Consider the following 144,179-nt stretch of genomic DNA (forward strand, 5'->3'; position numbering starts at 1 on the left):
TGCACCTGTATTGCTCTCCTTGTCACTTACTGGCCTTCCTCCTGAGTGTAGACAATGGTGTTTCAACTCAACTTTGCTATCAGATGCAGAATTTGTTAAATTTATAGAGAATGAAACAGCTTTTTTCATCGATACTAACACAAATCCAGATACCTCCTATCTTACCCTGTGGGATACACTCAAAGCTTACCTTCATGGGCAGATCATTGCTTTTACTGTCCGAATGAAACGTAAATCGGTTCAGGAACAAAATGACCTAATCCATCAAATAGGACAATTAGACAAACAGTATGCCCAGAATAAATCATCTGATATATACAAAAAGAGAGTCGAGTTGAAGACTAGATTTGATTTGCTCACCACCTACCGTGTTGAACAGCTGCTTTTAAGGAATTAAACCAGATTCTATACATATGGGGATAAGTCTGATAAACATATAAAATGGACTCCATATAACATTGAACATATTAAGTTCTCATATCTTGGAGTTACAGTTACCAAGAAGTACAAAGATTTGTTCAAAGAAAACCTGTCTGTCCTTCTAAACCAGTCCAAGCAACTGGAGTCACAATGGTCGCCGTTATCAATGTCTTTGGTGGGCTGTGTCAACTCTGTTAAAATGGTTATTCTCCCTAAATTCTTCTTTTTCAAACATTGTCAATCTTTATTCCGCATGCTTTTTTCCAACAGCTGGACTCAATCTTATTCTCCTACTTATGGAGAGGCAAGCGTCCACACTTAAGCAAAACTCATCTTCAAAAGTCTAAATTTACTGGGGGTCTCACCTTGCCAAATTTCCGTTTATATTACTGGGTAGCCCATTTGAGATGTCTAGTTCATTGGTCCTTCTGTTATGAACAGTCTGAACTTCCTGACTGGGCTGCTTTGGAGCTTTCTTCAATGAATCCTTCCCCTCTGGCTTGTATTGGCTCTGCCTTACCTTTACCTTCTGATAGCATATTTGACAATCCTGTGGTTAAACACTCTTTGAAAATCTGGGGACAATTTAGAAAACAGTTTGGCCTGGCCAGCTTCTCTACCTGGAGCCCTATTCTGAACCATCTTTTTAAGCCTTCTATCATGGATGCAGGTTTTCAGAGATGGCATCAGGAGGGTATCATTCATCTCAAACATTTACTCAAAGAAGGCACCATATTGTCCTTTTCAGAGTTGAAGGAAAAATTTTAACTTTTAAAATCTGATTTCTTTCATTTTCTTCAGATTAGACATTTTCTTGTGTCACAATTATCTGAATCCCAAGCTTCTTCACAAGCAGCAACACTTGATAATATCCTGTCATTAAAGCCATCCAAAGGCCTCATCTCTAAGTTATATAACATTATGTTAGAACTTAAAAGCCCTTCTGTAAACAAATTCAAAAGAGCCTGGGAAGAGGATTTGGTATGTCACTATAAGAGAAGATGCCTGGACTAGCAGGCTTAGACTGGTTCACTCATCTTCTTTCTGTGCTTGCCATCAATTAATCCAGTTTAAAATCGTACACCGGGTACACATTTCCAGGTCAAACTATCCGCTATGTACCCTGAAGTTAGCCCACTATGTACCAGGTGTAACTTAACAGAAGCCTCCTTCAGACACATGTTCTGGTCTTGCCCACATTTGGGTAACTATTGGGGAGCCATCTTTAGCGCTATTTCTCAGATATTGAGCATTAGATTGGAACCAAATCCTATAGTAGCCCTCTTTGGGGTTATTGAAAATCAAGTACATCTTAATACAACCAAAAAAAATCCCTAGCCTTTGCCTTACTACTGGCATGCCGTGTCATCTTACTAAAGTGGAAAGATGCCTCCCCTCCTGATCATGCACAGTGGCTGCAGGATGCCATGTCCTGTTTAAAACTGGAAAAGATCAGATACTCACTGAAACAAACTCCTGGTGCTTTTGAGGATATGTGGGGTTCATTTATACAGGCATTCCCAGCTCTGTGATTCATTCGATGCAGCATAGTATAATCTTTATCATGGAGTGAACATTCTGTTAAGCAGTGGTGGGATGGGTGGGAAGGTCTTGGTTTTTATTTTTTATATATTCATATTTTATCTTTATTTTAATTGCATTATTGTTTTATCTGTATAAAACAATCATACATACACATTTACATGTCTTTTATACAGTGACTCAAACCATAGTTGTATCTGTATTTTATTTTTTGTTTAAGAAGACCTTGTGAGCCAATGTTTTATACAAATGTACCTATATTTTCATGTGAAAAACAATAAAAATATTTTGGATTTAAAAAAAAGATTTCTCTATCATTGCGAAATAGCAGCACAGCGTCACTGTAACTATGACAGCAAGTGAACACTGTCAGCTTGCAAATTCATCTCTTCCAGAAGTGATTTGTTGCCAAAGATATCCCATTCCTTCTCATTGTACCATCAGTGGGTTTTTTTTCTGGCCTTTTGTTGGCTTTATTAGACAGGTTAGTCGAGAGGCAAACAGGAAAGTGGGGAGAAGAATGCACAGTATGCACAAATGTAGTTTCTGTCTGCTGTCACAGAGCTTTCTGATCTGAATCTCAGTTGTCGATTTTTTACTTTGTACACCGTGTGTGAAAATATGTTTGAAAAGTGTCAGTTGAGGTATCTGTCCTCTGTCTCTCTCTCTGTAATCCCGAAATGCCAAACTGAATAGTGTCACTCACTGCAGCCAGCGCTGCAACAAAACCTATGGTAAGTACTGAGACAAACAATCTTTATTTATCCAAGGAAGGATTTTGCTGAGCGTGCAGCCTCTCTGAACACATTCATACAGTTCCGTACACTCACACCTGGGAGCTGTCACACTCACACACACACAACTACAGACGGCCTGTTGAACTGTACTGCAATCCGCCAAGCAGCTCAGCTGAAGCAAATACAATGTTAAGGTCACTTTTGGTCAGACAGTCCAATAACTGCACTGAGTTTGAAATAATACAATCAACCTCACAGCGCCGTCCTTTGACTCCTGAACAACACAGCCTCCAGTTTGTGCCTCTGTCCTATACTGTGTTACTACATTGTTGATTACATGTATGACTCAACTGTCAGGCTCACGGCTAACAGAGACCTTTACCTCACTGTGACCTGCCTCACATCACTGAAGGTGGACCAGTGCTGCTGGGAGGAAATGCTGGTCCACTGCCAAGTTGTCACCAAACATTAGCAACCAGTGCAGAAGTACCTTCTAGAACAAATAAATATGCCTTTATTTTAAATTCCAAATCAGAATGATGAACCCTTTGATTTCCCTACATTGGTGTGCAGATGTGTTGTTGGATGGCAGCAATGAAGCAGTAAAATACTAATTGATAGGAAAACTGGTCCATACTAGGGGCTGCACAGTGGCTTGGTGGTTAGCACTGTTGCCTTACAGCTAGAAGATCTCCGGTTCACGTCCCTGCCTTCCCAGGATCTTTCTGCATGGAGCTTGCATGTTCTCCCTGTGCATGTGTGGGTTTTCTCCGGGTTCTCTGGCTTCTTCCCACAGTCCAAAAACATGCTTAGATTAATTGGTATCTCTAAATTGTCTGTAGATGTGATTGTGTGTCTCTCTATGTAGCTCTGTGATAGACTGGTGACCTGTCCAGGGTGTCCCCTGTCTTCACCCTCAGTCAGCTGGGATAGACTCCAGCCCCCCTGCGACCTTAATGAGGATTAAGCAGTGTATAGGATGGATGATTCTTAAGAAAAATTATACAGAAAGCTGCACCCTGCAACTTGACAGGACTGGTGCCTGAGGTTCATTAAGGATGAAACCCTTGGGCGCCTACGGTGCACTGTGGTTTCAAGGTATAAATGCTAAGCCATGACGTTGACTGATTTTTTGCTCTTTAAATCATATAAAAAATGCCATATGGACATGTAAAGAATGTATTTTCATTTCAAATGAAAAAGTACAGTGTCCAAAAAACACAACATTGCAGTGCATGTTTTGGATGCAATTATAAAAAGTACAAGTAATAAAGGTGGTATATTTGTCCACTAGTAGTGCCATAATGCAGTGCTTTATAGTGAATTTTTATTTTCTTTATTTCTTTCAGATGCACAAGAACATGAATGCATGCACACAGTCATCACAGGCAATCATGAGATTTACAGCGCATCAACAAATGTAGCAATGTGCCAACAAAAATAGTGGAGAGGAAGGTGGCAAGCTAAGAAACAGAAATGCACACAATCTGCTTGCTGGACCTCCAGAACACACAGTCTTATGAGGAGAGACTCCACTGGGCACCTTTAAATCGTAACTTAAAACCTTTTTTTTTTTTTTTTTGCACTCTTTGCTTAAAAATTCAAACTTGCTTCACTAATTGGTGCCATGTACATTTTCGCACAAGTAACCATGGCCAACACTGATGTCACGCTGTCCTGGAGGACACCTGTATGTTAGGGCAGCCATGTGAACAGTTAAACACTCACCAAGAGGCACATCTTAAAGTGTGTCTGCTGGTGTGACAACCGGCTTATCATCCGGCCCATCAGAGCCAAAGATCCAAACTCCAGTCCTGTTCATTGGTTTAAACACCCACGCTGCGTGAGGGTGCGCACTAAGAACAGAGGTGGCCTGGTTTGAATAGACCTAACAAATCAGTCGCGGATAAAGTGGTTCCATAAAAGTTGGTTCAGGTTTACACAATCTGGCTAATTCAGCACAGGTTCAAACAGATGAGATAACTGTGTGCATACGCTATTCTTTAGCAGCCCAAGAGGCTGATAATGGATCAGATCAATCCATAATGACAAACAGCAGTGGTTAGAGCAGCAGCTAATATTAGAAACCTGGAACTTTGACATTGACTGTATGCTATTTTTGCCAAGCATTTCTATTTTTTTATGTCTTTATTATCATGGCATGTGTAAATGTGTAAAATTAGGCTGTTGCTGATGTATGATTCATGCACAAGGCAGAATCATCACTGATTCACTTTAATAAACATATTGGCATGCATGCTGTTCTTGCCATCCCCATCAAAGCGTGGCAGCACATTATCAAAAAGTGAAATTTTTTTTTATTGAACATATTTTCTAGATGGATAGCAGGCAGCAGTGGCTACTGTTCATCTATTTTCTTGATTTTCTTATTCATATTCTTAGTATTAGAAAAAACGGCAAATACAAGCTAAATCAGGTGCTTCGTAGATCCATCTGTTGCTTCTGACAATAAAAAATGTAGCTCTTCATAATTAAGGTATAGTTTGGACACCAGTAAATCTTGGGCACAAAACATTCAAACAGTAACAGAATGTTATTATTGTATTTATAAAAACACGCTGCGTAAATCATTTCACTTCAAGCCTTGTTTTAAATGTTCAGTGTTGTCAGGAAAATAGAGGATAGAAGCAGATGATTTAGATACTACATTTCTGGTCAGTATAGCCTAATGTTTTGCAGTTGCATTCTTTATCACTGATGTAGCAACTGTCATTCTATTGGATTAATCTAGACTTATTTCATGTCACATAATCCTAAAAGGTTGATGACATATTCCATATAATGGAAATAAAGGTAATTTATAGTTTTATTTGTTTTGTATAAAATTAGATTATATATTATATTATTCAGAATAATAATATACAATATATAACAATCTGCAAACTCAAATTTTGAACTGATACTGGGTAATAAATATTATGGCAGCACTCCACAGACTCAGTGGTCAAATCTGGGCTTAGTTACAGGACCTCTGATTAACCTAGTGGGCATCTTTCTTTTTTTTTCAAAAAGAGTGCATTGTTCATAATAATGATAATAATAACAATAAAAATTATAATAATAAAAATATCAACAATAATACTGATAACAATCTAATTATAATATTTATATAAATATTATAAAATATAATACATATAACAATTGTTACGCCCAGCCTAGGGGTCACTGTGCGTAACACGAAGAGGCATCCTTCCCCTGGTCCCAAGCATTTCCAACACACGTTTTCGCATAAAATTTAGGTATTTATTTCTCAACACAAATTTTAAGAACTGAAACAATGGGGACTGGTAACTGAAAGCGACAGTGAGCAAAACCAAAAACAACAAACAAAACGCCACTAAACTATTAACCCAAAACTGATCTGCAAAAAACAAAAGGTAAAAAGAACAACAAAGTCTAACCTCCCTATCCTAACTTAAACATGAGAAAAAAACGGTTAAATAAAAGGTGGCTGCTCACTGCGATCACTCAATATTAAATCCCTAAATCACAGCTGATCACTGGAACCCAAGTGTGCTAACGTGTAGGTTGGAAGCAGGGTAGGATGTAGCCACGCCCTCGGACCCTCTGACCCGGAGACGACGTCACGGTTTCGCCTTTATATCGCGGTCTTCCTGGTACAGCCAACCAATCCAGTGCCGAGCCGTCATCCTGGCGACCAACCGTGGCCGTGGTGCGGCGCAGCCCTATTTGCATACATGATAGGGACATAAAAAGGACACACGCAGCACAGGAAGCTACGATAACGACCGCAGTCGTAACACAATAAATATTATACGTTATCCAGTTATTATATTTATTGGTTACTCCTTATCCCAAATAACGAGAAGAAATCTAAAATGCAAGCCCAACCAAAGCTCGGGTCTTAAGAGATTAAACTATAAATCAGGCTTAGCCTGACACTTCATGATTTTCATAGGTAGACAACTAGCTATATTTAAAAATACTGCCTGACAAGATGACTCTCAGTCTGGCCAGGTATGCTGCCTGACGCGAATCCATACAAACATCCTAAGTATTGCAAAAACAGAAGATTTAAATCTCAGCGATGAAAGGTCTACTGAGCTTCTACTTTGGTAATGTATTTTTAATATAGGAAATGTAAACTGTTAGTTTTTAATTTTACATAGTAAATAAAATACTCTACTGTTAAACACAGAAGTAGTGTAGTACTGTAAGTTGGCACAATTTTGAATTATTTGACAGATAAATGATTGTCTGTATATGCAGCCCTGTGATAGACTGGTGACCTGTCCAACGTGTCCCCTGTCTTCACCCTAAGTCAGCTGGGAAAGACTCCAACCCCCCCGCGACCCTAATGAGGATTAAGCGGTGTATAGATAATGGATGGATGCATGACAGATAAATGATACTGGACATCATTTAACTCTTAATATCTATGCATAAATAAATGTAAGTCAGCAAAACGAGCAATCTGATAATAAATGCCACAGATTTATCCTTAATTAAAAGTGTCTCTCTGTTTCTTTTTGTAGAAAGCATCACTAAATAGCATAGCTGGTCAATATAAACATGAACATGCTGTGTGTCATTTGCAGGTGTCAGTGGGCAATACATTGGTAATTTTTCAAATAGTTAACTCCTACACATTGCCATTTGGAGCCATCAACATGCAAAATGCATGCACAGGCTTAAGTTCGAACTGGCCCAGTTTTCATATTGCCTCTCCTTGGGCAGCCTCTGGTTGCATTTACAGCACAGTTACTGTAACTATAACTAATTTATTTTTCATGTAAATAACCTAGTTTTACTCTGTCATTCAAATAAACCCCTGGTACTGCATGTCTGGATGACTTCCATACTACTTAAATTCCCTCATTTTGACAAACATGACTAGCAAAACCGAAATCTTTCCACATGCATTTCTGACATTGTAGTTCTGTGGAACATTAACAGGGTAAACAAGGCTAAAGCTCCCAGGAGAATGTGTCTGAAGTATCCTTAGAGAACAGCAGATCTCAGGCGGGCTAAACTGCTGTCAAGTTCATCGATACTGGCTTTACACCACAGTGCACAAGGACAACCTGAGTCCTGGCTGCAGGCTCCTGCTTTAAACAACTCCAGAGCCTGCTATCGAACTTTCCTGCTTGGCCGTCAATATCGCCTCTGTTTCTGTCTTTCTCTTCACAGCTGTTAGCCATGCCAGAGAGAGAGAAAGATGGAAGTGTAGTACAAGAGGCAAAGTGTTCTTATAGAGAAGCAGAGGAGCGTGTTGAGTCTCCAGCTAGCAGTAGGTTCATGTAGTTCACTTGTGCTGGACTCCATCTGAACTAAAGTCCTGCCAGTTTCTCCTCCAGCTCTACTGATTCACACGCCTCTAAACCGGCTTTACATTTTCACGACACCTTAATTACATCCAGTGGCAGTGCGTCAGGCTGAGGCAGAGGCCTGTGCTTGAGCCCCACACCACCTGAGGAGAAAATGGAGTCTCTCATTCAGTGCTTGACTTCACTGTCTGCACATTAATTCTTCTGTTACTTTGAATTTCCTAAAACCCTGAGTCTTAAAGGCGAACTTCACTTCTAGACGCCAAGATCAGTATGGAGGTATTAAAGAAAACTCTTCAGCCTATGAAAACATTTAACACAAATTTTGTCACAGAGCAATAATTAATGACATGTAGACGCTTACTGCTGTTCCACTGACACCTGTAAACCAATGAAGTCACAGGGTTTCCATCATCACTCTGTAAAAAAAAAAAAACTGACATATTCCTCATGTTTATCATCCCAGACCCTAGCATACAGGAGTATTTGAACATCAGCACCATATCTTGTCTTGCCCCTGTAACTTAAGATGTAATATCTCTCAGTCCTCAGATTTAGTGAAAATTATGTCATTACTAAAAACTGAAGCATTTTTAAAAAACAGTGATATGACACTATTTTTAAAAACACTGTGGAGTGAGGTGGTGTTGTAGATTGAATTACATTTACACTAATGGTCAAAAGTTTTATAACACCCTAGTTTTTCCTTTTTTTAATAGAAATTCAAGTAGTTCAAGTCCAATGAACAGCTTGAAATGGTACGAAGGTAGGTGGTGAACTGCCAGAGGTTAAAAATAAGGAAAGGTTACCCAAAACTGAAAAATAATGTATATTTCAGAATTATTAAAGGAAACAAGAAATACAACTCAAAGCTGTTCTGCAGCAGTGGAGGTTGATCAAGCCTTGAAAGTTGGTGGTAAATGGTCTGTATTTATGTAGCGCTTTACTATACCAGAAACGATACCCAAAGCGCTTTACATTATACATCACATTCACCCATTCACACACACATTCACACACTGATGGCGGATGCAAGGCGCTAACCACGACCCATCAGGAGCAGTTAGGGGTTGGGTGTCTTGCTCAGGGACACCTGGACATGAGCTCACCAGGCGAGGATCGAACCGGCAACCCTCCAGTTACAAGACGGCCACTCTACCCACTGAGCCATGCCGCCCCCCTCAGCTGCTTAGTGTGATCAGAGAGCACCAGAACTGTTTTTTTGTCCACTTCAGAACTGACCGTATGATTTTCAAGTTGTCAATGGGGTGGCACCACCTTATACAGCATGACTCTTGCATCATCATACATCTGTGAGAGCACCTACATCGACCAGCCAGATGATCTTGGATGTTACACAATTGTTGTTTATCTAGATGCCTTCTAGTCATTGTGTAGTCAGTGTTTGTGTTCTGTGGCATACTGTTTTAGTCGTGCAGCACTTTGGTTTAACTCATTTTTTAATGTGCTTCATAAATACATTTGACTTTGACTTTAGGCATTAGTGCTGATTTGTGACCCTTGCAGTAAAGTTAGCAAGACCACTTTCAGACATTAGTGGTCGACAGTGATTTATTTTATTGCACTCAGAAACTGTAGAACGATCACCACGGATTTAAAGCTGGAAGCAATCTAAAATGATGGGCTTGCAGTGTTTTTTTATTCATAAGCAATGTCTGACTTTCATATTCTATTCATGCTGAGAAAGTTAAGGAAAATGAGGTGCTTTTACTAGGAAATAAGGAATTTTTTCATCCTCAGTGCGCTTTGGTTTGTGCGACTGTACTCCTTGGGTGAAGCACTTCTGAAATCTCCGGAGGTTATGAGAAGCTAAAGATGGTGCATGGGTGTGGAATAACATCCGGAGGGGAGGTCTTGTGGACGAATACAAGCTCAAGGATGGAGGCAAGACCAACGATGAAGAGGAACAGGCTTGAGTCCTAGCGAGAGGAAGCATGTACTTCTGAATGCATGGCTATATCCCACCATTTCTAATGTCTTGGCTCAAGGTGGCAGGAATGGTCAGCTTCATGTGACAACCTTAAAGGTTGATGGAGCGTGTCCTCCTGCACTCTCAGCCTCCACCGACAAGCCTTTCATCTTCCCTCATTTAAGGGCATTTTCTCCCCGTGACTCATTTGTCACCATTGACTTGCTCCATGCAGACACCTGCGCTGTTTTTCTGTGGCTCGAGCCCATTTCTACAGTTGGTAAACAGCTAAATCCCTCTCCCAATCAATGCAGCCTATTTAACTTGAGGTATTGACTCGCCTGCCCCTCAACAGACTTGAGAGGCTAAAAAAACCCAAACAAATTAGACGGATGAGAAACAACAACAGAAATAGTGGCACGGGCAATGAAAAGTCTCATTTTCAATAATGAGCTTTTGGCAAGGGGGAGGGAAGAAAGTGACAGAGTTGAGGCAAAGGAAGCAAAAGGGGGTAAAAAGCGAAGGAAAACAGAGGAGGGATCGATCGATATGAACAGATAATCACCAGGCCTCTGTCCCAGCGTGTAAAGAGTGTGACATTGCAGAGGTGGGCACGGCAGGGAAGAGATCAATGGGCTGCTGTTTGCTGATCTGTAATCTTTAACTATCTATAAGTAATTAACCTTCAGAGGAGAATGCAGGGAAGAAATAAATGGAGAAATTGAGGGGGAATAGCAATGAGCACAAGTAGAAGCGAAGCTACCTTGCACTCACCAGGTAACAGCACAGAAAAAGCAAATGAATAGTTGTCTCCAGCGCTGCCTCTGTAATTTGCATCATCTGATTGGGTTTTGATTCTGTCAAGGACTGCATTTGCTTAAATGACTGTGTGTCCCTGTGGTCCCAGGACTAGGATAAACATAGTCGCTGTTCTTAGAACAAGCAATCTCATCTCAAGTGGAGAGCATATGTTTAAAATCAAGTATTTCTTTGTTTTGTTGTGGTTTAGGGGAGAATCTAGTCTAGTCTCATCATCTCTGGTTTGAATGTGTGCATCCTCTCCCAAAGCCTTTCTTGAAAAGATGGAGGAGATAGATCTTGTTAGGAGTTAGAGTGCCCTCTGTGGGTGTCAGAAGAAAAAGAAGGAGAGAGGAGCACCAAAGACTTTTTTTTTTTTTTAACAGAAAACATGTAGCATGAAATGCTTTCATTTGCACCTGCTGAAGATGTGACAAGCTCAGCTAAATGAGCATGCACAGTGAAATGAAGGCAGCACAGTAGCAGTTGTATCTGTACAGGGTTTAATGGCACACACATGTCCATACAGTGCGTTATAAGTATTTCAAATCAAATCTGACTGTCTGCTCAGCTGAGTATCCTTTGAAGAACATTTAAGTTAGTAAAAGGCATACTATCTCATGGAAATTTGTCACATTAATACACAATAATACAACAGACTGGTGGGTTTGTAAGAAACAGAGTGTGTAGTAAGAAATGTCATAACTTATTACAATATGGCCACTGTAAAAAGCTTTTAGCAAGTGATTATGATGCAAAAAAATAAGTCATTCGAAGCAATGACTACAATTGTAGTTAAATTATAGTAATCGGGTAAAAACGGAGCTTTACGGGTACTTTCTCATAAGCTTAAAACATGTCACTTGTCAATTGTACAATTCTACAACAGCAAAGAAAAAAACAACATATAACAGCTTTCAAAAGGCTCTGCGCTCTGGTTTAAGGACATTTTTCAGTGGATTTGAGTTGGGTGCTCCTTCTTCTTTTGTCAGTGAGAAAGAATGTCAAGTGTAACCTTGGCTGAAAGAGACTCTTCTTCACCAAAATGGACACCTGTTTAAAAAAAAAAAGTTTAAGTCAAATAGAGACAGCAGCAAAAAAATGTGGAAGCTACAGAAAGCTGGCTTCTACAACTTTTGTGATGCATCCATGTACACCATCATGCCTTAAATCAGGGGTAGGCAGTATTTCTTTGGCATTACAAATTCCACACTAACCTTTCAGCATTTCAGACTAGACTTCTGCCCCCGCTCTTGGCAGAAAAATTTAGCCTATAACATTAGACTTAAGGCTAGGATCACACAACAGGACTTTTAAAATCCCAACAAGTTTAGAAATTGGGTTGCATCACACAGTCAGGAGAAACTTCACAAATATTCTTCTCTGTAATCTCAGACCTGCATACTCTAAAAGAGTGGAAAGTAGTATGTAGACAAAATGGAGACTGTGGTGCAACAACCTGCTGTAACAATAATAATACTTTGCAGTGAGACAAAAAAGCAGGGAGGCTAAATGGATCTGGCTGAGATAATGGTTGTGAAAATGTAGTCAACATGGGCAACAGCCAGGATCTTTAGTGTGGCTTAGCAACAGCCCAGCCCGGGGTTGGATGGAAAACTTTCAGTCAGGAGGTCAGGGTGTATAGGTGGGTGCAGCCACTAATAAAATCAATGTTGACTTCTAGCTCAAAGTGTGGTAGAGGGGCGTTTGAACAGGGAGAGGAGAGCCAAAAGCGGAGGGCTGCATGTTCTGAAATTCTGCCTTTATTATTAGTATTTTTTGCCTGTTCCAAATTTCTGCCTACTGCAAGTAAGATTTGAGGTGGATTTCTGCTGCATTGCATCACTGCTTTAAATACAGCAGAAGGGAGTACTGACCATCCGATGTAGCACTGGCACAGGTTTTCATGAGATGTGGCTTGCTTGATGAGGAGCTCTACTTGTGTTGGTACATCCAGTGTCTCATCGTGGGAAAAGTCGCGACCTATAAGAAACAAACACTATCCTTGTAAGACTTGACCTTTAGAACTTGAGAATTTAACCAGAAACACCAACATCTTTAAGGACAGTGAAACATTTGCAGAGAACATTCCTCTACAGAAAAATATAGTGCACTAAAATACAGTTTAACAATGTGGTTATAGACAGAGTGAGAGTTATCTTTAATTGTACATTTTCTTTACACTACTATGACATTGCACTTCTATGAGCAACTGATAAAAGTAGTGTTACTCCGCCAAGGAACGCTGCAGATATATGTGATGATCAGTGTTGGTTTGTCTGTCTGTTCGTAACATTATTCAAAAACAGACTAACGAATTTGGATGAAATGACACAAGCACCGAGTGATTAGATTTGGCAGTGATGCGGCTTATAGTCTGGTTCCATGGATTTGTTCAAGATTTCTGTATCAATGCGAGTTAGCAACACTGTGTCACTGTAACTCTGACAAGTGAACACTACGTCAGCTGCCTGCTGACGATCACATGACTGCGATTCTACTACAAATCGATCGCTGTGGACTTATCAGGACTTATCTGTTGGAAATGATACAAGGAACAATGGGCTAAATTGTGGGGGTGTTTCTAAGTTCCATCAATTCCTGCTACACGTTTAGGTCACACGATCCAGTATCCGTGCATAATGTTCACATGCATAACATGCGCATGTGTTCAGCGTAAGGTAATTTTGTTAGTGGGCACAGCTATATTAATTGGCCACATTCTATGTTGCTGTGATTTCTGAACACCAAAAACTAATAAATCAACAAATGCTGCATTCCTGAAAAAAAAAGCTTGTGGATGAAAATGAAACAGCAGAACTTAAGCTGATATTTGTCGTCACTTTTAGCTTGCTGTTGCTTCTTGCTGATGAACTCACCTGTAAGTTTGTCCCGGACCCTGTTGATAATCTGAATAGCTTTCTTGTTGAGTGCCTCAGGCTGTACCAACCCATCTCCAACTTCAAAGACACAAACAAGCTGGTGTCAACAACAACTACTGACAACATTAGAAAAACACACTATGCACTCGCGGTACCAAGCCTCTTTGCAGCTGAAGGAAAACCAAGTAGATTAAATGCTGCATTATGATAGCATAGCAGTTGCACCAATCATTTATGACAGCAAGAGAGCTTGGTATTGAGGTGGTAAAATGAGTTGAGAAAAACTACAGGGTTGTACAACAAATGAGTGAAATGTCAAAAGGAGCTGGTGACTCACTGAAGGAGTGGATGGATTCAGGCACTGTGGTCCCTGGTTTCTTGTGTGTGGTCTCTCCAAGGTCTATCCCCTCAAGGGCCTCTGCAGACAGCATGACACAGTCACGGATTTAAACATGGATTTGCATCAATACGTTCAAAACTGGAAGATGCGGTATGTACTGAACACTGACCCACTGACTGTCCAGCGGTGTACGAGTCCGTCCTGGTACGTGAACGCTTGTTGCCTTTGGTATTTGCTGTGGGTGAGACAGAAGCATTTTCCATGACATGACTTTTATGACACTTCATTTTTAAAGTGCTCTTTTTCATTCACCTTACATTAAGTACCAATACTACTCTGACTTTCTAAAAACAGAAAAAAGCTCTTTTTAAATTATTTACATGTAGAAAATTGTCTCCCAGATTAAACATCTATGTACACCTAAAAGTTGCTAATACATCCTGAAACCATAAATCGCTAAAATTGTTTAACCCTAAAAAAAAGTGGGAAATTCAAAGACAAGTTGTCTTTTAAAACAAATCTCCAAAATTACCCAATTTATCAGAGATAAAACTTGTGAAAACAGAAAGAGCTGTTAGATTTTCAACCTTCCAGTGGTCCTTGAACTGCTCATATGTGAAGTGCTGTTCAATTAGCAAAATGATCAAAATTTAAGCATAAAAATTTCCAGATTTCATCAAAATCACTTTATTACACATGTCTCTGTTACAAATATAGGTAACAATTTGTAGCTGCATTGAATCAAGTTCTTTTTCAGTTTTTGTAAAACAAATCAAAGAAATTAAACTTTCATTTATTCCTTTTTTTCATTTATGGCATTCTAACTGTGTCATACTGCACAGAATACATGTTTGAGTTCTCTCTACTTCTATCCATGGTTTTGCTGTTTCCATAGTTTAAGTAAAGATTTTATATTGCAGTAAAAAATTAACCCATGGTGAGTAAAAATGTGACCGGAACTAAAAAAGCCAGACAAACTGCTTTGGGTTCAGAGCATTAATGACAAAACGAAATATCTACAAATTCCTTGATGATTATTTTTTCTTCAAATTAAACCTAAAAAGAAGGATGAATAAACTCTAATCGTAACACAACACTGTCCCTCTAAGACTTGACCTTCAGAACTTGAGAATTTTACCAGAAATCCCAACATATTTAAGGATAGTGAAACATTTGCAGACCTGTCCTCTACAGAAAAATGTAGTGCACGAAAGTACAGTTTAATAATGTGGTTATAGACAGTAAAGTATGAGAGATCTTTAACGATACATTTTCTTCACATTACTTAATGAAACTGATGTATTTTTCTGTTATTTAAACGTCTTGCTGACGGTAACCTTAACAGTATTCATGGACTGTCAGAGAGATTCATCCACTTTGTTCAATTCAATTTAATCAATGACCTTTAGATGTCTACACCACTTCTTCAACCGTTTGGTCTATTTTCTCTAAAATACAAGCCAACAGAAATCCAACACTGCCTTATGTGATTAAGTTTAACGTCCACACTACTCACCGCTTAAAAACAGCAGCATCAGCTGTAAGACGATTAATCTGCACTGACCTTCACAAAATGACTTTACTGACCTCAACTTGTTCCTGCTCAATTCATTGTAACTGTCATGTATGCAGTGGTGGTTAGTTGAGGATGAACTATGTAATTTGTCCATCATCTGTTTTCCTTCTCTGACAGTTAGAGAAGATGTCCTGAATGTGAAAAGCTGACGATCTCTTACTGTCCATGAGCCTCCAGTTGAGCAACGGATCATAGACGAAGGCCTCCAGCACAGCCATGACGCTGTCCCGGTGCTCCCTCAGCACCTCCATCACTGTGTGGCAGGTGATCCTGTAGTTACCGTCCAAGCCAGTTACCTGACACACAACCAAACGCAAACATTACTGACAGGGCCAAACTTTTCACACGATCAGATATTTAGGTTTCTGTTTAGTGTTTGTACATTAAAGGTCCCATATTGGGCCCCCTTTCTATAAACCAATGAAACTCTCACATCCTTACAATGTGTCTTTGAATTTTTTAGCTCAAAATACCACAAACGGTTAATTTCATAAGTACTTTATTATCCCTTATCCTTTTTAGCCCTGTGTAAAACAGGCTGTTTCAGCATCTATAGCTTTAAATATAGCTGTCCTGCTGCCATCCATGCCCTCCTCAGGAATAAGACTCTCCCTGCTCCTGTAATTGATGGCACGGTAAACAGCTGACAGCATGAAAGTAGACACAGATTAAATGAGAACGTGAATGAATGATACGCGCATCCAGGACTTTCTATTGCTTCTTATTTTCTCTCTGAATAATCATTCTACATTTGTCATGTTTGTAAGACAGCATTGCGGTTATAAAATCTATATTTTAGCGGTGCAGTCTGGCAGTTAGGAAATGCCTCTGAAGTAACTGAACGTTAACATGAAGTCATAATGGACTGCATTTCAGGCAGAATGAGTACAACTATGCAAATTAGAAGAGATGTATTGGGTGTCTGGATGTATTCAAATGCAGTAGAAGTGATGACAGAGAGCAGTAGAGAAGTAAACAGATGTAAAAACTGGTTTGAGTTTAGGTTGCACTGAAGCACAACAGGTGAAATTAAAACACAGTAAACCACCCAGTCCTTGTTCACTGGTTGTTTAAAAGTTCCACCACCTCTGAATTTCCCTCAGCATTACAGTTTCCACAGAATTCTAACCTGTGGGCATATCAGCAAAGCTAATGGTAATATCAGGTGGACTAGCTGCATAATGTGCCAACACTGAGGATTATATTATTGTTGTGGTGACATTGCCAACAAAAATAAACAATTAGTTCCTCAGATGCTAGAAGTGCATGAAGACCCTTCAGTTCACTCATAAAGCCAACAGCAGAACACTGCCCATTTGAGTTTGCATAAGCAACTCTTCAAAATAGATTAACAAGGTGGATTGAGAGATTCTGAATAGATCACAAGATGGCACTGAGAGAGAAGGATTGAACAAAGACTGGTTCCTCAATATCTAGGTAGAAACGGGATAAAATTCTACTAGCCTCAAAAGCTAGCAGACCATCTCGCTTTGGGAGGAGTTAGAAGAATAGTGGAAGAAAGCCTTTCCATTTTACACTTACAAATTTAAAAGAAATACAAACACAACAAAACTGGATTTTCCCCACATGGGACCTTAAACAGCCATCAAAGTACTTAGTAGTTAAAAGCAGGAGCCAGTCAGAGGTTTTAAGGTTTAGTGGTAGAGCAGTCCACATGTTTATATTTAAATAACTGAACTGTGCTTGGCTTGAAGAAGCTTTTCAAACACATTTCTAAAAACCTTTCCAGTAGCTAAAGAGAGGACAATTAAAACCTCTTAAAATGCTGGCTTTTATTTCTTAATGCTTTCATGTTTCATTCCTTTTTTCTTTGCTCATTAAGTACAAGGTACAGTGAGTCATGGCTTCTGATGAAACCCTGCACACTTAAAAAAAAAGTAATTATTCTGAAAAAAATACAGAGGACAAAGGAGAAGCAGCTCAGACAGGATTTAATGTAAGTCCACTAGAAGAATATTTGTAGTGTTTTACACTTAAATGATTTGGGAAAAATAAGAAACTGAGAACTGATGAGAATTCTCTGCTACAGACTTTTCTGACTTTCTGAACTACAGTAATAAGACATTTTAATGTTTATCACAGCATGGCAGAGTTGCATACCTCCATCGCATTGGTCAGCATCCTCGTCAGTCGGAACGGGATCTTTTCAGGAAACTTTTCTCTGGTCATGGCCACCTAGTAAATGTTATGTGAGGATAAGTTCAGAAACATGCTGAAAAATAATCTGTTGACTGTATCAAAAAACATCTCCTCTTACCTCAAAACAGTCTCCAAAGTCAATGTGTAGGATCTTGCCACTTAATCGGTCTAACATCAAGTTCGATGGATGCCTATGGGTAGAAACATCATCTTCTTATTTATCTTTTCCCATGTTTTTATTCTAAAAAATTATTCAAAATAATGTATGAGTATGACTTCAGTCTTTTAGATGAGTAGCTCACCTGTCACCCAACCCAAGGATGTAGCCCACCATAGACATCACAGCCAAAGATCGGGTGTAGTTGGTCCTTCTGTCGAACCACACCTGAAGGAGAAATGACGCCAGCATAATGAGAAATTGTCTGAGTCATTAGAGCAGAATATTGTGGAAAATGGAAGAGAAATCTCCAGCAGGGCTATTTCACTTCTGTAAACTGTATTCTTCTTAACAGTCAGAAAAGGAACAAACTACAGTGAGGATCTGGACAGATCTCCCTAATATCTTAGTCTTTGGAATAATGAAACCTTTCCAAAATTGTCAGCAGGTCGTTAGTGACATATGATCTGCAAATTTTCGGTTCTATAATTGAGCGCTCTTGACATTATATGCAGGACCCGCCCACAGTCATCCTCCCCAGTGCCGACTAGGGCTGAAATGATTCTTCGAGTTATTCGAGTAATTCGATTACTCAAATTCGTCGAGGCAAAATTCTCTGAATCGAGGCTTCGTTTAATCTACTTCATACTAGATCCCAGGTCACTAACTGGTGGACCGCGGTCCGAGTCCAGACCGAGACATCATGCTATACGTACCCAGACCTATAATCAATAAATTATAAGGGGATTTTAAATTTGACTTGACCCTTCTATTTTAACAGGCACAGCTTTTCTAGTGTTTACGGCATTTAGCAGATCAGAGGCTGAACTATGAAAGCAGTTTGACATAGTCAGACTTTCTTTGTGTGAACTGGCTTGACAAAAACTAAAACCTCAGTCAAAGTTAACAGATATGAAGGTGATTTTCAACTTTCTTTGTTAACTTAAACCTTCTACTTCAAACTCGAGTGTTTAACAATCATTTGACTTATTTTCTGCGCAAAATTAACCAATCGGGAACAGGTTGTTTTAATGGAGAACATTGAGGAACATTTATGACCTTAAAAAGCTGCGCCTGGAAATTATGTAATAATTATTTTAATTATGTAAGACAGGAATGTTGGTAGAAAACTGTTAAACGTGCATTATTATATTTAATGTACCTATCAATACAGCTGATTATTTCTAACAGACAGCTGCACAATAAAACTGTCAAACTTCATATATTCAAACAGGACATTGTATTGAAGTGCATGTAGGTCTGACACTGTCTCATAATGAATGAAATCATTTTAATATGTGGCCAGATCAAAGTGAAACTAATGTTATTGACTGAATATTCTCTGTAATAAATACTAATAAACTGATCAGCTGTAGTACCAGCAGTTTAAACGGACCAAACATAAAGACATATTTATGGGATTTCTGCATCACCAACTACATACATGTCAGGTTCCCCTGGTTTTGAGTTTTAGTGGGTATTCAACTAAAATTCATACTACATATACTACAATACTACATATGTACAATACCCCTGTACTATACTATATATGTAAAATATACCTGTACTATACTACATATGTACAATACCCCTGTACTATACTATATATGTACAATACACAGCAGATGTCCCCCCGTGTTCTGCCATGACGGCTATTTCTGTTGCACAGCTCGCTCACTTTTCTCTCGCTTTTAATGTTGTAACACGCATGCCAAGCGCGGAATCCGATTACTCGATAAATTACCAAAATAATCATTCACTAAAATAATCACAAGCTGCAGCCCTAGTGATGACAGAGTAGAACGGAGGAACGTGTCACCTCAGAGCTGGGGCTCTTGAGCCACAAGAGCTTGGCCAGGTCGTCTCCGGCTGTGTTGTTGACAGCGTGTTCGAACACCTCCACCTTCTCCATCAGTGTCAGGTGGTCATAGTCTGGGGCCATCTGAAATACATAGATGAAATTCTTTAAAAGTAACACCTACACAGTCCCAGTTTTAAGAAAAAGATGTAATCTGAACGTTTTTCTGCTCAGTAATTAGAAATTTGGAAAGTCATCACAGAGTAATGAAGAACAGCAGCATAGAAAGACTCCTAAAATGGAGGAACGGAGGGAGTGTATTAAAAAGACAATGATTGCTATTCTAACTTGACCTGTCACCACAATTATGCTAAAAAATGTCATCACTCACTTCACAGCAGAGTGTGATGTCATTTCAGTTACCAGAAGTGTGTCTGAACAATACACACTCACAGAGCAAAACCTATTTAATTAATGTGATTAAAAATGCTTTTTGTTAAACGTTGTTAATACATGGCTCTATATACAGTACAATATTTTGGTGAATACTGATGGTCTGGTGACACATGATGTGCCTTTTGGAATATTTTTTGAATTCTTACTTGGATGAGTTTATGGAAATCTTTATACTGTATGTCCACTGAAAGTATTGACATACCTACGACTCGCTAAAGTCAAATCAATAAAGTGATGAAGAGGGCCTTAAACATTGATGCAGTGTTTGTGCTGAAATATGAACCAGTTTCAGGCAACAGGAAATTATCAACTTGATAGAAGCACATCCCAGTGTCGTAAAGGTGTTCGTTCTTAAAAAGAAAAAATTTAATAGTTAAGTTTCAAATTTTATAAACTGCCCTGCAGCTTCAACAAGGGAGCTCCCTGAAAAGTTAATACAGCTCTGAAAATCATCAGAATACTTCTCCTTTACATTTAATCCTTTACTTTTATTATTTTGCTATGGAATGCAGTGGAGTTCTGTGACGATCGGCGTATGTTTGTCCATCTGTTTGTCTGTCCATCTGTCTGTCTGTTAGCAACTTTACTCAAAAACGGACTAACAGATTGGATAAAATTTTCAGGGAAAGTCAGAAATGACACAAGGACCAAGTGATTAGATGTTGGCAGTGATGTGTCTTACAGTCTGGATCCATGGATTTGTTAAAGATTTCTGTATCACTGTGAGATAGCGGCACGGCGTCACTGTAACTATGACTACAAGAGAACACTATATCAGGTGCCTGTTGACAGATCACATGATTGCGATCCTATTTATCCGTCAGAAATTATACAAGGAACGACTGATTAAATTGTGGGGGTGTTTCCGAGTCCCATCATTTCCCACCTGCTACATATTTAGGTCACGCGGTTTGGTATTTGTACATAATGTACACATGTATAACACACGCCTGTGCTCAGCACATGGTCGTTTTGTTTGTGGGTACATCCATATTAAATGGCCACATTCTATGGTGCCGTGATTTCTGACACTAATTTTTTTTAAAGATTTCATCTGTCGGAAATGATACAACAAGTGAGCAGCCATGGCAGAGTACTGCACTCTCTCAGTGCTTGTCTTGTTTGTAAAGTTTTAGGTAAGGAACAGTGGGACACACATTCTGTCTTCCATCAGCCTCATCTTCTAACCACTTAATGGCCTCACTGACTGACAGGTGACCTCAGGATCTTGTCATGTCAAAGTCTTACACAGGAATATAACACATCATTAATAATTCAAACATCATAAGCAAATAGAAAATAAGCCACAATATTGAGGCATGCTATTATATTCAATGACATTCCCTGTTTGCCTGCACTCAGACTGAGAAGGTCTGCCACTTGTCATCCTTCTAACCAGTAAATCCCGTCAAGGCTGGATAAGATGTCATCATCCTATCATGAAAAAAAAGGCACTTGAACCTGAGCCCTGCTTTTCTCCTGTGACCTTCTTGATGTTTCTTTTGTCTGACATGATACTTTTTTCTAGTATTCATTCCCTATAAGCAGGTGTCAAGCTGTGAACCTGCTCTGTGCCTGCTCCCAGGTCATCTGAGACACTTTTACTTTATGTAGTGACACTAGAGTGGTGAAAGTTATGCATCTGTGTTCTCCTATGACTATTGAGAGATATAAAGATCATTTGTAACAATTAAGGGTCTGTGAATGTGTTTTCATTAAGGACTGATTGGTATTCATTGATATAATCACTAAAAACAGATGTTTCCTCAGCTTTGATGAATCTATTTAGTATGAACGATTTTATATGAAAACAACAAATTCAAAAACATTTCATGAATCAGACACTATTGGCAGAAAACAATTAAAATGGGAGCACATAAGGTCATTTACACCTAAATCTATATTTAATAAGATAGCACATTTAAATTCCATCTTGTGAATGTGTTTGTTTGGAACATCTTGATATTACTAGGCTAGGCTAATTAACTGAGTGAAACTGAGAAAATAAAAGCCCGACAATGGAAATAAATACTGTTCTCACTGCTGAGTGGTGGTTCCTCACCCTGAGCATGATGCGATGTTCAATGTTCAGCAAAATCTTTTTCTTCTCTCTGTAGTCTCTGATGAGGGCATGCAGGGTGTCACAGTGGGGCACCCAGCCAATCAGGCCTGAGTTGGTGGACAGGGGGATCACGGCATAGCGCTGAATGCTGATGAATCCAACATAGAGCCAAAACAAACACAAACAATTCTTTGTCACATATGTGCTCTCAAAATGTGCAAAACTTTCTGTCCCTTGGAATTTGAGCAAGTGATGCTCTTGTGAGTGTGGAAATGACTTAGAATGAGTGTCTACCTGAGGTTCTTGCGCAAGGACGCAGGGTCGTTGGCCAGCAGTGTGTTGACCAGACCAAACAGCTGCATGACTCTCTCATCCTGCCTCAGGTCCTCGTGGCCCTTCAACAGGAACATGAACTCATGGCCGTTACTACCTGCAGATGGGACCATAAAACACAACAGTGATTCCCTGCTCAAAGGGAGTTGAATCATTATCTAAAAATCATTATTTGGTTGGATTTGGCCAGACTGGTTTTCCTCCATGATGCTCTCCTGCTGTTCTGCAGCTGCCTCTATTACCATCTCTTGAAGTAAGGTTAGATAAGGCTATAAATATTTTCCACTCACACTACACTGATATGCCCTACATTAAAACTACCAACAGGTGAAGTATGCAATATTGATCAAAGATCTACTGGTAATAACTATTTTTCTATTGATTCATCTATTGAAATGAACAAGTAGATACATAATGCTAATAATCAATTTTCCTCTGAAAAAGCAAAATGACAATTACTAAGTGAAGTTTCTATTAAATCATTCTAATAAACCTTAAACCTTTCTATTAAAATGATAAAACATTCAGTCTGTATGTTTGTATGTAAATGAGGTGCAACATATTGTGGACATTTTACTAAAACAACTCATTTTCTACTCATCACGTTCCCTGACTTTGGAAGTTGTTTTAAAACTTTACAAAAATCTAACTTGATTCTTAGCCATCGTCTTCAGTTCTTCATGTATGGTGAGCTTGACAACATCGTGGTTAAAAATCAGGATTACAGCGGTGCAGAGCAGCAGCTTGATTAACATGTAGTCTTAATGGGCTGCGTTTTAGTCCTTATTTTATATTTACTCCACTGTGTGACAACAGAAACAGAAAAATATGTAAATGAGAACAGCTTAATTGGAAATTTGGCTGTATTAAAATGCAGTACATATGAGAGAGCAGGAGAGATGATGCGCAGTGATACTGAAGTAAAACATCTGTTATAATAAACTATAATAAAAAAGAAGAAAAAAAACATGCATTTGTCAAAATATTGATGTTGATGCACTTCGTCCATTACGCAGAGTGATTGAGACAGCTCTAGTTGTTTAACTGGTGACAATACAATGTTGGGCTGGGAAACCTTGAATTCTGATATACGTATTCGTACGTATACTGCCGTTCCAAAGTTTGGGGTCACCCAAGCAATTTTATACTTTCCATGAAAACTCACACTTTTATTCATGTGCTAACATAATTGCACAAGTGTTTTCTAATCATCAATTCACTTTTCAACATGATTAGCTAACAAAATGTAGCATTAGAACACAGGAGTGATGGTTGCTGGAAATGTTCCTCTGTACCTCTATGTAGATATTACAATAAAAATCAGCCGTTTCCAGCTAGAATCATCATTTACCACATTAATAATGTCTAGACTGTATTTCTGATTCATTTAATGTTATCTTCACTGAAAAAAATGCTCTTCTTTCAAAAATAAGGACATTTCTAAGTGACTCCAAACTTTTGAACGGTGGTGTACCTTCCACATTGTTGCAAACCAAACACAGATTAGTATACATGACTCCTAAAATAAGCTTTGTTCCAATAATCCCCTGCTTCCTGGACACCCTCTGTTTGAAGCAACACTGGATTTATAAAGCAGAACAAAGCTTTACAAATGCATACTAAAAATATTTTTTCCCCAGCAACTCTCATGGAGTGGAAAATATGTATGTGTACAATCACTGGATGAACTGTGACATCAACTCAATCCTCTTAAATTGAATTACATTTTCAGGATGATAGAAAGGGAAATGTACTTAACATTTCTAAAGCACAGATGATGTCACTTATCTAATTGTTTCACTATTTCACCAGCAATGTAACTGCCATATTACATTTAATGGAGTAAACTGACATTCCCAGTGGAAAGAGTAAGACAAGGTCCCTGTTTTATCCTAAATGTGCCTCTAATGGCACTCCCAGTAAGCAATGTATTGTGTGCCACTAGGGGGACAAAGCACAGACAGTAAATCTAAGGTGCCTGCAGTGGGTGACAGGTCTTAATCTGAAGTCTTGCTCCAGAGGTCAGTTGATTTATTGGCTATCATCTTTTACAGAGTGTGTTGTGTAACACTGATGGGATACATCAGAACAAGGTATCGCATTGTTCAGTGAAAAAGTGTGAAGCAGAGTGAACTATTTGTGATTGATAATGTGTGGATTTAGCTTCAAGACAAGGTGACTTTATAGTGCTGTGCCTTTCCTGAAGTACCTCACCATCATATTTCATATCATACAGCAGAGTAGGGGATAAAGCGTCAGAATTATTTATATCTGTGTTCAATTTAATGCCAATGAACAGTGCTGGGAGGGTTCCTGCCATATCGGGTCTGTGTATTTCTCTTAGGACAGAAAATGAAAAACGTGGTTGCATGGTATCTGTGATACGGCGCTGGCTGGTCACTAAGCCTGGCTTTTCATTTTTGCATTAAGTTGACTGCTGGTTTAATTTGGTTTCTGTTGGTCAGGACGTTTTTACTGTTGAGTATTAGCAATACATAAAGAACTTTGGCATGAATTTTAAATAAACCACAGACTTGGAGCTGTTTATTTTTCCAGACACTGGATTTTTCTCTAATGTGATGGCCCATTCAATGCCTGCTGAAATCACATGATTAGAAATATTCTTTAATCTATTTTCCTAATATAACGGAACATAAGCCTGTGCAGTTTTCTTCAAATCTTACCCATGATGGTGAGTTTGCGTGGGCGCTGCTTGGAGGTGATGACCTGCAGGGAGGGGGCGATGGACTGGATGCGTATAATAGGCTGGTTGGGGTCGTAAGTGCCAGGTACAGCAAGCTCCAGGTCCCGACACATCAGCAGCTTTGGAGACACATATTGTAGCTCCAGGGAGGTTAGCTGTGGAGAAAGTGGAAGAGGTGCGGATGTAGCACAGGAAGAGAAAATTAGTTTTTAGTCTGTTGTGTACAAAAGCTGCACTGACCCAACAGCATCTGCCAACAGTGCCTAAAGCAATATGCGGATTGTACCAGACACTGGCTCACATCCAAGATATGGTTTTATCTAAAAAAAAATTGTTTATTCACAATCTTTTATAGATTACTCTGGAACATTTCTCTTTCTAAATGCATTTGCTGCTTGTCAGCATTCAACCATTAGTCATTGAAGCTGCATCTGATGTGGTATATTATTTAAAGGCCTTCATGATTAAATTCTGAATGCTGATATATGGTTACCATGTATGGTTACAGCCCCAATCTGCTCTGGATCTGCTGGATGCATGAATCTCATAGTGGGTTTATTTCTATGTTAATGTCCCATGGAGGAATATTTGCTCTGGTACCAGCATGTTGGTATGTGGCTGTGGCTTTCATGCTGCGTACTGTAATGTCTCAGCAGGGAGCATCCCCAAGAGCTGGGCCGTGCTACAATGTCAAATAGTACTGCCGTCTCTATTTATTATGTGAAGTAAGAGCTGCTGACAAAACTATTTTCAATGCCACTGAACAATGTGGTGATAGCTGTGAGGAATGACATCTATCTGTTCAATTTCATCTTCATTCCAGAAGCAACAAGACCTTGTCTCAGTAAAGTTTGTACCCATGATGCTGCACCAAACTGTTTTTTGGTACTACTGAAGTCCACAGTATCATTTTCACTGATGGTAAACAGCTTCGTAAGTGAAATAAATTATATAGCATCAGGTATGCAGTGTTTATATGTAAAACAAAATTATAATACTGTAAATGCAGGGTTTTATATTTAAAAGTGGGGCAGTTATTGAAGGACTAAAACATGCAATGAATATACTGAAATCTTTGAGGAAAAAGGAGTTAAGCTGTATTTTGGAAGATGTTGAAAGAGTAACAGATTCAAAACAGCACGTTTTTTATATAACAGTTTTGTGTAAGGCTGAATAATAATATTCTTATTCATGAAAGCTAAGAGACAGATCAAAATTAAATGAAAAAAGTAATTAACACAGACAAAATTACCTGCAATTTGAAGAATCCATGTCATAATTTTTTTTGGCTTTGTGAATGACTAAATATATGTTTGATCTGATGTTATAATGTCATTTCAAAATGTTGTTGCTAAACTGTGTATGACAATAAAAGGAGAGATGCTATTTAATGATGTTCTGCTATTACTCTTGGACCTCCATCATCACCGTTTCATTATATCGTGATATCTTTCCACACTATATTTGGCATCTTGTTCATTAACTTCAACAAGAAATTGCAGAGTTAAAGAAGTCATTGATTTCTCTATCATCATCTTCCATTCGCTTCCGTCTGTTGGTATGCTGGCAAAAACACAGTAGCCATCACAGCAGAATTTCTACTCCTCTATGGCATTTTACATGACTGAGAGACAGTATGCCAGATTTCGGGACATGAAATGCAAAATATATCTCATCAGATATGATGAGAGATTGGAATGGACACAGGAATACAGAGGTCGTGGGATGTCAAATCTAATTTCCCCAGGAGACATACGGATGTGCTGCTTCAGCAAACTGTTTTTAACCACATTTCTCAGATTGACATAGTCAGCATAGAAGAAGATTTGCTGGTTTATGTTGAATATATATATATTAGTGGTGGGATGCGACTGAATTTTTTTTTCTAATTACAGGCTTCGGTCAGCATCATTGTGTTTATGTCCACAGAAAAGCTGTCGAACATTTTGATGTTTTGATGCTAGTTGCATTGCACCCACAGTGAAAACCGGTGGAGATTCCATTCTGGTATGTTGCTACATTTGTGGAAATGGCATGAGCAAATTAGTTAAAATGGATGGTATCATGAACAAGAAGGTCTACCACAACATCTTAGTGCATCATGGAATTCCTTCTGGATTGAACCTGATTGGTCATGGGTTCATATACCAAGAAGACAATGATCCCAAGCAGACTGTGCAGAGACTACTGGACCAAGAAAAAGAAATCTGGAGTACTGGAACTGATGGACTGGCCAAGTCAAAGTCCAGACTTGAATTCTACTGAACAGATCTGGGATTTATTGAATTCAAAAACAGATCACACCAAAGTTTCATCCAAAGCAAGTCTCTGGGAACAGCTAGAAACTATTTGGAACTCACTAACAAAAGAGACTGTCCAAAAGTCCATAAAAACGGTGGAAGCAAGAATGGAAGCTGTTATGAAGGCCAAAGGAGGTCATACAAAATATTAAGATTTTTGGTTAATATATCTGAATAAGGACGAACGCAGACCGCAGTAGACAGGTCGTGTCGCTTCATTCAGGTCGTGTAGCTTCATTACAGTGACAGTGATTTTCACCACTCACCTGTGGCAGCTGTTTGGAGATGCGTCTGAACACATGGTAATAGAGGTCCCAGGCCTGGGTCAAGTCTTTCACATTTCCAGAGCGCATGTACTTCCTGCACCAGTCTTGAGCCTCCATCAAGTCCCTGCCGTAAGCCTGCAGCATGAGAGTGAGAAAACACATGTATTCAGGGACTCTGACAACCAAGGCAATAAACATCAATGCTCTACCTTGATTAATATATAATTTCAGTATGTACTTGTCTTCATTAGCAAAGGCAACTGCAAAAGCAGATAAATGGTATTGTAATATGTTTGACTATCACTTCCAGGCAATGTCAACAACAAAAACATGGAAATCAACGCAAATCAACACTGGAGTCAAGTTCTGAGTTCAACAATGGAATTTAGGGTCACTAAGAATCTAAATGAAACCTTAATTGGAAATGACACAAACCTGGTTAAAAGAGGTCTCTTTGAGAGTCTGTGGTCCCCTTTCCATCATGGCATGCAGAGGTTCCAGCACAGCAAACATGCCCTTGACGTTGCGTTCACCAAAGTAAAGACGTGAAGCTTCTTCAAGGCCCTCGTGCCACATCTCATGCCACAAGATGGCCACTCGGATAAGCTCCTCACTCACCTGGAAGAAGAAGAAAAACAAAAAGGAAAAGGTCAGAGTGGTCTCTGATACTGCCTCCCAATCTTCAGGGCTGTGCAATATCAAGTATCTGGTCTTCTCAAATATTATTCAAATTCTGGATCATTTCTGATTTTTCAGGTATTTCCTGTTTACTGGATAAAAATCTAAATTTGGCCTTTTTAAAGAAAATAGATACAAACAAATTTAAGCCTCTCGAAACTCGTGATAGCACAGTCACAGACAACACATCATGAAGCAACAGCAACAACTGTACACTCAATTCTTTTCTTTTTTTTTTCTTTTTTTTTCTTTTTTTGGCCTTTTTGTCGGCTTTTTATTAGATAGGCGTAGTGAGAGAGAGACGGGAAACAGGGAAGAAGAGTCGGGGGAAGACATGCAGCAAAGGGCCGCGAGCGGGAATCGAACCCGGGCCAGCTGCGTCGGGGACCAGCCCCTGTATATGGGTCGCCCGCTCAACGCGTTGAGCTATACGGGCGCCCCCACTCAATTCTTTTCTTTCATAGATGTTTTTACTTGTGTAGTATCGAAATTTTCTGATTTAGATTTCTAATACCGCAGTTTTTTTTCTTTTTTGTTTTACATGGTACTGAAAGATGTTGAAAGATAAAGTGACAAGAAATTCTTGATCTACACATAATTATTCATGCCAGTATTGCTGAACTAAATACTGGAATACTAGACCAGCAGAATCTCAAATTTAACCCTAAGAAACAAATCCACAGCCTTTTTCTATACCAAAGAAGATGATTTTATTACTGTGCCAAGGAATGTAGCGGAGTTATGTGACGATCGGCGTATGTTGGTGGGTACATCTACATTAAATGGCCACATTCTATGTTGCCATAATTTCTGATCATCAATAATAAATAAACAAATGCTGCATATCTAAAAAAATACTGCATTTCTGACAATGCCATATGGGGGAATGAACAACTATGGCGGAGTACTGAGCTCTCTGAGTGCTTTTCTTGTTTGAGTATTGGTAAATAGAAATATTCATTCTTCCTACCATCATAGCCTGCTGAACCAGAGTGTTGCAGTGTTCACACATATTCTTCAGGATCTTGTTAGCTGCATTGTGACGGGCAGTGGTGGTAGACTTGGAAGCCACAGTCAGAGGGTAGATCAAAGCCTGGAGGTGAACAGAGAACAATCACTGTTTCTATGGTTTTACTGTACTATAAAAATGTGGTCTTGGTTCTGTTCTACACTAAAACAAAATATCTTGCAGTATAAACACACTTACCTGGGGATGATACCGTCCAATGTCTGTTAGCAGCTGGTGGATGAGACGACCCACAAGGGCTCGAGGGGTGTCAATTCGAGCTATGAGCTGAGGGATCACCTGCACAGAGAGAAAAAAAGAAAAAGACTGTGAAATCCAAAGCATAGCACTGACACACTAAGTGTTGAAATTAGCAGACCATGGTGTTTTTAAATCTTTTAACACCTCATCAAATGTGTGTTTATGCATGTGTATTACCTGTAGCCAAGTGTCTATTTGAATGGTTTTGATGCCCTCTACCAGAGCTTCATTCACTTCAGGCCAATGACCGTAGTCAAACCACAGCGTCAAAACCCTGAGCAGTTTAAAAAACAGAAACACAAACAGAAACAAAATCAGAATCCTGTCTTGGCTATTTATCACAGATCATGAAACAGTGCATTTACCATCTACCACTAGAGGTCCCCCTATCCTCACATACCACAGCTGCTAGGTGTACATGAATATGGGTGCCATTTGGTGGTTTTGACTACTTCCTCATTGTGTGTTACAGTCATTTAACTTACCTGAGTGTATCCTGCAGGTTATTTCCTCTAGACAGAGAAATGGAGCGGAAGAAACCCTGAACAGCAGGAACCGTGTACAAGAGCAGCGTCTTTGAGAGGTCCTGCAGAGGGACATATGCTTTCAATGTATGAAATAAAGAAAAAAAATATACTGAGGAACATATTGTTCTGTAGATGTTGGCTATAAGGGGGTGTGGTATAATCTGGACAGTCAGTAGAACTCAGAGTTCAAAATTCTGAATTTTATGATTACTGGAAACAGCAGTAACTGGGCAGAGTGAAATGAATTTCTCAAAGCCGAGAATTGAAATAATATCTGGTCAATGTTCTACTTGTCACCAAAAATGTTTCTGTTTAAAACTTGTTTTATTTTGTAATTGTAAAGAATGCAGAAACTTTGGAATGAAAAATGTGGTAATGTATGTCCATGCTGTGATCTGTAGTTGGTCAGTAATTTTGAATGTGTCAGAAATATGTGCAGGTTATGTCATGCACTAGCTCACTTGATGAGTTGTGTTGCTTGATTAGGCTCAAACACAGCATGGGCAGTGTAGACAGTATTTTAACTGACGATTTCTACCTTGCAGGGAGAAAAGGACTGTGAATGTGGATTTGTAGATTTTTTTGTGGCTCTCACCTCATTGACCTTCTTCTGGCCCGGTGAGGGTACAGGACTGTGATCAGTGCTATCGACCTCACTGTCGCTGTTGCTGGCTTCACTATTAGCACTGGCACCGCTGGCGTGTCGTAGTTTCTTCTTCTCATCACGTCCCTGATTCTGGTGTTTGTAGTGCAGCACAGCCTCGAAATTCATCACAGCCCAGGCATGCCAGGCCTGCCGACAGATGGAACACACTGGGTGAAACTGGTTTTCTAAGAGCTGTTGACTGGAAAAAACTTCCACATTTATCCATGATGTAATGTATCAGTTTACTGTGGGGCAGATACCTCCCAGGGGACTGTAACTTTTCTGATCCAAACATATGAGTTTGATGTTTACTGTTATGCAATAAGCTATTAAAAAGCTCGAGGGAGTTGGTGAAGATGAATACAGTATGGTAACATCTTTGTAGGCTGCAGCACAAACATGGAAAAGAAAAACAAGAGATGTTCTCAGCTCTTCCATCACCTCATATCTCTGATGTGTCAAAAGATGAACCACAAGCATAACAATAGAATTATTTCAAATAAATGAGCCATGCAGACAAAAAACAAAAGCTAAACAAGCAACCATGTTAGGGTATGTTTGGTTAAAGGACAATAAAATGGGGAGTCTAAGGTTTTCCTGGAGACATGTCAGTGTCAGGGCAATCTCTTACCAACACAGTTGGGATTTTTGCAGCCAGAGAGAAGTCAAAAGTGAAAGGTTAGAGTTGAGACGGGGGGGGGGGGGGGACTGACCTTGTACCAGTTGCGGTCATGCTCTGTTGAATTGCTGTAATACTGCAGGACTTTGGGGATGGTGCTTTCATTGATGCCCTGCAGACTGAGCTGCCACTCACCCAGCTTCAAGAAACATCTGCATGGAGGAAAAGAAGAGACAAAGATCTGGACATTGTGTCTGAAATTTTCACTTAAGTAGCTTTTTTTCTACTAATCAAAATATTACATTTACACATCACCGTTATTCACAGAAATATTTGTGTAGCATAGATTGTAAGTCTCATATAAGCCCTTCAACTTTGTTCCGTAAATAATAAAAACACAGACATTTTCTGGCATTTAACAGAAAAATAAACCTAATAAAACTTTTTGTAGACTGTAAAAGTTACTGAGGTCAGAGGTCAATGCTATTAACAGAAGCTCTGCCACAGCAACTGATTCACTGACTACATTAGTAACAACGAAACAAATATACTGTCAGGACAAGCCAGAAAGAAATACCTTCATGAATTTATAAGCATGCTCTAGTTGTCATTGCTTATAAAGTGCTGGCAGTGACGCACAGCAAATCCAAAGGCAGTTTATTAAAAAGGAGTCGGAAAATGATACAATACTTGTAAATCTTGTAGGCATTTATCACAAATATTACCACTTAAGGCAGCAGTGTATTTATCTGCTGAAAGATTGTGGGATCACATCTGGAGATTTTCAATTATCCAAACCAATTTTCCTCTTAATTTAATCCGACAGTGAGCTCTGTGGCATCCCTGAGGAGGACCGAGCTCTATCCATCATGCACAAACACAGATACATAGTGGCAAAGTCAGGCTAGTTGTGCTTGGCAGGGCCAAGATGTATAATTCACATACGACTACACTAAACCGAGCCACTGGCAAGCGCTATGCTGTCGACCCATCCATTAGTACTGTGAATACTGTTTGCAGAGCACCTCCAACAAATTGCCTTTTGGAATTACGCAATTTCTTCTGAGTGCTTTTCCATGCGAGTGCACAGTTTGGGTTCAACGCGTCCTTGCCAAACAGTTTCCGTAAAGGATTAGCAGGTTCGACTTCTGTGGAAGACACAAGAGGAGGGCGACAGGGTGTCTGGGGACCTTGGAACAACTCAGGCACCTGAGTTATTGATCCAAAGTGAAGCATCAGTGAAATTACAGTGGATTTTTTGGAGTGAGAGCGTCCATGTGACTGTGGGACTGCAAGTATCTTACTGAGCAGTCCAGGTGTGCTCCATACCACATAGCCGACTTGTATTCATGAAAGTGTGTCAGAATGTCTGGAGAGAACCCGTCCCGACTCACTTTATACAGGTGTTTTCCCTAACATGCATTCCACAGACAGCCAGAGACACTGAGTGGAAGATGCAAATATTAGAAAAGCCCCGTGTACCTGTTGTCACGCTTGAGTGTTATCATGTATGATTTATGAGATAGGAGGGTATGTATGACTGCTGTGTAATGTGCGCATGGCCAGATGACACTGCTGTATGATTTACTGTATCCAGGATTATACCTTTCTGCTCCCGTGTCACACCTCTTGCTTGTTAGATGACACACAATGCAGTGCAGCACATTCTCAGTAATCATCCTCGAGAGACCATGTGCCATGGCTGTTAGGACATTAGAGTACAAAAACAGGGGAAAGGAGACGCACTGGGTGATAACCACAGGCACGGTGCCACATCCATTACCAGACGGATCATATTATTGAGAAGTTTGAGGTGAGACATTTTGGGGAGCTGAGTAGCTTTGAAAACAACCACAGGATGCCAAGTGACTTGTAAAAAGGTGTTATGCCAGATTGGGTCATGCTCATGGAAAAGAAGCGAAATGCACTGTACATGACCCAGCCTGTTTACAACATGAGGGTAGAGCATACACTACCGTTCAAAAGTTTGGGGTCACCCAGGCAATTTCATGCTTTCCATGAAAACTCACACTTTTATTCAAATGCAAACATAATTGCACAAGGGTTTTCTCATCATCAATTAGACTTTCAACACCATTAGCTAACACAATGTAGCATTAGAACATAGGAGTGATGGTTGCTGGAAATGGGCCTCTTAGATATTCCATTAAAAATCAGTCGTTTCCAGCTAGGATAGTCATTTACTACATTAACAATGTCTAGACCATATTTCTGATTCATTTAATGTTATCTTCACTGAAAAAATGCTATTCTTTCAAAAATAAGGACCTTTCTCAGTGACTCCAAACTTTTGAACAGTAGTGTAGGTTATTTTATTCCTTGCTTCAGCATGTTGGTTTGTGTTTGTGCCTTCATGCTAGAATGGGAGTACAGACACTGGTAACAGTTACATATAATGAATAGTGGTGCCACTAACGATTATTTTTCTTTAAATTAACACATTAACTCTCTACAAAGTAGATGAACGATATATTTCCCTCCAAAAATGCAAAATGACTATTTCATTTAAGTTAATTTTCTTTGGACAAACTGTTTTATGCAGCTGTCCCAGCAATCAATGACAGCATGATCGTAAATCAGCAAGCATACCAGGATGCTGAAACGGAAAAAGGTAAATGGAATTCCCCCATTATTTGTGGTATTGTTTACATTTGTCTTCCACAAAGGAACTCACCTGGCCATTAGTTTGTGAAGCTCCTGCTTACGTTGATGGTCCTCGGCTGCAATGGCGTGTTGGGCCTGCTGCTGCACCCCTTGAACAAAATGCTGCATGTGCTGGAAGGCATCAATCTGACGAGACACAACAGAAATACCAACAGCAAGTAAACACCTGGTGTCATTAAAAGACACACTTTTGTGGTGCTTTCTGTAGCTGTCCACATAAATACTGGGGTGAACTGTACACATTCACAGGTCTGCCACTCTTGGTACAACTACTTGTTGTCGGCCCCTTCCTCATTCTGCAAAGTTGACTATCCAAACTGATTCTGAAGAACCAAACTGTTATCAGCATTGCTGGCCTCACAAATGGCTCAAAAGGGAAAATCCAGTTTGCCAGAACACCTCTGTTGTCATGGCTGCACTGTTTTTGTTACTTCAACTTATTAGGACTATTGTAACATTCTGGTACTTGACATCAACCAATTAGTGAAAGGCTGCCCTGTACGCCATGCAGCTTTCGTATGTTTAGGATGTTAACCACAGCAACAGAGAAAGATGAATGCAACAGGTATACTGTATATATGAGACAATATCTGTATTGAAAACAAATATTCTATGAACAACATTGTGTCTTTTTCACCACAACGTCTACAGCAGTTTGCGTGCATGACTAATTTTAAGACCATTCATATAAATTTCCATGTGAAGTGTGACTTGAGAATTTGAATCATTCTGTTAATTTAAGTAAAGACTTTCTATGTCTTGCCATTACTACTAACTGACTATGACTATCCCTGCTAGACTTTCATTTAATAAGACTGCAGCAATGGCAAGTGTGATAAGTGACAGAGCTGACATCCCCACATATTTTAAACTCCGGAAACAGCAGATAGGTCTTTTCCAGTTCCAGCTGTGCGTGCGTGTGTGTGCATGGATATTAATTTTCTGATTTGTCTGGCAAGAAGTGCAGCTGGCTCTAGCAACAGCAATGCTTATAGTCACACTTACCTAAGTCCTGTAATGAGACCTGCAGTCTGGAGCCACAAACACTACTCAACACCTGGCAATAAATGTGGGTGTGTTTATGTGTGTTTGGGGGTCTATACACTGTATGTGAATGGCTGTATGTGTGTGTGTGGTAGACAAATGGCACAGGATGGAGCAGTTCAATCCCATGCTGCTCTGGTGACACATAGTTTGAAACATACAGTAAAATGTTAGGTCACCATTGCTGGTAGTTGGAAGTCTCGGAGTGTTCTTGTGCTGGATGCTGGACCACAGCAAGAACAAATGTGTCTGAACAAATGCTAACATTTATTAGCAATCTTTTAAGTAAGGCTTACTTCATCCACTGTTGCTATGGATATTGAGGATTACTAATAACATTAATCTAAAAGTAGAGCTGGTTTTACTGATGAACTCAGTTCCAAGTAAAGGTTCCAACCTCTTGAGTCGTTTCAGTTCCTGAAATTATCCAGCTCTATCAAATCTCTCACTTATCACAGCACTCGTCACGCAATTTTTAATTTTTTTTTCTCGGTACAAAGCTGTTGTTGGAAACCCAAACTGAATAAGAACTTAACTCAACTGTAATTAACCAATTCTTCATTATATTACAATGTGTCATTTTTCCCCACAGGCTCTACTCTGCTTGAAACAATTAGCAATGTTAACTTGACCATCAATAACTCAATGGGCTACCTCACACCTCTGATTTTTTTTTATGGAGCTCGCTGGGCAAAGTTTTACAGGCTTATCTGCAAACAAAGTTATATAACATGTTGTACATACTGGGTAGTCTGCTGCACTGACCATTGTAGGAATTTACCAAATAAGACAATAACCATTGCTCATTGCATTGTTTATAAGGCTGGTTTCAACCTTAAATAATTTATTTTTGGGCTATTTTGCAGGCAGTGGAAACACTGACCTTTTAAGTTTATATAGTGAACTTGCCAGCAAACAGTTACATAATATAAACATGTTTATAGCCTGCCCACCAAAAACACGTTTTGGTCTCAATAGCTAATTTTCCTAGTCATAACTAGTGATAACTGTATAGGAGTGGAATTTTTAATATAACGCATACATTTAAGTTATATGAAGCATAATATTTATGCCGAATTAAAGTCCAGACATCATTGCATGGCCCACCTCATCGCTTCCTCTTCGATTAGCCGAGGGTTAGGAGGAGCCAGGCACTGACAAGACAGCTATGACTAGAGTCACCACACTGAGTTACAAAACGTACAGGTGACACCATGGAGGGTATGCTACTATGCAGCATGGACATGGAATTATCTTCAAAAAACTCTTAAACTAGGAACATTAATATCCATGAATGAGTTTAAGAATGTCATATAGAATACAGTGAAGGAGGAATGTAAATGTCTTTCTTCAGAGGTCACTGTCCTTGAACAGCTGTCAATCTGTTTTATTGGTTTACTGTTCATTGTTTATTTGTGTATCATGTACCTGTTTTATATAACTTTAAATTGTTGTATGGCTACTATCTTGGCCTCTACAAGGTCTCCCTTATAAAAGAGATCTCTAATCTCAATGGGACTACCTGGTTATATAAAGGTAAATAAAAAATCTATAGTCGTTTCCATTCATTTTTTCTAATGCGACCCTTCAAAAGGTGAATAAAAATGTGTTGTGAAAACTTGGCTAATATCACTCTGTTTTCACATTGTCATTTATCATATTTTTGATATAGAAATACTGATCATTGCGACTTGATCCCCCCAAAAAACTATACTGTATCCATAAAGTTACTTTATAGTCATCCTGATAGGCAGATTGCAATTTCAATTTCACTGTGTTGATGTAGTTTCTTGGCATTAGTGTTCTTCAGTCTATTTCCCCTCCCAACACAAAATTTTAGATTAGAAATTAAATTTTTACATTTTATTCCTTTTGCTTACATAATTTATTGGATTTCTATCTATTTTCAAATTTTCACATTAAAAATGTGTCCTTTCTCTTTTTTTTTGCGCCCACAAGGCTCAACTGGTTGAGCGGGCAACTCATGAACAGGGGCTATAGTTCCCGACACAGTGGGGTTCGATTCCAGCTCATGGCCCTTTACTGCAGGTCCTCCACTGATTCGGCTCCCTATTTTCCTGTCAGCCTCTCAACTAACCTGTCTAATAAAGCCACTAACAAAAAGGTCAAAACATTTTTTTTTTTTTTTTAAAAGTGTACTTTTTGACACTATGTCCTCAGTGGAACTAAACACTGCCTAATTTTCCACTAAACTAAAAAAAATGAAAATCATTCCTGTGGGCATGCTGTCTCTGCTATATACAAAATGTAAATTGTGAACCATCAATACAACAACTTCATCGTCCTACCTTGCGAGCGCTCTTCCACATGTACTTCATATATGCATATGTGACATGTGGGTGGGTTGTGGGCAGCGGGTGATCCAGCTGCTTCGAGGGGTCAACGCCCAGCAGGAGCACCAGGGTCTTATGGGCGAGGGCCTAGAGGGACCAAGTGGGCAAAAAAGTTCAAAGAAGCAAATTCATTTTCTGAAGGTTTTTAGCTCAAGATGAAATCAAAAGACGAGAAGACACCTGCTACCCAGGGTTCTTAGGAAGTTAATACATTATAGAGCGTGTCAAATATCAACCTTTATTCTTAAGGAATAAATGATTAAAATAGAGCACAAATATGTAACACAGATTGTGTGAACAAAGAATATTTTAGGAAATAAGAAAAAAAATAAAAGATGAAAGACACTCAGACTACATTACTTTAAAGGTGCAAGTCTCAGCTGGATCATTTTTCCAGTTCCTCATAATCACATTTCCTTCCATGTCTGATGTTGGCCAATCACATCTCCATTTTTAGTTACCTCATAGTTGAAGATTCTGGCATCCTGTGTGCTTAAATATACCAAGAGTGTGCAGATAGACAAATTGGCCGATGGTCTGCCATCCATTGCAATCAATTAGAATAACAGAAAGGTCAAGAATGGATAATTGCACCACTTTAATTCAGGAGATATAGAGGCTCCGGTTTCTAAACAGTGTGATTGAGGTCGCTGTGTTACTTTCTTCAGTGCCAGCTTAAAACAGGTTTAAATAAAATTGAATTTCATGCCTGGAGTTTATGGTTGCACTTAACTTTGTCAGAGCTCGATTTCCCTTTTCTCTCTAACAAAACTGAGTTAATCAGCTCTGATTTGTTCCTCCTGAATGTTATGGGATTAGAATTACTAAGAAAACTGTCGGGCTTCATACAAACATGTCAATGTACTGACCAGGCGTCCACTCTTGCCACAAAGGCTGGCATATTTCAACCAAGTCCTCATGTCCTCATGGGGGCTGATCACCAGGGATCTGACCATTAGGATCCTCTGCCAATCTTCAACAATACGCTGACAACCCTGGAGGAAAACACACAGAAAACACATTACCGTTTTATTATGCACTTCCAAGAGAAGCAGTTACTCGTTAAACCCAAGAGAATGAACACACGTGAGACAGAGGTACACTTCAAACCCTGGGGGCTAGTATTACAACCAGTGGTCTGTCTTCAACATGTCCACACGTGAGTACAGGTTCATGTGCCAGAAAAAAAAAGACAATAATACATTTGTAAACCTCACTGGCTGGGTTCCTCTCGTAAATATTCTCTTGACCCCAACTTCAACCTCATCTTGACAAACCACAGAGCTGCAGACGTAGGCAACAAAGACAAGACACTGAAGTAATCAAACTCTGATGTATAATATGCTGTACAATCCTCTTTGTATGATTTGAATTTAGGACAAATCTACAGGGGGTAGACACAATAACATAACTTGATTATAATTACACAGCCACAAGGAGGATACATATTCGGTTGCATGGCAACTAGCAATGACAAATGAAGTCCTGAAATCCATGTTTTGATTAGATTTTTTAAGCAGCACACCATACTACCGTCATCCAGAATCAAAGATAATTCAACCCATCTTTGTGCCTGGAATGGTATTTATTTATTTCATCGTTTCAGCCCTCACAATTTTTTCCTTAGATGGCAAAAGTGTGTTGGGACAAGGCCTTTCATAAGCTATCAAAATCTGAGGCTAGAATTAAATACTATTGTTTCTGAAGTCGGCTTAACACAATGTGATAAGGGGTTGAGTACAAGTCATATCTGGCAGGAGCTATGCTCAGAGATTAGAATGACTAAGACAGTTTGGTATGCAGTTTAACCGTAAAAAATTATTGGTATCGTTCTACTGAGAAAGTACAACACCAAAATATTCAGGTAATTCTTGTTTAACTTGTTCAAAGAGAACAAATGTGTTTCAACGTGGGCATCGCAGTAGACAAGTTGTCTAAGGTGCATATCATCTCATTAAAATGTGGCTGTGGGCCTTTGTTGCATGTGATCACCTCTCTTTTCCACACACAGACATAAAGGTGTAGAAATATCAGTGAAAAATACTTGTAACATGTTAACATTTAAGCTAATTTTATAGAAACTTTTGAAATGCCACAGAAGAACAATAGTTACAATTAGGTGCCTTAAGGCAATAACAATCAACACATGTTCTTTGTGTGGACTAAAACTGAATATTCAAAGCAAAAACTATATATAGTACTTCAAATACTATAATGCGAAGATCATCAATTTGGCTGCCATTATTTCCCACTGGAAGAAATCTGCCGGTCTGAAACAAACAACACATCTTACTTTCTCTGTTTTTTGAGCTGTGGCACTGAGCCGGGCCAGTTTTGAATAATTGCTTGTAGTATTAATCAACATTTTTCTGCAGGTCTCTCTGTGTAGCCCTGTGATAGACTGGTGACATGTCCAGGATGTCCCCTGCCTTCATCCTAAGTCAGCTGGGATAGACTCCAGGCCCCCCAACAACCGTAATGAGGATTAATTATTGTATAGATAATGGATGGACGGATGGACCATTCTGCAGTCAAATGTAGCGCTGTCTTTGCTTTGGATAATTTCAAAGCATCATCTCTCATTATTGAGAACTCCAGATGCATAAAGTGTAATGGCATTTGCACTCACCGCTGTATTCAACAGCCTTTCAGACCGCGTCAGATGTTCTTTTGAAAAAAATATACTAGAGCACTCTAGGCAGCACATACAGTCCTCAGATGAATACAATCTGTCTGGCCTGTGGTTAAGGTGAAGGATGACGCAAGTTTTGCTTTCAATGAAGACGATTTTCCAAAAGGTCTAACATCTGAGCAAAACAAGGAGCAGGAATGTCAACAGGGCTGAGCTTAAGCAGCATTATACATGCTGTATTAAACTGACCAGCTTGGTTACCATGGTGTAAAGTGTCAGGAATGGCACATCACAGACCAGCGGATTGACAGTTTATCTTTTTTCCCTAAACAGGCACATAAAAGGCTGAGGATGAGGCACCTTTTGACTTAACTGTAACTTAGCAACACAGAAAAGTTGAAATTGAACAGTTTTATCTTAGATCAGACAGCATTTGTCTAAAATTCCAAAGACTTTGGCAGGGAGGAACTATTTCCCAACCACTTGTAGATTTCTGGTTATGTCTCATTTAACAACACTTACAACGCTGTGATTTATAATAAATTACGATAATAAAAATAATCATAGTGGCAGGAAGAGTGCAGATTGAGTTACCGTGTGGGCTACATGAAATTAGCAACACTTTATTCTCAGAAATTTCCTACAAGCCATATTTAATGTGGATGATGGCAAGCAATAGCATCATTAGATCAGAACTGATTGGATTCTATTTTTAAGTATGTAGGCGTGTTTAGGGAGGCCTGTTTACTCAGAACAGGACAAACTTCAAGCAAGTGCATGATTTCCAAATATATTTACTGCCTCTCTCCTGTAGTCAGGACCTTCACGCTATGAACAGAACAATCAAAACACATGAGTTCCTCCCCACTATAATCAGATTTACTAGCTTTTGTCTTGAATGACAATGCTTTAATTCAAATTGAAGGTGACAAAAAGGAACATTCTAATAAAACAATATTGGTGCAATATACATAAACCTCCTCCGCCACTACTAAAAGCAACTTGCCATGACTAGAAATAGACTGTCACAATCAACCCTGAGTGGGAGATATTTCACTGCCTACTGCATTCAGTGCATTGAAATTTAGCTCATATGACAGCAGAGAACCTGTACACTGCAGAGTAGAAAGGGGGATAAACATTCCATTTCTGCTATGAAAATGTGCTAAAGCTGAAGTGACTGCACTTTTATTGACATAACCACAATTCTAAGGTTGTGACTGTGAATGCTAAACACACTAGTTTCTGCTGCATGTGGAACTTATCTTTGACTTTATTGCCGCTGACCTTCATTGAATATTCATTTGAAGCACAGAAAATTACACTTTACCAAAGCATACAATGATTGTATTTTTACAATTCTGCTTTCAAATTACTTTTAAATTGAAAAACAACAAAACAAACCAACAGTAAGGGGACTAAGAAAGCAGTATTCACTAAGATACTGGTGTGTGCCTTTGCATGTATGTATGGTGGCTGGCTTGGCGTGTTTTCTATTAGTAACAGTGGCTTTTCCAACATCTGCTCTACATTGCATTTGTTGTTGCATATGTGTGCGTGTCTATATATCATGTGCTGTAGTTACCTGAAGCCTCTCCCACCATGTTTCCCTAATGATGTCCCTTCTCTCTGGCACCAGCTTATACTGGATGACCTCTTCCAGCTCTGACAGCATCTGGCAAGATACCATGGCCTGGGAAACAAACACACAAATTCATTCATTCTTATCCCTACATTATTATAGTTGCAAGATGTGTATTTCACACATGATGCAAAAGCCTCTTAATATAAAACTATCAATAAAGCTTATAAATTAATCAGAATCTGTAAATGAATGTATTCATCAACATGACCTACTTGTGTGGCATCTGTCAGTAAAAGCTAATTTGTTCACGGTGAAGACTTTGTTTACATTTCTTTCATTTAAAGAAGCATATCTAGGTCAAGATGCCGTGTGTCTGCTGTCAGCCTTCGTGGTGAACAGCTACACTATGTACATCAAAATCTACAAGGATGACATGGCTTTCAGAGTAATGTTATCTAAAGCATCTATATGAAAGGAACACTGCTGTTTCCTATTTCAACAGTTGATCTGAACTATTGTATGAATAATTCATCATATGCATATAATAAAGTCGGAGATAAAAATAGCGTTTGACTGCCAAAAAACGTAGGTTAGAGACCTAAATTATTATACCATTGCTTTAATAAAATTTTGTTGCTGTGACATAATCCTACCCTGCATGAATTGTATGAAAAATGAGATGGTCAACTGAAGCCAGACGTTGAATTTTTGGCTGTCTCAGAGGAACACTTACCCCGTAGGCTCGACTGTAGCTCTCTCCAGCCATCGCTGTAAGTTCAGCATCCAATAGGTCTCTTGCTTTATCAATACACTACGTATGAGGGGGAAAAAAACACATTTACAATATGATCTTAAATATTAAAACATCTGTAGCATTTTTTCCTTTTTCAAGTAGGCCTGAGTGATGCTGAGACGTACAGATTGTTAGTTAGCTCCTGAACCTGTGAATTCTGAGTTTTCATATTCATAAAACTGGTATAATTGAAGATTTTCCCTAACTTTCTCCTATATAGCACTTATAAAGCCAAGGTACATCTATCCAACACCAAAAGCGGTATTTCTTCAAGTTGGCATGACCCAGAACATACCATGACCCAATGTCATACAACCCTAAAAACTCATCAGAACTAGCTGAGTTTGGACTGAGGCCAGGGGAAAAAACCCAATAAATGAACAAAGCCACATCACATGTAGCTTCATGCTGTTCACACCCCTCTCACTTAGGAGAAGCCAACAATAACACATTACTGGAACTCAGACTAGAATAGTACAGTGCTAGTATAACAAAATAATTTGATGCGCTGTTGAGTGCCAAAGTGTTTTATAAGGAGAAGTAAATGAACTGTTGAGAGCAAAAGTGTGAATGTTATGTAAGCGTGGTTTTGGGATGTCACATGTATTTTAAAAGTCAGCCTAAAATGTTATCCATGTTCAGAGACAGAAGAAGTGGAGGGCACAAAGAAGAATTCAGAATGGGAACTGTTAGTCATGGTTCCTTCCATGAACACAACGCAAAAATCTGAAACTTTTTCATGATGTTCAACTGTCAAAGTACAGTCACTCCCAACAAATGTTTTTTGTACCTTCCTGTTTGGAGTGTTTTACTGTATGTTACCGACTCATTTGTAAAATTCCAGCTGTCTGACCTTTCCTAATAGAACCAAATTCAACGGAACAGCAGACATTCCATTACCTGTGAGAACCCTGAGGGATGGAAAAACAGTAACTGAGAGAAAGACATGATCCAGCGTAGCAAAAGGGACAAACAAGGACACAAGTACTGTGGCAAAATAACTGCTGATTTCTTGGGCTTCTACAGCCAACGCTTTAGGGAATTGTTATTTGTAGGAAGGTAAAATAATGGAGAATGACTAAGGAAGCTCTCTGAGGCCAGGGCACACAGCTGTTTCAGACCGACTCCAACCAATTATTTCTTTCGCAGGGAGGGAAAGGAGGAATGGAATGCCACAACACCTCTTGAGGCACCCACAACAAAAGGTGGGGTTATGGGAGGGTGGTTGGGACGAGGTGACAATGGTCCTGTTTACTTCTGAATTACTGTGCTGGGGCCTCTTGGGAAATGTGCAGTCCAGACGACTCCTGATAAATGCAGTGTCTGGCTTCTGGCAACACAAACAAACCATGACCCAATCTTTTATTCTCTTACATAAAGGTTGCACTTATGTACTTGCATAAGTTTTAAGTCCACTGACATTACTCTATCATTACAGTGTGTTATGATGTCCTGTTTGTGAATGGTTGAAGTCAAATCAGTCACTACAGGATCTGAAACAAAGAAATCAAATATGACTGTGAAGTCAAAACGAGGGCTCTAGTTTCTATAACCCACGATACAATTTACAAATCGAATGCACACTGGAGGACTGTATCTATCATGAATCTTGGCACAACAGACTGCTTTACTGGGGGGAGCATGACTGGAGTGTCTACACATCATCGGTGGAACAGACCAAACACTGGGATTTATAAAGCAAAGCAACCTGAAACCTCTTACACAGACACACGCCAAGACTTATGGAGCACATGTCTGGTTGTTGAGGGTGTAGCGGGAAGAAAGGAACAGCCCCACTGAATCAAAAGAACTTCAGTGCGAGGATTACTAACCGCATCCGGAAAACTAGACTGAGCTCATGTTGACATTTAAGCTTTCACCCTCACTCCATCTGCTTCTAATTCTTCTTCACTCATTGTGAGTGGCTCATTGTCGACAGGAGTCAAAAGTCTGCTTTCCCTATTCAGCTGATGCAGAATCCCATAGGCCACACCTGGACCTAATCTCTAAATTACAGGGGGTGGGGAGCATAGCAAGCAAGTCTCTGGGGCTTTGTGGTGAAAAGGGGACTTGGAGGATGAGTCCAGGCAAATCGGAGGAGCAGGTGTTTACTGGTGTCCGTGCAGAAGCCTGTGTGCGTTAGACGTGCTGGCATTCAGCTTGAACAAATCCATCTCTGGGGACCATGAGCTCATTTGAGATCCCCAGCTTTCATCAAATAAGGAAAACACCACCCCTGACCCCCACCAGACCTTGTCGAAAGGCACACAGGAGGAGTTACAGACTTTATTTGTTTGAGGCTGAATGCTGAGATGATTTACAATTTCAGGGGTTACATAACATTTCCACACCGAGGAGGTACCACATTATACACAAAAAAAAACACATTTTGTGCATTTTATTACTTTTAATGAAAAGCCTGAGCCTATGGGGGAATTTGATTCCATCTGGAATGGTCATCAAGCTGGTTTCCAGTGATTTAAACTTTTCATACCTTGCAATAAAGACTAAGAAAAACTGCAGAAGCTACAAGACGTGGCTAATTTCCACAAAGTACGTCTTGTCCAAAAAAATGTATACTTACAATGTACATGTTTTCCACAGGGTGTATTGTTGAGTGATGATGTAACCCACCTGCTGGGCCAATGAGAAGAGGTCCTGATGTAGCGCTAGCACTGCTCTGTAAAATGCGCCATCATGTGTGTCTCTTGGGATCATACACGTATACTCCTCCATGCTGTCCCAGTGTCCTGGAGAAACAATAATCAAGGCAAGAACAAGAGCAAAGCCAGGATTAAGAAGGAGTCTTGTGAAAATGAGAATAGTAATGATCATTGCAAAAGCTTAGCAGCCTTTCACTGCTGCTTTGAACATTCCACCCCACCTTGCAACAATATAAATTACTGCAACTTCAATATTTTGCTTCCCAAAGACATCTTCCAGTAGGCAAGGCTGCTGGTTGGGTGCTGCCTCTGGGTTTACGATTGAGTTTGGAAAGTCAAAGCCACAGACCAGAAATCTTTGGGGTTGCTTATGTAGTGTGGTCCGTGCTTTTCTCCATCATTGCACATTACGATATGTCAGTATTATGACTGGATACCATTCCCATCTGGTTATGTGAGGGAGACTTGGCAAGGGCCATTACTGTTTTCACTGCTGTTTTGTTGCGCCGAGTCAGACAGAGAATCATCCTTCACTGAATGCTATCATACTGTCCACTATTACCCTTTCCAATTACTATTTTCAGTTATTAAATTCATATCTGATGTGAGGTATTTGAGTGGTTACCTAGACCCCAGGCTGCGGCAGCAGCCATTCGAGCCATCTTGGCTTGGGTCTCCTCGCTGACCAGTGTCCATTCTTCACAGCACTGCTGGTGCAACTGGCCCCTGGAAAACGTTAACCACAGGCTTGAGACTGTAGAAAAAGCTAATTCAGATTTATTCAGTACCATGTTCACAGTGATGACATCAGATGAATCCCACAGCATGTACAGGGTGACATCAGTTAGTGAAAAACTGATCTGAGCTACGTTGTTGATCAGCTAAACCGGTGCAGAATATCTATGTATAAGCAACAGTGTTGCTACATGGGCTGCTAATGACACACTGAACCTCAAAAGTGCAAAACAGGATGACCCTGAAGTATGCTTGTTCACTGGACAATCTGAAAAGATTTGCATATCACATAATGTCTAAGAGCTCTAGGAAAAGTTGTGGATACTCTACATATAGACCATGCATTCACTAAATGGTTGAATATTCTGTTATGGGGCACGATGAAGTTGGTCTATAGGTACAGAGGAGTGATGCGTTCATTTCTGGCTGACATGAATTTGATAATCACTGCTATGACTGGCACTTTTAAATCTTTATCCTCATAATATTAAAAGTGTCTTTTGAGGTCCATATTCTATATATACTTGTATTCTATAAAAATACAAGTTCACATTTTTGGCACCAAAATCAATTGAGGAAATCATTCATTGGAACAGCCAAGCACTTCTGGCCAAGGATGAAAAGGGCTCATACTGAGAATATGACTGGGGTTCAATTACATCTGTCATTTTTTATTTGCTCATTTGTTTTTACAAATGAACATTAAAATTTTTGTACTGTTCCACTATGGCTGGACCCGACTATCTGAATATTTGGTCGTGACGTTGGTATCCGAATATTCGGCCAGCAACAAATATTCATACCAGCAACATATTATAAAAGAGAGTGGCGAATACCTGGATCTGACATATTGGTGTTTAAATTTAAGTAAAAGTTAAATTACTGTCAAACTCTACTTGCTTTACCTAGTGCTGTTCTTGTGGAAAGCATCCACTGCACAAGAGATCCTAAGATTACATTTTTAAATCTAAAAACAATGTATAAACACAACACCAGTTATTTGTTACATCAACAGGGTCATCTCAAAATAAAAGCATTTAACACTGACATAAACTGACAAACATGGATACTTGACAGATACAGAATTCAGATGAGTACATATGACACATCATTTGTCACTGTATTCTTTTTTTCCATCAAACATGTACAATTTATATCATCTGATGATAGGCTTCTAGACTAGATTCATCTAAAAAGGTCTTCCAACTCTCCACTAAAATTAGAGTTTGACTAACAAAAACATGAACTTCACTTTAACAATCTCTCTTTCTCTTCTCTGTACAAAGAAGACCTGTGTAAGCCCTGTACAATATGACTGAGTAACAATGTGTCCTCTTAAGTCTGATCTCCTTTGACTCATGACCCCGTCAACTGTTATGTCATCTCCAAGCCGTACCTATCCCCACACAAACATATACACAGAGCTTCACTTCAGATGATTTTTTAAATTTTTTTTTTTGTAAAATTACTGCATCATATTATTGTGAAATGATTTAGATTGTACACAACCATGACACAAGGTAGACAGGTTACGTAAGTAAATTAACATCTGCTTTGTGTCATGAGTTCTGTGACGATCCACATATTTGGACCCTTTTGACATCTTGTGACTTTCTTTTTCCCTAAAAATGCACTTTGACAGGGAGCGGTCATTATGGAGTTTAGCTTCAGCTGTGGTGAGGTTTCATTGGCGTTGGATGTCAGTGCATGTATTTCCCGTTAAAATTACTTTGGTCAACTCAGAGGAACAAAAAGGGAGACCTAACGCCAGGACTTATTATGAATAGGCTACCTACGCAGAAAAAGCAAACAGAAGTGAAAGAAGAAAATGATCACAGCAAATCTATAACTTCACATGCAGTCTTTATCCATTTGAGCCAAGGTTAAAAACTGAAGAACCGAGTGTTACCTGTATTTTATCACTTAAGTTAATCACAATGCCAAAAAGCTCAATGGAGAATGTGTGTTTTAAAAAATAAGGTAAATTATAAACCTCCATTGCAAATACTGAGTCTACCCAAACTATCCATGTATCTGAGACGTTAAAGCTGGAACTGCGAATGGAATGAATTTTTGCAGCACTACTGAACACATTAATGGCATACCATTCTCCAAGGGCCTCTAAGCAGCGCATTCTGCCCAGGATAAGCTCTGGATCCTCTTTGTTCATGTCAATCTTCTTGTCATACGCCACCAGGGCATCCTCCCATTCATGAAGCTTCTCATACCAGGTGGCTTGGATTTCCTAATAAAGATAAAAAATACAGTAAACAGTAAGTCATTACGGCATTGCACAGCTTAAATTCCCAACTTTATCAACCTATCTTGGGCCTGTTACAGCGAACAATCACTTCTAGGTGATTTTTAGGCAGCCATCAAACAAGTAATAAGGATATACATTGTCGGGCAAACGTTTTAGAACACCCAATTTTTCCAGTTTTTTCCTGAAATTCAGTAGTTCAAGTCCAATAAATAGCTTGAAATGGTACAAAGAGATATGGTGAACTGCGAGAAGTTAAAAAAAAGGTAACATTACCCAAACTTGAAAAATAATGTACATTTCAGAATTATACAAAAAAGGTCTTTTTCAGGGAACAAGAAAGGGGTGAACAACTTAAAGCTGTTCTGCAGCAATGGAGGTTGATCAAGCCTTGATAGTTGGTGCTACCAAATCCTACAGGTGTCCCAACTTTTCTTGATTACTTACAACCCCCTCTGTCTGCATAAAAGTAATGTTGGAACACACAGTGGCACCATACCCTGTAGAACATTATTTGAACAGTACTGTACTGCAGAAAGTAGCATGTTGCTATAAAATGGCGAGGAAAAGGCAATTAATAACAGAAGAGAGACAGACCATCATAGCACTTAAAAATGTAGGTCTTTCTTACAGAGAAGAAAGTCAAGGTGTCAGTGAGTAGAGTTTTCTTCACCATCAATAGGCACTCAGAAACTGGGACAGGAAGAGGTCTGGAAGACCCAAAGCCACAACAGAATCAGAAGACAAGTTTCTCAGAGTCAACAGCTTGGTGATAGGCAGCTCACAGGACAACAGCTTCAAACACAGCTTAATAGTGGTCGTAGAAAGAAGTCTCATTTTCAACTGTGAAGAGAAGACTTGGAGTTGCAGCAAAAATAAGAAAAAGAGGCTTGCCTGGGCCGTGAAACACCGCCAATGGACTACTGAGGACTGGAAGAACGTATTATGAACTCATCATAGCTCATCACACAGGATTTTTGTACGGCGTCGAGTAGGAGAAAGGATGGTTCCTCAGTGTGTGACATCAACTGTCAAACATGGAGGAGGAAGCATGATGATCAGGGGCTGTTTTGCTGGATCCAGTGTTGGTGATTTGTACAGAGTAAGAGGTACCCTGAACCAAAACGGCTACCACAACATTCTGCAGCATCATGCAGTACTCTCTGGTATGTTCCTAGTTGGTCAGGGGTTCATCCTACAGGAAGATAATGACCCAAAACGTAAGTCCAAGCTATGCCAGAACTACCTTAGGAAAAAAGAACAAGATGCTAAGCTTGGAAACATGAAGTGGCAGCACAGTCTCCAGACTTAAAACCCATGGAGCTGGTTTGGGATGAACTGGACAGAAGACTGAAAGCAAACCAACCTGCAAGTGCCACACATTTATGGGAACTTCTGCAACAGAGTTGGGAAGAACTTGCTGAGGAATATTTCATTTCCATTGTCGAAAGAATGCCACGAGTGTGTTCAGCTGTTAAATCTTCCAAAAAAAAAAAAAAGCTGAAACACTATGTACTTGTATCTCTTGTATCATAGTTAGACCAAATGAATCAGTTGGCTTATGGGTCAGTTGCCATAATAGAAATTCATCCACAGCTATAAAAGATTGAAGTCTCTAATTTAAACTACACTGGAATTATATTTTTTACTTCGTTATTGCATCCTAAGTTCATTTCACGTCCTGTCAGATTAAGCCCTTACGGAGGTTTGGGTGGAACAGTTTGCAACGCTTTTTAAATAATATTTGAATGCTTACATTTATTTTGTCTGTGGCTTTGTAATTCATTTCTGAATGCTGGATTTTAGTATGAAGTGTTTATGTATTTAAGTATTTGGTAAAATTTTGTATAAATGTTTGTATTGCATGTTTTTATTTGAAAATATATTTAATTGGACTTGTAAGGAAGTAATACCACATACTTCAATGAAAAGGAATAGCTCACTATGCATTTTAAATTATTTCTGTTAATATATATTTGACCAGACACTTAACACTTTCTAATAACACAAATAAAGCACTGGTTTTGGTCTTCTTTAAGGACTAAGGATGTAAAATAACACCAGTCACTTTAATTGACTGATTCTGAACCTAAAAAGCCTGTCTGGTACATTCACACAGGGAAAAAACAAAAACCACAGTTACTAAATGATGTAATTTTGGTAAAAGTGATGGACACAGAACAGAATAATAAAATGATCTTTTCCTGTTATGCAATCGATGTGGAAAATCTTTGTGATCGTGTCCAATGCATGTCCACTCTTTGACAGTTATTTCATACATGGAACTGGTCCATCTACAGAGAGCATGGAACACACCAGCGTTTTCAGTATTATTAGGGAGGTGTAGTCTTTTACATGAACTGAATCAAAAACAGATAAAAAATATGCTCGATAATGCCAGACAGAAAGATTTAAATGCAGCTAATATAAATAATACAGTAATTTAAGGTGACACAGGGATCTTCCACCCTGTCACAATTAAGACAGAAATACAGTTTGCACATGTTAGAATGATGCATTACATCATTTTAGCACTGTAAAAAGAACCCAGCCCTTTCAGGTACTTCTAAAAAACAACATACACATTAGAGACGCATAACAGGTGTGCAAAAATGTACAAACATCCAGTTAAGTTGACAAAAAGGTGATAATTCTGCTGCTTGACCCTGACTTCTGGTCAGTGTAGCGGATGGCTTTTCCACATGCTGCACATTGAGAACATGGTGTTCTGGGAGTGTGTGCCTCAAATAACCCTCATCCCCATGTAAAAAAGTGTATATGGGCAAAAGACACCATAGGAAGACATTTATGCAGACGAGAGACCTCGTTTAACCCTTTGATGCACAACATGGGTCAAAAGTGACCCATATTCAATGGGAAATGGGTATCTCTTGACCCATGTTGTGCATTAAAGGGTTAATAGAGCCCACTGAGAATGTGTAGTCCAAAAGAAATTCGAGGCTGATTGTTTTGTCGGTGCTTGCTAGAAGTACTACAGACAAAATGAAATGTCATCCTTCTAGTCTTCCACACAGCAGTTTGAAGACTTATTACATATTACTGCAGCAATCATTTCCTATTGTGTCATACAGAATTATGACCACGTTACACATACATAATACAGGGTATTTGATCTACAACACATGCTTCAATGTATTTCATGAATGTGTTGTAATGTGATGCTAAAGCTAAACCATGGGCTGAACCAATTTTGAAGAAAAGCCCTACGTATTTTGCAGGAACCCACACAACAGCAGCCCTGCTGTAATTAAAAGAGGAGGCCAAGATTTTTGTCCCAGTGTCAGTCTGAGGCCATTTCCACACTTAGATGGATATTTTCCGAGACAAATACTTTCCCCTTCTGTGTAAAAAAATATTTTTGCCCATACAACCACTAGCTGGCAAAATATCTCGCACAAGATGCAAAAAATAAATTAGAAATATAATAACAAGCATGCTGGGACAGACATATCAAATATCAGAGGACACTGTCATTTCCTCATTACTTTAAGCTGCAGATGGTTGGACCAAGTATTATTGGGAACCGCAGACAAAGAGGTTTGTTTATGCTGGTGATGCAGAGCACAAATGTGAGGTTAATTTGTAATCTTGTAACTGCTACTGCTAACAAAACATAAAGAGATATATCCACTATTGTTCTGGCTTTTGCCACATGCTCATTATGCAAAACAAATATAGACATGTATTAATTGACATCATCACTTCTCTGTTTTATATGTCCACATATAAACCAGAGAGTTTAAAAATCCAGACTTTAAAAGGCATTCAAAAAAGTATATGTTTCAATAAAATGCCATTTGTGTGTGGCTGAGAGGCTCAGATGCAGGGGAAAGCGTGGACAAGCCCCAAGTCAATGAAACCTAAGACATGATTTTCTTTTTTGGGTAGAGGGAAAAAAGGGTTCTGAGAAAAAAAAAAGCACTTACCAATTCACCAAAATGTTTCATGGCATATTCCAGTACCCCAGACGCAGCTTCGGGCTGCTGCAGTTTATTGTTGATGCTGCAAGACATAACAAAACCAATAATAACAGGTTATTAAGGCAATCTGAACACAAAACCTGACAAAGGTGGATGTGGCTGCTATTGCTAGCAAATGGCAAAGTTAAGCCATATGTACATGTATGTCTTCAGTGGATAACTTACTGTACAACTTTTCAAATAAAGAACTCCAATAACAAAATGTAATGGTTGCAAAAGGATTTGAAAACTTTCCTACTGAGTAATTATACACAGGTGGGCAACTGAGTAGGTGTTAATAGTGTTTCAAATGTCTAACTTTTTATGAGAAGAAATTATTGACACCTTCAGTGTGTTGACAGAGCTAAATCCAACATTAGCTGCAAGAAAAATCTTGTCCCAAGAATGGTGTTGAGACCTGCTACTTTACCAGCTACTTTCAGAAAGAGGTTTTAGTTGCCTAAACTCTACATACAAACATCAACTGACCAGTCGGAGTCAGTAGTGCAGAGACAAGGTTGCGATCATCACTAGCTTCCCACCCACAAACAGTACTGATTAGAGATGTTAATGACTATTTTTAAAATCAATTAATTGCTGTTAATGTATTTGTTACTCTGCCAAGGAACACGGTGCAGTTATGTGACGATTGGCATATGTTTGTCCGTCTGTCTCTGAGCAACATTAGTCAAAAACAGACTAATGGTTTTGGATGAAATTTTCAGGGAAGGTCAGAAATGACATAAGGACCAAGTGATTAGATTTTGGCAGTGATGCGGCTTATAGTCTGGATTAACGGATTTGTTCAAGATTTCTGTATCATTGTGAGACAGCGGCACAGCATCACTGTAACTATGACAATAAGTGAAGGCTACGTCAGCTGCCTGCTGACGATCACGATTGCGATCCTACTACAAATCGACTGCAGCAGACTCGTCCGTCGGAAATCATACGACTGAGCTGCCTTGGTGGAGTACTGTGCTCTTTGCTTTTCTTGTTTAAAATATATTACCCAATAAGACAGAAGAAGCTGAACTAATGTTACTACAGTAAAAAAAGGCATCATGAGATCAGTTATTAGAATCAATAAGACATTGTGCATTATTGTGAAAATATTATTAACTGCAGAAAACTGTAGCTGATTTACTTCTGCTATTAAAATTCCTAATGTAGCTGCGTTGATGTTGCAACACATTAAGAGTCAATGGCAAAAAAAAGAAAAATTATCAGCATATGGAAAACTCTCCGTCCACTTTATTTCATCCATTTCAATAATTAATGTATTATTATTATTATTATTATTATTATTATTATTATTATTATTATTATTATTATTATTATTATTATTATTATTATTATTATTAATAATAATAATAATATGGCCAACTCTCAGTGGAGGAAACTGTAAATGCCAAGATTGCTATAATGTAGAATCAGGAAAAAGGACACTATCTCTCATTGCATTCCAAGGTCTTTAGTATTGGCAATGCTTAAGACACTTACTAGAAGTATACCCCAATAGGGGTCGACTAAGAAATCCGCCTCAATGCATTTTGCTGATGTTAAATAAATGCTTTATCTTTCAGCAAAGGTGTTCATTGTGAAAAGCAAATACAGCTATTGACATCTGTCATGCCTGTTTGACAAATGATGCGTTATCTGTCAAGACACCACTATTCCCGTTTGTGCACCGCACCACACCACCGCCACATCTGGAATCACTTATATGAGCCGCAAGTCTATTATATTTCCTCAACTGCAAAACCCATGTGCAGGCACGGCCAATACATCTGTAAAATGTAGCGTTTGAAGAGTGCTGGTATGCAGTGGAGTTCCTGAGGACAGCAGGCAAAAGTTGATGAAGGATATTCAAGCATATATGTTAGAAACCTGGGCTGAAACAGGGTAAAGGGCAAAAAATGTGATGAAATGGCACAGCAAGTGGTCATGCCAAAGCTTAGTGACCTGCTGATACAGGCCTGCACGATGATAGGTAAAATAACAAAAAAATCACAACAGGAGCAATCTTGCACATAGCTGAAGACAAAAGACCACATTTCTGTGACCTGTTCAATTTTTTTTGTGTTGTGAAATAAAGTCAGTGCAGTTTTTTCTTTTTCAATTAAAATCTGTAGAACTGTTCATGACAATGTTTCTATACGTAACACAAGATTATTTAACGACAGAATGACAGTCTGGAGATTTGGTAAAGCAGAACAGTGTATAATAGTCAAATTTCCATAAAAGTTACACCAAGGTCTTTAGAACTTTAATAAAATTCTGTTACTTATTAAACCAAGCAAGATACACATCTTATCCTCAGATCTTGCAGAACAATGAACATTACTCTGCAAGATCATTTCAGATGTTTTGGAAAGCTGCTGATATAAACAGATGACGGCGGGAGTAAGACTTCACGACTTCAAGGAAATCAAATTAGACAGAGTGTGATTGCATAACATGAGAAAATGAGCTCATTTTGGTAAATAAGCATTTGTCTGTGACTCTCATGGAGCTTGATAAAGTGCCACGCAGTGTTTTAGCAACCAATTAAGTAACTACCACCCAGGACTTTGAATAACACCGACTATGTCGTGGGGAAATGTTGTGTACACTTGATCATTTAAATTAGGTCTACAAATGACTTCTTCTGTTGTCAAATAATCAACTTTTAGATACCAAAAGAACAGTGATCCTCTTGTATCCCACCACACACAAGCTGCTGAAGTATGCTAAAGCTGCCCAGATGTGGTTTTATCTGAGAAGACAAATCAGAATAAGGGCTTTCTCTCCTGCAGACCCAGGAGATTTCATTGTCCCTCGGCTGAAACCATATGGCTTCCAGCTCCAAGCACACACAGTCTAAATATAACCAGATGACAAGGCTCACACAACGTTCTCAAATTACAACTTATTAGCAAGCAGAAAACTTATTGAGATCACTGTCAAGCCTCTGTTTTGCGCACTTCCAAAACTTTCTCTGATTAGTTTCCCGTGAGGCAGGGAGACATCACCATAAAGAGCTCGAGCTGAGGTTCTAAACTCTTAAACTGTCAGTATTTATTACATCTTACCATCTAATTCAGGCAATATTCTGTGCATCCTCAATCATTTTTCAGGTTTAATTCTAAACCCTAAATGAGGTCGAGGCATGCTGTTATTGTCCACAGTAGTTCGGAAGGGAACATCCTTGATACCACTTTTGCAAAAGGCCTGATAGACTACAATACACTGCCTGTCCCAAATAAAAGTTGCACAATCTAATATTTCATTGGACTGCCTATGGCTCTGAGAACGACACACATTCACCATGGCAATGTTTCCATAAGCTTCTGCAGTGTCACAGCATTTATTTTTGTCCAGAGTTGCATTAATCTTCTACCAAGATCTTGTATTGATGATGGGAGAGTCCACTGTGCAAAGTCTTCTCTAGAACATCCCAAAGATTCTCAATGGGGCTGAGGTCTGGACTCTGTGGAGGCCAATCCACATGTGAAAATGATGTCTCATGCTCCTTGATCCACTCATTCACAATGTGAGCCCCATGAATCCTGGCATTGTCATCTTGGAACGTGGCCATGCCATCAGGGAAGAAAAACTCCATTGATGGAAAGACCTGATCTTTCAGTATATTCAGGTAGTCAGATGACCTCATTCTTTGGGAACATAATGTTGCTGAACCTGATCAACCCCAGATCATAACACTAACCCCTACAGGCCTGTAAGCACTAGCCATAATGAGTGCATCACTTCATCCACCTCTCTTCTGACCCTGATGCACCCATCACATTGGAACAGGGTAAATCTGGACTCATCAGACCACACAACCTTCTTTCATTGCTCCATGGTCCACTGTTTATGCTACCAAGCAAATTGAAGCCTTTTTTTTCTGATTAGCTTCACTGATCAGTGGTTTTCTTGGAGCTACAAAGCTATTAAGTCACAATCTCTTAAGTTTCTTTCGCATTGTGCGTGTGGAAATACTCTTACTTTCACTATTAAACATAGCCATGAATTCACCTGTTGATTTCCTACGATCATCTGCGACTTTGTTACCGACCACGTTTTAATAATGCATTAGGTGGTTCTTAACCTCATTTTAGTAGTTTCAGCAATCTCCTTAGTCGTTTTCTTTGCTTGATGCAGGCCAATAATTTCACTCTTCTGAAACAGATTAACAACCTTTCCACGACCACAGGATAGGTCTTCCAACATGTTTTTTCAGAAATGAGAAGCTTGTCACTGCATCAGTTAGGGTTAAATAAATTGTTGCCTGCTGAAACATTTTCATCACTGCAGTAACTATCCAATTGAAGGCTCTTACCTATTTGCTTAGTTAAATCAAAGTGGCAACTTTATTTTGGACAGGCAGTGTATAAACAAAACAGTTGCAGACAGAACTCAATAACATTCTGCAGGATCAGTGCAGATCATATGCCTTGACTGCTCACATCCTTGGACAAATACAGAAAGGACATCTTTACTGTTGAGCTGACTTTGTGACTGGGAATTTTTATTGCCCCTTTGACTGATGAAATACAACTCTGCAACACTGCCATTTATGTGGCCAACAGCTATAAAACGAAAATGGTGTTTATGTTTTGGGCGTATTTTAATGAAAAATGTTGTTTGAATCTCTCAGTTGGGGCTTAGGCTGAGGCATGTTGTAAAATTTTCAACACAGACGATTCATCATATTTCAAATTCTAAGCCACCTTGCATACAGTAGGTTTGGAATCCTTTAATACATTTGATATTACTACCTTGAGTCAAAAAGCACCAAGAGGGAGGAGAGAAATAGATTTTCTTTTCAAATATAAAACTCTTAATCATAAATAACAATTGATAGTGCAAGATGGAGAGAAAATCCCCTGCACTCCAATGAAACAATCCCCAACCCCCATCACTCAACTATTATAAAGGGTCTTGGCTGTTTGTTGAGAAAAGAGAGCATGATCAGTGAGAAAATTGTAGACTATTCCCATCTCAGAGGTTAATATGTATGTAAAGCCCACAAAGGAAAAATTGGGCTTCACCAGTGATGGTATCCCCAGAAAAGATTGAAATTGGCCATAGGGACATGTTAAACTAAGGTGGGTCCTGTAATTAGCCTAACAGATGTCTTCAAACTTGTAATCAATCAGTCTGCCTATTTAAAGGTGAAAAGTGGTCACTGTGCTGTTTGGTGACATGGTGTGTACCACGTTGAACATGGATCAGAGGAGGCTAAGGAGAGAGTTGTCTCAGGAGATTAGAAAGAAAATTCTAGACAAGCATGTTAAAGGTAAAGGCTATAAGACCATCTCCAAGCAGCTTGATGTTCCCGTTACTACAGTTGCACATATTATTCACAAGTTTAAGATCCGCAGGATTGTAGCCAACCTCCCTGGACGTGGCTGCAGGAGGAAAATTGATGACAAGCTGAAGAGACACATAGTATGAATGGTAACCAAACAGCCCAGAACAATTTCCAAAGGGATTAGAGGTGAACTCTAAGGTCAAGGTACATCAGTGTCAAACTGCATCATCCATCACTGTTTGAGCCAAAGCGGACTTAATGGAAGACGACTGCGGAGGACACCAATCACCATCATAAAAAAGGGGGCTGGAATTTGCCAAAATGCATACTGATGAGCCACAAAGCTTCTGGGAAAATGTCCTTTTGACAGATGAGACCAAACTGGAGCTTTTTGGCAAGTCACATTAGCTCTATGTTCACAGACACAAAAATGAAGCATACAAAGAAAAGAACACTGTCCCTACTGTGAAACATGGAGGCTCTGTTATGTTCGGGGGCTGCTTTGCTGCATCTGACACAGGGTGTCTTGAATCTGTGCAGGGTACAATGAAATCTCATGATTATCAAGGTATTCTAGAGAGAAATGTGCTGCCCAGTGTCAGAAAGCTTGGTCTTGGTCATGGGTCCTCCATAAGAATGGCTAAGAACAAAACACTGGACTATTCTGAAGTGGCCTTCAATGAGCCCTGATCTAAATCCTATTGAACATCTGTGGAAGGAGCTGAAACATGGCGTCTGGAGAAGGCACCCTTCAAACCTGAGATAGCTGGAGAAGTTTGTTCATGAGGTTGGGCCAAAATAACTGTCGACAGGTGCAGAAGTCTCACTGAGAGTTACAGAAATCACTTGATTGCAGTGATTGCCTCAAAAGGTTATGCAACAGAATATTAAGTTCAAAGTACCATAAATTTTGTCCAGGCCTGTTTCATAAGTTTGTTTTTCTTTTTTAATTATTCTGTTGAACCACAATTCAAAAGCAATGTATAATTTTCATTAATTAATTTTCATAAAATTTAGATTGATAATTACTTTTGTCAGTTTCTTTTTCTTTTTGGACGTGGACAGTGCATATTAATGAACGTACAATCTCATAATAGTTCACACAAGATCGCCGTAAAGAAGTCAGATTTAGCAAAAGGCTAATTCCCATCCATTTTTAAGTTATTTCAGTGACTATTGTAGGTTTTCTTTCTTCAACAGAAGGGTATCAACAATTTTGTCCACACGTGTACATCTGTGTTGCTGTATTGTCAAGGAAAGCACAATTACCCCTGTAAATCCCAAACCAGTGGCGAGTTTGAAAGGTATATTTTGTTTTGAAAAAAATAACTAAAATTGCACTTTTCATCAGTCATGAATTATGAAAACAGAAGGAATCATTGAATAGTCAATATCAACTACTCTGCTCTCTTAAATATTCTGAGAAAACTTAACCAAATTCAAGCTTAAAATTGTCACGTTTCACTAAATTAATTTTAGTGTGCATATTTTATATAAAAAAAACCAGTAAGAATAAAATAATTTGCTCTACCCAGATTCAGGGGAGGGGGGTTCCTTGGTGCAACCTTGAATCTAACAGTTGTGACAAAAAATCTGACTTTTCAACTGCTTTTTACATTACAGCAAGAAAAGTATGGAACTAAGTTACAATGTAAGTAGTAAAATGCAAGTGGTAAAAAAAAGATTCAGAGTTTCCATTTTTTGTAAAATAAATAATCAGGTGAGTAATCAAGAAATTCAACTTTTATTTTTTCTTCTTCATGATTTATGGCTTTTTTCTACTGTGTCATACTGCACAACAGACCTTTGTGGCGTCTCTCTACTTCTATCCATGGTTGTGCTGTTTCCATAGAGGTTTAGGACTTAATATTGCAGTGAAAAATGAGCTCACAGTAAATAAATTGTGACAAGAGGAAGAAAAGCCCAGAAATTGCATGTTTTCCGGACGTTGACCTGAAAAACTTTAAATCAACTCCATAGGTCAGGTTCATTATGAGGATATCACACATGCATAATTTTGATGGCTTGGTCGAAGTTATAGAAATGGTCATGACGTATGATGAGACGTAGTTGATCCAGTGCAGGTGGGAGAGGTGTAATTTAACAAGGGAAAAAGTTTCCAATACACAGTGTAACATTTTTGGTTTGGCTAAAGGCTGTTGCAAGCAATAATTTATTATTTTTTAAGTTTTTTTTTGGCCTTTTGTTGGCTTTATTAGACAGCTCATGAGGCAGACGGGAAAGTTGAGAGAAGAATGTGGAGAAGGCCTGCAGCAAAGTGCCGTGAGCTAGAATAGAACCTAGGCCGCTGTGTCGGGGAATATAGCCTGTGTTCGTGGGTCACCCACTCAACCAGTTGAGCTATCTGGGCGCTGTAAGCAGTAATTTAGATATTTACAAAGTATGAATCCGTTCATGTGACTGATGGAATTCAAAACAGCAAATGCTTTTAATACATGCAGAATGGAAAAACGATACTGGCTGTCTGACACTTCTCGGGCCTTTGTGACAACAGAACTATTCATTTACAGGGCAGCCAAAATGCAATCAACAATACTCCCAGGCAGAAAGAACGTAACTATCTAGCACTTTGGGGGAGGTTTTTCCATTGCGCAGAAGTTGTCTTAGCAGACTACAGCTGGGAACACTTCTTGAAACAACCTCTGTCTCTGAAACAACCTATTCCCAGGAAAAATGGCATTTGAAAATGCCAAGATGAACTAATACTTATGAGAAAATATGTCAAGTAAGAATGCAAACTGCAAAAAAAAATGTTACTGAAGTGCTGAAACTAAAGCAACACCTGCATTTTCTCAGAAAATGATTACGAGAGCATCTTTAGTTTTTAAAGAATTTGGATAGAGCAAACAGTTTCTCTTTAAATGACACATTTAGAATAAAGCGATTTCTATAAAACATAATTTTAATCTTAGATTTGGCGAAGTTTTCTAATGAAAAGTTGGTCACCTGTCTGTTTTAAAGTTTCTGGATCCTATAAATAGTGATATTTTTGAGATTTTTTTTTTAAAGAAAACATGTCCCTCAAGCCTGCCAGCAGGTCTTGGGGTTTAGATGGTTACGATGTACAATACAGTCATTTTTCCCCCTTAATTCTAAAACTCTTCTGTTGGAGAAATTGTAAGTTTCAAAATATTCTGAATTGTTCATTGTATCACAGTGATCAGCTTAGCACAGACTAGCTGTTTTCCTAGAAAAGTTACGACAATCCCATTCAGACATCAGCCATGGACACTTGCAAACACCATGACTGAGTTTCAAAACAAAGTGATACTGTATTACTCGCTGTTTTTGTTCCTTTAAGACTTTATTTTCAGCATTTTCCATTTTTTGACAAGAAAAAATAGGAACCAAGTGAACAGGCTCTACACAATTAATAGTGTGACAACCCTTCACCAGTCCACCTGGACACTAGGTGCCTGTCTTTTCTTTTCGCAGCTAAGGGATGGTCGCAAATCAGCTGACTTGACTTGCTGGATAGAGTGGTGAAGAGAGAACAAAGCTGATTTGTCGCCATTCGTTAGATTAGAGCACCCTGGGTTCGCATATGTGAACTGCCAAATCCAAACCTACGTAATGCTTCAAACATATAGAGTCACTGAACCTGATCGAAAGCCTTTTGCACATCTAGAGCTAGAATAGCTGCTCCGCTGGTACTGTTCAGTGTGTTCAGTGTAAATGGCATTAAGAAGGCGCCTTACATTGGAATAGGAAAACCTGCCTGGTATAAACCCTGTATGATAAGGGTGAACGATAGATGACGAATGTTTGTTTAGCGGGTTAGCCAGCAGTGTAGTAATTAAATTTCTTCACGCTGCCTCTTTTGTATAGCTGAATATCACAGGTGCTTCTCTGTCAAGTGTGTGGCATTGATAAATATGCAGTCTAGCCGGGTATCACAGGGTGTGTTTGATTCCTCCATTACGCAGCAACTGCATCACATCCCGAAAGGCTCAGTGTTGTGTCATCACCTCGTTGGTGTAATCGGGGAAAATCAAAACTGTGTTATCTTTACACTCCATGTCATGCAGTCTACCGTGGTGTAAAACTGACTCTGTTGCCTGAAAGAGATGGATACAGGCGACAATGATTCGTGGCCTGTCACTGGCCACTGGCTTTGGCTGGAGAGAGCCATGTGCACGGTCTACTTTGATCGGTGTGGGAAGTTTTCCTCCCCAAGCAGCTTGGGTATAAAACTGGAAACAAATTCTGCGGATTTACCATTCTTCTCGCCCTCTAGTATCCCCACAATCTTGATGTTGCATCTCTGGGTGTTAGCTTCCAGGTCTAGTACTTTGCCGTGGAGTAGTTTGTTTTAGGTAGTTAGTTCTGAGCACTTAGCTTCTAGCTCCTGCAGCCATGCTTCATGGTGGCAAATTGTTAACTCTTGTTAGCCGTACAGACCTGCAGTTCGGCTTGCATTGTTGTGAGTGTCTGAAAGCTGGCTTAAAATGCGTCAAAATGCTTGTTGATAACACGACATAGCATGGCATAGTCCGGTGGTTTCTCCAAGCTGGTAAGAGAGTTAACAGGCCTGTCTTCAGTATCAGCGTTAACGTAAGCCTTAGCATTAGTGGAAGCTCCAGTGACTTGGCTGTCAACAGCTTTTGCCTTGTTGGAAACTTGAGACTTCAGCATTGTGGTTCATCCATTTGCTAATATAGGGAGCAGACACACTTTGTCAGCCTGTGTGCTGATATTTGCGGTATTACTGAACTTTTGTTGGAACCTCTGAGAGGAGCACTGGCAAAACACGTCTACTCCATCACATGCACACGAGTGCCCCCCACTACTCACTGTTGACACATGAATCAGAGGTGAACGAGTCACAGTAAGGCAGGTTTATTTGTTCAGTCCCTTTAAAACACAGAGATAAATCAATGTGCTTCACATAAGGCAATAAAATAAACTAAGAAAACCAAAAAAATGAAAGGACTGAAGAGGTCTAAACATGTATAATCTTTAAAAAGCCAAATTATAACATAGAGATCTCAAACCATTATATAAATGACACAACCAACACACCATTCTTCATTCTGACAATATCTTCACAAACAATGCCATGTTTGAACAGAGTCACTCATCATCATCTAAAAGGAGAACCCAAACTCAAAGCTTCTAAGACATAAGCACAACATAAATCCTCGAGTGTGGCATGTGCACATCTTTGAGTAATGAGCAACATGCTGTTATGATCAGACAGATCTTTTCATCCTCTCGTCATCTGTATTAAAAGACAGCAGTGCATCACTGCATAAGATAAGCATAGGGGCAAAGTAAGTGTTCACCTCCTTCACCCACTTCCTTCCAGATTATCCTGGGATGAGTGTGGCTAAAAGAGCTTTGAACTTCTCTCTGACACCATAGGACTAGCCCACTGTCTCTTGTTTCTCCAAAAACACCAAGACAAAAGGGTGGTTGTTTCATTACGGAGCAGATGCTGCAGCATGATAGAGAAACTTTGAAACTATTTATTTGAAATGACCAAAATCAACCAATGCTTTGAAATGCAGCACCTTTTTTAGTTGACAGCTATTGCACATAATGCCAAATGAACAAAAACGTCCCTGTTGAATGTACATTCAGTAGTTTTAGTAAAAATAGGTAAGCTGACAATTACATAACTTTACATGACATTTTTATGCTTTTCTTTTTTCTCCAGCAAGTCAGGCTTGTTAGGGGGCCATTGAGACATCAGCCGGAGAAACCATTCCATCCATGCTAACACCACACTATCACCACACTGGGACACTGCTGCAGAATGTGTCTGCTGGGTTCCTCACCTTCAGGTCAAGAGGCCAACAGAACAAAGCGTCTCCAGTGGCCCAAGAAAAAACAAAGCCTGACAGTTACGTCACTGGCATGCTGTTGTTGCTATGTGGAAAAAGAGTTCCATAAACAATGCTTCTGTGTTTCCTCAGACTACATATTGTCAACAATGTCAGTCAAATTATCCATTAAATATTTCCAGTGAAATATGTCAGTTCTTTGATCTACTCATCTTGCGTTGTTCAATTGTAATTGACTTATGCTCTAAATGATTTTTGTTCTAAACAATGGAAACAAGCAGTGGGTCCCGTGATCTCATTTAAACAGAAGGATTACACGAGTTGTAAACAGAAAACCGGCATCTGTTGGTCAACCATCTGTTAGGTCGAAGTTTTCACATATACAGTGTTTATACTTAACCTGGGTAGATGAGGAATATATTCTACATGCCTGGATATAGACAAGGAAGTAATGAATGCTTGTAATCAACTACTAAAATGCCTGAGATCACACTCTAAGCTAATAACTCTTAATGGCTGGCAGAAAAAAAAGATCAGGCCTCTAAATGTTGATTCAAGTGGTTTTTGTTTTCTGCCTTGTGACACAACTGTTTTACATCCCAGTGTCACGAAATGTCTCTTTGAAGCAATGGCACATGGCCAACTGTGCTTACGCAAACCAAGGAGAACTATTCTAAAGGGATAGTGAATAATCCACATTCTTCCCCTGCAGTACTGTTTGTCCCAGCTACTGGTTTGTGCAGTGGTGAGGAGACGGCCCTCGCCTGGCCTGCATCCACTGTATGACAACAGACGCCACCTGGTAGCCATCACCAGCTTAAGCCACCGGACCTCTGGATGATCTGCCAGGACATGAAGTCTGCCACTCCGAGAACTGGAGAATGCCTTGGTGCATACTGTGTCCCTCATTATGGAAAATATGGAACAGTTTATTTGACCCCCATACGTGACCAGGTTTAACAGAGTTGCAGATCATTGTCCACTATATTATTTTGAAATTCGAATTCATGGTAACTTGTACTAGCCCTAGGTGTCCAAGGTTACGATGCCATTCATTCAATGGTAAATCTATAAAAGCTTAGATACATGATCAGACATGTCACTCTGATTCCTGTCCATTTCAGACTTTGCCATGAATTATTTAGTTCAAATTAAATAAGTTGCAGCAAGAAAGCCATTTCTTAGACTTTGGGGCTGTTTTGCTGGATCCAAGGTTGGTGACTTGTACAGAGTGAGAGGTACCCTGAACCAAAACGGCTACTACAGCATTCTGCAGCACCATGTAGTACCCTCTGGTATGTTTCTAGTTGGTCAGGGATTCATCCTACAGCAAGATAATGATCCAAAATATAAGTCCAAGCTAAGCCTGAACTACCTTGACAAAAAGAACAAGGTGGCGAGCTTGAAAACATGTAGTGTCCAGCAGAGTCTCCAGACTTAAACCCCATGGAGCTGGTTTGGGACGAGCTGCACAGAAGAGTGAAAGCAAAGCAACCTACAAGTGCCACACATTTATGGAAAAGTTGGAAGAACTTTCCATTGTGGAAAGAATGCCACGAGTATTCAGCTGTTGTATCTGCCAAAGGTGGCTACTTGGATGAGTCAAAATTTAGAATACTTTTTGATTTCTACATTGATTTTTTTAAAACTTCATTTGTCCTATGCTTTCAGTTCAGAGTACAACGACACATAAACATGCATATATATATATATATATATATATATATATATATATATATATATATATATATATATATATATATATATATATATATATATATATATATATATATATAATTATTATCATCTACAAAGACTACCAATTCCATTATGGCATTATGATAGTCCAACATAAAAATGAAAGTGTTACTAGGAACGTCCTGAACCATTTTAAATAATCTGGATCAGGGCCAATCAAAGCATCTTTGAACTCATCAGCAAATACCCTGATCCTGAGTTGAAATATTTCAAACTGAAAAATGGAAGCAATCCAACTATACAAACACTTGTTCTATCCACAATACAAGGATTTCAAAGCAGTAGTAACAGAGCTGCATTCAATACTACTAGTTTGATATGCCACTCAAAAAGCTGACACTCGCTGGAACAGTTCACTCAGGTAACTCAGTGGTTGCACAAAAGCAACACACAGTGTAGGTTTTTGACGTTTTGAGGAGTTTTTGTTTGAAAAGACAAAACTGCCATAATTTGCTCGTGATTCAAAATAGCACTTTTTTCACAGCACCTGAGCTTTACGACAAATCTGGCCACCTATGAGGTATTTTATCAGCTGTGACTGCTGTGGGCTTTACCACCAGTGGAACTGACATTCCAGTTGTTCATTTTAGTATACTAGCTTTATTACAATGCTGCACCAAGTGTGTGAATGTTGAAATCAATCTATTACACCCCTTTAAAGTGGAGTTGTGACTGTATTACTCATTTTGAGTGTTCTAGTTTTACAGTATCAATGCAGCACCAAAGGAATTGTGATCAGAGCTTTTTATGAATTACATTTTATTTTATTTGCTTGGTTGTTTTGTTTTGAAAACAAAAATCAATGTTGCACTAAGAGGAACCATAATATGTTTGTTTACTTACCCATTTTGTAAAAGAAAACAAACATTAAGGAACAGCTTTGATGCAGGCATTTTTTTTTCAATGCATTACAGAGCCTTTCTGTTGTCAAGCATATACACTACCATTCGAAAGTTTGGGGTCACTTAGAAATGTCCTAGCTAATCGTATAGAAAAGCTAATCGATGATTAGAGACCCCTTGTGCAATTATATTAGCAAATGAATACAAGTGTTAGTTTTCATGGAAAACATGAAATTGTCTGGCTGATCCCAAACTTCTGAGCGGTAGTGTATATTGGATTGATTCCATTGCCATTAATGTAAAGGGTGCACTGTACAACTGTATTTTTTAGAATAAATGATATCTGTCTAGGACTTGGTATCAGCAAGAACCTGACATTAAATGGCTCAGATGTTATTAGGGGCTAGAATATTTGTTTGTTACTTTTAGCTTTGATATGTTTTGTTATTCTAAACAGTTAACAGTTCAGTAAATACTCAGAATTTCAATGAAATATAATGCCTTTAAATAAGCTCCTCTTCCTTTGTTATGATTTTTATTATTAACAGCTGCGAGCCGGTAAAACACCTTTATCAGCACCACCTCCATGGTTTTGCCCCGCCTACAGCCGTAGATAGATTGGTCCTGGACAAGAGCCTCGTCCGATCATGGTGCCAGGTGGACTTTAAAAGGCTCATTCATGCCAGCGTTAGGCGGCAGTTCGTAGTCAGAGAGGTTGAGCTGCCACTGAACATTTGTGAACATTTGTGACTAGTTGTGAATATTTGTCTAGTGCGCGTGTGGGGGTAGACGCTAACTAGAGGCCTGTGACCTGTGAACAAATTCGATGAGAAAGTTCATTGTTAGTTTTAGTTAGGGCTGCCTTGTATTTTGGTTTCAAGTTTTCTTTGTATCTGTTATCTTTTGTTTTGTCCGTTTTGTGACATCAACTTCATAGAGAGGGTTGCTTTCGGCTATGTTTAATACTTTTGTCTCAGTAGCACCCATTTGTTTTGTAACCCCCTTGAATTCTATTTTTTGTTACCACCTTTAAAAATAAATTCCACCCATCATTCTGGAATTCAGCAGTTACTGTCCGGTTACCCTAGACAGCTGGGTCGTAACAAAGCCAAACTGACAGCAAAATGTGCATAATTCAAAATGAGGTGGTTCTGTGCTGACAGAGCTGACAGGTGGAAGAGGGTACAGTTAATGAAGATTATATAATTCAAAGTTTTGAGATAGAAGCCCTGGAATCCACTGGCTCCTGCTTTCACCTCCTGCCTTTCCTGTAATTGAACCCATGAGTACTCAGCTCACAGTTTGGCCCCTGTGGTCACTGTTTTATCACAGTATGTTTTTCCTGAGTATTTACAGAGGACAGAAAAAGCCTGTGAGCATATTCAGCTTGACACTTTTTGTTTTGTTGGCTCCCATTTATTGAAGATAGATGACTACTGCAATTAGCCCAGCAGGGTGTTTAACTTTGTCCGAAAGGGCAAAGGAAAAACTCTATTCAATGAAATGTGTGAACTTTCCGAGGAAGTCATATAAAGAAGCTTTGGTTAAAGTTTAGTGAATACTTCTAATGTTAAGAGGAGCCTTGCATTCTTCACACAGACCCTGGTGAGACATGGTTATTGGGTAAATAGGGTTTAAAGAAGCTGTTTTGGAGGGAAAAAACAGCACGATACTAAAGGTATAAAATAGCATTCGGCTGAACCATCGTATACTAGCATTGAATGACAGAGTCCAGGACCAGAGGAAAGTGATGCCTCTGGGAAGCATTGCTGGAGAGTGAGATGTGACTCATAGAGCAGTAACAGCAGTGAGAAAATCCAGGAAGGCAAATTATCCTCATTTTTCCAATAGACACTGACGCACATCAATGACTTAAAGTTAAGATTTACAGAGAGGTCAGCAAGCACTATGCACCATCAGATTTTGTATTTTTGAATAGTAAAAATAACATTTAGACAGGACCAGAGTCAAAAATGAAAAAAAAAAAAACAGAGCAAACATTCATGTCATTTTAAATGCAACACCTGTAAACTTTTTGCTGTGCCTGTGCAGCGAGCTGAGTAGCAAATATAACTACTTTCTAGTGTGGCTCGGTTATATATAACAAATCATAAATAAAAAATAGTTAGCCTAACTAGTTTGACATTCAATAATTTCACCTTGATCGTAATCATCCCAAGACTATAAAATATAATAAGTCACTGACAATAGCATTATTTGGTAATTCAATTCAATCTGAATGTCCTGATCATCACATTCGTTTGCCATTTTATGCTGAAAGCACCAGCAGATACACGTGAAGGAGCTATACAGATACTGGAACTAACTGCAGCATTATGGAAAGTTATTGCAGTGATTTTTGACAAATGAGTGAAATCAAGAGACAGACCATGTCTAGGATCTAATCAGATTTTAGAAATTGTCAGACAATTAAGACCTTGCAGCAATCTATACATGAAGGCAGGATATTATCTTTCCAATATTCTTGTACAATTAGGTCCAATGGCTTATTAGTCCCATATGCTTCTTACAAATCAAACAAATAAAGGAAATTCAAACCACATGTCAAGATTCATGACAACAACAAAAAAAGCTTGCACCGAGTAAAAAGGAAATCGCAAAGCAATGACCCTTTCTTAAGAATGGCCAGCAACATTCACAGGACACAATGGGAAAAAGAAGCACTGTATAATGAAAGATTTTGCAAGAACACTGACACATCAACCCAATAGCAGACCATACCATAATTATGTAAGATATTGGAATTTGAAGAAAGCCATGTCTTATTTGTTGTCCAAACCGCAGTTCCCATGATACAAAGATGATGGTGAGCAGGACAAGCTGAACTGTCTCATTTGTTTGTCTGATTCGTCTGAAGTGAGAATAAGTGAGGGATGTGTTCCAAACATTTGGCTGGAGGGACACAAGGAGCCCGAGCTTTTCTGAATAAAAGGCAAAGCTGGTGGTGCGACATTATGTAAGATTTTGGTAGATCAGGGAAAATGTGTCAGCCTTTGTTTTTGGTCTTCATTCGTGATCTGCACCAGATTGCAGCTTTGTGTTTCTAGACATTACTTTATTTCATACAACTGAAAAATTGTGTAACCCTTAACCCTCTGAACCCCAAGCAATTTCTGGCCATTTTCTGCTCCTGTTTTCACTGTGGGATCATTATTCTCTGGCTCGAAGTAGAGAGAATTCAAAAAATGTCTTTTTGTGCAATAGAACGCCATAAATCATAACAAAAAAGAAAGCTGATTTTCTTTGATTATTTATTTTTAAAAAAATAATAATTTCAAGTCCCCACAGTTGTTACTAATACTGGAAAAAAATTCCGAGCTTGTTTCCATACTTTTGCCTATATAAACTATAAAAACAGTCTGCAGTTCATCTGAAAGCTTCTTGATTATATAGATTATATAGACTGTAACTGTTGTTTCATATTTGGCAAAAATTTTAAATTAGACATTTTTCTTAAGACTTGAAAAGAGCAGCTCAGTGTTGTTAAATGCTACCTACTGTGCTTTAGATTTGTATTGTCAATGTTATTTATCATCTATAAACATGCAAAAACATCTCAATCCTTGCCTTTTCCAGACTGTTCACTCCTGTGCATGTGGAGAAGGGAAAAGCCTTTAAGCTCAAATAAAAACTGACAGGAATGTTCTGATTCCGCTATGTCTCAGTTATGCACAATTCCCTGTATTACAGCATGCACACTGCATGGCAATCATTACACATAGACTCAACAGACATTCAATGCCCAATGCATATTCCAGCACTCCCCCACACCCTACAACTACACCTTTAGCCCAATCTCCAAAGGTACCTCCTTTAAATTGGCAGGGCTGGCAGCTCCTCAGGGCAGCTCTGAAAAAACAAAAACTCCACAGAGAGGAAACTTGAGAAAACTTTCCTGATGTTTACAAAGGCGTTATTTTGAACCCCATCCCGTGACTGGCATGTTGGAATTTTAAAACGGAAGACAATACAGAAGCAAGAACTTGCAGTTAATAACGGTCAATAATGGCAACATGCAAAGACGCCATACCATGCTCAGCAGCAGATTGTTTTTGTTGGTTCCAACCACCAGCTAACATTTCAAGTTCAACATTCACTGGCCCAAAGGTTGTTTTTCATCTTCCACAGACAGAGGTGTTTAAAGCTTGGCTCCAAATTCCAAATGCAATGACCCTACTGAGGGCTCAGGTGTTTGCTTTCAGGAGTTTTTATCCCTTAAACTCTGTGTACTACACTACAAAAATCACTGAGGTACTTAGTAAGTCTAATGTGATAGAGACCACTGTACAGAGCTCTTACCAAACTCAGAATGGCATAATGACTCAGATGAAACTTGCTCTGAAAAGAAAAGCTGCAATATTAATGAGTAATATATGTTTGATGTATTGGAATGTTTCCTATGCTTTTCAATCTACAATTTGCAAATGATTTTAAAACATGAGAACTGCCAGTGTTGTCCGTGCTTTATCATACGTTGCGAGAAAATAAAAGTAGACATTTCCTTCTGCTATTCATAAAAGCCACAAGCAAATCACTTCATTTTCTTGCTTTGTGGTTCTCTAGTGGGTAACAGTACACCATTTCAACTACTTTAAAAACACAGTGCATGTGTTATGGCTAAATGCTGAGGCCTTACACATGCAGACAGCATATTCAGACTTGGCCTTCCTTCCAACTTAATGCAAAATATATTTTGGTCAAATATTATCCTGAAGATTACAGTAAGCCTTTCTCCTTTCCCGAACACCGCTTTGAAATTTAATGCTGACAGGCTTAGCGGAAAACATTCCTGCTTCAACATCTGCCAAAAAAGGGTAGCATCAAGAGAACACTTAACCTGCAATTAAGAGTACTTAGAGACTTCACACATTTCTTGGCATGTGAAGACCAAATTTACTGAAGAAATGGTCCACCCCAAGGACATAGTAAAATCTGTCATTAACACGATAATTAAAGCGTGAAAACACAGAAGGAAATCATCTACAGCTGCTTTAAAGTACAAAACAGGTAGTCAGATGTTTTAATTCTGCATTGCTGAATACATATAAATAAAATACAGTTAAGACGCTCCAGGAGTTCACAATATCAAAGACTAACAAGTTACATGTACCGGAGGTTCAACAGGTTCAGACAGTAGCCTTTGTTTTGTCTCCTCAGTTCCATATGTTGCTCTTCCAGACAGAGGCAACAAAAAAATGCTGCCCAGAAACCATCAACACCTGACAAAGAAAGGAGAAATGTGGGCAGTATGAGTGAAAGTTAGATGAGGCGAGAGGTGGAGGGGGTCAGGGAAGGAGGGCTGAGAAAGGTCCTCCACCCAGAAGTTGAGAGAGGGTCAGCACGGCGACTGGTGCAAGAAGGAGGGGGAGGACCCATATGCAGAATATTTAAGACGCTCAGGCAGAGGAGGGCTTCACCGAGAAAATAAGAGAGAGCCTGGGTGAGCAGCTGGTCAAAGGAGAGCTCAACTTCAACTGGTCCACACCTCTGTCTTTCTGATAGTTTCAGCGAAATCATCCACAGGGCCTGACTGCTTTAGAAAACCAAGAGCAATCAACAAATCTGAGATTGTGTGAAGATCTTGAAGTTTCATATTTGAAAATGGCAAAAATAAATTTGAGCGTAGTGGCTGTGGGGCTTACATTGCTCTTGCTCGCAGAAACGTGGGCCCAGAATCCCAGGAAGAGACTGGCACCTCCAAAGCCACCCAAGGCTCAGTGCTGCGATGAGTTGCGCTCTCTCAAAGTTCAGGTAGCCAATCTGACCAGCCTCCTCGAGGAGCTGAGTCGCAAGCAGGAGACAGACTTGATGAATGTTGTGAGGCAAATAATGGAGCTGGACCAGCAGAACCGGCAGCAAGAAGCCCGGGTCACGGAGGCAGAGAGCAAGTACTCAGAGATCAACAACCGTGTGGAGATCATGCAGCTACAAACCCTCCAGTCTGCCCCTCAGACTTCATCAGGTGAGCATCATCACTATCACCTGTTGTCACCAGAGTTGAAAGTGAATGACATACTAGTTTCAGTTTTGCACGCAGCTTTTTGGTGTCGTAGGTTCTCAAAAATTGCATAAATAAGTTCAAGTTTAGCTTTAGTGTTTGTAAGTTTTTGTTTAAATAATCTGCATTAACAAATTAGTTCTTAGTAGAGTTGGCAAAACATTAATACAAGGGGAAAAAACCTTTCAGTGATTCTTGTATATTTTTGACTTTGTCTCTTACTTTCTCGAATCTCTTGAACAGTTGCAGTGAACATGTCTATTTTTGTTGGTAAAGATTTTAGCACCAAACATATAATTTTTTACCAAACTTTTTAGCATATTTTGAATTGTGCAGTCTTAATATTTTACAAAAGCCTCTTTTCATTGCGAAAAGTGCTTATTTTTAAATTGACAAAACAAACTCAATAAGCTGCAAGAATGATAAACCATCATTTCACTGGAATGTGAACAGTCCTCACATGGGTAAACCATTCTGGACACACAAAATTATACATTTATTTTCACTGCAAAATACTATAATTAGCTGTGTTCATTGCTTTGTAGGTTCCAGAGAACTGCTGTGAATCAGTTGTGAGGCAGACATCAGTGCACATTATATACCACAGCAGTAAAAAGCATTTATTTGGAGCCACAGAGTCCCAGCTGCAGGGCTGTCAATAAAGATTTTGATCAAAGCCCTATCCTTTCCACCATGACACACCACTAGTCCTGAACCTGAAGTGGTTAACCAGGCATTATGTTGTTTATTATTTCAATACCTTAACCGTGTGGTCTAGCAGGGCTACATTTACGACACTGGCAAAGAGAACACAGAGTCCTTTTTAAAACTTCAGCAAATCAGAGACAGAGTAGCAGAGCAGGAAGGGACACAAAGATTAGAAGAAGTGGAAAGTTTCCATATCTCATCCCATTAATGGCATACTGTGACAGGGGTAAAATGGAGAACTATGCAAAGTCAGAACATGCTGTGTATGTCATCTCCTGTTTTAATCTATTTTGCTTTTAGTGGGAGGTAAAAGGTCATTTGTTTGCATCTGTCCAATCACTCAGATACCCATAAAGCTCCATTTTACGGCATTTACATTTTTAAAATGCTCATTAAAGTGCATATGGCTTTTGGATAAGTTAGCGTATTCTTTTTTCCAGATGCCACATATGACTGTGCAGCACTCTACAGCAAGAGCTACAAGATCTCTGGCGAGTACAAACTGCCTAAAGATGACTTTCTGGGTACACCTGAGCTCAGCGTAAGTGACACTTGAACCGTGTGTACATCATGTCTTCTTTCTGTATTTTTTTCCCTCTGCATTGAAATACAGCCTGGTAAAAGTTTGTCTTTTTGTTTCAGGTGTTCTGTGATATGGAGACAAATGGAGGTGGCTGGACTCTGATTCAAAGGCGCAAAGTTGGCCTAACATCCTTTAACCGTGACTGGAAGCAATACAAAAGTGGATTTGGATCCATCCGTGGAGATTTCTGGCTAGGCAATGACAACATCTTCCGCCTAACAAGGCAGCCCAGTACGCTCAGGATTGAGCTGGAGGTACGTATTGGAAAATATGGCAGTCTAATGCAGGTTTGGGCTGAAACATTAAAGATCAAAAAAAAGCGTAAGCATGCATAAACCATTTCATAGCCTTTAGCTAAAAATACTCGCCAAAAACAAAAAATCATAATAAATCAAACTAACTTTAAGAGGCGTGAGACAGACCATGAGATCCAATATTGTGAGTTTTTCTAATTCTAAATCATGTTATATGTGTTTTCCGACACAGGACTGGGAGGGAAGGACACGCTATGCTGAGTATGGCTTTTTCACTGTGGGTAATGAGCTCAACAGCTACAAGCTCTTCCTTGCCAACTATAGTGGAAACGCAGGAGACTCCTTGCGCTACCACAACAACACCAACTTCAGCACCAACAACAAGGACAATGACAAATGTGTGGATGACTGTGCTTCCCTGCGCAAAGGTAAACTATGAGTGCAAACCAATTCAAAACAATCCACAGAGTCACTTACAGTAGATAACACACATATTTTCCTCCAACTAACAGGAAGGCTCATTCTTTTCCCTCCCTTCTTCCCAGGTGGCTACTGGTACAACTGCTGCACCGACTCAAATCTGAATGGTGTATTTTACCGCTACGGTGAGCACACAAAGAACTCAGATGGGATCACTTGGTATGGCTGGCACGGGTCCAATTACTCCCTCAAGAAAGTGGAGATGAAGGTCCGGCCAATGGGTTTTCAACCATAAGTGGTTGAAAACAGCTGTCTGTCCTGGATCAAGATCACATGCATGAATACTGAGAGATCTCACTAATACCTGTTTGACAAAATTGTGGCTTTCCCTTGACTGAGCGAGGACTGAAATTGCTGTTTGTGATGGTCTGGTCACTTTTCAGTCAGATGAATGTGTAATGTTTTTGCCGTGTTTTGATTGTAAATTGTAGTTCTTTTTGTGTATTTATCAGTAAAATATTTTATTTTTTAAAAGCTTTGATAGATGCTCTTTTACCACTGTCCCCTAGAGGTTACTGGATTGAGATTCTTTCTCTCATTTGTCTTGAAGGCAGTAGGATTTATATTCAGTTAATACAAGCAACAATAAGTATTAAGGATAGGTGGATCTTTAAGAGTTGCTGGGTTAGGACCAACCACCAAAGGTATGTCCTTGTTGCTGCATAGTTTTTTTTTTTGGTAAAACTTTAACTATTCATGATGGAAATGTGTAATTTGTAAAATGTGTACAGCTCTGTAATTATGTTGTTTTATGTGACAGAAAATTAAATAAAAATATTTTTTAAAAGAAACATAGTGCCCAACCTTTCTCAAACAGATCATTCTACATTTTTCTCTTCACCTTGCTGGCTAAAGAGGATAGCTGCAATGTGACAAACTGAAAGGGCTTTGGAAGCAAGTCAAGGCCTCATGTCCATTCATGTCCAATAATGGCTACATATTTGCCTTGATCCATAGACCTCTTAGGTCATCCCCTGACATTCTGGCCAAAGGTCCCAAGGAACCTAAGACAAATGTAGGAATGAAGACCACACACACACTCTCTACTCTGCCAGCTAGCTAAACGCCCCGAGGTTTATTACCTTGAAAACTATAACAACATTTTGCTATGCTTAAAGCCAACACAGAATTCCTTCAAGCTTCAACTACCTGCAGACAGTCAGACAGGCACAGTGGTCAGATTCTCTTCCTTTCACAAGGTGACAAATTCAGCCACAGTAAACATCTAATTTCAGCCTGACATTTACCTCTTCCCTTCAGAAGAGATCACCCAATAAGAAAAAGGGGTATTTAAAAAAGACTTTGGATGATGACAAATGACAAGGTCTTTCTATTTCAAGAGCCTAAAGTATTAAAACTTATGGCCTCAACAATAAAAATAGAACTCAAACAGTGGCCAACAGTAAGTGCAACTGTGGGAGCCCAGGTACTATTGACATAAATTTTGCATCCATAAAGGGAGTTCTAATGGCTAGCATGCTCTATGAAAACTCAGCAGCTGCAAATGGAATAGATTTTGTTTCAGGAGATTTAAACTTTAGTGAACATAGCTGCCAAAAGTGGCATTCGTTATTGGATTATTTTGTGAAGGCGAATAGGAGCTGACCTGTTAGCACCTTCAGCAATAAGTGAACTCACCTAAAAATATATATATTATGTTAAATGACAACTCTAAGGATCCAGACTGTGTCATAGTAAATTGGAATGCAATGATTCTGCAATAAATACAACCTCTGGAAGAGTTGTGGATTCACCTCTTAGGTAATATCTGAGGCTGCAGTTTGTTATGTTGTTGAACAGAATTGCATTATATTGTTTTACTGCTATTTAGTAGTAGAACAGTACTAGTAGTATAGAGCTGTGTTTTATTGTAAAGTGCAATACATTATACTATGTGAAGTGCAAGCCAAGTAAGAACTGAATAAAATATCCAACGGTCAGCAAAGCTAGTACTCTGCTCTACTCATGCCATTAAGTTGGTTTGAGAGGCCAAAAAAGATGAGATTTTGCTTAACTGCTTGCAGCCCTCTGTACATCTGAACATACTAAACTTTATTTAAAATTCCACTTCCAAGAATTTCCATGGTGCCCAGTAACATTATGGCTACACGTATATTATTGACATATGGCGCAGATGCAATAATGTCTACCTCTACTTGCTACAGTGGTGATGAAACCACCAAATTCATAATTACCCTGTTAGTTAAGAAACAGTTAACTTTGACAAACCTTAATGTTACCCATACTGTAATTTTTGCCCTCATCATCATTCAATCAGATTAAGCAAAATTCTGAATTTCCAAAACAAAACAGAACCAATTCACTGTCACATAAATCCATAAAGACGCTGCATGATGTACCAATAACACTGTATGCCAATTAGTCAATTAACAACATATTTCTGTTGATAGCATTAATGGGGAAAATGTGGCCAACTTCCTGGTCATACCTTCAGCTATGGGGCCTGAGAATAGTCAAACCACTGTTATATAACTATTTTCTGGATTTTCTCAAAAAATTCATGCTAGTTACAACTCAGAAAAAATGCATCATTGTCTGACACTCATTCAGATGTTTTACCACACATGTAAACTAAAGATCCATATGAAAGAGTATGAAGAAGACAGTCCTCTACAACACAATGACTCATCAAGTACTAAAACAGACATTATGCCTCCTCGTCATCAAAAGTGTTCATCAGATATGATGCATTTTGCCTAATAGAGCCACGACTCAGTAAAAGCAGGCTTTCTTAGTGCTTTTTGCACACTAGCGGCAAGATCTTTTATGGGAAATCCTGGAGAGGTGAGAACCAGATGGGGATATTGAAAACACCAGAGTACCAGCTCCCATCATTCATCATCATCAAGGCTCCTGAGAAATTGAAAACAGGCCCCAGAGAAACACAAGTCCAGACACTCACAGATGAAAAGGAGGCAAGCGTCCAATTAGATGCCTGGAAAACAGATTTCTCCATGCCATGCCAAAGGCAGAGAAATAAAGAAGGAAGAGAAAAAGGGATGGAAAAGATGACTGAAGATATCAAAGGGTTATGGGACAGGAGGATATGCATAACGCAATTTCTATGTCTATTTACTTGATAAAAAATTGACTCTGAGAGGGTAGTGTAATGTTTGTTTGGAGCAATAACTTCAAACGTAATAACTGCTAATCACCAGGGACTCATCAAGTTAGAAAGCTAAATGACTACAGGGAAGCATTAAATAGTGATTTTTTTAATTTGCCCTGCACATGTAAATAAATGAGTGCTCATTGGTTTCAGTCACACAGTTTCACAGTTGTAAAGGCCATGGTTATTTTTCATTTAAAGAACGTGAATACCTGTTAGATTTTCAGACCTCCTACCTAATTAGAGATTCCAGGATGAGAGGAGAAGGCCCTTTCTGAAACTCCAGCTCTTTGTAATGCAGTGCCTTGGCGTAGGCACGGCATTTGGCAGCCCTCTCGCCAAGGAGCACAATGCCATTATCATCTCGGAGGGGTAAGGGGCCCTAGAAAAGAACACAAACTGTATAAAATAATGTTTTTCCTGAAAAAAAAAAAAAAGATCTGGAACGTATACCTGTAACCTCTCCTGTTCTTGATTGGCAACGAGTAGTTCATGCCCTTCTTCCCACTGGCTCTGAATATCATATTTGTATTATATGTGATTCTACTGAGGCCTCACAGCAAAGGATTCCTGCTGAAATGCTATATCATGACCCAAACTAGCAGTCTCAGTTCTCAGTGTAACAGTACCGTCACTAATTAGCTCCATGTGTGTGTGGTCAAACAGTGGGCAGGAGATAAATTCCTATTTTGAAATGCTTGCTCTCCTCATGTTTAAGTTGCTTTAAGAAACAAAGTATTGCTGGGCTTTAAGTGTTCTGTCTGAGGCTTCTGTCCCTACTTTTATTGTAACAGCTGGTAACAGTTCAAATGTTCTCTGGTCAGCTTTGTTATTATAATCTTCGGTTGAAAGGTATAATGTATTGCAGTTTGGGCAAACGTCCAACCTACAACACAGCACCTACTTAAACAAAGCCTTTTAAAGTACTGTGCCACAGCTGCTCGTGGCACAGCGTCAATCAAGTATCCAAACTGAAGTGCTGAAGTTATGGGATTAGTAGCTCCATAAAACATTAAAGCAAATGAGCATCTGTTTCACTGGTTGTCTTTCCTGGCAGATTCAAAACACTGGATGTTTTCCTGCACACCTTAGCCTGAAGATATTAAGCCAAGTGGAACAGAATCATTGTTTCCATAAAAACAGCATCACAACAGATAAGGTTTGAATTACTGCTACTTTGCCAGTAAGTACAGTCTTTTTCCATGTTCTGTGAGATCAACAAGTATTTAGAACACCTTAATACATCCCAAAACTGCCATCAATTTTCACTGGAGCAAAGTTTTATCTATTGATATTAATATATTTAAATTTACCTTGTCAACCCAATAAAGTGTGGAAATGGTGAAGTGACCAGCATATTGTCTAAACGTAATGTCAAGTTATCACTGAGTTGTGGAAGCTCTGGGTAAAATCAAAACCTTGAATTTAGAACAATTTGAATATAATTTTGAAAATGCAGCTTGCACCTGCAAGAGCCCTAATGAAACATGACACGTGCAATTCTTCAGATTAAATTGTATCATAGTAATTCTATGGTTTAATGTAGTAGTGCTAACCTTGTCGCTGTGCTCCATGAACTCTGCCAAGTTGAGCAGAGTCTGTGTGACCTCAGCGATGTCTTGAGAGGTGAGAGCTAACTCAATGCTGCGGATGAGCTCGTCTTGCTGGTCCTCACTCAGCTCAGACCAACAGGACAGGAAAGCTGCATTGAAAAGGTCTCTGTGGACCACAGAAACAGAATTTACACAGTGAAACAAAGAAGCACACTGTGTGACACAACATTAAAATTTAAATGTTTTCCATAAGTACGCTACAGAATTTGGGATAAAAGCAAATCAGTAGCATAAGCATTCTATAGCTTGTAAAAATGACCACAGTATAATCAAAAGGAATGTTGCTTAGCTCACTGAGCATTTATGCTGTTTTTCACAAACTATCTGCTTCTTGTGTGCAGCTATACACTGTCAGAATCGGAGATGCAAAGTACAAAGACAGAGCTTCAAATTGTTTCCAAGTTATAGGAAATTACGTGAATGGTTTTGGCTATTGCGGTTTATCACAGTTGTGGAGCAGTAAAGAAGTGAGATAAGTATAAAGGAGGACTCCAAGGAGGAGGAAGTGAGCTAGAAAGCTAGACATGACAGCAGTAGTGTACCTGGCAAGAGGGATGTAGGTCTGAGCCAGTGACCAGCATGATCGCAGGGCTGGGGAAGATGATTCTTTGAGCAGCACAACACTCAAACGCCTCAGCCACTCCAGCCAGTCATCTTTGGACACCTTCCTGGCAGCACCCCAAGCCTGAATATTGACAGAAATAATCCATTTCAGAGTGACTGGGAGCCAAGAGGGAGCAGAAGTTTCAGCTAAAGTGTGTTGGATATTCTAGCTCAGATGCACAACTGGTAATCAAAATTTGAAGAGAATACAAATAAAAGAAAAATGAAAAGAATGCAACAGAATTGTACCCAACGACTGCCTTGCTTAGTGCTCTGATGATTGGCGAGGAGCACACGGAGTCATGTTGGTCCACATGGAAATCTCTCATGGATATTTACCCAATAGCAAATGATTCACATTGTTTTCATAATCATCAAGCAATTCAGTGACCCCTTGAACTCCACAAGGAACATCTGCATTCATTGTCTTCTGCTGCTCAGTTGTAGAGGTTTATCCTTTAATTCATCGCCGGTCTGCTGATTCAAGCATTAACACCACAATCAAACTATGAGATTGTTCTCAGGAATGTTTACTGTACACAACTGTACTGTACACTAGCCCAGTGCCCATAAAACAAACACTGGATTTGTGTGTTATCTTTTATCGTGTAAAAAAATAAATAAATAAATAAAAAAAATCACAAGGCAGTTTTAGAAGAATTTTCTCCCAACCTTCTGAAGTGCAGTGGTGCTGACGTGAAGCTTCTTCATTGGCCCTGCCTCCACTGGCCCACTGACTAGAGCATCACCTTGGTTACCACGAAGCTGGCGATGTTGGAAGATTAGAGGGTCCTCTTCCTCCTCTGCCAGAGTGTAGCCCTGTAATGGCCATAAACACACAGAGATGACATACATGAAACCGCTGTCTCACTGTAATGACTTGCTTGCAGTACTCTGTACACAAAAGGTTTGTTTATGATTATGTAATATCTTGCTTGACCATGGGTGGTCTTTTTGAATCATGAAGGGTCATAATATTTGGGTCTGACTAGGCAAAAGAGAAAACAATGTACATATGCTCATGAATTCAGGAGAATTGCTGGAAATCTGTGTAGTGTGAACCCTCTGAACTCCAAGCATTTTCTGGGCATTTTTGCTCCTGTCACAATTTTTTACTCACTGTGGGCTCATTTTTCACAGCAATATAAAGTCCTGCACAGCTATGGATAGAATTAGAGAGAGCTCAAAAAGTGTGTGTATAAGGCCATAAATCCTTAAAATAAATTAAAAAAAATTTATGATTTCAATTGCCCACAGGTGTTGGAAATAGTGGACAAACACAGTTGCTCTACATAAAAGACATTTTATTACTCAGATTTTCATACTTGTCTCCCGTCTGCTGTGTACACACAGCCTGCAGTTCAGCAAAAAATTCTATGAATATTTGACATGTGATTGCTGGTCACAGCTGAGCTATAAATGGCTTCACGGTTGCAACACGGAGCACAAAATGTTTTGTTTTGTACAATGTCAGGATGATGCAAACAATTTATTTTAGGCTTTTTTTTTTTTTTTTTTTTTTTTCAAACAAACTTAGATTTAATTAATAAGAAATAATCTGATGAAATATCACTATTTTAAGTTTGGATTGGATTAGGTTTCTTGACCGAATGGCATTTGACTTGATACACTTGAAAAATTGACGATTCTTTCCGTTTGTACAATTGCTGACTCTAATGGTGGTGGTGTAAAAAAAACATGCCTTTCAAATATGTTAGCAGGTATTGAAGTTCACAGGTTTAATATATTAATCTGGACACGTTGACGGTACTTACCTTAACAATGCGACATATGAGTATGTCGTAACGCTGGTGGTTGATCCTGTGCTTTAGCATCACTTTGTTAACCATAGGGATGAAGATCTGGTACTGAAAATAAGAGGGAAGGACAGTAAATAAAAGTGTGCGTGCGTTTAATGTGGTTTTGTCTTGCGGCCTCCTTCCCTTCACTATAAAGTAAATAGCTGGGTATCCTGCACTTGGATTTAACCTCCACGAGTCCCAGATCAAAAGCTTTCCCTACACATTTGTTGCCAGATATGGCTGCACATGGGCTGCTGGTTCTGAGGTTAGACCAGAACCTGTCTAGGGATGAGGGAGGGGAAGGAAGCTTGGGAGGAGAGGCAGGGGTAAATGTGACCTCATCCACTCTTATAAACACCACCCCCCACTGCCAAATGGCCAATGACATCAGCAGTCAGGCAGGAAGTAATAAAGACTGGGGGAACGGGGGTTACCAAAATGCAGTTCATGTGAAGCCAACAGTAGGGAGGCTGGAAGCAGTCTACTCAATAACAGCTACATCTAAAGGGAGCCTGAGGGACGGCTAAGGCTACCTTCTTGCCCAGCTGGAAAACTAGTGAGGACAGTGTGTCCATAGAGGTGGAACGCAGCTCGGGCGTGCTGTCAAGTGTCCGGACAATTGGGTGGATTATTCGTGAAGCATAGTCTGTGAAGTCCAGGGACTCTGTCAGCCGGTCAAGTGTCTCCAAGGCAACCCTGAGACAGAGAGGAAAAACAGAAAATGCTCAGCTTCACTTAAATATTTGTAAGACACAGAGAGTAAGAGACAGAGCCTGCTCCAAAACACTCTGCAAAAAAGGCAAGAAGACGTGAAAAAAAAGGCAAAAAGTTTCTGGTCTGAAGAAAATACAGAAAATGCTGCTATTTTTTCTCATATCACAAGGCTGCTCTAATCTTATTTTTCCATTTGTGTGGTACAAGTGTTTAAATGCTTGAAATCAGATTAAAACAAAATCAATCATTTCCAAGTGAGAATGACTTTTAACTTTGAACTACATCCCTCACTGAAACTACTATGTGTAGTACTGACTTGCGGGCCTGTAGGGGCACGTCAGAGGCATCAAACAGTTTGACGATGGGAGGCAGCAACAAATGGAGGTAGTCGTCGAGGTTGGCACCAAACAGTTGTATGGCATTGAGGAGCTAAAAAGGAGAGCACACATTACTTTCTCTCACATAAGGCAACACTGAAACATGAGTAGCCTGAATGAGCATGTTATGGCTAAATTGTTTTCTTTAGGAAGTCTAAAAGAAAAGCAGAATGGTGCTGTAATTTAGCAAGGTGGTAGCTTGGAGGTTTGTTTCCTAGGAAAAATTCAGTAACTTTGAAAACAAGAAAAGCACTCAGAGAGCACAGTACTCCGTCAAGGCTGCTCAGTTGTATCATTTAAAGCAGATGAAATCTTTACCTTGCGGCGAGCACAGGTGTGTGTTATGCATGTGTACGATATGTACGGATGCCGAATCACATGGCCTAAATATGTAGCGGGCAGCGGGAATTCATGGGACCCAGAAACAGTCCCACAATTTAATCAGTTGTTCCTTGTATGATTTCCAATGGATAAATCCCAGTAAGTCCGCAGCAGTGGATTTGCAGTAGGATCGCAATCATGTGATCGTCAGCAGGCACCTGACGTAGCGTTAATTTGTTGTCGTAGTTACAGTGATGCCATGCTGCTATCTCGCAATACAGAAATCGTCAACAAATCCGTGGATCCCGACTATAAGCCACATCACTGCCAAAATCTAATCACTTGGTCCTTGTGTCATTTCTGAGCTTCTCTGGAAATTTCATTCAAATCCGTTTGTCCGTTTTTGAGTAATGTTGCTAACAGACAGGGCAACAGACAGACAAACATACGCCGATCGTCACATAACTCTGCCACGTTTCTTGGCGGAGTAATAAAATAAAAGCTACGTTAGAGATACAAACATTGAACATTTCAAATATAAAATTTCACATAGTGACAGACAGAGTATTCAAATATTTCCAAGTCAAAATTCTGATTGAATTGAGTCCTTACATGTTTTTCCTTTTAGAGCTGTAAAAAAGTGACTTCTTCTCATTGAATGAGACCTTCCTGTCATTATGTGTCAATATGACAGCAACACAGCAATTATTCAGAATGCTCTGGAAATGCTACATATATTATTTAATGGGGTGAAAACAGATTAGATCATGGCACAGACACTATACACACTTCTAAAATCCTACAATTTACAATGGTGCTATACAGTATTTCAGCACTGACGTTGCGATGTTTACAATAGTCACATCACATCATGTTCAAAGTTTTTTCACTTTAACCTCAAAACATTTTGTTAACATGTAGACTCCTCATATGCATAGGGAAAAAGAGTGAGTAACAGGAGAGGAACACTGACAAGGAAAATTTGGTTCCAAAAAAGAAATATTTTGACTACAGAAAGGATAATGTTAACTAAAAACAGGTATGCTGTAGACAGCATCTTACAGTTGTTGCCACTACAAGAGGCAACACGACTGATTTGTTTGACCACATATCAAAGACAGCTATATTCACATCATCTGGTGAAAATTTCAGTATTTTTTTAGATTGCCGAAAAACTAAATATTGCAATGTCAGTTTTGTCCAACATCATGCACACGTGGTGCATGTCAGTTGTCCGCAACACATGTTGAATAGAAAATTTAAACCATATCTCATGAGAAAGTTGTCTAGAGTTTGGCCCAATAGTAAACAACGTGTTGTGTGGAGCATGTGTGCACAGGCTGGATGGATACACGGTGGTCTTTAAGGATGACGCATCAAACAACAAACTCACCCCAGACCCCCACACACACCGTGACCAAATGTGCTCTAACTGACACCTCCACCCTCTGTCTGATGTGCACACGGCGAGACTGCAGGAAGTAGAGGTGGAGGTGAAAGAGTGTGTGTGTGTGTTAGCATGTTGATGGGTAGGTGGAGGGGGGAGGGGGTCAGTAGAGCAGCTTCTTGAAATGATGGAAGTATGTTTTTCTTTTCTTCTCTTTTGGACCAGAGGGTAACCCGATTCCTCCTTCCTCCACTTCATGACCCCTCTCTTGTGCTAAGGATTAGGCTCCCAGACCTGAGCTGCAGACTATCCAGACTGTGGGCTGCTGGATTATCTAATACAACAGATTTTGAGACAAAACAGCACCAGAGGAGAGAGGACTAGATGACTGTGCTCCTTATGATTCTGTCTTTGTGGTCTATGTCCAAACCATGATTTAGAGTTTGAGGGAAAACCCTGACAACTGCTGGCAGCAGCTGCTGAAATGGGAGAGTGTGTTAGTTACAGATCTATGCTGTCTTTGAACTGCTGTGTTACAAGAGCATGGCTTCGAACTGAATGGCCTTGATGGATATTGATGAAAACTGTAAACAGAAAACAGCACCCCAGTAAGTCAACTGTAGACTGAGCTCCTGTACTTTCGGTAACAGTGTGGAGTGACAGGAGGAGGGTTTGAACACAAACTCTCCTCAGCAGTGCTAGCAAAATTAAGCTATCTACTAAAATCTGACATATGATCTTGTCATTCTTGTTAGAGCTTTTTCTCTACCAGATTTATGACTCAATGTATCACTTACAGTCAGCGTGGCTCTCAAATCACAAGCTGAGAGGTCAACCTAAAAAAAAATGTTGCATAACACTTTTTACTGGGTCATGCTATACTGGGACAAGCATATGGCTGCCTTAAACTAAACTTGACGGCTACCGTATATCTTTATGTGTAGATATGTAGCACACATTTCATACTTAATTGTCCACATTTTATTCAGGACTAAAAATATGTTGATGACAGCTAAAACTAACATCTAAGTATCATTCCATTTTCCATTTGTATAGATTGTCCTGCAGCTAGAATTCTTAAATCAGACAGAAAATTAAACAGTTAATGGCGTAATGTGGCCCAATAAGTTTTCCATGTTATCTTATTCTACATTTTTTAAATTCTTCTATTTATTTAGATTTTTTTTTTTTAATCTAGTACAAATTTTTAAGATAGTGTTTTTATGTGTTTTTGTGATGTGTAAATCGCTGCTGCAACATTGCATCTCCCCTTAAAGGATAAACAAAGTATTCTATCTGTCTGTCTATGTTAACAACAGCAGCCAAAAAGTTTTATTTCTTGCCTTGACTGACAGGCTGACTTTGAACTCATCACACAAAGTTTTGCGAAGCTGAATTAAACGATCAAACAAATTTTTCATGCCGTCTCGTGTAATGGAACAGTTGTAAGACGCAAAATATGAATCAAACTGGGCTCAAAACACCTCACTTGCTGAACATCTGCTAATCGACAGACACTATAATTTACCAGTTTTCCCCAAACGCCTTACATGCAGCCTGTGGTAGAACCCAGCTGGGTGGCTGTAAAAACAGAAACTTCTAGTCTTCACTGGTGTAGCCTCATCCTCCATTTCAGAGTTTCTCTCCTGGTTATGTGCTGTCCACATGCAGAGCCTGCTTGTTAACAGATTCTGTGTCTTGTAAAAGTTTAAAAAACTACCCCCTTTGGAAAAGAACCCTTGACTAAATGGTGTTTTCTTGTAGAATGGTCAAGGAGGAGACCAGTGCAAGTCCTCTTCTTTTTTTAAATCACGCAGCTAATAGAAAAGTTATTGCATCACGTGGTGGAGTGAATTTGCCTTATTTTACATCACACTTTCTGAGACATGACTATTGTGCATGCGTACATCGCATTACTTAGAGTACATTTTTTTTAGCACATTATCAAATGTATTTAGGCAGGACTAAATAATTGCTATCCATGTCAATTAGAAAGACAAAGCAGAAAATAAGGTCTGAAATATGACTACCAGTTAAATTACATTAAAGGCAACAAATGAATATAGTGAGCGCATCATCAACGAATAAACAAAACAGGGTCTCTCTGGTCATTACCAGATATACACTGCCTGAGCAAAGGGCCACAGCTGGCAGTTTGGTCTGTTTTTATTGCAAGTGGTTTTAAATGACTCAATTTCTGCTCTGCACTCTGCCGAGCAAGCACTCATGGCACCATTAACCTGTTTCCAAGCAATATTTTATATTCGTTAAGCCTCTACTGAGGGTTGTAAAAGCACTTTTTAGACCACAATTCCAATGTGATCTAAAAAGATTAGTTGAAGAGGAATTAGTTTTCATACTTACTGCACATCCAGTCTGTATGAATTCATTTCTGTAACCTTTAATGTTTAATCCCTGTTCAGTTTCTCTGTTTATGTTATTTTTTCATGGCGGATTAATTCAATGCTTTCTCATGTTAAAATAATTTTAATATAACTCAGCTACCAATGCTACCTCATCTGCAACTCTGACATGTTAAATACTCAGGTGCCACAGCCAATGGCTCAACCTGTAATTTCAGTGACATAAATTGGAAGAACATTTATTAGATGCAGAATTACTCTAATAAGGAACACAGCGGCGTTATGTGATGATCAGCATACATTTGTCTGTTTGTTTGTCTGTTCACAACTCAGAAACGGAGTAACGGATTTGGATGAAATTTTCAGGGAAGGTCAGAAGTGACACAAGAACCAAGTGATTAGATTTTTGGCAGTGATGCTGCTTATAGTCTGGATCCATGGATTTGACAGAGATTTCTGTATCATTGCGAGATAGTGGCATGGCATCACTGTAACTATGACAACAAGTGAACGCTACATCAGTTGTTTGCTGATAATCACGATTGTGATCGTACTACAAATTGACCGGTGCGGACTTACAGCAACTTATCTGTCGGAGATGATACAACGACTAAGCAGCCTTGGTGGAGTACTGCACTCTCTGAGTGCTTTTCTTGATAATGATTGTGTTGTTTTTTAATTTGTTTGTCATCATATCAAACTTGTGTTTTACTGCCAAACAACACAAACACAACATCTGCAGCATTCTAAGATAAATACAAGCTTACAATTAACTGTTATCAAATGTTATTTGGGGAGTAAAAACACTGCAAATCAATCTGAGAGTAGCTTTTTTTTCAGTGTTCTCAATTCTGGCTTTTGGACCTCCCTTCAGTACACACACAATACCAGACTGCAAACTCATAGAAAATATAAGACAGATTGCAATACACTACTTTAGTCTAGTAGGCATTCACAGAGACTGACTGATGCTTTTGTCATGTAAATTGCCACACAATGCCCTCACCTTGATGGTAACACTGCGCCCAGTGCTGTTGTCGTGCATGAAGACACGCAGCATGTGTGGGATGAGCTGAGGCAGGTAGAGCTTGAACTCCCCACCCAGGGCCACCACAATCTGCTCAATCAAAAGGATGATGGTGTTCTGCATGGGGTTGTTTGGTGTCCAGTACTCCTACAATACACACGATGAAATGAAGATTTTAATTTTACACTTCAAATGTAGTATTCTTCTAATACTTAGAAACTACAAAACACTGCCCTGGTTTTGCATAATACACAAGCAGAATACATTCTATCACAATACAGCTCTGGGAATGGGAATTGCAATCCTCAAAGTCAAATGCACACTACAGAATTTCAGATTATAATTATACATTCCCCAACTGACCTGGTGATAGGATTCAGATTTCTGGCCCTAATAGTATGTAATGATAATATTAATTGAAGAAGAGTTACTTTACTATCTTACTGCACACCAACAGATTAAAAAATACTACATCAGTATATGTAGACAATCAAGTAATCACCTAGACACCTTTTCCTTAAACCCAAGGTTGATCAAAAAAATTTTTTAAATTTATGGCGCATGAGAAACATGCGTGAGCAGTAACTGTCATGAGTCAGGATGTCATGTGACACCGAGCCATCAACAGCAGGACCTGTGCTACACGTTTTTGTGAATGTTAGTACATGCACATTAGCAATTTTAGACTTTAAATTGAAGCTGAGTATAAAACATCACAATCTGTGCTTCCCATATTTACAAAACAGGACTTTCATGGAGCGTTACGAGCATGGCAGAAATCCTGGGAGTTCTGTATTATTGCACAGGGGAACTGCTTTAATGGGGATTCTGGCTAAATTTGAATCAGCTAGTTTTTTACAGGCATAGTCTTGTAGCTTTTTGATCAATCCTTGTATACAGCATGATCAACAAAAATAGACAAAACAAAAATAGATAAATGTATCAGCTTCTAAGTTTTACGTTTGCCCTAGATATCTTTTTGACCTAAATTAATACACCTCCAGTTTCTGAATCTAAACTTTTACAGCGTTCAGAGGGTACGTCCAAGGCACTATCTCATTCACCTGGCTCTATTGTAGCGCAGAGGGTTTGTGTGTGTCTGCAGAAGTGGGTCAAAATGTGTTTCCATCAATAAGCTCAGTGTCACAGAAATGTCTGGACAGATTTCACTCTGGAAATACAAAGCTTCCACGTGCCAGAGGTAGAAAGGGAGCGTCATAGATGGCAAGGAATGGATACAATTTCCTGTCAACTGGGACTGACATTGTGTCTCTGTGTGGATTATGACACTGTTTTGGAAAATCTAGGCATGTGAACATTAGAAATAACAGCAACTGGAGCTAAAGTTGAGGACTTGAAGTCATACAATACATAAATCAGTCAATGGACTTCAGCTGTGAGATCTGGCAAAGGTGTTTTGTCAGTGACCAGAGATCTCAAGCAGCCCCCAACTTCCTGCTTTCCCTGCCTGTGGCAGCTGACGAGAGAGCAAGTGAGAGTACATCCTGAATAGCTATTCCAGCCCCCTCATCTGGATGCAGGAGCACTGGACTGAACTGGAGCAAAGATGAATAGATTCTTTGTTTCACTCGCCATTTATTAACTCACAGGGACTTAAGGCGCAGTGGCTCAGTTCTCTCAATTACTTTCCACCGTGAGGAGTTGCCGCCATTGCAAAAGTTTTGGTAACTGTTTTACCAACATTCTGATACAAGGACAGTCATATGATATTTTGTGCTATACAATATGATTATGTGCTAGACAAGTATGTTTGTGCAAGTGCAGTGGCTATGGCTTTAGCAGTTGTTCCACATCATGTGATAAGGTTGAGTGTCATGAGTCATCAGCAGTTTTCTCTAGAAACTGAATTGGAAAGCGGGAATGGAATCACATCTTGCACTGCAGTTAGAAGGTGTAATTCTGAACAATGAACTACTCTAAAAGAGAGGAAAAAGAATCTTATCTAAATATACATATTATTTTGCATTTTCCCACACCCGCAACCTCTTTAATCATATTAGTTAAGTACCACAACACATATGATGTGCATTGCTGTGTGACAGGGGGGCAGACTTCATCCAGGGGCCCTGAACACATTACTTCTAATGAGGAAAGTAGAGAACACAACTGCGTGCAATTAGGAGTATGCAGCTGTTTGCCTGACTCACAGGAAAACAAGAGGGGCGGGATGATGGGTGTTTAGAGATTGGATTCCAGGGGGAATGTTGACACAGTTACTCACTCTGATGAGGGTGAAGATGTCGTCCATGTAGGGGCGGATATGAATCTTCACAAAGCACACCACCATTCCCATCTGCTGGAAGAGGAACTGAAGAGAAAAGAGAGCGTAAGACCAGCTTTATGAACAACTCCCACTATTAACTTGAGTAATCAGATAATAATTCAAGCACCCAGCCTCTTTCCGATTAATCTGACCTACTACTTACCTCTCGAATACTGGCATCACAGACTCGAATGACGTTAAGGAAAGTGGGCATGACCTGCGGCAAGAACTGGACACACTTAAGACCCAGAGACTTGAAGATGAAGGTGACGGCCTGGACTACCATAGTATGGTGGTTGGAGAGTGAAGGGTCTCTCAGAATGCGCATCAAAGTGACAATAGCCACAGCAGGGTAAAACTCGTCCAAGGGCAGGTTGCCCATGTTCACTAGCATTTCACTGGTGCTATAGTCCGCTGGAGGAGGAGAAAATTGAGGGGGGTCAGTTAGATTTCATTCTAGCAACTAACAATTTTGCAGTATTTCAGTATCAATATTTTATTCACTCTTGATGACATAAAACAACTGTTGTGATGGAAATCTAACAACAAATTCTCAAAAACAAAAGATTTAAACAATGTCTGGCTTATCCAAGGCATCACTAGTACTGGAGGTTATTTCATGACGATAAATACACTGGCCCAACCTAAGCATGCTGATGGTAGAGGAGATATTGTTTACTTGTCATTTCTGGCATTGGCTTCTATTAAAAAGTTGGACAACAAATCAAGTTAGGACATCTATCTTTCTGTTGTTCTTTTCTCATTCCTTACGTCACAACATGGCATTAGAGTGCAGTAGTTGATGACTACGCCCTGCGTGCGGTCTTGTTTAAACCCAAGAACGCATGAAACATGAAATACACCTTGATTTGCAAAAATAAACATTGGAGTGATTCTTTTTTTTGGTCGGCCTTTCATCTTGTTTTGGCATAATGAGGTAACGCACAATATGATTTCACTCTGTTATGTAACTTTCAATCAGATGATTACCAGTGCTCAAATTAACTACTCTCAGCACAGGAACTACTTGAACATTATAAATAAGTCAACAAACAAGTATGTATGTATGTTTTAATTGCCCCCTGGGGACAAATAAAGTTTTCTGAATCTGAATCTGTAAAATGTTAAGTTTTGCAACATGAAACGTACACTACCGTTCAAAAGTTTAGGGTCACGTAGAACTGTCCTTATTTTTAAAAGAAAAGCATTTTTTCAGTACAGATGAAATTAAATTAATCAGAAATACAGTCTAGATATTGTTAATGGAGTAAATAACTGTTCTAGCTGGAAATGGCTAATTTTTACGGTAGTATAAGTATAAGCCCTGGGCAGTTTCTGGCTATTTTTTGCTCCTGTCACTATATTCCTCACTATGAACTACTTTTTCACTGCAATATGAAGTTCTACATTTCTATGGAAACAGCACAACCATGGCCAGAAAGACAGAGGACTCAGCACAACAAAGTGATACTGCCATAAAAAATAATTAAAAAGTCAAGTTTAATTTATTTGACCACTTGTTTCACAAATATTAACCTGGATTCAATGTGTATATCATTTTTCCAGGTGTCCACAGTGTGCCAATTGGTACACCCTTAAAGTTGTGCCATTCAAGGGCAGTTGGAAAGTTGAAAATCTATCAATTTGTCCAGTTTTTACAATTTCAGAGATTTTTTTTAAAGACAGCATGCCTTTCAAATCCATCGGTAGGTTTTGGGGGTCAGAGGGTTAATCACCATGGTATGGCTGAGATCAGATCAATAAAAGCAGCTCATGAACTAAAGCTCTGTTACTCATTTAATCATTTATGATACAAAAAAAATACAAATACACAGTGTAACATCATCTGCTTATGCAGTGACATAGCAAATTGAGCCGGTACAAGAACATATCCTTTATAGATTTAGACTAGATTGAGGAGCCATATGAGGGTCCTGGCAGGCAAGCCCAGAACTAGAGAGCAATTTTTCGCATTTCTTAAAATAAACCAAGAAACAATGCTGATTGTTTAACATGCACTTAACATTTTTTTTAATTAGTAGTTTTATTGATGAAATGGGGGTCTCTTTGTCCTTTTATCACTGCAGGACTTTTGAATTCTACAAGGCATCTGAGAATATAGATGTCTGGTATTCAGCATTTTACTTTGCAGTACAGTTTCAGCTGTTGCAGTTGTCTCTCTTCAGACTCTGAAGATACAACAGACAAGCCAAAACTTTGCAGGCTTAAGAGAGTAGCTTTAGTGTTGGTTCTTTTATTATTCCAGCCTTCACCAGGTGAAGATTAATGATGGTGATAGATGGCTACACATCTGTATCTTTACAGCCCACAAACAGGCATTGGTGTAGCTAAGTGAGACAACAGCACTGTAATAATTCAGGCTTCAGCCGCATGGGAAAATGAAAACTGCTCCCTCGCCATAGTAACAGACACAAAGCAACTTACTAAGAGGAGGATACGCTACATTTCATCAGTTTTATGACCCTCATGTTCTGCACTGACGTGACTGGTACTGGAAGTCACGTGAACCGAGCCAGTGTCCTCCAACATAACAAAAAATATGCTGTCAAAGATGCTAGTGCTTCAGACAGTGACCCTGACAACAGATATATAGCCTCCAGCTCTGGTCACAGCCCATTTAGTTGAAAAACAAACTGGTAAAACTATTACCATATTGTCCAAGGTCACATTCTGTGGCACATGACTGGATCACATAGGTGGTGTCCTGCATTCTCTAATCCACATGACTAAAGACAGATGTACATTTTTTATTGTCACTATGTATTTTCAAGATATCCGGAGGGTGATGACCTTTAAGTAACCGCATGAGCTTTCACTATGCACCATCATTCAGTGAAAAATGTTTGAATTACCATGAGAGCTTCTGCAGTCAATGATGGATCACAGTGAAATAATCCAAATGTTTATGGTGATACCACAACCTTTCTGTAAGTGTCACCGATGTGCTATTTCTTTCAGTACTGTGGATGGAAGGGTAGACAAACGATTGATTTCAAATCAATTTGAGACAGTGCAATTAGTAAATTCTTAAGGCTGCAATGTAGGATATATGAGCTACCGCCAATAAATAATGAGACTAATGCTGTGCTTCAATTACATTTACTTGAAGCAGATTGCTACTTTCAGGGGTTGTTTATGTTGCCAATTGATCAATGTTTATTGTGAGGTTCAGGCATGCACACTGTGATTCAACTGACACAATCCAATCTAATCATTTATTAATCACACCTCGTGACCCAGCCTTTAAAATGTCAATGATTTCACAAACTCATGCCATCTTCTTTGTGTGACAGTCACAATTTAGATGCTCTCTCATGTGGTAATGCTCCAACACATGTTTCAAATCTAATGCATAGTGAATGTTGGACAGAAGCTTTGACTGTTGCATCACAAATCAAATCACAAATCTCTAAGAAACATCTTAACTAGATATCTCTCCAAAATTGTTCAGCCTAAATGGGAAGTAACAAACATTTCAGCTTCTTGAGGTCCTAGTTTAGGACTGTTACATCTTCTTAGGAATATCCTTCTTTACATTAGCCAAAACTATCTCAGGAAAAAAATACAATCCATGTACATAACCTAGTATAACTAAGCGATGATGAAAAATGCAATCAGTAACATGTATCTCAATCATGTATTGTTGCCAATAAATATAATGACAAAATACAATACTCATAATTTAATCTGATATGGTGATAAGTTTATGTGTGTATGGACTGCAGCAGTAATGAATTCTTCCATATAAAAAATGGTGACACAAATCACCAGCAGTCTATTAAACAGATGCTTGAGATCTGTCCAAAGTGGGTCACCTTAAATTAAATACTGCCATTTCAGACCCAACATCAGTTGTGCCGGTTATATTTCCCTCTAAACTGGAAGAGCCACATTCTAAAGGATTTTTAGTAGGATGGAGATCAGACAGGAGCCAGAAATTAGATCCCAAAGAATCAGACCTAGAAAAAATATGTTTTGTCCCAACTGCGTAGACATATCACCTCACTGTGTTCTATTTCTAATGAGCTGTAGGGTTATAAAATGTAAAACAGCTCAACTGTAAGTAAGTGTTTTTGGGACAGCCAGGATTTTGTTGGTTTATGCGAGCCAGATTCAACAATTCATACATCTGAAGCTCAAATCAGATCCCTTCTACAGCGATCATATTCTCACCTAAGAAAAACTGTGCTGCATGATGTTTAACTCAGATCTTTCCACAGCACTGACCTGTCACTAACTGAAGGGCTTCTGTGCATGGAAATACTACCATATGGCTTACACTTATACAAAAGCGCTAATGATTAAATTTAATTTTCCTTTTCCAAACTGTTTTCTTGCCTCTAAAAAATGTCTGAATCATCCCAATTTCAAATAATATATGAAATGAGTCCAAGGCATCCTTCATGCCAAATCTATTTACAAAGTCTTTCCAACACTATTTATCAGGCTTACACACACACAAACTAAAATCACAGCAACGATCTCAAGATTCCCAGTGGATAGACTCACACATTGAGATTTTTGTTTAAAAGTTCATGTTAATTTAGAGACTTTCCAGCTGTTGCACTAAAAATCTGATACCGCTGTAACTTTGAGGAATGCAAATAAAATGTTAAACTAATCCACAGTGTGGGTCTTGGTGAAACATTATTCAAAAACGCCTACTTATAACAATAATCACAGGCCTACCAGAGTCCTGGCTGGACTTGGACTCAGAGAGACTGACGGCAGAGGCGTCTCGGGACTGGTCGATCATGCCGATGTTCACCTTGTGTTTGTAGGGATCCAGAGCTCCAAGAAGACCAAGGACACGTATAGCCTGTAGGAGACACAGAATTAGCCACCCTTCACTGCAACGCAATGATTAACAAGGCAAAAATGTTGATGTGCAAGACTTTGTGATTTTGTGTAACTTTGGCGTGTCCACGAATGTTTAAAACTATTAGTAAGGTTGTGGTAATTGAAAACGAATTCAAAAAGGTAAGTCAGGCTGTTCCTGAAGCAGCATTTTAGCCACATACTGGCAAAGGCAGGACTATCTGGAACATAACAAAATGCAAATCAACAACAGAGATTTACAGTATACTGTACTGCCCAAGTGCTTTGAGAGGCTCCTATTGATGTAGTTTTTTTTTCCTAACCACACATCATATACTGTACGGTGAGTGACAATACACTCTCTGTGCCTACATATAACATAATGGGCAAGAGAAGAAACTCTGAGAATTACTGCTTACATCACAGCTCAAGACTCAGGAAAAAGCTCTATATAATTATGGAAAATGTGCATCGTTTCATACTGTATGCATTCACATGATCATAATTCACCAGTCAAAGTCAATATGTCTAACCAGACCTGAACGTATTTAGTATATGTTGACAGGCAGGGTCTGTGACCTGACAATGAGTCACTATGAATGCTTGAGCAGGGTTCACACTGCTATTATGAGAACTGTAGAGAAAATGTGACAAATGTGAGGAGACAAGATGGGGGGACCTATTCATACCTCTCTCCTGATGCCTTGGTTTTGTTCAGTCTTGAGGAAGTTGAGCAGCACCTCAAGAAGAGAAGGGTACTTGCGGTAGGGCTCCACAACATAGCCTGTACTAGCAACCTGCTGGCCCAGAGTCCACAGAGCCACCTGGTGGAAAGTCAGAGGCAGCAAAGTCTTTGAACAATGCTATTAACAGAGACAAACTGCACATATTTACTAACACATGCCACATAAGTATGCATTCAATGTATTATCAGGTGTAAATAGAGGTTCTAACTTAGGGCTAGGTGATAGGATTATATCGAGGAGTTCTCCATTCATGACTCATAAAGAACCTATTACATTCCATCACCCTTCATCACTCCCCCCCGAGGATTCCATGCAGGTCTCCCAAAGTGTACTAGTGCATAGTTGACTGGGCCTCTTTTCACTTTTGTCTGTTCTGTCCCTGGTGGAGGCTGTCGGGGACAGGCATTTGCCCTTGCAAGTTGAGCCTTGAAGTCCAAAACACCCATGACCCCATGTCCCCAACCATTTCATGTAAGTGACGCACTCCCAGTGGCATTCTCTCAGGACATACCTGTCGTCAGGGTGTGTACAGAGGACGGTGCAGGGTCCTTGTATGGTGATACCCAGTCCAGGCTAGCCACTAAGAGTCTTGACTTCCTCACAGGTGGCTTTGTGCGATGTGGGTTTTATTTGATTTCTTTATTTACTTTGTATCATCCTTACTACCTTTATTTACTTGCATTTATGTGTGTACATTTTTTGTGTTTTCATTACTATGTTAACATTATAATTATCACCTGTATCCATTTATAAATTCAAATTAAACTTGATTCTAACTGGTCTTTATCAAAAAAATACACTACCAGTCAAAGTTTGGACACACCTTCTCATTCAATGGTTTTTATTTATTTCTATTATTTTCTACATTGTAGATTAATACTGAAGAGTAACTTTTTTTGTTTACAACATAATTCCATATGTATTCTTTTATAGTTTTAACGTCTTCAGTAATTCTACAATGTCAAAAATAATTAAATAAAAATCACTGAATGAGAAGGTGTGTCCAAACTTTTGACTGTGAGGGTAAGTCATTAAAGATTAGCACAATTATACTGACTAAAAGAAATATTATATTGCAATATATTATTTTTGCTATATCACCCAGCCATGTTTTAACCAAAATGACATTAATTTTCTTCGCATACCTGTCGCTTGGCCAGTGATGAGGAGTCCTGAAGCATGTCCATGATGATTGGAAAAAGCTCATCCATCCACTTCCTCATCTCCAGTCCACTCACCTGACAGGGCAGACAGAAACCCAATTAAAATTAATAGTCTAAATTATAAAATCCCATTACTTAATCAATCTTAAAGAGACAACGATTGCAAGATGTCCAGGAACATGTTGTTCTATTTCTGACTAAGTCAGATATGTTGTACTATTTTATAGATCTACCGGAGTGAAACTCAATTTTGTGACACAAAGGGGAAATAGCAAGTGCTTTGTATACACTTTTACTTTGAAATGACTGAACTCTGTTCAGTATGTCCACATTAATTCATAGCACTTATGTGTAGAAATTTGATGCATTAAAGCAAAATATTTTGAAGGTAATTTTATCCTTATTTATGGGAAAAAAAAAACAGCTTCATATTGCTTTGAGTGGATTTATGTCCAACAAAAAACACAGATTTTACAATTCTACACAAAGGTATGTTCAGTCTATGTTTCTTTTTTTGACAAGTCATTCAGTGTCAGTTATCTGTATTCCCTACATTCTCTTGTGTCTTCTTTGTTTCTTGCTTCCTCAGCACCTGGGCCCCTGCCTCTTCCCGCACTGAGTCAGCCATGTACACTTGGACTAACTGTGCATCTCCTGCACTCTGTCTGAACTGCAAGGTCTGCCTGCTTTTAACTGTGCTTTCCTGACTCCTCCGCTGAGACCATTCAACCACCTGGACAAAGTGAAGCAAGGCAAACATCCATGGGTGGGGCACTACCCTCTACTTTCACCTCAAAAACCAACCAGCCAGAATGCATGGATCAAAACTAAGACTCAAAAAATTTAAATATGTGCACATGGCAATCCAGTTCTCCTCAGCTTTATTTGACTTCAATAAGCAGCAAATGTAACATCAGTATGAAAAACACAGGTCCATAAAACCCCACAAACAAGTAACTGACAAAGTCTGCAGTACCTGAGCCAACTCCCCGATGGTTGCAAGGACACTAATAACCACGCCAGGGTTGGGGTCCGGGTCTTTCAGTTTGAGGATCAAAGCCTGCAAAAGTAAAAAGTGGTCATTTAACCAACTGAATCGTAGTATTCTTCCTACATTTTGCAATCAGAAGAATAAACAATTGGAGGGGCTTATGGAAATGATGTGGCAAGGTGCTTGTGCTTCTACTTAGAGAAAGTCTACTGACTAAATAGGTTCCTCTCACATAACAGTCTGGTTTACATGCACATACTCATGTACCAGCAGAGTTGTACCTTGAGGATGGGTTCCATATATGGTCGTATGAGGCGGGGTGCGTTGGAGACCAGGTGACCGAGCATACGTGCACTCTGCTCTTTGTTTCTGCCAACACCGCTGTGCTCCAACTCTGTTAAAATCTGCAGCAAAATACAAAAAAAGTCAGTATGACACATCTACTCTTCTCCACCTGTAGAAAATTATTCTATTCACCTGATGTCTGAACAAAAGAACTCAAAACTAATATAAAAAATGATTGGGGTTAAGGCATGGTGCAGATAATAGTGTTATGTAGGCAAAGTCCTGATAAAATTCACCTTCACTTTGCTTTGCCAAGCTTTTCACAATACTATAGCCTTTGCTGCCCTCTAAAGGTATTCAACTGAAACAGCATATAGATGATCTTTTTTTGGCAGTACAAATGCAGTGGATGTAGAAAATGGGCTTTCAATACTTCAGAAATTGAGAAATGTTAGGCTTTAAAAAAAAAAAAAGTGCAATAAACTCTAAAAACATGGCTACAATAGTTGTCATTACAGGTTAATTAGTGTGGACTGAAGGGAAAAAGTGTAATATGTAGTTTCCAATTAAATCCAAATCAACCCTCTGATTACCTAGGACTTTGTGTGTTTTGCTCCTGTTACATTTTTATTCTGTGGTCTCATTTTTTGTTGCAATATAAAGACCTCCACATCTAGGGGAAACTGCACAACCCTGGCTAGAATTAGAGAACTCAAAAATGTCTGCTGTGCAGTATGACATTAATAATGTGTTGAATCATTGAAAAAAGAAACAAAAATTAAAATTTGTACAATTTTTTCATTTAATAATGATACATGTGGACTAAAGCAATTTTGATGAGATCTTAAGCTTTGTCTTGTTTAAGTGTCCTGACAGAACCATTGGAAAGTTGAAAATTCCACATTTCTTAGTAAGCCATCTGTTGTGCTTCTCCTACCTGGATGAGCATCTTGCGAAGGAAGGGCATGACAAAGGCAGGGTTCATGCTACTGAGGCGTCCAATTGTGCAGATGGCCAGCTCTCTGATCTCAAACACCTCATCATTCAGTGCAACAAATAGCGCCTGCAAGTTCTCAGCCTGGGCAAGGTGAGCATCGAAACGTTCATCAAGTGATGCCAGCACACAGTATCGGATATCTGGATCTATAGTTGCACAAGAAAAAGTCACACATTTTCATTCATCTGTCACCTTTACTACCCTTACGATCTACATCAGTACTGTATTATCCATTACCTGGATCGGTGATACCAACAACGAGCAGCTTGCTGAGCACATCTGCAACAACCTGCACAGCAGTCTGGCTGACGACATGGCCACTGATCAGATGGATGGAGGGAGTGAGAAGGCGTGAGCAGGTCCGAGCTGCCTCCATCCGGATTTCCTTGTGCTCACTGTTCAAGAAGTGATCAGCACAGTGGCGCACAAACTGGGTCAGGGAGTGTCCTGGCAAAAGAAACGAGAATAATGTGTCAACTGGGGTGCTTAGCATTACAACTGTTTTGAATATTAGTGTTACAGCCATAACAGATAATTACAAACCTTTTTGGTGTATCCTATAATTTTTTAAATGATTTATATAGCTTTAGTTAACATTGATTTGATTTCAGCTAGAAAACATAAAGTAAGTCAGCTTGGTGACAAACTGAAAAGGACTTGTTTTGACCAAGCCTCAACATCTGGACACACTGCTGCAGAACTGCTCCAGCCAATTCTACAGTTCAGTTTCACTTGGACCATGTTTTCCTCTCCTTCAGTGGCTGTAATCAAATGCCTGATACTCTCTGCCTTCAGCTAGAAAATACACCATTTTTTTTCAACGTCACATGTAGTGTGCACACAGCAATACATCAGCTCCTCCAGTTACTTGCTGTCTGTAATGCCACTACTCACACTTCATCATTCTTCTCCACTGAAATCAATAAAGTGTGGTATATCCCAACAAAATAAGGGTGTGTATCCATGAAGCATTTTTTTCTGGCAGAAAGGCGCTGGCAGGATGCTGGGGAGTGCTTCATTTAAAAAAAAAAAAAGTGCTCCCACACTGGTTGTGGGTTTTGTTTCTATGACAACAATATCCTGACAACATATCAGCACTCTAATTGCCATTACATGATAGACTAGCATTACCCTTTTAGTTTTTATTATCTTTTAGTTCTTCCTTCGCTTTCTGTCTGACATATTATTCAGCTCAAGATAGACAGATAGAGCAACAACAAGCCTTTCCTTCATTTTCTTCAGATTAGTTCAGTGACTGTCAACCAGAAGCATCCACACAAAAAAGGCAGAGCGTGCTGAAAAAAATTACAGTGCTGCAGCACTTTTTCTCCGGGTTGCCATATACACTCTCCTCCTTAGGAACAACTGAAAAAAACATGCTGGCAATCAGAAAAACAACATTATATGGACATTTATCCTAATAGAATATTTATTTTTGGCCTATTTCAAGGTCTTACCCTCAAACTCAAAGCTTCCCAGTGTGCGCAGGGCCAGGGTGATGCTGCCAACGTCACTGGCCTCAGGAATGTTTGTGAGGCTCGGTGAGGCCAGCTGGTGAGCTAGGCCTTTGGGCATGCCAGGGTGACGCAGTGGCTTGTGCATTAACACCAAGGAAAGCATCTTCAGCAAACCATCCTGGATGTCCTTCTTAAGCTGGGGGATTTGACGGCTCAGGTCGTACAACACCGCTGTAAGTGCAGGACTGTACGAAAACAATGACAAACAACGTAATATCGTTATTGTTAAGCATAAACTAAAGATGAAAACATCTACAACATCTAGCAGAGTGAAAAACAGATCTATCCACAAAGCAAAATGCTTCAGTTAAGGGATTTTTAAGTGTTACCTTCTTAAAATGTATACAATCCACATTGCTGATTTGGATTGTGGGTTTTGAAGACAGCAGAACTCTGTATTTAGAGGTCTGAGGAAGAGCCTCATGTTTGAAACATTGAGGCAGCTCCATCTATTTTCAACTCTTTCGTGCAAACCAAACCATACATTTAAGAGATATATAGTGTAGAGTACTCTATGAAAAGCTGAAAATTGCCCTGTCAGTCCTACCTGAGGCCCACAGCCAGCATAGGCTCCAGCAGCTCCTTGATGTCTGGCTGGATGCTGGGACCCATAGCTCTGGAAAGCATGCTAATGCAGGTGAACACTGTGGCATCCACCTGCATGGTCTTCTGCCTCCTGCAACACACACCAAAATGATTTTCAATCAACTTTGCTTGTTCTTTTATATATATATATATATATATATATATATATATATATATATATATATATATATATATATATATATATATATATATATATATATATATATATATAAAAAAACAGCAGTGTTTTTCAATTACTGACTTGTGTGCAAAGTCCTTGGGTGGCAGGGCGGCCTTGATGATCTCAAGGATCTTAGAGAGGTATGGTTGTATGTCAGCCCTGACAGCCACCACCAGCAGCCCCAGAGCTTGGAAAGCTGCTGTTCTCTCCTTCTCCTTCTTCAGACAGCCCAGCAGGTAGCCCATAGTGTCTGGCAGGTACTGGTCTGTACACAATACACATGATTAAACACAAACATTTGTACATACTGAAAGGCATTCAATCAACCAAATGGAAACTATGCTAAACTGCCAGTTTTTTAAAGCAAAGCCCACTGACATTACCACAAGGGAACCCAAAAACAACTCTTTACATTGTCTGTACAAACTCCAAGTAGATATGATGGGAAACAATGCATAGCTGCATTTCCATCAGATATGTCCCACCTGTAAAGGTATGTGGATGGAAGGCAGCCAACCGTGGAAGGAGGTTGAGGATGGTCATCTGGATCAGAGGGTTTTTACTGGTCCTGTATTTCAGTACCCACCGACACACCTGCACAAATTTTAATTAAAAAAAATTAAAATCCATTGCCAGTGCCTTGAGCTGTTGACCTATCGGTATGCTGTGGGAGGTAGGCAGTATCGTTTCTGATAAAAGCAAAAGCTTTATCTTCTTTACTGTCATTAAAAAGAGAACACACAAAGCATACTGTCTCACTTACATGTGGAATATTTTATCATCTATACTATTTCGGTCTGTTCAGCCTTCATCAGGTATGTGTGAAAGCATCGTAGGAGTTTTGCATATATATATATATGTGTAAACTTATTCAATTGTCCAATTAGATGATATCAGAATTTTGTTTAAATAGCAAATAAAAGAGCCTAATTTAACACATGCACGTCAGAAGAGAAATGAAATTGTCTTTTAAATACTATGGAAATATCATCTTTTAGGACTTGTTCTTGTTCTTAGTGTTTTCACATTTTAACTTCATTGCTTGGCGCTTTTGCACATCCATTTTGATGTCTATGTTGTGTTTTGTCATGAACCTGTCTGTCTGTAACTCAGTGTTACATTGTATTGTTATACTGTATTGTTATATTGTCTAGTACAGATCCCTTAGTGTTGTTTGTCAGTGACTCAATGTTGTCTTGTTATGTTATTTGAGGACAGGTTTGTCTTGAGAATGAGACCCAGTGTCTCAGTGAGATTACCTGTATAAATAAAGGTTAAACAAAAAAAATAAAATAAAATAAAATGTCACTAAGACTGGTACAGACTTCTTGACTGTTAAAAACACCACTATCCATCCATCCATCTATTCACCGCTTAATTCCCATTAGGGCTGTGGGGGGCTGGAGTCTATCCCAGCTGACTTAGGGTGAAGGCAGGGTTCACCCTGGACAGGTCACCAGTCTATCACAGGGCTACACATAGAGACAAACAATCACACTCACATTTTCAACTATGGACAATTTAGAATCACCAATTCTCAGAAGGTCTTTGGACTGTGGGAGGAAGCTGGAGTACCCGGAGAAAACTCATGCATGCACAGGGAGAACATGTAAACTCCACACAGAAAGATCCTAGGCCCAGGCTGGGATGCAAACCTTCGAGCTGTGAGACGACAGTGCTAACCACTATGCCACTGTGCAGCCCTCAAAAACACCACTTCTATTCTAAAGGTGACTTGACCATTATTCATGATGCCTTGCTTTCAAACAGCTGTCAGAGATATAAACTCTACTTTCTCCCACCCTCACCAATCATGTCTGCAATTAGGAGGTAAAACACATGCTGGTTCCAAAACTAGAATAATAGTCAGAGACTTGTGAAAGTCAACTTTATCATTTTTGAATCAATCTTTCAGTCTAAGACAATCATAAATACTATAATTACATCATATTAGAAGCAGACAAAACAATGGAAGCACTGTATAATTAAGTTAAGGCTGCCAAGAACAGCTATTTTCTACTGATTCATTTGTTGACTTTCTTATGATTTAGTCATTAATTAAAAACACTGGGATGCCCTCCAAAAAAGCAAAATGACCATTTAATTTAGGTTCATTATATTTTGACAAACTGTATGTCACTGTATAACGCAGCACAGTACGAAATATAAACAAAACTTCACAGGTGAATGTGCAAAAGTGGTAAGTTAAAATGGAAATTCCAACATGATGAACAGAAAGTTCAAAGAGGTTAATTATTTCAGGAAGTAGGGCAACTCCAAAAGAAATCCAAGTGTTTATGAAACCCCTCAACAATGTGAAAAACATTCAGTCTGTGTGTTTAACAAAGTGCAACACTGGGCACTGGATATTTTACAAGCACAGAGCAGCTAAGGCAAATTCTTTTCCTCTAATTGTGTAATGTTTCGACTTCTATGAACATACAGCTTAATTCGTAGCACAGTCACTGTCTTTATCTCATGTGTGGTAAGTTTGTTAAATGACTGTGATTAGAAAATCAGGATTTCAGCGCTGAGCGGCAGCTTGAAAGTAACTGCTGGTTAACACATAGCCTAATGAGCCACATCTCAGTCACTATTTCAAATTTGTTACATTTGACAGAGAGCAGGAAAGAAACAGATGCAAAGTTCCTTCATGTTGAATAGCACCTGTGTTTTCTCTTCAAGTACTTGAGCATTGCAGCAGTGCTGCTCTAGTATGCCACTGAACCCTTTCAGTGTACAAACCACCTTTTTGTTCTGTAATAATGTGAAGCACTTAAATACTTTGGAAGACTTGGGTCCAAGGAAACTTTTACGCTGAACCGAGAAAGACTCTGCTGCTGCCACCATTGTGTAACGCTGTAGCATTGACTGCAGGTGACCAACTGAAGCCAAAAACAACAATGTCACGGCGCAGCACTTGTATAGTGATACTGTAGAAAAAATATTTCTCTATTGATGCCAACGCATTTTCAGCATTGACATTATTGATTATGTCTGTTAATCACAGCAACTCTAAATGAGATGCACTGACAACATTAAACACTCAGTCTAAATAAAGTCATAGTTCAATAAGCACCTCTGACAGTCTAAATAAATATGATAAATAAGAGCACCATGTACTTCATCAAAACAACTTGCCTGAGCACTTATTTTGGAGTGAAACAACACAAAGAAAGCAACAGGCTACACAGTGTGCAAGCTGCAGGGCACTGCAGCGCTTGATGTCTATTAAAGAAGTCTCATAATCAAGATTTTACTGCACAGTATATCAGAAAGTATATATTTAAACACTGTTCTCTTACAGCCGTAAGCAAACTATCGTCTTATTTTTATCAAGAAATGTTTTTCTATCACACAAAAGACTACTAAAAATTGCAGTGTTCATGGTGGGCAGTAAAGTGTGTCTTGCTATGCAGGAGCAGTAACAATGTTTTCAGTTTGTAGCTGCGATATTGAAAAATACGACCTCTACTGTAAATTCTACCTGGTCAAATCGCTCCTCCATCAGCTCACGGCAGTATCGACTCTCCACCAGCGAGGTCTTGGCAGGTACCGGTGTGGCCCCGAAGCTGAGAAATCCCTGAGGTGTGCTGTAGCCCAACAAGCCCAAGAGGGCATTGGACTGCTGTGGCTGCACCGACTGGAAGCTGGTGAAGGGTGTGATGTGGCGTGGCTTGGTTCCAAATCCCATCAGCTCCTTGCAGTATTTATCGTGGACCAACTGCTGCTGCGTGATCTCCTCCATCTCCTCACGCATACGCTGGTGAGAGATAAGACGGTGAGTGGAATATTCTGCTTTTCGATTTGAGAATATATCCATGGTGAATCAGCACTCACCTCTCCCTCCATGCTGCTGATGCGAACCAGCTCATTCAGGATGAGAAGAGCACCATGGACCCTGTCGTCACGATTCATCCCTTTCTCTTTGGCCAAAGTTTCATCAAAGCCTTTCTCTGCTTCCTCAAAGGTTTGCTGTTACAGAAAACACCAATGCTCAAGTTGCCTATTAGAAGAACACAAGTTCTCCACCGGCAAATACAATATATACTCTGGAAGACTGGCTCTTTATTAAATAAAATCTGAAATTTGGGAATGTCTTACTTTGTACCACTGTGGTTTCTGCATTTCTTTGGTCTCTCTCTGTGTGGTGAGAATGAGACAGGCACGCAGGGCAGACACAGCACCTTCTCGGATAGCCTGCTTGGGGTCCCATACTGCGTAAAAAACGTTGTCAAAGAAGGGCTGCACTTGCTGAAAGAAGAAGGTAGGTGCACTCACAGCTAGCTCCCTCAACACCAACACCTGGAAGAGACAGAAAAACGTTTTGCTTTGGTCACCCTGAACTGTCTTTCTTAGGTTTGCCTCTAACAGCATAAAAAGGCCAGGATTACATATTACTAATTAATAATTCTGCAGTTATCATGTTATTTCAGGGCTTTCAAGTTCAGAGTTTAGAAAAGTTATGAAATGTACAACAGTTGCACCCACTGTAACTTTAGGTAATTATCTTTGCTTTAATAGCTTCTCTGAAGCATATCTGAGTAACACTATCTCTTGGTTTTCAGTTGATTAAACATCAGTTTGACTTGTTTCATAAACCTGCAAACATTCAGAGGGCTGTAGTCTAAAGTAAGTTTGTCATAGGCAGGATTTCTTTTTATAAGCAGGCTTGACAAAACCTAAAACCACAGGAAGATATAATGGGTACCACAACAGTGGTTGTCAATATATCTATTAAACAGGTTTTTTTTTTTTTTTTTATCAGGCTCTGTGTGCACTCCCATAAAGTGGGAATTTGACAAATTATTTGACTTTTCTTCTCTACTTGCATATTGCCTATTGCAAGAGGAACAGCAAAATCCAAAACTGTCGCCCCAACAGCAAAGACTGAAGTTTCTATGCAGGAAAAGCAAAAATAGCCACAAACTTAAAAAGAATAAATACACAAAATGCAATGGTGCAATCACACCATCCTTGATCGAACTTTCAGCTGCCCTCATCTTCATCACACATAAACATCAGCAACGTAGTGGTATTTGAACCACAAACACCACAGTCCCTGTTTCTGCTGGTGACTTACTGCAGCATGGCGTCTGCCTTCATTTCTGTCTGCTCCTAACCACTCCAGGGCCCTCTTCACCTCAAACTCCACATATTCAGCAGTAAAGGTGTCCCCAGCCATGGATAGGTGGCCCATGGCTTTAGAGGCCATCTCCATGACCACAGGGTCGCTGGAAGGGAGCAGGTTGCGCAGGTAGTTGGCAAATCGGCTGATTCTGGTGGCATTGCCTCCCTCTACTCCAATAAGGCTCACTGAAACAAATCATCACAGTTAAGAATTTAACATAAACTTTATCATTTGATCTTGACCCATCATTGTTAAAAACTCACCTATAGCGAGAATCCCTCCTTTCTTTTCATTCACATCAGAGCTGGATACCAGCTCAAATATGTGATGGTTTAACTCATCATAGAATGTAGTGGCTTCATCTTGGCTCAACTGTGGCACAAAAAACAGCAAGCCAGCAAGGCATTATTGGTGACAGCTACATGTACCACTAATGAGAAAGAAACATTTCATTTTCATCCTTGTACATATTATCATTATCATCATCATCCATATGTTTATTGCTGATGTAACAATGTTGCTGCTGTAACAATGTAAACTTCCCCCTCATGGGAGCAATAAAGGATTGTCTTAAAATAATGAAAATAAAGTGTCATCAGTAAGAAAAAAATGTTGCATAGTGCTGCACATGATATAAAACATTTACAAGCAAACTGATGTATGGATCAGTGTTCACCTCTGGCAAAGTGTTAACAACTAATCACTCTACAGCGTATTTAGTATATGGTATATAAATGAATATCCTCATTACAGGTTTCTGTTAAGTGCATCATTATTTTGCTGTTACCTCTCTGAGCTCTGTAGTCACATAGTGCTGCAGATCTTTGGCAGATTTTGCTCTGGTATCTTCATTTCGACTCTTCAGGCCACTGACAAACTGCTGCAGCACAGTGGCTGTGCCTGACATGATCACCATTTGGATGGCCTAACCTAGAGAAAACAAGTAAAATGGACCAGAAGTATGGATACTAGAGCTACATGACATATTGCTTCTGTAGCAGACTAAAAATGATCGCTCACACTCCACAGGATCAGCACATTTATTCTATAAACGAGAGGCACAGGTCACAATACAGCGACACACAGGCAGCAGTGTAGTCTCTCTCTCCTGCAGCAGGCCAAACATGGGAATTAGAACACTCCGCGGTAATCGTCAGAAAATCGTTTTAAAACATAAGTTTAACCGATCAAAATTAGAATCAAAATTCACTCAAAAATCATTAGTATCTCTTTCTTAAGTTTTTATGAAGTTTTGAAGAGCCTAACAATATTTTAAGGCCACTAGATTAACAATCAGGAGAGAGCGCATCATCATACATCTCACCTCATCAGAAGCCATCCAGCTTTTGCCGGGAATACACAGCTTCGTCACGTATGCCTCAAACGTGTGTGCCACTAATTAATGACCCCCACCCCACCCCACCCCCACTACAACAGGTAAACTGGAACCATATACAGACAACTGTAAACTATTTGACAAAAGAAACGCAAAAATAACACACAAATAATAATGGAAATAAAATACACATTTTGAGAAGGTTCACCAAAAAATACACATTACATCCAGTTATTTACTCAGCTACACTTCAGCATTGACATTGCACTGTGCACACAGTCCCATGGCAGGAAGTGCAAAGTGAATTAAGTCAAATTTACTTAAACACTTAATGCAATGTTTTTGTTGCTGAGTACAAATAAACTCACATGGCTCTCATTTTCCAAACTTTTCTACAAGAGAAGTCTGTGTCAGAATATAACTTACTCTGGAATTTTTTAAACTTTATTTTCAAGACACTGAGTTTGTTGCTATACGTGTACACAGAAAAAAATGAACATAAACAGGAGGACATTTGAAAAGTAAGAATTGTTTGCAAAAAGAAACAAGTCAGTTCTTTAGAAACATTTCCGCTACGGAAAGGTTGATGTTGACCATAAACAGATTATCTGTTTGCAGTGTGCTGCAACACAACAAATATTTTAACTATTTAAATCAGCATCACAAAGCTCTGTATGACAAGTCAAATCGCAATATATAAAGCAGATAAACATATCGTTTAAGTCCGTTTTTTCCCAATATCGCGCAGACTTAAAATATACCCTACTTTGAATGAAAGAATATCTGTATCAACACAGGGGGTCAATGTCGCTGTTAGCTGACGTTAGAGCTAGCTTGCTAACGTGTTTCTTGTGTGAAACAAAGTGTCAGCCTTGCTTGCCAGTTAGTACCAGAGACGTTACACCAAGCAAACAGGATCATCCTTTGCACCTCTGGTACACAACTGCCACGGACAGGTACAAGAAAAGTCAGAGCCTTACCAGTGTATCATGTCTGTTTTGTTTAGCTAGCGTTAGCTAGTGCTAACATTAACCTATCTAACATAGAAAGCAAATAGCAAGTTAGTAAAGTCATTTTGTACGACTTACGTGTTTCTACTACTATGTCGGACACTTTATCTGCGATTCGGCTCATGCAGAATATCTCTCATTGTACCGCTACCTGCTTAGCACAGCGTAAGGTTAGCTAGCTGAGGTGTCTGATGGGTGGACCGACTCCACTCGGCAGTGCTTACAAGAGTCCCGTTGCGCAGGAAGCGCGCAGCTCTGAGCGCAGCTGACATGTGTTGCGTTCAGTTTGGAGATACTACAGCGCTACTAGCGGTACTACGGCGCTGCTGCATTTCCTTCCTCAAAATGGGAGTTTCCGACTAGAAGCTGGGTGTGTTCCTGTCCTCCGCAGGATGGCGCTGAATTTAATTTCCAATTTAACAGTCAGGGAGAAGGTCAAAGCAAACTCAACTAGGAGCTTCTGAGCGACTGATTTTCTGTTTACACGGCCTTGAACCTTGAATTTCCCTCGGGACTGATAAAGTATCTATCTATCTATCTATCTATCTATCTATCTATCTATCTATCTATCTACCTATCTATCTATCTATCTATCTATCTATCTATCTATCTATCTATCTATCTATCTATCTACCTATCTACCTATCTACCTATCTATCTATCTATCTATCTATCTATCTATCTATCTATCTATCTATCTATCTATCTAACCACTTTCACATTTGTTTTTAGTTTTTTCGTGGAAAATGCAAGAGAGAGAAAGAGAGAGAGAGAGAGAGAGAGAGAATATTTTTCTGTTTTATTTTTGTTTTGTTTTGTGTTTTGTGGGGGGGGGGTTGTTTGTTTTTTTTTGTTTGAATTTTTTTGTGTGTCTAACCCACATTAGACTAGGTCCAAAATTAATCACTATATATAGACTGGTCCCTGAGAGGCTAATGAATTAAATCACAGCTTCTGGTTAGTGGAACCTTTATTCTATTGGCAAAAAAAAAAAAAAAATGCACAAAGGGGGAGATTTCACTGCTTAAATTATTCTTTGACCAGTAGCTCATAGCAGGCTCATTTCTTCATTCTACACCAGGGGCGGATCTACTGGGGTGGCATAGGGTGGCAACTGCCACCCCTAGAAGATGCCTTGCCACCCCGGCTGCCACCCCAGTTCTGAACGATCTAATTCAAAAATATGTATATGAAAGTTTGTGGCCAGCCGTAAAGAGCGAAAGTCCAAGAAAGACGAATAACGAGTGAAACTCCGATGTCCGAGTGCTTTCGAATGCACCATGTGACGTCACGTCCTGTACCGTCAATGCTACTACAGATACGAGGTGACACAGACCCCCTGAGGGGGCTGCTCTTAGACCTCACTCATGGGGATGACAGCTGGACTTCGGTGTGGCAGTAAGACACTAGTTAGACTGGGTTAGACTACATGCTAATATAACTGTTCACAATGTAGTAAATGCTAATAGTGTCTAAATTCACATAAAGTCTTTGCTTGCGAGACGAGCCACTGTTTCCAGTGAGTCTGGGCCTTGCTAATTTTTACTTCTGTAGCTAGCTAATGTTAGAGAACAGCCACAGAAAGATGGAGGGGGATCGTCTGTGGAAGTTTTTCTCTTTTTTTGATAATTACAACCTGTGGTTCTGACAACAGACTGTAAGTCAAAAGAAATCACACATTCACTAAGACTTTACATGACATTAAAGTGTAACCAAACCCCCAGTCACACCAGGTTTTCATGCACTGTTTGAAAACTACATCCTGCTTGTTTAATGCTGGTTTTTATAATTTTGGTGTCAAGGTCATAATAACACCAACACTGATGTGTTTCATCATAGTACAGTCATATCACTTAGTTTACAGCCGAAAAAACGTTTACATGTTAAGTATCTCTTTAAAGGTTTAAATTGTACACATCAGATTGTATCAGTTAATAATGAAAATTATCAAAGGAAAAAACATAGTTCAGTCAGTGTGATTCTTGTAGGAGACAGTAAACAATGAAGAGGAAGGGAACCACCAGCAGCTTTTCCCAGCCTAAAAGAAGAGAGGAGGAAGAGCATCCCAGAGAGGAGATGGAGGAGGAAGAGTTCAGAGAAAGGAATAAAGGCATGCAGAGCTCAGACAGCGAAAGGTAAATCAGACTATCTCTGGTCCAGCTGCTATGAATATTGCTTTAGTATCTGAGTAAGAGGTGCACCTGTCACAATAATTACCTTTTTGGACAAATTATTATCTGATGTAGTTAGTCTTTTAATTTTAAGATGATGAGTAGATCCTTAATTCTTAAGAAAATCCAAATATTGGAATTATAGAATTATTGTAAGAAATGTCTCAAATAAAGAGCATCAAAAAATAAAACAACAAATCTAAGACAATAAATAAAATGATCTGGACTCTGACTCTGTTCTAGATGAATTAATAATGTAATCATTGTGGCAGGCTGAACATAAGCATAGATCACACAAATGCAGATTTCCCAAAACAGTGCATAAGACAGACATTGTCGAGTCTTAAAGTCTTAATCTAATGTGTTGCTAAATTTAAGAAACATTTTTAACATATCTAGCATTTAGTTTCTTCAAAATGTATAAGGTTGACTTTATTTCAGTTTAAATCTTTTCCCCTTTCTGCTAGACATATCAAATCACATATTGTGATTGACAGCTAATAAGAACAACTCATGTTTAGGATTGGCTGACAAATACAAATGATATTTACTTATTTAACATACTTATTTCAGCAGTATTTGCGTCAATTTGATAACGCCTGCTGGTTGGTTTCATCCAAATCCCTCATTCCATTTTTGAGTAATGTTGCTAACAGACAGACAGATAAACCAATGCCAGTCATCACATGACTCTGCCAAGGCTCCGCCTCCTTGACAGGGTGTATATATGTGTGTGTATATATATATATATATATATATATATATATATATATATATATATATATATGCCACCCCCTAAAATGTATCAGCCACCCCTTTGCCACCCTATTAATTTTTCCCTAGATCCGCCCCTGTTCTCCACTGTATATTCTAAAGGTTTTGGGCTGCTAGTAGTACCTCAGTATTCATGCTTGTGAGAATTTATACTGAATGACCCTCTACATGGCAATTTTCCAATGCATTTTTAAGGTTGTTGTTGCTATTGTCATCAATTAATTTGTAATTAATTTGTAATTCAGAAATCAAAGAAGATAGTGTTTATACTCCTGTAAAAGTGGGCATTTGGCACATTTGACTCTTCTTCTTCTCTACTTGCATATTGCCTACTACAGGCAAGAGGAACAGCAAAATCCAAAACTGTCTCCCCAACAGCAATGGCTGAACAGCCACAAATAAGCCTACTACAATTCTCCAAAATTAAAAAACAAACAAAAAACATGCAATTTTGTGTTTGACAATTCTTACCAAAGCTGAGGAAGGAATTTCTTTTGGCAACATTGGATAAAATTTCCGTATTTCTGTTTTCAGCATATGGAAATTCAAGTGATCTGAGAGAAAAGTAGACTTTTGCACCTCCTTCTGGCTCCATTTTCAGGTTATTGAAATCTCATGACATTTTATTTCATTTCACCAAATAGATGATTTGGTATGAAGAGTAACAAAATGAGCTGTGCGGAGAGGATATGGGGGTACAAGGCTCAGATAGAGGGCTTTCACTTTTAAGGCTAAGGTTTGATATTGGGTCAAGCCAGAAATTAATGTTATCTGTCCCCCTGACGCATGTGTGAAGCACGTGCTCATCCGGTAGGGCCTAAAACTGAGAGGGGAGTTGCAAAAATTCTAGTTCAAATTTAAATTTTAAGTACATTATAAATTATCCCATGATACCCCATAAAATCTCACAAGCACAAATGCTACCTTACACTGCGCATTTAGACCTCAAAACTGCTCTTTTGTAATTTAAAATTTTATTTTACAAAAAGGCATTTCTGTGCTTTTATATGAAGTCAAAAATGACAGACTTGTGTTCATTTTTTTTAATTTGAAATGTTCAAATGCCCATAGTTTGTCTTTTTGAAAAAATGAACACAATTTTCACATGAACTATTATAGGTGTCAGTGCTGAAATGTAATGATAATATGAGAATATGGAAAGTGGCTTTTTGAAAACTTGAATGCAAGAAATACACATACTGAGTATTTTTAAGCTTCTGGAAGACATGACACAAAATAAAATATGATGTGATAATGGCGAATACATAAAATATAAGCTCATACTGTGTGTAGATGTTTGCATATGTGTTGTTTTTATTCCACTGTTGACATCATGTTCAGCCTCAGGGGGGAGACATTGTCCAGGTATACAGCTACCTTTTAATACTGAGTGGACCTGTAGCTCTGCTGACGTTCACCACTGTGCAACACACCAGTTCAACCCTCTAATTTGCAGGAAATTAGAACTTCAATGTCAAATGAATTTTTATCATCAAAGTGAACCATAATTACCATCTTCTTTGGCATTTCCCCCCGTGAAGTTATGATATGGATATGATAGATGTGCCCTCTGGCAAACAAACATTTTGCTCACTTTTATAGTGACCAGTAGATATCAGTGCTTCCCTGCCTGGGGTCTGGGGCCAATGAGTGGCCCTTCAGGAGGTTCCATAGGGCCCCATAGTCCAGGACAACCACACATTCTTCCAATACGATGGACCCTTTGTCTTACCTTACACTTCCAGTGGTGGAAAAATGTTTTCGGACACCCTTCAAATTTTGTACAATCTCAAATATTATCGTGAAATATTTGGTTTATGCTTTGAAACAGACCTTTTGATAATCCACCACAGATTTCCAATGGGGCTCATGTCCATGGATTGAGCTGGCTACTAAGACCTGGATACTGTGCTCCTGCTGCCAAGTTCTACTGGTCCTGAATGTGTTCAAGGGGCGTTATCTTGTTGAAACATCCAGTTTTGACCTCAACGGAACAGTGCATGTGCAGAAGGGAGCATGTGGGTTTTGAGAATGGCACAATACTTGGCATAGTTCAATGTTCCATCACAGACAGTGAGATGACCAACACCAGCAGCACTCATGCACCCCCAAACCATGATGCAACCTCCACCATGCTTGACAGTAGGTACTGTACATGTAGGAGGTAATGCTTTGCCAGGCCTTTTACATACCCTCACATTAGCAGGAGGAAGATAAAGCTGGAAACTGGATTCATCTGACTACAGAATCTTCTTCCAATTCCTGGCTGTCCAGTTCTTGTGTGCTTGGGCCCGACGACGACAGGTAAACCTCTGTCTCTCATTGATCAGAGGCTTCTGGAGAGCCTTGTAGGACCGTAAGCCATGATCTAAAAGTCACCAGTGCGGGTGGAACACTGGACACCAGTTTGGTTTGACCACTGCTGCTGAAGCTCCTGTGATGTCAGCGGTTTTCCCTGCACATGTGGATCAGGATGTGATCATTTCTTGCTGAAGAAACCCGTGTACACCCAGATCTTGCTTTGTCTTCCGAGCTGTTGGGTCGTCTGTATTTTTGCAGTGTATCCAACTGCTGAAGGACTGCATCTGCACTTCCTGGCTATCTGATGGCAGCTGCACCTTTCCTGGCTGAGAATCTGTATCTTCAGGCATGTTTCCTGTGTTGGGTTCCTTGTTTCAGCCTTTTTTGTCTCTGAAGAACTTTCATATGTGCTGGTGTTATATAGACATAAAGCAACAAAAATTGTGTCTTTTTAAAAAAACACTACCTTCATCATCACTGGTACCAAAGTGACCAATACTCAGAATTTCTTATGTATTTTTATGGAATCAATCAATTTTACGTTTTCAGTGGCTTGTTTAGAATTTGTTTAATATTTTTGGTTAAGCCTGTTCTAAAAGAAATTGCACTTGAAAACCTAAGAGTGATTCTTAATGCAATATTTCACAAATGCATGGGATGTCTGAAAACTTTTTTCCACCGCTGTAGATGTAACAAACTGATGCTGGAATTTTTAATGGATTGTGGAACTCATCTGCACCAGCTACACTAAGTAGTGCATAAGCAGCAGTAAAACACGGCAGGAAAAACAGGTATTGGTGTGAAATTCCTCTCATAAAGCATTAGTCCTCAGTGTGGCTGTGAATCCAACAGCTGTCAGTGTAACCCCATCAAAACCCTGAATTTAATTCAATCATGCCTGACCATGAGCCTTTCATTTAGAGCACTAAAACTGTAGCTGAGCTAAGCTTCCTCTTCACAAGCTTTTAAAGAAAAGACCACCACTTGATATGAAGGTTAATGACATGCACAAGAATCGCTATTAAAGCACACCATATGTGAACTCTATTCAGTCCTCATAAATATATCGTGTTCCTGAATGGCATATTTGAAAAACCTTGAAAAACACATAGTAAAAGCGACTTCTGGCAGTTCATGTGTTCAATAGATAATACAAGCACTTAACGTTTTATTCTGTTGAGCAGGTTTGTAATTTATGGGCCAACCTTTGCTTTTCACTATTTATCATAATAGTCCGTGCACTTTTGTGATTGTACATTTAATTTATGTGTGATTCGGTAATTAATACACAAGTTACATTAAGTTAATGCAACACTAATCAGAATGACAGTTTAATCAGCAGTGTTTGCTGTGTAGTGTGTGGCTATGCGTCCATCATACATGTGCAATGCGCAGTGCTCATACAAGTGAGCTAAAGTGTATGTTCAGGGATATTGCTGTGTGTGTGATGTGGTTTTTCAGAGGGAGGAGAAGCAAAAACCCAACAGTCTTACAGCACTTTACACAGAGAAAATGAGAGGGCGAGGCAGTAAGGGGGTGGGAAACAAACTGTACCAACACTGCGAAGGGGAACAGATCCCTACTTTTGCACTCAAGGCCTCAGGCCTGGTTGAAACTCTGATGAGACACTGACTCGCTTGATCCACAAGACTCACCTTTCTTCCAGATATGTGCTTTCACGTGTGTGTGTGTGTGTGTGTGTGTGTGTGTGTGTGTGTGTGTGTGTGTGTGTGTGTGTGTGTGTGTGTGTGTGTGTGTGTGTGTAAGAGAGAGAGAGAGAGAGAGAGAGAGACAGAGAAAGAGACAAGGGGACAGAGCTTTAGGGTGATAAGCCACACAGGCATTCACCTTACTTCAACACACACATAAACCACTTGAGCGCAAATGTATGCACACTTACAGCCACAGAGGCTCTTGTCCTAACAGGCAGCCGGCCTCCTCTGCCAAGTGACAGACAGGATGTTGGGTGCACTTTCATCAGTCAGAGGCTTTGATTCCTCTGCCATCACTTCTGTTTATTTTCTGCTTTGCCTCTTCACTCAACTGGGCTTTTGAAATATTTCCACTATGATGGCTGTCATTCCATCTACACGGAGGGAGGAGATAAAAAAAGCTGAACTCACTCATGCAATTACTCCTCCACCCACTTTATTCATCTACCATCTATCCATCTGCTAATCCATCCACCTTCGTCCCTCCCTCCCCCTGTCACACACTTCATGATTTACCCTCTGTCACTTCCCCGTATTCCTTCCTCTTCCATTCTTCAGTCCTCCACAGGTTCTCAAGCATTTTTATGTAGCAAAAGGAGGGATTCGGTGTGAGTCACAGATTCCTGGACAAGGATTCATGAGGCAACATCTGGTTCTAGATGCTGGAGGCAGCTCTTATCCCCTGCCTGGCCACAGCCCAGCACTACATCCTGGTCTGAACGTATCTACCCACCTGCCTGGGCAACACGCCTGTGGATGAATTCAGTAACCATTAAGCCTACTTTGGAAGCAGAAATTGGGGTAACAACTTTGGAATGAAGCATTAATCCTCCCAATTAGGGATAGGGGGTTTGCTCTTGCCATTCAGACAAAACTTGAATGCACTTGTAAAACCCAACCACACCATACCGTATCCATTTAATAGGGTAACGGTGAGCAAGCAAAATGTTACTAACCGCTACCCATGCACAGCGTTGGATGCTTGACAAAAGGGGTAGAGGATCAGTGATTTTTAAGTCTGTAAGATTTATTTTGGCTTCATCCCTTTGATGGACATAGGTAAGACTAAATTCAGTTGTGGCAGTGGATTTAAATGGTTAGACTAGTGGGCTGAAATGAATCAGCATTGCTGGTCAGATGAAAAAGTGCAAAGTGGCTTGGAGACAATGGAATGAGCAATTAGCTAATGCAAGTTGTCTGGCATCTTAGATTGAACCGAGTCTGCAAAGGAGGAGTCCATGATGATGCTGCACTTTCTTGTCATCGTGCTGAGTCTGTCTTCTGGCTCAGCTCCCTGATTAAGAAGGGCACCTACAGACACACTCACACATACACTCACAGAGTGAGCCTATTGATCACGTTTCCTTCCCGTGAGACGTAGAGATCAAACGTTATTGCTAATCCATGAATCACAGAGCAGCTGTGAGCAGCTTGTGGAAATGAGAATCCTCTTTGACGCTGAGTTCCTGTATATCAAAAAGTCCTTAATCAGGGAGGATAACAGTGAACGCTGGTGTCTCTGGCTTCAAATGGCATTAGTGTTTCTCCAAAAGCATTACTCATCATTTCTACTGCAGGCCTCTGTCTTTAATCATTTTGTTATGGTGAGATCCAATACGTCAAACTGAACGGAGACGACATGGTGCTTTAATGGTGGATTGGAGTGGTCAATTTCACATCAAAATAGTCTCATTACACATTGAGCAACAGAAGAAGCTGAAAGGTACAGAATACTAAACAGTGGTGACTCAATCACCAGGAGCCAGACAGCTTTTGATCTTGCCATTCATCTGCAGTGATGTGTGTTTTCGTATTGGATTCATTCCCTAATGGACTCTGGTGAGCGCCTGCCAAAGAGCACACTGGGAATGAATGAATGGCGTCCATTAGGCAAAATGGCTGTCTGTAGATTGTGGCCACTCTGCATAAACGAGCAGGAGCAGATGGATGGAGAGGTCTTGTAACAAACTAATGGAAGCAGGCTTAAAATCATTCACTGCTGCCCTGCTGTCAGTATGGTCAGTAAACAGTTCACAGCTATTTTTAAACATAATGATTTGCAGAAACTTATACCGGCATATTGCATTTGAGGTTGGCTTTTGGCCATCCCAGTTTGGTAGATTTTGTTATGTAGCAGACTTAGAATAGTCTGTGTGGCCTTGATGATGACTTTAAAGTATTGCATACACTACCATTCAAAAGATTAGGATCATTTAGAAATGTCCTTATTTTTTGAAAGAAAAGCAGTTTTTTTCAATGAAAATAACATTAAATGAATCAAAAACACAGTCTAGACATCGTCAATGTAATAAATTGCTATTCTAGCTGGAAACAGCTGATTATTAATGGAATATCTCCATAGGGGTACAGAGGAACATTTCCAGCAACCATCACTCCTGTGTTCTAATGCTACATTGTGTTAGCTAATCATATTGAAAGGCTAATTGATGATTAGGAAACCCTTGCAATTATGTAATTTAATCATATGCAATTATGTTAACACATGAATAAAAGTATGAGTTTTCATGGAAAACATGAAATTGTCTGGGTGACCCAAAATGTTTGAACGGTACTGTATTCGTATGGTGGACATTACAGATTAAATCCAGTCTAGGAAGCAACACAGTGGGCATGTGTGGCATAAGGAAGTCAGAGGACTTTGTCTGGCTCGCTATCTATAATGAGGCAGACACGGTCTACATGGTATTCTTCACTGACACCCCTTTATCTTGTCTACACTCAACCTTATCTATTGCAGTCCCCTAAGATAAGCCAGATACTAATAGTGGGAAGCCAGAGACCATAAGGCTATAATTATAATTTGAAATTAACACTTGGGAAGACATTGTATATTTGGGTGTCATAGAAAGAGAGAAAAAGAGGGTCTGCATGAGTGAAACAGATGAGTATCTGTTTGTCCTTTTCAGAAAACATGTTCCAAAAGTTTCAAACTGCAGACTTTCTGACTAAAACAGAAAACTGGAGCAAGAAAAAAGCCATGGGAGAGGCTCCACAGAGCATTGAACTATCTGACATTCCAGTTAAATGCACAGGGATAAAACCAGGTGTGAAATCACCTCCCCTGTTTAGACTTGACGCCACAAAGCAGAAGGCCATCTGGCAAACTGTCAGACAGCTAAACACAGTCTGCTTTCTGCTGCTCTTCTACTGCTACTGTCTTGGGATGGTGGAGCTGCAATCGGAGGAATATAATTTGGCACTGGAAAACACTTTTTCGTTATCTGTCCATCTTGCTAAATGGCTACAGATATCATTTGGAAATAAACCGTTCCACATTTTGCATGCTTTAAACTTTTCTATGAGATGCACACCAACAAAACTAGCTTAGCAGTATTACCATCAGTGCTAAATATACACCATAAACCATAAGAGAATCAAACATACCTCCAAGTTCAGCAGACAATATACAATGCCTAAAAGAAAGCAATAAAATGTTGTGTAATGCACACTGTCCCTTTCAGGAAAACCAATTAAATAAACCTTCTGCCAGAAAGTGTAATAGCTCCAAAACAGATTTGAAATCTGCAGAAACGCAAAATTGAAAAAGCAATTTTCTTATGGAAATGCAGCAAGCTGCTAGAGGCATTTCATATGCAGCGGTTTAACAAATACTTGATGAAATCCCTCCGATCAGACACATTAGCAAATGTAAATATCTGCACCTATGGCAAGAATAATAAAGAAAGAAGTAAAAAAAAATAAAAAATCAGACAATTGTCTCCTGCTGCATGATAATTAGAATGAAAAACCACCAATACAGATTCTAAACCAATGCAGACAACTTTCGCATTGCTCTATTTTAGAAAACTAAGGAAGGCTTCAAGCATATTCTGTACATTTATATTTTTGTTTCTGCATTTCTTTTAACAGTATTTCTCACTTACAAACTCTGCATGTGATGCCTGACAGTGAGCAATAATACAGCCAGAACACGGGTGTTAGGGAAAGTCCTCTAGTTTGCCATTGTAATTAAATATTTCACGTAATTCTATAAGTTACATACATACACTATATTCCACGTGATTGACAATACAAAAGATGAGTGATTTTTGGTAACATTTTTTGCCACCTTATGAAGTGTTCAGTGTCTCTGTGATATTGCCAGGTGTTTTATCAGCTCACTGGAAGGAAGGAAGATGAACTCAGAGTACTTTAAAAGTCTTATATGACTATGATGTATCTGATGCATGTTTATATTTTTTAACAAATATTGCATACTGAAATGAGAATATCTCTTTTGAGTAAAGTAAAAGTATGTTTCCTATGAAAATTGTCTGAGAAATAGGAATGTTAGAGTACCCTCAGTGTAAGTTAAAGCAAATTCACTATCCATCCATCCATGCATGCAGGCATCCATCCATCCATCCGTCAATCCATCCATCCATCCATCCATCCATCCATCGCTTAATACTCATTGAGGTCGCAGGGGAGCTGGACTCTATCTCAGTTGACTTAGGGTGAAGGCAGAGGACACCCTTGACAGGTCACTAATCTATTGCAAGATTACACATAGAGACAAACACTCACACTCACATTCATGGACAATTTAGAGCTACCAGTTAATCTCAGCATGTTTTGGACTGTGGGAGGAAGCTGGAGTACCTGGAGAAAACCCACACATGCACAGGTTAGAACATGCAAACTCCATGCAGAAAGATCCCGGGAAAGTCGTGAAGCAAATCAAGCCACTGTGCAGCCTAAATTCAATATCCAGACCCAAAATGAAATGCTCCCACCTTAGAATAGTTAAATAACTGTTTGGTGAGCCAATCTAAATGTTTTCTTCACAGTCATTCATTTTATGATGTAATCCAGTGAAACTGAAAAACATTGGTGCATTGCAAAGGCATCATAACATTTTAGGAACTTTGTTTAAATATTGTCTTTGGCACAATGCTTTTATGAAGTATCCTGATCTGTAGCTGCAATCTGAAGCTCACTTATGTGTCTAATCTAGAGCTTCATTTGAACATTAATCACATAAAGATCTGCACATCTACAGAACTATACAAAATGACCAACTCAGCTATGCGACCGCCACAACAACTCGCATTTCACATGGTAAGCACATCATCAGATGAGTTCACCTACAGAAATTCTCTAGCCAGCTCTATTACAGCAGCAGGGGACACAGAACACCACATTTGTTGTCTGAGGCAGATAGAGGTTGGGCAGCTGAGGCTCACTGCTCTGTTCTTCTGCTGATACCTGATAAAGAGGAATGGGCCTGTACTCTAGAAAAACAAAAGACGCACAGCAGCCTCATTTGATAACACTGGAATGTGTCAGTGTCAGTGTGTGTGTGTGTGTGTGTGTGTGTGTGTGTGTGTGTGTGTGTGTGTGTGTGTGTACTTTGTGTATTGCATATTTGGGAATTAGAATTTGAATGGCTTTATTGTCATCATACATGGCATGATGAAAATATAAATAGCTTCCACTGGACGGTGCACAACAACAAGCAATAAGTAATAAAATATCAACATTAAACAATAAAATCAAACGTACATATATAACAAAACAATATTAAAAATGACATCTGCAAAGGAGGCCAGATATGTGCAATATGGGAGGTAAATCAAATGGAATAAGAACCAGTAGAATATGATAAATATGTTATGAAATTGCATGAAAGCAGCAAAAAGTAACATTGTGCATTCAGGTAGACAGGTGTTTGGAGTTCAGGAGTCTGATGGACCAACGGTAGAAACTGTTCCTAAGCCTGTTTGTCCTGCATTTTGAGGATCTCAGTCTCTTTCTTGATGGCAGCAGGCTGAACAGCTTCTGGCCAGGGTGTGTGCTGTCTGCCCAAATCTTTTTCCCTCTGCTGATGCAGTGGGAGGTCGTGATGTTCTCCAGAGGGGGTAGAGGGCAGCTGATGATTTTCTCTGCTGTCCTGATAACCCTCTGCAGAGCCTTCCTGTCTGCGGCGGAGCAGGCTGCGAACCAGACAGTCACACAGTAGGTCAGCACAGACTCTATGGTGGCCCAATAGAAGGACACCTGCAGTCTCTCCTCCAGGTGGTTCCTCCTCAGCACTCGGAGGAAGTGGAGTCTTTGCTGTGCCTTTTTAACAAGTGCTGCTGTGCTGGCCGTCCAGGTGATGTCCTCAGATAAATGAGTCCCCAGGAACTTGAAGGAGGCCAATCTTTCCACACAAACCCCATTGATGGATAGTGGAGCATGGTCCCCCTTACGCCTGCTGAAATCAATGACCATCTCTTTGGTCTTCTTGGTGTTCAGCTCCAGGTTGTTCCTGAAACACCATTGCTAGGTGGATTGTGCCTACACAGTATCTATAGGAGCAATGTCAAACATGACATGCTAAGCAGAAGACATTAAGACACTATCAGGATGAAGGATCCTGAAACAGAGCGCACAACTGAAAGCGAAGGCACAGCGTAACATCAGCATGATCAATGCATTATTGATGTGGCACACACCCTGAGATATCACTTACATGACAAGAACACAAGCCCAAAGGTTGGATTGGTTTTCAGTACTGTCCTGCACTGTGATTCTTTGACTGAACATGATGCAGTGATCTACATGGGTGCAGCAGTGCAGCTGCTTCTCAGTAAAATGCAGCCCCTGGGCTTTGCATACAATTTGGCTGCTAATGTCGCATCTCGGGTTACGCCTCTTTCTATCTAGTGACACATGCCTGAATACAGAGTCAACTCTTTCCATCTGCAGTGGCGGTTCTTCTGTGTAAGCCATCAACATAAGTATAGCTTATCAAAATTGAAGTAATAAGAGGCTTCATTAGCATCCATCATTGTCGTAACTGTGAAAAATACAGATGGAAGCTATGGAATTTTCAAGGCCAAAACCACTCACACTGCTCAGAGCCAATATGTCATGCAGATATTTGACATTTAAAATTAGATTCTTGCCAAATATGATTTGAATGTGACCCACCAGTATTGCTCTGACAGTAACAAGGCGTTGTTGCAATACTGCACAGCCATAAAGTGCCTCTATTTACTAACAGCCTTTTCTTCATCTGTATGAAACTCCTGTATGAAGCAGGAGAGCAAAGTTCAAACGAAGTAATGCACCAGATTTTTCCATCAGTGAGTAAATCCACTCTGCAGGAACAAAAGTTGATGTCTTTCTTTTTGTCTCCTGCTGTAATTACATCTACCTACACTTTGATTCACAAAAGATTCGACGAAACACTTTGTTTCAGTCAAATACTTGTTAAAGCTTGTTTACTTTGTAAAGCTTTAGTGCTGAAATATTTGTGGGAGGAGGAGGAGGAGGCGGACTGTCAGGGCATAAGAAGAGGGGTGAGGTGGGGGATGTTCTGGTAAGTTTCACAAAATGAGTGAGCTTTAATTATATTTACTCCACCAAGGAACGCAGTGGAATTATGTGATGATCACCGTATGTTTGTCCGTCTGTCTGTCTGTTCGCAACATTACTCAAAAATGGACTAACAGATTGGATGAAATTTTCAGGGAAGATCAGAAATGACACAAGGACCACCTGATTAGATTTTGGCAGTGATGCGACTTGTAGTCTGGATCCACGGATTTGATAAAGATTTCTGTATTATTGCGAGATAGCAGCACGGCGTCACTGTAACTATGACAACAAGTGAACACTACGTCAGCTGCCTGTTGATGATAACTTGATTGTGATTCTACTAGAAATCCACCGGTGCGGATTTATCGGGACTTATCCGTCGGAAATCATAGAAGGACCAATTGATTAAATTGTGGGGGTCTTTCCTGGTCCCATCAATTCTCACCGCCTGCTACGTATGCAGGTGATGTGATGTGGTATTTGTACATAACGTACACATGCATAACACACGCCTGAGCTCAGTGCAATGTCATGTTGCTTGTGAGTAGATCTATAGTAAATGGCCATGTTTCTGATCATCAGTAACTAATAAACAAGCAAATGCTGCCTTCCTAAAAAAAAAAAAAAAAAAAAAAAAGACAATGCTGCATTTCTGACAATGCCATATGGGGAATGCACAACCTTGGTGGAGTACTGCGCTCTCTGAGTACCTTTCTTGTTTTTGTTTTGTATTTATTTTCACTGGGGGGCAGTGGACCAAGCTATAAACTTATAAACTCACCACTTGCATAAAGCTGTCACAGTGAACTGAGTAGCAAACAACTGCCATATCCTGCAGACACATTTTATCTTTGTACTGTAATTAGTGTTTGGTGGAGAAATACTGTGGCTCTACAGTTTTAATTTACAGTTACTGTTTACTAAAACCACAAGCAAAGGAGGAGTCGGTTTCATCTGCCAATTACAGCACTTTTTCCTGTCTGACACCAATAACCAGCTACAATAAGAACCATTTATAATACACGACAACTTGCAGTGGAAATGGTTTTTTTTCAGTTGGGTACACTTTGTGCTTCAAACTAGTCATTACTCCTATAAAATGAAGCTCACTTCGATGTGGAAGCCAATGAAAACTTTCTTTAAGACCACAGAGTCAGTCTGATTGCCCCACATTTTACATCTTTATATTAAACTGTATGTCATTTGTTGATGTGGAAGAATATTTCTGTTTGACTAGGGCATATTAAAAGTTACCTGTCCAAAAGAATAGTGTGTTAAGACAGCGTTCTCCTGTAATAGCAGCTTTTGTACAAAAACAATGACAAACTATTATTTGTCATTCAGGAGACACTTGTGTTTACTTGGGTTAACTCAGCTGTCACTGCTGAGTCCTACTTGAACAAATTTCTGCAAATATCCTCTCAAGCAACTGCACATAACCAAGCCTGTCATTTTCCCAGGAATAGAAGGGTAGTTAAAATTACAGCTTTTGAGGAGTGGAAATTTACGCACTGTCTGTTCTTAAAAAGGAGCTCTAACAAAATAGCCATGTGGTTGCATTTACAGATTTAAACATGGGAAGTTTTATAAGGGGAATCTTTAATAATATGTGACACAGGGTGACTTTACCATCTGCCTATTCAGCTGTAGAGTCCTGTTTAACATGGGCGTTCATTCGATGGGGTTTCTTTCACATTGGTTGCACACAATAGTCACAATAGCTACAGCTTACTATTTTCAGATCTTTCTGTCAAAGAGACCGACTTTAATACTTAAAAACAAAACAGATAAGGGTTCATCCAGTGCTCCATCCAGTAAATCACTCAGAGCAGCTTTACAAACAAGGGAATGAAAAAAGTCAACCTTGTGAATGTTTACCTGCACATGCAAAAGCAGACAGAAGTGTTGAGTCACACCACAATGTGGTTTCCAGTGTAATTCCAGTTTAAGCAGAGCAAGCAAACCAATCTCATGTGGAGACTCTCCAGAAACAGAGAAGAATGGATGCACTTCTGCATCAAAGGTACCACAATGAGATGAAAAAGGCTCAATACAGATCACTGTCAAGTAAGACTGAGATAAATACTGTTCTGGTTGTAGAGCATTGGAACAATATGTTCATCCACACTGCAATTGTTTATATTAAAGGTGTTTTTTCTCAATGTACATTCAGAACTTGATTGTCTTTATACTACTTTCAATCAGTGTAATTCTCACCTGAATTTGCAGTTCCCCGCACTCTTGCAGAGCTTCATTGTTTCATTGTTGAGCTGTCAGGCTTGCCACTTTGCTGTTCGGCCTCGCTTTCAGTCCTTTGTAGTGAAAAAGAACCCTCACTGTATAGTACCTGCTCAGCAACAACAGCACAGAGACAGACACTAGCTAGTGAATATAGTGAAGCATTAAGACGCTAAAGAGGAAGATATTTCCCGAAGGAGTTAGAGAGAAAAAACTGAGCTACAAGAAAGTGAAAGTTGAACGGACATTTGCCAGGTGGACACAAGCACTTCTGTCTGTGATCTGTACCCAAAGAAGAAAAAATATCTGACATTCACTAAGCTGAAATTCTGAGATGAACATCTGGATTTTTCATCTTGTTCCAGCTCGTCATACAGCTAAAGGTGTGGCCTCACAGCAACGGTGTACACTTACTACTTATCTTACTACTAGGGGAGCTTTTTAGACCTCCATAAAAAAGCATCCATGCATCCATTATCTATGCACTGCTTTATCCTCTGTAGGGTAGCGAGGGGGTGCTGGTGTCTATCCCAGCAGACTGAGGGTGAGGGCAGGGTTCACCTGGACAGATCACCAGTCCATCACAAAGAGCCAATGGTGATTTAATTGCTTTATAAAATTTTTTATCCAATCCATAATCAATCTGTAATCCATAACATCACATAGTAATTTAATTGTTGGTTATATTTTGCATTATTAACCTAAATCTTTCAAATAACCACTAACTCACTTCATCAAATTAATATAGTTGAGTACAAAGTGCAATATTTGACTCTGAGGTGTAGTGGAGTACAAGTATTTAGCAGCATGAAAAGGAAATACTCAAGTAACTTGCATTTAAGCATAGTACTTGAGTAAATGTACATAGCTCCTTTCCACCACAATATTTTGCTTGCATTATAAAAAGTATGTTGTAATATGCACACATTTGTGAAACAGTCTGATTATTTGAGTTATGTGTCACTTTGGAAATATTAAACCACCTGATTTGACAACACTGTTAACAAGTGCTGTGGCCTTCTACCATCTACAGACTGTCCAAAAATAATAAGTGTCCTCCAGTTGAACTTCCTTTTTTCAGTCAACTGTTAGTGAAGGGAATGTGAGAGAGGGTCAAAACGTGTCACTGAAGTCCTCAAGCTTAAGGCTGAAGACTAGCTTAAGCATTTAGTCTGAAAAGTTTTCAACATCAGCCATTGAACTGAACTCTACAAGCACCTGGGAGGGCCATATAGTGGACTCTGTAAGTCCTAATGGAGGAACCAACACGTAAAAAAAGATGTGCAAGCACTGACTCTTGATCACATACCTGTCATGGTAGATGGATTCAGTCTTTATGTGGTTGGTCCCTCTCTTTGACGAGTAGAGGCTGTCTCAGACAGGAAGGTTACAGACCTCATGCTTGTTCCTGTCATGGTAACCTGGTGCACATAAACTCCTCTGCCATCTTATACAAACAGTCACTCAAAAGAAACTCTTATCTCCGCTTACTTTACAAGGATTACAGTTTCTCAGTGACCACACAACAGCTGAGAAACCACTTTCTTTTTTAAAATCAGTACAAACAAACCTAAAAACAAGCTGCCTGATATATGTACATTCCTCTGGCCACAGGCCCCTGTGGATCATTTTTTTCCAGCACATCATATGGATGCTCAGTTGGATTGGGATATGGGGAGTATAGAGGTCGTGTTAACACCTTGGACTCTTTGTTATGTTCCTTGAGCTGTTCCTGAAAGTTCTCATTCCTATCCATTCATTTGTTTTGATGTCTCACTATGGGATACGCTCCTCGCATATGCCTCAGAAGTATTTATCTCATTACGCCAATCCTGTCTGGCTAGTGATTGCGATGCCTGTGTAAGTAGCCTGTGCTACCACGCAGCATCACTCAAACACCTCTTCTCACTTCGTGTAGCATATCTCAAATTTCCATGCTCTAGCTAGCTTAACTGTTCACAGATTGGAGCTACCTCTGCTATTACTGTATCGCCAAACGTTAGCTGCATGTGTAAACGTGCTGCATCCCAATTGATATCCCTTGGCCTCCAGTAATAACAGAGACCTCCAGATCCTGTTATCAAGGGAAGAGATTGCTCTAGGCCACAAGGACAGTGAAACAGCTACTCCTTGTCTTCTCCGAGCTGCTTGCTCAGGTGTCCACCTCATGGAAGGACCACCCATTCAGCAGCAAAAGCCTGATTCACGGAGCTTCCTCCCTGGATTGTGAGGGTATGGAGAAGCTTGGCATTCTCTGCATGCTCCTCATGGAGCCGTTAGTCACCACGCATCTTCACCCCTGGCTGACTATCACCTCCAGGAACCCCACACTACCGTCCAAAGCAGATTGCTTCCAGCCTGCCATGACAAAGCAAGCCTACAAGGTGGCAGTACTGACTGTCAGGGCACTGAACGTCTCCTACAGGCTCACAGCATACCAAGCAGAGCTACATGAGGATATGACGACCAAGCCTGACCCAGCGGTGTGGGATGAGATTACCGTGATAATGGACATCTGGCTCCGTGTACAGCGCTGTGCAGTCTAAGCCATCTCTGGAAATCTCTGGAAATCTCTGGGAATGATGGCGATGTGGGAAAGAGCCAGATTGCTCAGCCTGACCAACCTATCTGAAAAATAAAAGGAGGACATTTTAGACTTGCTGATGATACCAGAGATACCGGGATCTTTGGCTCCACTCTCATCTCAATGCAGCAGCGCCGTGAGGCGAAGAAGAAGGAGAAGCTCTTCAGCTCTGTCTCCCTCACAAAGCAGAGTCCACACCCACCCCAACCCCAGGCTACAGCACGGCCTCCATCCTCTAAGTTAAAAATCCTGAAGCGGCCTAAAGCCCATCCCAGCCCTAGTGCTTCATCCAGACAGGAGGCGAGGACCGGCTGGCCCAGAAAGTCCTCTGCAATGACAGCAGCTCCGGCAGTACAGACCGTGCAGACTGCCAGTCAGCAGACCAGGAAGAAGAAGAGGGCAGCCTGGCAACCTCCTCCCTTCCCACTGGTGCTGTCTGTTTCCCATTCATCAGCCCCACTGGTTCTCTTCCACTGTGTGCTACTTCGGGTTTCCAGAGCCCACGAGTCCCAGCTGCTGCATGTGCTGCCGGTGCAGCAACGACGGATCCCAGCAGAGGGGGAAAGAGATTTTGTTGTACGGACAGCAGGCTCTGTGCCTCATCCGAGTCACACAAGCACACACCATTGTTCTTGTTTAATAAAAAGATTTTCACCTCCGGTCAAGGGTGCAGTCGCAATCAACAAACGAGAACACAATAAGCAGTAACAGACTCTCCGGGTCCGGAGCTGGGGTGTAGCCCGCTCCGGACGCTGAAGGGTATCGAGACTGTCACTGCACTAACACCCAGTGCATGCACATGGACACCCGAGGGTCACAACAGTGACAACAATCCTATTTATAACTATGTTCATGCAGCTAGTGGAATAGTTAATCTCAGCTGTATTCAGTTTTGTTTCAGTGATCACAGGTCTTGTAACCTGCACGTCAGTCATCATATGTGCATATCTGTGTAGATTCTGTCATCCAGGTCATGGAAATTCAGCTTCAAAAAAAGCAACTGGACTTTTCTTTTGAAGGACCCCAATAGTACCTAAAAGAGAAATCCAGCTGATTTTCAGTGAAGCTCCTAGAATCATGTATGCATTCACTTTTGTTGCATTGAATTTCTACTTTGGGGCCTGTGTTTTCACTGTAGTCTTTCTAAGATGTCTGTATTTAATTCATAAAAGGCAAAGAAACGACAATCATTGAGAGTTGTTAACAATTATGAATCATTTGACATTTAATTGATATTGCACAGGGGTTTACTGATTTCTGTTGTATAGAATATGTAGTCTTATTTGTTGAATATGGGAAACTACTGATCATTGTCTGTGACTGTGAACTTGAAGGCTTCTGCTGTGTAAATCAGGGGTTCAAACTCATTTTAGTTCAGGGGCAACATTCAGCCCAATATGATCTTAAGTGGGCCAGACCAGCAAAATCACAGCATAAAAACCTATAACTAGCAACAATTCCAGATATTGCCTTTGTTTAAGTGCAGAAAAGTAGGTTCTGAAAATTTTCTCATTTAAAGAAGCATCTTTTTACAAAACATTATGAACAACCTGAAGCTTCTTAAGAATAATAAATTCAGTTTCAGCAATATTATGCCTCAGTTTATCATTTACTACAAAGGCACAAAACATTTAGTTACAGGTATCTGGAACTGAACAATATAATATTTTGCTTTATGATCAAGATGACAAAAAAGACAAAAAACAAAAAACAAAAACGAGACAAAATACTCTAAAAATGAGACGCAAAATGACAAAAATGACAAAAAATTAGACAAATGACCTGAAACAAAAACTAGACAAAAAAGTTACAAACCGACAAAAAATGGACACAAACAAGACAAAAAAGACAAAAGAGGAATAAAATGACAAAAAATAGACAAAAAACCACAAGCAAGACAAAAAGGAAACACAAACGACAAATAAGAGAAACAAAACAACAAAAACATGAGACAAATGACAAAAGTGGGAAAAAAAGACAAAAAACAAAAACAAGACAAAATATTACAAAAATGAGACACAAAATGACAAAAGAACAATGAGCAATATAGTATTTTACTTTATGATCAAAGCAACTTGTCATGGTCTAGACATTTTAAATTTATAGTTTTACAAATTTACAATTTGCAGTTAATGTCCTCTTTGTAATTTTTACACTTTACAAAGTCGTCCCAGCAGGATTGGACCACCAGAGGGTCCATGTTTGACACCCCTGGTGTAAATCTTTAACCTTTTTTTTGTGCTTTGTGTGTTTTAAAATCTGCAAGATCGTTTGGAGGCTACAAATATTGCATGTGGCTGCAGATCCTGCATACTGGGCGCCTGTTCTTCAATTTTACAATCCAGGGTGCAATGCTTGGCATTAGAGGCTCTCATGCTGTGTGAGATCCCTTTCTTCTCCCTCTCTGCATGCGGGGTCTTTGGGGTCGCTGATGGGGACCGGAGGCAGAGACACTGTCTGTCCGACTGGGGGCGGCGTTGGACAGTCGCTTTATGCAGGCATCCCTTCGTGCAGCCCTCCAGCTACCCCCACCACCCACCTCATCCTCACTCAGCAATTCAGATTGCATGCAAATCCAGGAGCGTCATTGTGGCCGTGTGCGTGTGTGTGTGTGTGTGTGTGTGTGTGAGAGAGAGAGAGGGAAGTGGGGGGGAGAGAGAGAGAGCAGAGAAGTGTAGTTGCATTCCTGGAGAGAGATCCCTGCCCCTTCCTCCTTCTTCCTCCTTGTTCCTCTCTTCCCTCCTGGTCTCCCAGCCGGCGGCGGCAGAGAGGGATTTTGAACCCGGGCTGCAGATGCGAGGCGCAGGGCTGCTGGCTGAAAGACACACGTAGGCAAGTTGTGGAAAGGAAGCTCGGTGCAGAATTCAGACGCATTCGAAAGAGTTTGGAGTTTGTTGCCGGACGCAACGGGCGGCCACACTTGAATTCGAGGAAACTTTTCGGGCTACAGCCGTGTGGTGGTCATGGGTTTCCAGCGGACACTCCGGGCCGGCCGGACAGCGCTGCTCCTGGCCGGGCTGCTCGTCGCTCTGGGGCAGCTTTGCGCCGCAAGTTGCCCGGAGAAAAACTTGGAAGACAGAGAGGAGGAAGCCAACATAGTTTTGACCGGCACCGTGGACGAAATAATTAACATGGACCCGGTGCACAACACCTATTCCTGCAAGGTAAGTGTGTGCATGTGGTTTCTGACACGACGGTGAAGGAACCGCAGGAGCGCGCAGAAGGAAAAGACACCTGCTAACAGGTTTCATGAAGTCCCGCAAGTGAAATTAGCACTGAATATTTGTACCCAAAGAAGCCATTAGCACCGAGTTTGAGTTTCTCTCAAACGCATCAGCAGCTTGACTGGAAAACATTTTACAAACTCATTGATCCAGAAGCATTTGGCAGCGGTGACATGGACACTGACAGTGAATCCACTCCGCCTTCAGACACAGATCGATGCTGTTGTTTTTGGTCTTATTTCCACAATTATATAGCTGTAAGGCAGGTCTAACCGACCATGTAATCATACCAAACATGTTGCAGCAGGAAACTGGTTCCTCAGAGGCCCCTGACTGTTAACTCTCACTTGATGTCTGTCATAAATGTTGAAAACAAGGAGCTTGTGGCTGCAAGGCTAATATTCTGAACCTTCATTTAGTCTGCAGTGTTGCTGACACATTGCATCGCTTGCACTTCAGATCTGTGACCTCTGTCCTTGAAGACAAAGTATTTAATTTGTAAAAAGATTTGCAATATTTACGTAAGAGAAAATAAAATGTCATTTTCTTAGCAGAGAGCACCAAGTGCTATAAGGTGTGTCCAAAGCCATAAAAATGTCTTGTCAGGCATTACATTGTCATTAGTCAGTGTGTGAAACATCAAACCTGAAACATGATTTAGTTCTGATTAATAAACATTATTATAATGCAGAGGAAAAAAACATTCAGCAATCCACAAATGAGCTAATTTTCATTCAGGAAGCTTCCTCCCTCCATCCTCATTTCTTCCCCATTCATTGGGAAACTAACTTTTGCACCATCATGGGCTTGTGGTAGGCCACTCTATAATCTGTGAAAAATAAACAAGCTGTGTTTGGTCAGCTCTGTCGCTGCTCTTTTCCTCATCGCCCACTTGCTTCCTGTCTCCTGGTGAATGAGACTGGAGTAGATTAGAGACGCATGGCTCTTGTTCTAGAAACAGAAGCCACCAATAAACGCTGAAAGCCACAGAACATGTAGCGGAAGAAGGAAAGCGTTCCCATGACTGTGCATAAAGCAACACTTTGCTGCGCTTCTGAGATGCAGTGAATGTCAGTGCATGATGTATTATAGACTAGATCTCCAGTGGCCAGACAATCAGTATCAGAAAGCCTTTATTGCCAAGTGAGCTTGCACACACAAGGAATTTGACGTGGTCACATTCTTTGTATGTGCGAACGATGAAGTGTCCTTTGAGCCAGGCCTCATCCTTGATGATACGGCCGTCTCAGCCGCAAACGTTGACCTTGGCGTGATGGATGTCGTGATATTGGGTGGAGGAGAGGTTCCGGGTGATGATGACATTCTTCAAGTTGTCAGAAGACATGCCACAACGCATTGCCAACATGAGCTCGCACACACAAGGTGTTTGACCGCGTCAAAGTTGCCAAATGCGAGCTCACTTGACACTTGGCAAAGTCTGTATCTTAAACTCTTGGATGAGATTTATTTAAGGAGAAGGAATCAGTGAATAACTTCTACAGTGAAGTCAAAAACTCCAACCTATCATCACAAAAGCATAAAGCTCAGTGAATCTCAGAGGGAAGGACTGATTCTTGCATAAATGCATCTTGAATGCATCTTCTTGCACATTTATGAGTGTATGTTTCTGGTTTTCAAGAACGTGCATTTTTCTGTTGTCGTTCTGTAAAGGTGAGAGTGTGGCGCTACTTGAAAGGGAAGTCCAACGTGAACCGTGAAATTCTCCTGGATGGCGGCAACAGGGTGATGATTGGTGGCTTTGGCAACCCTGGGATCTGTGACAACCAGGTGGCAACGGGTGACACTCGCATATTCTTTCTCAACCCTGCTTCAGAGTCCATGGGGCCCGAACATAAGAATGAACTTATGCTCAACTCAAGTCTGATGAGGATTACCCTGCGCAACCTGGAGGACGTGGAGCACTGCGTAGAAGGTAAGCAGCTAGTTAACCGTGCACAGAATAAGACCCACAGTAGGTCCTGTGTGGGACAGCACTAGCACTGAGTCCAAAGTGGGTAAAACTTGTATTGATAATCATACACGGGAGTTCATTTGTCAGCTTATCAGCACTTTTCTTTGCTATTTCATAAGTCAGTTTGCTGTGACGTGTTTCGATATAGTTCTTTACATGTGAGGAATGCTGTGCAGTATTTGTACATCTCTTAAAGCAGCCAGGATTTCATACAGCAATAACTGCTGAAATGACATAGCCTCAGGTACACAGCGTCAAAGTTTCCCTGAAGTCTGTGAAACAAGGACACCTGAGTCATTATAGGAGCTTTATTGCCATGGTGAAGTTCCAGTCGTTCCCAGCAAAGCCTTGACGTGGGTGTGTCTGATTAACACCTTGAGGACAGGGCCTGAGTGGTTCAGGGACGATTCCCGACCTTTGCACCTTGTAGCTGGGTCATTTTTATTAAATCAGAGGAGAAACTCCTGAACGCTGATATACACGGCAACACAGGTTCCCACATTTTTTTTACAAGTGACTCATAGGTTTTCATTATTTTAACTTCACTGTTAAAAAAAGACAAAGACAAAAGAACTCCTTAACTACACAGAGAGAGTGACAAGCAGAACGCAGGCACCGAATAAATGGATCACCCTTGCACACACAGAAATTCTTTCTAAGAAGCTTTTTGAATTTGAGACAGTAGAAAATGAGTGATGTTTTTTAAAAAGGCAGCTTGTTCAACATATTTGCATACCAGAACTTCATTGCGAAGCAAATTAAGCAGTGCTATCCTCCTGAATTCGTTTTTGGGTGAGAAGTAATTTGTCAGGTTGTTATGAGAGGAACTATGTGGCCATGACTAATAAATCTCAGCATCTACTGTGACTGTAGCAGCCTGCGCCCCCATGCCGGTGAGCAGTGAACTTGCTGCGGTTTAATTTCTACTGGTGCTTGACAATGTTGGCAGCTGTTCAAAGTTTGAATCTAACAGTCCCTCTAGGCCAGGAGCTTTGGTAGGAAATGAATCAGAGCACGAATCACCTTGCAGAAGAGTTGAAGGGTCTATATTCTGGGTACTTTCCTCTGAACAGTTCTGGGTGGCAGGATGTTCCAATGGATGGAGCTTGTTTGCAGTGTTAAGTTGCATTTGGCACACATATAAAACTTCTTCTGTTTGTCTGTCCAGGCACGAAACACTGCACTGCTAACCTTTTTATTCAACCCCCTTTTCTTCCTTTCGGATCCCTGTTGTGGAAAGGGGAGTTCCTTGGCTCTGACAAACTGTCTAGAATGTGCCCCTTTTTGTTTCAGTGCTTTGTATTTGAAGAGGGTTTACTTCGCATAACCTGATTTTCTCATATCGTCTTACAGTCGAAGGAATAGCTGTAAGAAAGTACTTCAAGGAGTCACTAGGCAAAAGTTAGACTAAGCTTTGTTATAAGAAATACACTACCGTTCAAAAGTTTGGGGTCACCCAGACAATTTCATGATTTCCATGAAAACTCACATTTTTATTCATGTGCTAACATAATTGCACAAAGGTTTTCTAATCATCAATTAGCCTTTCAACATGATTAGTTAAAACAATGTACCATTAGAACACAGGAGTGATGGCTGCTGAACAGTTCCCTAGGAAGGTTTAGTAGCTTTTTCAGCACAAATCATCCAATATGCAATATCCTAAGACAAATGTCAGGTGCAGGTCCAAATTAAAATCTTTTACTTTGCATTTGGAGAGTGATATTGGGCCCCGATAATTAGCTTGAATGCCGTCTTCCAGAGCAGACTGAGCTGTGACGTTTGGTCTAGGGAAGAGTTTTAATTAAGACAGTCAAGTCAGATCCCATCCGTTCTATGCTCCCCTCCTTGAGATTGTGGGATGTTAGCGCAGCGGGACAAGACTCTACCTGCCGCAGTACTCATTGTACCCTCCTCTGCTTTCTCTTCATTCTTGACATTTTGGATAGCTGGGATAGACTCAGGAATGCCTGGCAGAGTGCGATGTGGGGAGGTACATTGTCTGAGGTGGAAGAAAAAAGGCTTTGTGTGAGCTCCTTGCCACTGAGAGTTTTGAGAAGGACACGGACGTAAGAGAAAATAAGCTGAGTGATGTAGAGTGAAAGAAAAACAGAGGAACATTTTTTTTGTGCATGTGAGGACATGGGCTGTGAAGGATGTTGTGTTTGCTGCGGCATATTTGTTCGAGTTTGGATCAGGACTGTGTGAATATTGATGCCCTCGGGCATTATGTTTCGCGTTTTTTCTTCTCCTGTTGTCTTCATGCTGGTTGGTGGCACTTCAGGGCCTCTCAGTCCATGTGTGCGATCACTTAGCCTCAGGCATTTATCTGCCACAGAGATGCTGTCCTCAGAGGAGTGTTTACAAGATTTCAGTAAACACCTGCAGTGCCAAGTAGTTCTTAAATTTCTGTCCGCCATTTTCACCATGAAGAAAAAGGCCTTCTTTTGTGTTTCCTAATGTCTTATCTCTACTGCTTGCTGAAATAAGAAACTGAAATGCCAAAAAACTATAGCTCTTAAAATGTACCTCGTCTGCATTGTTGAGTTTGCACCTTGTCAAGCCAGATAAGCAGAGGGTCCTCTGGCGCAGAACCTCACCCTTTGTTTGGTCCTCCAGCTACTATTCAGTGAAATGTTACCACTGTCAGCTGTGCGGTACACAGAGTTGTTAGATAATGTGTTTATGGTATCAAACAGTCATCTGCTATGTCTTTGAAAACACAAATGAAGTCATGGTTTTGTAAAAGTGGATGAAGGAGGCAGTTCAAGGCGCAACAGAACTCTGTCCTTACAATTTAAAGAGCTAAGAAGATAAAAAAATGTGTGCTGTTTTTATTTTCATTTCATTTTTTCTAGTTAGTGACAACAGAGGCAGAAGGCAGAGGTGTTGGGGGTTTTTCAGAGAGGAAGCCCTCTTGATGGAGAAGTGTTGAGTGCACAGGGAGATTGTATCAGTCTCGCTCTGTTTATCAGCTGCTTTTGTTTCAGCTCCTGATGACTTGATGCCAAAGTCTTTCCCTCAAGGCCCTGATGAGAAACAGCAACAAAGGGCTGTCTCTTCCTTCTTTCTTGATCTCTTTCCTTTTTTTATCCCTCACTTTTTAGAGCGGGAGAATTGCGCCAGTCAAAAGTCATAGTCATGCAACAGCTGCATCAGAGACCGTTTCTTTGTCCTTTTTTGAAGCATCTATTTAAGTCCATAATAAAGAGTGCAGCTAGTGTGCACGCTGTCCTTGTGGGATGTTAATGAGCAGCATTTTATGGCTCAACATACCGCTGACTCTTTATGATTTGTGTGTACAGCAGTCCAGAAGCCCACTGGTAGTGGGGTTAGCCAGGCATGTTGAGAACATGATGGGGGTTCTGATTTGCCAGCAGGTGGTCTTGCTTAATGATGGGTGAGCAGACAGTCCTGTGGAATGCTCCTCAGGGTGGGTGGGATGTGGGATGACTGTTTGAGCCCCCCTTCGCTTCTCCTCCATTGCTCCTTCAGTGAATGAGCTGAGGTCTTGCATGAAACTCTTGAGTTTTTTTTCCCCACTGTTTGTGCAAGGAGGAGACCAGTAATCAGCTGGAATTCCTAACCTGGCTGCCTCCTCCTTCCTCACCTTGTGGATATGTGAGGAGATAATGATAGAATGATAAGAAAAAGGAGAGGAGCGAACACTTTGGTTTTTACTTGCAATTTTTCATAACACACGTGCCAATCATCCACAGGTCAGTTGACTCCCTTGTTTCATGAACTATTGAAGACTTGCTGGAAAATGCAGGAGTCCCTTTAGTTAACCAGTGACTGAAAGCCCTCATGCTCATGTCATGTTGCTGAGATCCTTTTGTATGTCATGATTAGCTTTGCTGCTACATCATGATCTGAACTGAAGCCTGTTACATTATATCAGACTTCTGCATGCTTTCCCTGGAGGTTAATTTAATTTCACTTGTATTAATTTCCTCTGAGTTTAGCTGAGGCTGTTTTTATTTCAGGTGAAGTGGTCCACCTCCACTATAAAACACTCTGGGAAAACTTAGAGCATGTTTGCAGCCTTATAATTAAAATATTAAGCTCCGCTACCACCTGCTCATGTTGGTTGATCAGTACTTCACTGTTGCGCAGTGTAACATGGCAACCTACCATTTTCCCAGGTAGAAAAACACATGGATTGTGGGTAATTCCAAAGGAGAGATGGAATATTTTTGTGTGAGAACACTACCGAGCCGCACCCAGATGACTGAACTAAAGCACTGGGGTCTTTATCCAGTCCATGTCTACACAAGCTGCCTTTTGTCCGCAGGGAGTCATGGGAAGTCAAGAAGAGTGACTCTAAGGATTGGATCTTTCTCAGGGTCCTTGAATGGATTAGGCTATACTCTAAGAGTGAGAGTTCATTTGCTTGCCGCAGAGCTTTTCTCCAAAGGTGTGCCCTTGGTAAATCTGTGTACCCTGTGTAGCTTATGTCAAAGCATTTATGCAGTGAAGTGAACAGAATTGGCCAAATGGAAAGGCTTGATGGAAGGCTTTGATGAAATAAGCAACAAAGGCTTGAAGGGAGAAACAAGACTAGTGGACATGTTTGCCAGCAAGCCCAGAGTCTCCAGAGTTATTGCACATTTTAGATTTTAATTAAAAATGCGGGAGCAGAGAGCCTGCTTGGCATAGCGATAAAGGACTGAAATGAAAAAGTCATGAAAGATGGAGAAGAGCAAAGGAGGAATGGACCACTTAACGGCAGTCTGCTCACCTTGGCTTGTATCCCAGCCTGGACCAAGAGTGTATCACTCTGCTGCTGATAAGAATCACAGATGGTATTGATAGTACGCAAAGACACCTACATGTAGTGACATGCCTGTCACCACTTGTGAGATGTTATCATGCTCAGAGTGTATACAGAGAAATACTGTGTAACATCAAACCTGTCCAAATGTACTGTATATGGTGTGAAAATCATAACTCTTAATTTATTGTTGTAATTTATATGCGTATACTTGCTTTATGCGACAAGAGATGATTATATGTATTCCTTTCTTTGTTACATGCCTTTGTCTTGTCCTGTGCCAAACCCTGCTCTACTTGTTAGCTTTGTACCTTAAACGTAAAAGACTTTGACAAAATGCGATTTGATGCTTCCTCCAGCCACAACCTAATGTGGTTGGAAAAGACCCCTCTGTTACCATTTTAGTTCAGAAAGGGTTCTGTTTGGTAAAATGCATCATGATCAGATCATTTAGTTAGTAATCTGGCGGTAAAGATGGCCATCTCTAGCAAACATCAATCCAACCATTTTCTCCTGTTTAATGGCGGTGGGTCTTGGTGGCAGCAGGCAGCAGCTGGTTTCTTTTGACACGATGAAGCTCCTCAGAGCTCCTCGCCTGATCTGTTCAGCTGCTGTACAGAGGAAACCCATTTTGGCCACTTGTACTCGTGATCATTCAGTCAATTCACTCGTGTTTCACCATCCAGCTCTGTTTCCTCTTACTGCTGATGCTGCTCCAATCAATCTCTCCATGTCACACTAATAAGTCACACATTTTTTCATCACTTGTGAACATGAGACAATTTCCTTGGGACAGCAAGTCACCCCCAACCCAAAGGAAGCAATCCCCTGGTTTCCAAGAGCCCCTTCCATGGTTCTGTTAGCTCGGTGAAGCTAACAGAACCATTTTATCAGCAATAAGCAGAGATTGACAAACTGCTACAATCCTCACCCCGAATGCAAAGTGTCTCAGAATATTAGAGTCAGGATTAGAGACAAGGTGAAACCTTGACGAAGTCCAACACCCATCACAAATGTGAATACAAGCATCGCCCTCACTTTGGCTCTGCAAAGACCAGATCCCTCGTAGCAACAGTCCCTCAGTACTCCCCACACAGTTCCCCATGGGACATGCTCATAGGTCTTCTCCAAGTCTAGGCTTTAAACAAACAGTGTTGTTTTGAAGCTAATGACATTGAAAAGAAGATGTAAAGTTAGCTGATGTCAAAGTCCCAGTTAAGCCCTTCTTTAGTTGAGGACCAGGAAAGTGAAATTGACCCTGGATTCTTTGAGCAGGGCCTTGGATGTACAGTGACCCGGAAACTTCTCTCTTCTGTCCCTGACATAAAGAGCTCAGAGCAGCAGTCTCCATGAGATCTGGACTCCTAAGGGGAACTGGATCTGTGACAAAATTCCTACTACCGGGCCCACATTTCTGGAGCAGGGCAGCTGCTGTGGCTACTTACTGTCAACAAGCCAAAATCATCAGGTTTAGAGAGAAGGGCTTTGGTGAGAAAGCAGAAGGAAAGCAGAAGCCTCAATGTGTTTTGTATTCAGGTCAGTTCAGCTGTCACTCTGGAGTTTCTCAGATCAAGAGGAGACAAGGGAAAAACATACGCATGTTTTTTCCCCTGTAAAATCTTTTTTGTTGTAGGATACAGTAGGGACTACTAGTTTGACAAACTGTAACTTCGACATGGAAATCTCAGGGTTAAAACTTTCCTTTGTTTGTAGCGAATGAAAAGAAAAAGACGGGTATTTCTTTTAGATTAGCCATGGCTGGATTCAGACAGGAAGAACTGGGTTCAGAGTTTAATTACTTTCTGTCACCCTCTGCATGTAGGCTCGAGATGCACTGACCCAATGCTTTTAAATTGGAACTATCGCTGTTGTCTCATGGTATGTACCTGTTACATATCACCATCCATACGCCTTCCAGTGCAGCTAGTTATATAATGCTGGTATCCTGGCTTCCAGGCGTTTCTGTGCATCTAAAGCAGTTCTTTGGGAAAGCTTTTCCCAAGATTAAGAGATTTTTGTGTCTAATCCCATCCATTTTCTAATGCACATACAGGAAGAAGGGTAGACTCGATAGAGGGGGTCCCATGTTAGCAAACAAATCATGGGATGTGCAGGCTTCTCCAGTGTTATTTTGAGTCAAGTCTCCCTTACTTCCTTTCCTCCCCCTCGTCCATCTCCCTGTCTGTGGGTTGTCATGGTGAACACAGGATGAACATCCTTCGCTCCCTTGTAACTTGTTCTCCGTGCTTCCTCCTGTGTTTGCCATTATGTGTTTATTTTGCTTTCTACTTTCAGTTGCCCTCTTCAATCATGTTCTCACGTGATGATGATGACTTGCGCATGTGTCTTTCCATCATCGTTTGTGTGTGCACAAGCCTGTCCGATGTTTCACTGTCGCACCTTCGTAACAGGCATGGTTGATATGTGGCAGCTTGCTGACCGATCATATTTTGGGTTTTTGTCTCCACTCCTACCTCCTAACAGATCCTAGAGTGTTTCGTTATCTGACCTGTCTCCCCCCTCCTGGCCTCTCTTCTGTATTCTCACAGTCGTCATCTTCCTCCTCCCAGTGTTCCCATCTCACTGCACTTCCACCTGTAATTAGATTGGAATCTCATGCCCTGTAAAGCTGTCATAACCCCAACAACCAGGTGCACTTCTGCAGCCTCTGACCTAATTCTGTTTGCCTGTCTCTGTGTTTCGGTCTTTCAGCTTCCTCTGTTAAAGACATCAGATAAATGATAATGCTGCTTTATCAGAACTTTCACATTTCAAATGGGAATTTAGAAAAAATTAAGTTTGACAATTAAGACTTCTCAAGACTTGTACATTTTAAATCTTACATTTTAAACTTGCTGTTTAAAATGTAAGAAAGTGCCTCAAGCGATGTCATTTGAAAATCTGAAGCTACAAAGAAAGGAGCTCCTCTTCTGTGCTTGGGACTAGGGGGTGATCAGGTTTTGAGTTGTGTTAGTGTAAACTTTTTTGTACTTTAACCCGATACTACCTGTCTGAGGCTAAGTTAAGCTAAGCCGCTGCTAGAGCAACACATCTGAAGTGTTGGTGATGAGTTGTGTTTTGAGTGTCAGGTTTGGACAAGTAAAAATATGTGAAATAAAAAAAGTCTGTTGCATCATTGTTGAATCTTTTTTATAGCTGTCCAGCATAAGTCTAGCAGTTATAGGAGTACATTGCTAAATGAGTGGAGTTTCTGAATACAATCCAAATTGCAATAAATCAGAAATATCCCAAATATGTTTTGAATGTTGGCTTATCTGAACTTGCTAAAAAGGAATGAGCAGATTGCATGTTATGGTGACACTTGATATTTGGCTGGTGATACAAATGTCATGGACAGTTAAGGGAATTAAACAAAAATGAGATTACTACTTTGGGTATTTAATGCCATCTATGATGCTAAAGATTCCTTTGCACTCCGGACTTATGGAATTTATGATATGTGTCTTCTGAAATGCTCCTTAAGATGACAGCTCTTCCCTGGAGATTGAAATCTCTTAGGAATCCTCCCTCCCACCCTCATCCCCCGCTCTGCATGCCCTCCAGGCTGACAGATTTAGTCTGGCTGCAGGGAGGCACTTGGTCTGACCCTGTTGTTTTAGCCAACAATGGCAAGGACGTGATGGCTTTCAGAGACAAACAGAGATAACTGGCAGAGGATATCACACTAGCATGAGCTTGTGTCTGTACACACACACACACACACACACACACACACACACACACACTCCCTCCCCCCCCACACACACACATAAACACAGAGACACAGACTCTGCTGTCTTCCCGTCAAAATGAAACATAAGCATACTACAGTATGTTTTTGACTTAGCTGTTGCACTGTGATTACTTTCAACGACGACCAGTTTCCGGACTAATGTACAAGCAGCGGTTAAATCAGGCCGGGGCTCAACGCCAAATTCTCAGATGGACTTAGTGGTCTGTTGGAACTGAGCTCACTCTCCTCAACATAACTCTTTAAATTGCTTTCAGACTTTGTCATTCCCTCAACAAATATAAGTAGAATCTTACCCTCTTTTCGTTGACTGTATTAAAACAGCTGTAGCATCACACAGCGCCATACCACACAGCAGTTAGAGAGAGGATATGAGCTGATATGTTATTGTGATCATCCATCCATTATCTATACACCTTTTAATCCTCTTTAGGGTAGTGAGGGGGCTGGAGTCTATCCCAGCTGGCTTAGGGTGAAGGCAGGGGACACCCTGGACAGGTCACCAGTGTATCACAGGACTACACATACAATAAACAATCACACTCACAGTCACACCTGCGGACAATTTAGAGTTACCAGTTAACCTCAGCATGTTTTTGGACTGTGGGAGGAAGTCGGAGTACCCGTGGAAAACATGCAAACTCCATGAAGAAAAGCCATATCCAGGATATACCCAGCACCATCAGGGCTCTTCTGCATTTTCTTTTTCAGCAAAACCCCAAATGCCATTTCCTCAAGAAAATCACATTGTTTTCCTGGTTTATAGAGGAAATTTTTGCAGAGCGCTTAGAACTTTGCTTAAATGCAGGAATATTTACAGTAGTGGTATTATAGCATGAATGGACTTCATCCAATCACCATTAAACAGTCCATTTGCTACTGCGGATACTTTAGCTATTAATAATAATAATAATAATAATAATAATAATAATAATAATAATAATAATAATAATAATAATAATAATAATAATAATACCTTTCATTTATAATGCACTTTACATATAAAATCTCAAAGTGCTACAATACATTTAAAACTGCTGGATCATTGTCTGTTGTAAAAACATCATTACTAATACTAAGAAATTCAATAATGGCAACTAATTTTTTTTCTGTCTTGACACAATTATAAAATGTTTTTGGGGACACGGAACAGACCACAATTACTTTTGTTTTCATAGGCAACATCTCTGAAAGAATGTCAATATAATACAAGCTCGCTGAATACCAGGGCCAGAATCTGTCTAACAATATAAAATAATATTATCCCTGAATCTTTGACTGGTCAGGCTCTCAGAAGCAAATGAGTAATAAGAAACAGTTGTGATTGCAAATGGCATCAGCATGCAGTCAGTTGTGGGTCTAGCTGTCAGAGAAAAATACTGTTTTCTCTGAGACACAAGGGGGACATTCTTAGTTTTGGTTTCAAATCAGAATTGGAAATCTACTGTCATTCTTGATTTAGAAGTTATTGTGTGTATTTCAAAAGCATCAAGGTGTTATGTTGGTTTGTTTTCCGGTGTTGTGTATCCAGTAGAAGCCAGTTTATTTGCTTTGTAAGGGATGGGGTGCAAGTACTTGGAGGGAAAATAGGTCTGCAATAGAGACAGTGTGAAAGATTGTATAACAGGGAGAAAGGAAGCAAGGAGGTAAAGTCCAAGATTAAAGAGCACAAGTGATGGAGAGAGTTGGAAACAGAAGGAGAAAGATGGGATAGAAGAAAAAGGATGAAAAGGGTAAATGGAGTAAAATAAAAGTAGAAAAGAAGATACAGAAACTGCAAGGTCAACTAAAAGTTCAAGCTAGTGAAAAGACAGGATAAGGTAAGAGAAAGACCAGAATGTGGGAATAAGATGAGAGGATACACTTCAGTATCTTAATGTCTCAGCACAAAACTGAACATATTAGCCAGATACCATTAGAGATAGTGTTTTTCTGTAATTTGGCGGAACACACCCTCTAACACACCCCTGCTATGTGATGCCTCGAGCATCAAAAAATAATTAAAATGTCTTCATTATCAGTCATCTCTTCAATTGCTGCTGCTTTTCTCCTGCATTGCGCTGAAACCTACCACAAAAAAAGGAAGCAGACTTGAGACAAGTGCCATGGGGCCGCTTTTGGCATTTTCCAGCAGAAGCATGGCGCCTAAGAGAGGCTTGGCCTGAGGTAAAATGTTCTATCAGAGACTGCAAGCTGTTGCCAGAGGTATGCCCAGATCAGCCTCTCTGAATCCCTGAATTCCCCCTTATTGTCACTCTTGCACACTGTGGCCTTATTACCATACAGCACTGTTAGCCATTTTGAAATGTCCCCGAATCCTCCTGTGACCATAAGAGCAGTAACAGTAACGACTACAAAAAAGTTTCTACATCCGTCTCTCGGAGAGATGATATTCCCCCTGCTCTGAGTGGGTAGAGGCGTGCTCTGGAAGAGTACTTGAAGCAGACATGTTTGAGAGGGCTCTTAGAGGAATATACGAGCACTGAGATGGATGGAGGCGTTGAGTGTGGAGAGCTTGGGTTTGTCGTTCTAGTTTTTCAACAGACTATGTGGCCTGTTTGGACTGGTTGTCAGAAAAAGAGTATCGGAGATAAATCTGGCTTTACTTTCTTTGCTAGTTCACTGCTGCAGAGTTTCTTTGTAAAGGACAAAACAACATTAATCTCTCATAGTAAGATATTAGTCTTGTCAAGCTTAAAGAGATCTGTTTAGAGTTGTGCACAAAAGCTGGTTCACACACTGCAGCCTACAAAGTGAATCGGGAGGAGGTTGGGGTGAGTGGTTGGGCATACAAAGCACAAGACTTTGTCAGTGGAGACTGGGGTTAATGCTTTGGCTTTCCGCAATTAAAAGAACACTATCTATTGCAATACTGATGTTTAAAACAGTCCCTTTACAGGAAGCTCTGCTATATATCAAATCAAGTGCTTCCTAAACTGACAGCCAGGCACCAGGGAGC

At 39.9% G+C, this 144,179-nt stretch overlaps 3 protein-coding genes across 10 annotated transcripts in view; 2 read left to right on the forward strand and 1 right to left on the reverse strand.

The window, feature by feature from the left end:
• Nucleotides 1-11,222: 11,222 nt before the first annotated feature.
• mtor (mechanistic target of rapamycin kinase) lies at nucleotides 11,223-108,639 on the reverse strand. The gene is made up of 58 exons (XM_035947331.2): nucleotides 108,469-108,639; nucleotides 106,832-106,974; nucleotides 106,308-106,416; nucleotides 105,997-106,229; nucleotides 105,018-105,218; nucleotides 104,754-104,888; nucleotides 104,401-104,676; nucleotides 101,399-101,507; nucleotides 100,995-101,178; nucleotides 100,695-100,823; nucleotides 100,088-100,332; nucleotides 98,868-99,077; nucleotides 98,571-98,776; nucleotides 97,630-97,752; nucleotides 97,334-97,417; nucleotides 96,340-96,432; nucleotides 95,138-95,272; nucleotides 94,320-94,449; nucleotides 89,773-90,023; nucleotides 89,568-89,654; nucleotides 87,305-87,472; nucleotides 82,167-82,279; nucleotides 81,670-81,832; nucleotides 81,110-81,202; nucleotides 80,007-80,153; nucleotides 79,274-79,416; nucleotides 78,675-78,837; nucleotides 77,355-77,500; nucleotides 52,206-52,281; nucleotides 48,104-48,243; nucleotides 45,889-45,989; nucleotides 45,235-45,350; nucleotides 42,541-42,618; nucleotides 41,808-41,915; nucleotides 38,460-38,585; nucleotides 37,546-37,677; nucleotides 34,203-34,318; nucleotides 31,602-31,719; nucleotides 30,838-31,035; nucleotides 30,201-30,301; nucleotides 29,893-29,989; nucleotides 29,656-29,754; nucleotides 29,419-29,541; nucleotides 28,206-28,388; nucleotides 27,771-27,905; nucleotides 25,185-25,359; nucleotides 22,462-22,597; nucleotides 22,168-22,315; nucleotides 19,671-19,793; nucleotides 17,997-18,079; nucleotides 17,813-17,885; nucleotides 17,656-17,730; nucleotides 15,695-15,830; nucleotides 14,128-14,193; nucleotides 13,956-14,036; nucleotides 13,616-13,696; nucleotides 12,614-12,719; nucleotides 11,223-11,789 (listed from the first exon to the last, which is right to left on the reverse strand). The coding sequence occupies exons 2-58, from the start codon at nucleotides 106,958-106,960 to the stop codon at nucleotides 11,774-11,776; spliced, it is 7,551 nt and encodes a 2,516-aa protein (XP_035803224.1). The 5' UTR covers nucleotides 106,961-106,974; nucleotides 108,469-108,639; the 3' UTR covers nucleotides 11,223-11,773.
• On the forward strand, nucleotides 71,376-74,779 carry angptl7 (angiopoietin-like 7). Its single transcript, XM_023268425.3, has 5 exons — nucleotides 71,376-71,927; nucleotides 73,112-73,212; nucleotides 73,314-73,508; nucleotides 73,741-73,936; nucleotides 74,054-74,779. The coding sequence occupies exons 1-5, from the start codon at nucleotides 71,567-71,569 to the stop codon at nucleotides 74,221-74,223; spliced, it is 1,023 nt and encodes a 340-aa protein (XP_023124193.1). The 5' UTR covers nucleotides 71,376-71,566; the 3' UTR covers nucleotides 74,224-74,779.
• A 21,510-nt stretch (nucleotides 108,640-130,149) lies between the features above and the next one.
• Nucleotides 130,150-144,179, forward strand: part of agrn (agrin) — a 309,753-nt gene continuing 295,723 nt past the window's right edge. For 4 of the 8 annotated variants that reach the window (XM_055013257.1, XM_055013256.1, XM_023268417.3 and 1 more), the window contains exons 1-2: nucleotides 130,151-130,663; nucleotides 132,395-132,656. In XM_055013257.1, the coding sequence (XP_054869232.1) occupies nucleotides 130,463-130,663; nucleotides 132,395-132,656 (463 nt within the window). In that variant the 5' untranslated portion in view covers nucleotides 130,151-130,462. Of the gene's footprint in view, nucleotides 130,664-132,394; nucleotides 132,657-144,179 lie in introns of all 8 variants that reach the window. The other 4 variants (XM_035947335.2, XM_055013259.1, XM_055013260.1 and 1 more) reach the window with 2 other exon arrangements.

Source organism: Amphiprion ocellaris, chromosome 8, assembly GCF_022539595.1.
Source record: "Amphiprion ocellaris isolate individual 3 ecotype Okinawa chromosome 8, ASM2253959v1, whole genome shotgun sequence".
Classification (NCBI taxonomy): domain Eukaryota; kingdom Metazoa; phylum Chordata; class Actinopteri; family Pomacentridae; genus Amphiprion; species Amphiprion ocellaris.

Bases quoted from the DNA above. Each gene is read 5' to 3' on its own strand.
- angptl7 (XM_023268425.3), top strand. From the start codon at position 71,567: ATGGCAAAAATAAATTTGAGCGTAGTGGCTGTGGGGCTTACATTGCTC. The intron at 71,928-73,111 runs GTGAGCATCATC...TCTTTTTTCCAG, and splicing joins TGCCCCTCAGACTTCATCAG to ATGCCACATATGACTGTGCA. The intron at 73,509-73,740 runs GTACGTATTGGA...TTTCCGACACAG, and splicing joins CGCTCAGGATTGAGCTGGAG to GACTGGGAGGGAAGGACACG.
- mtor (XM_035947331.2), bottom strand. From the start codon at position 106,960: ATGGTGATCATGTCAGGCACAGCCACTGTGCTGCAGCAGTTTGTCAGT. The intron at 22,316-22,461 runs GTAGACACTCAT...TGGATTCATCAG, and splicing joins TCCTTGCGCAAGAACCTCAG to CATTCAGCGCTATGCCGTGA. The intron at 14,037-14,127 runs GTCAGTGTTCAG...TGCTGTCTGCAG, and splicing joins CACCGCTGGACAGTCAGTGG to AGGCCCTTGAGGGGATAGAC.